The sequence below is a fragment of the Apodemus sylvaticus genome, chromosome 17 (genome assembly GCF_947179515.1).
Source record: "Apodemus sylvaticus chromosome 17, mApoSyl1.1, whole genome shotgun sequence".
Taxonomy (NCBI): Eukaryota; Metazoa; Chordata; class Mammalia; order Rodentia; family Muridae; genus Apodemus; species Apodemus sylvaticus.
In genome coordinates, this window is record NC_067488.1 from 65,247,046 (window position 1) to 65,391,224 (window position 144,179).

Sequence of the window (144,179 nt, forward strand, 5' to 3'; positions counted from 1 at the left end):
AACCCTAAGACAGGGATGATGTTTGAGGTGGGAAAAGAAGCATCCAAAAATGATGAGTAAATATCCCCACTCCCCTTTCCTGGCTCCAGCTTCAAAGTAACCGTGGGAGAACGCTGCGGACTTCCGGCCATGCATGTACTGCCTGTTCGGTGAGTTCGCTAACCGTAAAAGGACCGCTGCTTGCCACTTTCTGCCCAGAGAGTTCCTTTACTCACTCCCTATCTTCACACCACAGGTGCCAACCACAGGCCGAACGAGAAGGCTAGAGACGTGTGCCTCAGGACCCCAAAGGACTTCATCACTAGCCCCTTTTAAAAGCTGCCGCCCCCCAAAACATGGCACAAGGAGCTAGTTTTGCATGGCCTCAGTTGCAAGCCCAAGCCCATGGAAGTACAGGAGGCGCAGTCAAAGGGGTCCAGGCCCGGGTGAGGGGGTGACCTTCCCCGTGACCTTTCCCAGGATTACAGTCCAGCAGGTACAGGGGAAAAAGCAGCCAGAAATGGCAAGTGGAGACTCTGCCTTTTCCCACTGTTCCTCCTCAAGATGATTGGTTCTTTGGGGTGCAATCCCAGTGTCGGGTTTGGTCAGGAATGACAATACAGTGCCCTGGTTCTGCATGGAATGAGTTCAAGGAAGAATCTTCTCACAAGGGATCAAGTGCACTGTTCTGACAGAATCCAATAGCTTACTGTCCCTGCTCCTGGAGGAGGCGGGGCTGACTGAGGGGTCCAGAAGCGCTCCTGGTGGTTAGAGAGGGACAACCAGATGGGTATCTTCACTTCTGAGTGCTTCTTTGAGACTTTCAGTCAGGTATCCCAACGTTGAGTAAGGGTCTTCTCAAAGCCCAGAGAAAGCCCTTAAGAACTGTCCTGGGGATGCTGGTGTTCCTCTAGGGGATCAGTGAGCTTGCTCCATGGGACGGACAGACAAACCAACACCTGGAAAGACGGAAGGTGGAGCGAGATGTCAAGAAAGCAAAGGTGAATTGCTCAATTGGCGTAGCAAACAGTTCCCTGGGGGATGGGAGTCTCCAGAGCGATCAGGCGGCTCGGGCCTCACCGAGCCAAGGGTCCTTGCCTTTGCTGGGATTCAGACACAGAACAAACAGCTGAGGTGACTATTTAACATATTTAACTTGGCCTCCAGGTTCTCCCAGCATTCCCCAGTCCCTACCTGGCATACCATGGCCTCTACCCTGAACTTTCCAGCCACAGAACTGTGTGAGACATCTATATTTTAGACCAAGAAAGACTCCCTTTCTATACAACATGAGGTGGAGATGCACACTTTGTAGAAAAGCCTTGAAGACATTGAAATGGGGGTGGGTGGGCGCTGACTGTTCCTGGGTGACCTTCCAGTGGAACACTACACAGCCCTGCAAGTTTATTTTTAAAAGGTCTAGGCCTACGGTGGATAACATGATAGCTACAAGCTATTGCAGTAGCCATCCAGTTCTAGCTTCCTCACCAAACAGACCTCTGCTGGCTGAAGCTTGCCCACAGCTCTTACAGACTACAGGCGAATACTGGGATCTTCAGCATGGCCTTCCCCAGAATCTCACCAAGAGGGAGCAGACTCTTGGACACGGGCTTCTGAGATGGCATCCCCTAGACACAGACCAGGCTGCAGCTGTCGGTGCAGCATGCATGTCCAGGACTGTTTTCAATCCAGAAGCAACAGTTTTATGCACACCAAGTGCCAGCCCAAGATTCAGCAGAACAGAATCCCAAAGGGCAGGATGACCTGAAGGAGAAAAGCTTCCCTGAGCTGATAGGACTCTAATGCTCCGCTCCATGGCTATATAAGGAAGGCATAGCTCTTTCTTCTCAAGCTGTCAGTGTACGGCACCGTGGTAGAATCTGTCTGCTCGACAAAACAGAATTAAACTTCTCTCTGCTCTCTGAACAGTGTGACCGAGTCCCTCTCCTTTGGCAAGGCGATGTAGCCCTGGCCTGCCTTGAAAGGCCATGCTGAAGAAAGCTGGTCATTTGACAGCTCAGTCAAACAAGTGTAAGGAGCTAATAATGCCTGCAAAACTCTCCCAAGAAAACTGGCCTAGAACCAACTACAGGCCTGTAACCTGCATCCTAGCTCCAAAGGTAGAGAACTAATCCTGTTTAGACTAATGAAGGGAACTTCCTTGTAGAGCCAAACCTCAGCCACAGGGGGCATTCTAGCAGAAAGGGATTCTCTTAAATATATTGACAGTACAGCTGAATGCAACTGTTTCTTAGGTTGTCTCTCCTAGCTAGAAAATAATAATACACTTTTAGAGCTATGTCCTACTGCACCAGTAGCTACTCAGCACTGCACAGTTCTAGATCGAAAGGAAGCCTTTAGGGATCACCTAAGATCAACCCACATCTACACAGATACACAGGCCAACCACGCCGAGAGCGGCCATTTTATTATCAACAATAATCTCTGAGACTTTGACTGTGCCAGGAATTTTGACTTTGAAAGAAATTTGAAAAAAAAAATACTGGATAAACTTTCAGTGAACCAAGTGTGTGTCCCTTCTGGGTCGGAGTATCCTACAAGTTGGTTTTGTGCCCTACCTTTCTTTATATATTGAAATTATTTATTTATTTATGTCTTTGAGATGTTTTATAATCCTGTAGCTTGTAGCAAACTGATAGGAGACAGAAGGTTTTATTGTCCAGAGATAAAAGAAATGAATTCTGGTTGAGACATTAGTTGACTTCAACTGCTTCTGTGTCTGCTCTTGAATTCTTCTTTGAACCCTCCCACCAAAGCCTTGTCCTAAAATACTGAACCCGGAGCCTTGCAAATATTTTCTAATGATTCATGTTTACTTACTACAGGTTTGCTTACTACATAACCCAGGCTTAGCCTCAAACTCGCCATGTAGTCTAGACAGCCCTCCCCCTGCCTCGATCTCTTGGGCGTACCACCATGTCCAACACTATAAATCATCTGTAAACCTCTAGTTCCTTAGCTATTAAATGAGCTAAAGTTGGATATGGTGGCTCAGGAAACTGGTGCCATGAGTCTGAGGTCAGCCTGATCTACGTAGTGAATTCCAGGCCTGCCTGGGCGACAGAGACCTTGTCCTAAATAAAAAAATGCAAGCAGCAGGAAATGATGTTACATCATGTCTGAGTATGCTGCTTCTTCACATGTATGTTGTATGTGTACCTATGTGCTGTTTAAAGTCTTTATCCTGAGTTCTCTTTAGATGTGATACAATAGTGATCTAGGATAATGTTCCTCAAATAACATCCCTCCCCCCAGCCCTTGGATTTATTGAGAAAGCTTTATCTTACCTGTAGGTTCTAAAGACCTTCCTGGTGTTGCTTTTGCTGTCCATGGTGGCAATAATTTTAAGCCAATACCATTTGGTTTTAGTGCTTATAGCTTTAAGATGAATTGATAATTCGGTCATTTGGATATTATGTTAAATCTAGCAATTGGATAATTATTCAACTTGAATTAGTCTAAAATTTTAAGTAATCAGAGACTTTTCCCCCCCTTCAGGCCCAGTTATGTGAGCCCTATTCATCCTCTCCAGACTGTCTAAGTGGGACATATTAACCTCTCCAGCAAACAGGGCCCAAGATGCAGTTTCCAAAGCTCAGTTTATTCTCCAGAGGTGAGACAAAGCATCCCTAGCCCATGGATATGTTACAGACAGCAGAGTCTGACACACACATACATACACACACACAGATACACAAATACACATACATGGTGACTGTGGGCAGGCATCAGTTACCAATTGGCTCATAGTCTATCAGTGTGTAAATTGTTCCCTTGCTTGGCTTGAAAATGTTCATTACTCATACCTTTTGCCCTTGAGACTTCCATCGGTTAAGAAGTTTATGGGGCATGGTGGCACACACTATTAATCCCGGCACTCAAGAGGCAGAGGCAGGTAAATCTTTGTGAATTCCAGGGCAGCCTGATCTAAATGGTGAATTCCGGGACAGCCACCAGAACTCCACATAAAGAGACACTGTCCCAAAGACTCAAATACACAATACAAGAGAGAAGTGAGGATAATGGTAACAGCTTTATCCCTAAGGATGCTAGGTTAGAGCAACCAGATTGGACACCCATGTTCCTACTTCTAGAGAACTGCATGTACCATTGTGGTTCTGTAGGGTGGGCTGTTGTTATAGACATGGCCAGCCTCACACCTAGTCCAGGTTATCCTTGCAGTAACTATTCACACGGAAAATTCGTGCATCTGACCCTGGCCTCTTAGCCTGCCCATCAAAACCTTAAGGTGTCAAGAGCAGATTATGGAAAGAAATGACAAAGCTCAAAGGCTGGGTGATTTCTCCCCAGAGGTTCTTAAGGAAACAAGTGTGGAGAGAATTCCCTATTCTATGGTTGCTACAATGTGTCCTACTGCAATAGGGCAGGTATTGGATACATTGTGTACAACCTACTGTGAGGAATGGAGAAATGTATTCCAGATCAGACGATACCATTCAAAACAAACAACCTAAAGACAGGATCAGGCTGTAGAGCCCAGGATGGTGCTGGCCCACTTTGCATTCTCGTCTGTCTCCCACGATGCTGGATGACAGGCAGCGTGTGCCACCAGGCTACATCTGTGTTCCTGAAGACAAACTTCCACGAACTAGAATCATGGCACATGGACAAGGCTCCCCCCACCCCACCCCGAGCCACTCTTAATAGCATGAAGAGCCTTTCAGCAATGCTTCCCGGAAAATCACGAGACTCGTAAGTATTTTAATTCACATTTTAATGTTTGAAAACTATGTTAACACTGCATTTATAGAACATAACTTCTTACATTATTTTTATTTATACCACACCCTGAAGGAAAAAAATACCCAACTTTATGTGATGGACAGTGAACAGGCAAGTTCTGTGGCCTGTGGCTCACTCTGGATGCCCACCTGAAATCATTTACAAGGTTTTTACATTAGTAAAATAGTGGTGTGCTACATGTACTGAGTCAGATGGGGAGCTACGCACACTGGACTCTAGAGAGACTGCACTGTGTACCGATGAATAAGATTCAAGTGTGTGGGGGGGGACGACAGACAAGACAGTCTATGTTGGCATCAACGCTAAAAGGCAGACATGCAAAGACCTTCTAAAGCTTAAAAAATAACAGATGTTCTCTTTCAAACCTGTGCTCATATTAATGTTCAGGGCTCCCCTCAAGGATCCCAAAGTTTGGGAAACAGTGATTCCATTTTTGGAAAAAAACCAAACCAAACCAAACCCTCCCTAACATCTGTTTTCACAAATTCTATGCAACAGCATCAACGTTAACTATGAAAGAACATAATGCAGAGAATTTTTCTCATTTGGGGTATGTCTGTTCCAATATGATAATGATGCTCCGCCCCCAAATCCTCCTTATCTGTAGCATCTAGATAACAGATTGCACGAAAAAACAGGGCAGTTATTTTCCAGACATTTCTTTCACCCCCTCCCCCAAACAATTAAGGTTTTAGGCTCCAGATTTACATTGACAGAACTATGGGAAAGAAAGTAAAATTCTTCTACTTCCCAAACAAAACCACTAACATCTATGAGAACATGTATTTCTTGTATGCAGAACACTAGCGACCTCTGTTTCTGTATGGATCAACGCCTGCAAAAATATACAGCCTCCTATGTATTTACAACATATTTACATACAAATGAAGGATTCCTAAAGCGAGCCTCCGCTGCATAGATTCTTCAAGCCTGTGTACTGTAGGCCCAGTGCTTTGTGGTTCTTCCTTGGGGAAGCCGGAAGAAAGCCGCCTGAATCTGATGGAAATTAGCATTGTTCTCACGGACCCAGCCCTTTAGACTTACCATTACTTTCAGTCATTACCCACAACCCCACTCTGAAGTCCCAACTCTTTTACTATTACCAGCAATTCACTGTGTTTTAGAGGACCACATTCAGAACTGCCGTCCTGAGAAACATTGTAACACTGATAACTAAAAGTGTGACATCTTTTTCTGTACCATTCTCAAAGCCTGGCGGCCCTGTTCTAATCAGATAAATGGAGGTTTTGCTCTCGAGTATAAACCACACAGACATCATACCTTCCCTCTTTGCCCTAGTCCAACTAATGATGCCACCTCACACTGTGCTCCTGAGACAGACCAGGCTCTGCTCCCCTTGCAGCTCCCTCTGCAGTGCAGAACTGTGACTAGAACACACCGTGCATCAATATATTCCATTTTGCAGTGCTGGTACTGAACTTCTCCAGGCCAGCACCCCATGCCACCATGGACACGGTCCCCTGAACTCAGCAGCATATTTTTTTTTTAATTTATCTACATTTTCTGAAAGTCTCAGTTGGAATCTTCACAGCTGTAAGAAAATAGACTGGTGTCTCAGTCTGGGTTCTCTGGAGTGCAGGCACCCCAAGATCCACTCATGCCCCTGAACGGCATTTGCAGCAGGACAGAACGCAGTCAGTGCACACGATGCTCTCTCCCTTTCCTGCATCTGCAGACATTGGCTGTGTCCTTTTCTATCCTTCCTGGCTCTCATTCCTCGTCCTGGGAACCAATCACCCGAGGCTGGGCTGACTGGAGAAAGCTCAGCATGGTCCCCAAGCTTGATGTTACTGGCCTCACCTGGAGACTAGACCTCAGACTTGCAGAGGACAGCTTGCTTTATCCACTGAGTCTGGTTGCGTCTCACCATAGACCTTAGTCCTCTGCAATCCACACCAACACTCTTAGATTTCTCAGCAGGGTCCATCCATACACAGGAAGGATGGAGAGCCTTTGTACCTCTCATCTGATCACCAGGGAGTGAAGCCATGGCTACCAGCACAGGAGACATTGAGAGTGCCGTGTGCTGGCCCCAAAGCTGGCACCTGGGAGAGCTATAAAGTTAACGGCAGGCAAGGAGGGGAACCCTAAGAACCCCTCTTCTTTGGCCACCATCTTACACTCGGGGTTTTGAACATAGCCCCTCTAATGTCGGGGGAGACCGTGCTTCAGTCCACTGTAGGGGAGCCCTGACCTCAGAGCAGGCGATCTGTGGCAGAGGTGACCAGTCCAGATCCCACACCAGGCAGTGGGGTGTCCCTAGTGACTCTGGCACCACCCACCTCCAGTCTTTCTGGGGACTTGGCTTTGCTGCAGTCCTGTTACTCCATTTCAGCTCAACATTCTTTTCCAGCTGCTCTTCAGTGAAGAAAATCCCATTCCAGGTTACAAAGCTTTGGAATATGTTCTCCCTGTGACCAGGCCTAGCCCAGGCCTAGAAAGAGTAGGTTTTCCTTCTGCACACGCTCTGTGACCCCTACTTCTAACAAGCAACACTAATCTAGGAATCTACAGTATTCTGTGTTACAAGAACCAGAGAACAGCTCTAAACCCAAAGTATGAAACTGGCTCTGGCTAACAGTGTGGAGAGTCCTTGTACTGAAGGGAAACACTGTTTCCCTGGGCGAAGGCCTCCTACGCTTGAGTCTACTAATTTAGCAGAAAAATATCTGATGCATTTGACTGTGCTGCTGAATGCTACCTAACATCTGTGTTACAGGTAATGTTTTGGCTACCAGTTCATTATTCTGAACAAGAGTAGGGACAGTCCACTTTACAGTGAATACCACAGAAACCATTGAATTACTGGGTGGTACCTGACAAATGACAGAAAGATCAATTATATTCAAACAAACTCAGGTAACACATACAAAAGGTTTTTTTAAAAAAAACATGTATCGCAGAGATCAAACAATGTGCTTCCTGCATATAAACACACTGTAAATAATACATTGTTTTACCAACACAAAATCCAGAGGTCAAAAAAAAAAAAAAATCACAACACATCCCAGAGTAAGTGTGTTTTTGGATTCACTTTGCGAATGTAAAATTGAACTGTTACAGAAGAAGGGGGGGAAAGCAGCAAGAGGGGAATGCAGCTTGCAAATGGAATTAATGTACTTTTTAAAACAGTGCAAACAGAGCTACAAAGGTTGGCCGAATCGTCTATCATTCCCCGAGACATGGAAAGTGTTTAGGCAAAGGGCAGAGACGACGGTGGGTTCTACCCTTCTTCCCGTCTAGGCCCTGTGGTCAGCCGCCTGAACTCGAGGGGGACAGAACTCTGGCGCAGGATGAGAAAGTAATGATGCAAGGCAGGAAACAGATTTCCCTTCTTCCCCAGGAGCATGGCAGGCACTGTGATGCCTACCCTGTCTGCGGGACTTCAGTGTGGTAAGGGACGTCTCTGCGTGACTCTCATGAGATCCCTGATGACCTCTGGGTATTTCAGACAGGAGGAACAGCTACATGTCTGGGCCACTCTGTTAGCGTCTCCTCACCCCTAGGTGAGAAATCTGTGCTCAGGGCATATTTGTATCTGGGAATTTCAACCAGAATACCACCGGCTAAAATACAGGCCCTTTGCAGAAAGTCGTCCCCGCAGAAAAGCGTCACCTACCGCAGCTGAGCTATGCACAGCCATGGGTATCGCCAAGAGCGGGGCATGCTGTGAGCCTCCCTGGCTGCCCTTTCTGAAGCTCTTGCCATTTTCAGTCTCCTTGGAGATTCCCTCGCTCCCCTTAGGAGGGGCTGGGAGAGAGGATAGGCCACCCCCTTGCCCGAGTCACATGGAACAGGCATAATGGGATAAAAGGGAAAAAAAAACCCACAGACAGGGAGGGGTCTTCTGTGGTCCCCAGCTGGGGCAAGGGGACACACAGTGACTTCAGCAGTCCTCCACTAAGCCTCTCAGGAAGAGACTTACTTTCGGGACTGGAAGGGAGTTAATGGAGACTAGAAATGAGGCTTATTTAAGATACAAAAATCTATTTGTAGTAACCTAGATTTATAGATATAAAACAAGTCTTTCAAAGACTCCATTAAAGTAAAGGGCCCAGTATAAAACAGGCTGACCTGACCCAGGCCATCCTTAGGTACACGTTCTTCCCTGTTGCAAAAAGCTGGTGGACACGACTCAATGCTGCCTGGCTTACAAACTAACAAACCATTTCCCCCTTCAACAATATGGGTGGGTGTGGGCTGAAGGTTAAGGAGTACATCCTTAGGCCTCTGGGCAGTCTCATATGTCATTATGGGAACCAAGGGACCCCAGGCAGGTGACTCAGCCTGGAGTAACTGTGGAGCCAGGTGCCAAGGGGGAAACAGAACTTCATTCCTGAGATCTCCCAAATGTGTATTTTACTATATCTATATATACAGAGGCGCCGTGCCCAAGCCCCCTCCCCCCAGCTACAGACACTCCCAGGGAATCGCCCTGAGTGGGAGTAGGGTGGTGTACCCACAGGCCTAGGGCAGTCTACGGTGGGTGATCAGAGCAGCCTCAAATATTGGGCATACTCAGATATAGCCATGGCACACGACCTGTCTCTCTAAGGATTATCCCTGTGTGCTATGTTAACCAAAATAGGCAAATTATTTATGAAACCTTATTTTTTTCTGAAACCTTATTTTTTTTCTGTAAAGCAAAATAAATATATACAATTCAAGATTATTTTCTCTTCTAAAAAGATACAGATAGCATGAGCGGAGCGTCAGTAGGAAAAAACGATTTCAGGAGCTGGGTATCTAACAAGTGAAGACAACGGTGGATCATGTTTCTGAAGTTCTGAGAGAGAGAGAGAGAGAGAGGCCACAACAGTGAGGAGAGGGGAGGAGAACTGTGGGAAGGGCTGGACAAGATGGCTGCACGAAGTCTGGAAAAGCGGAAATCCATGGTCCCTAAGTGGAGGTCCCAAGAGGACGTGGGTCCTTCTGGAAGTGAGTCTCTGTGTGGCAACCCGAGAGGAACCCTGTGCATTTCTGTTTCTGTAAACTTGCAAAAGAAGTGGCGAAGGGCTGCTGATGGGGACTGGATGGGTGTGAGCAGATGCTGGGCCGTCGCCGCTGGTTTCAGTGGCCTTCGTCATTGCCGGATGAGCAAGCCCAGTCGTAGATGACCAGGGGGATACTGACCAAGGAGAAGAGCACGCCCAGGCCCAGGAAAAGGGCCGCCTGCAGCAAGGAGACACGAGTTATTTCCAACATGGCCGACATGTTCTACATGCACTGGGGGAAGAGTAGAAACTTCCGCCCTCACCCTTAGTGTCCCTCAGTATTTGTCACGACCGTGGCTGAACTTTCAAGGCTCTATAAAACTGGGTGATGTGACCCTGCACAAGGGGCAAACAGCAGGCAGCTCTGGCGCTCTGCCTTCCACTCCTAACTTCTGGGTCACCTCAGGTGTCTGCATGCCACAAATGACTGGTCTCCTGATGAGCTCCTGTCTACAAAGATCACAACCTAACAAGCTGGGTGTGGTGGTGCACGCCTTTAATCTTGGCACTTGGTAGGCAGAGGCAGGCAGATCCCTGTGAGTTCCAGACCAGCCCGGTCTATACGGGAGTTCCAAGCCAGCCACGGTTAGAGTTACAGAGTAAGACCCTGTCTCAAAAAATGAAAAGCAAACCAAATCAAAACCAAAACCAAAAAAGCAACAAATCAAAAGAACTCTGGGCAATGAAGCCAGCTCACTTTGTTAGCCGTTACCTATCAACCCACATCATCACTGAGAAATAGACATTTCTGCTTGTAAAAGTGAAGCGTATACTGATTTGATCTCAGGGTATTGGCAGCAGGGCAAAGCTAGGCGATTTGAAAGAAAGGTCGATGAGGGCCCCACGTGGGTCAGTCAGTCCAGTGCCTGGGCGAAATTAGTGTGTACCCTGCTTGATCTCCATAACACTCCCCTCAGACTTTGTGGGCTGGGGCTGGGCCTCATGAGAGCCAGGGGCTTAACTGGAAACTGGAAGGGAGCCGGAGCTAAGCAAACAGTGGTAAATGGTGTGGCTGGTTGGTCTAACACCCCATAGTCTCTGGTCAAGCAGAGATCCTGCCTACTGCTCTTTGGGAGACCCCGTTTTATTATGGGAGGGGGCTGGAGAATCGTATAGAAGTCGTGGGCAACAGGCCTCCACTATTTGTGGCTTCGGTAGGAGTTGGGGAATGTCTTACCCTGGGACTTCTTTGATGATCCCTCCCTCAAGTGCACAGAGAACTATCTGTCCTGCTCACTCCTCTGCTCTGGGTCCAGAGGCTAAGGCATGGGCATGGGTGTCACGTGACTGCAGTGCCTACACTATCTGGGAGGCGGCTGAGAAGCCTTCTCCTCAGCCAAGCAAAATGGTTCTCCAGACCAGACTGAGCTGCTTTGCCCCTTTGCCCTCTGTTCTACAGAGACACAGGAGTGCAAACATCCGTTCTCCTAGGCAGCCACACCCTGGGTGGGAACCCAGGCAAAGGCCCGGTCAAGCGACGCTAGAAAAGCCGCCCGGGAAGGAGGGGAAGGGTTCTGATGTGATCTGAAGTTTTGGGTCGCCCAAGGGGAGACTGTTTACTTGCAAGTTTAGATGGGAAACTAATCAGAAAAAACTAAGAGTGCTTTGGCAAGGGACATACCCAAATTCTTTGAGTGCCTTTGTCTCCATCCTGGTTTGTGATTTTTAAGTAAAGAGACGAAGGGAGGATGAAAATGAGCATATTGGCAGACGTAACTCCTGAAAATTAAGAAAACAACTCTTTAGGGCCGTTATTGGAAAGCGTGGTCCACAAAGCCCTTCTGGACACCGTATAAGGATCGTAAAACCATACCTACGACTCCAAAAATGTCCTTCATGGAGGGAATAAAGATCACCAACAAGTTGATAATCACCAAGAGTATGATGGTCACCAAGACATGGCGGCATAGGTGGAACTTTGTCTTCTTGGCCAGCTCGAATAGCGACGATCGAACCTGCAGCAAAAGCAGAGATTCCAGATGGTTCCAGACGACTCCAGATGGCGGGCTGACCTCTACCCTCAGAATAAGCCCACTGATTGGTGCATGGAATTCCTCAAGCATTTTCTTAATACTCAGCAACTGCTTAATAGTTCAAAGGTATGGGGCCTTGACACCAAGGTTAAAGAGACGCATGTGTGAAATCCTCCCTCTGGGTGGAGTCATTTCCACTGGACGTGGTCTCCACAGTAAGGGAGGACTAAGTATTCTTGTAAAGATAGAATGGTGGAAGATAAGAATGCAGATTCTGTCCCTAGAAGCCACACTAACTCAAGGATCCCACCGCAGTCTAAGAGTGTAGATGTGCCAAGTATTGATGACCAGAAAAGCTACGCACGTCAGGCTTTCTCTGAACAGGATCCTGAAGTTGGAGACCGTCCAAAGCCCGGCGTTTCCCCCACTACCTAAAGGCCTTTTACTTACTGTGAAAAACAGCACAGGTACTGTGAGGATGACTGCCACGATGACAGCCAGCCGTACGGTCAGGATGAGAATGTCACCTGTGCTCTGGTACTTGTGAAGGAGGTCTGACTGCACCTTTTCTGAAACGAGAGAGGGCAAACAGGGTTTTAAAGGAGACCCTCAAATTGCTCGATGAACATACACCTAAATAATCAAGACTCTATAAAAGCCAGGAAGGTGTACTAGCTGGTTCTGTGTGTCAACGTGAAACAGGCTGGAGTTATCACAGAGAAAGGAGCTTCAGGGGAGGAAATGCCTCCATGAGATCCAGCTGTAAGATGTTTCCTCAATTAGCAATCAGTGGGGGAGGGCCCACTGTGGGTGGTACCATCTCTAGGCTGGTGGTCCTGAGTTCTATAAGAGAGCAAGCTGAGCAAGCCAGTAAGCAGCATCCCTCCATGGCCTCTGCATCAGCTCCTGTCTCCAGGTTCCTGCCCTGTGTGAGTTCCTGTCCTGACTTCCTTTGGTGATGAACAGCGATGTGCAAGTGTAAGCTGAATAAACCCTTTCCTCCCCAACTTGGTTTTGGTCAGTGTTTCATTGAAGCAATAGAAACCTAAGACAGAAGGCAAGGTTTTGAACAACCTGTAAATTCAAAGAAATGTCCATATGAGCCAAGTGCAATCAGCTAAACGGCATCTAAAGTCCCCAACAGAAGAAGCCTCCTAGAATGGGAGGCTTCATTCATTTTTTTTTTGTTGTTTTTTGTTTTTTTTGGATTTGGTTTTTCTGAGACAGGGTTTCTCTGCGTAGCCCTGGCTGTCCTGGAACTCACTCTGTAGACCAGGCTGGCCTCGAACTCAGAAATCCGCCTGCTTCTGCCTCCCAGAGTGCTGGGATTATAGGCATGCACCACCACCGCCCTTCGGGAGGCTTCATTCGTATTAACAAACACGTCTGGGAGAGCATGAAGCCCTTCCTACCCACCTTTCCACACTGGAAGCTCATACCAAATAATGTCAGATGCCCTGAGCCACACAAGCCTCTCTCCTTCTCTGCTCCTCCTCCTAACATAACTTCCTTCAGTCAAGCAGCAGGCGAGCCAGCTCAGCCGCCACCAGAAAAGAACTCTTCTGGCTTGGGTGCATTTCTCTCAGATACATTAGTATCTGAACAACTTCCATTTTCCTCAACCCACAACTATACAATGTGTCATTTCAAAGGAGGTGGATACCACAACGGAATCATGAGAAGGGCCTGAAAACACTCACTCTGGACGAGTGACTACCCAGCCCCTCCTTACTGTTCCCCAGAGCTTCTCGCTGCCGCAGACTCAAGGTTGTGGGCAAGAAATTCATATTGTTTTCCACCCACCGCCCACCCCTACCATGGTGCCATCGACTTCTGGAAAAGGACCAGAGGTTATAGTAAAAAAATCTCACTAGATCGAATTTTCTTTACTCAAAATGCATTAGCCACCTATAAATAGCTGGGATTCCCCTCTAAACATATAAACAGACCCGAGTACTGTTATCGTTGAAAAAATGGACTCATACCTTGATCAAGGTCACTCAGGCCGTGGACGCTAGCTCTATTTTCTATCCTCCCCCACCAACCCTCTGATACAGGAAACCCCAGGACGGCAAGAAAGTTGGTGGTTACCAACTCATTTGACAGTGCCATTCTCTGATGCTTATGAAATAAAAAACCTACCTCCAGGCTAAATTCACGTGTAAATCTGTTTAAGTTTTAGATTATTTTATGGTGAGGGCAAGTCTTCTCAAAAGAAGCACTTAACAGAATGGACAGTAGAAGCTATCTTAATAGTTGTCAAACTTGGCCTTCACAGAAAAGGGCCGTGGATGAGAAGGCCCCGGCAGCAAAGGCCAGCTGCCGTCCTGACAGGGTAGGCAGCACAAAAGGAAGAGGCTTTCTCTCTCAGCTTTCGCTTCTTCCCTACATCGTCGCTTCCCTTCCCTGCGGGGCACTGAGTTCCGGCGAACAATTAGGTGCTTTATTTTTAATTAACGCTGATTGTCATGAGTGTGGGCTCTGCTCTTTCTCACTTTCAGTGTCCCTCTCTTTTCTATTAATGGAATCTGACCCAGTTTGTGGTGTCAAGTGGGAAAGCCTTCTCTGATGTCGGTTTTTTAAATTTTCCTAAGATGGCATGCTTCTAAAACGCAACTTCTCTGAAGAACAAAGCTCCCGAGGAAAAAAAGAATTTATATCATTTTCAGTAATTATTCTCCTATGCAGCTTGAATGAAATGGAAGGAACCGTTATCACTTGCTAGAAGGAAAAACAAAACTGAAAATATGGGTCCTTCGGCTTCAACCTAAAGTCACTTCAGTATTGGGTTTTTCCTGTTGCTTTTAAATACAGATAGGTATGACCATTGGAAGTAACTTACCATAAAATGTCAAGTACCCAAAGATGGCCGTCAGGAAGTACATGACGAACATGGCGAAGAACGAAATGTTGGAAACCATCTGCATTTTTTTCTGGGACCGACTAGAAACAAAGACAAAGGAATTTTTAAAAGTTATATTGCTGACTTAAAGCATCAGGGTCACCCTGAACCAGAGACTAGCTCTGCTCAGCCTAATGCATCCCCTGACCAGCTGACCCCCTGCGCGATGTAGCTTAGAGCAATTCTTTAATAACAAATGGGTGCTGTGACCTAGAGCCCAGGGTTATTCCCGAGTGGCCTTCCAGGTGCTTTTAAAACTGCATCATGTGTTCAACAGGAGGGTGGTTTTTAAAAAGCATTTGTGGCTGCTTTCCTTTCCCATGCTGACCAGGTAGGTACAGGAAAAGCCAAATGCTCTTCTCTCAGTCTGAGAAGGCGAGTTAGACCAACCCCAGGTTGGCTGACTGGGTTCTGGTTTGGCTTAGCCTCAGGTACAGCTGGGCTATACTAAGCATTCAAGAGTTCTCAGCTAAAATGGCGGCAGGCTCCAGCTTCTAGGTCAGGTACACGCTGTGGTTGGGATGGCCTTTCAAGCTGAGCTACCGAACAAAGGACGTATAGCCCGTATCACTTTATACCAGCCATGGCATCCCGTTGGCAGTCAGATGACAAAGGCATCATGGGAAGTCTAGAGAGACAGGAACACTAGGAAGGACCCGGTAAAAGGGGGTCACAAACTAAATGCTGACTACTCACTAAATATATATAGATACAGATAGATTTAGATTGAATAAAAAGATATACTTATTAAATTCTCTAAGTTAGGACCAAATGGAAAAAATAAGGTATATGTACATAGAGTTGAGCACTTCAAAATATAAATTTAGACATGCATCTGTTAACAAAGAGACTCACAAAGTGCTCAAAAAGAAACCCTGCCAAGAGCTAGGGGACATCTCGCAATGGGAACAGGAGCCATTGTATGCTTCTTCTGAGTTTAAGACTATGTGGGTGAGAGTCTTTATGTAGAGTCTGAAGACCATGGGCTATAAAATCACAGATGAGAATTTATAACCAGACCTTTAACTCTCTGAGACAACATGGAAGCGAAGTTCACGGAAGGCAGGGTGGTGGTGCTGTGAGTTTGAGGGTAACCTGGGCTACCTAGTAAGATCCTATCTTAACAATACATCCGTTTTCAAAACAACTGTAAGTAACAAAACTCAACACAGATACTCGAACTCTTAAATAATACAGTGTTTGGAGGGGAAAAAAACCAAACCAAAACCAAAACAAACTAAAAAGCCCACATTTGGGTAGCGGGTGCAAAGATGGCTCAGGGGCTGAGAGCACTGTTAGACTTCAGATTCCTAGACACAAAGTGAAAAGCCAGTATAACAGGGCGCACCTGGAACCCCTTGCTTGGAGAGGGGGAGAAGGGGAGGGGTGTTCACTGGGCTTGCTGTGGGCCAGAGACTCTGTCTGGAGGGGATATGGTAGGGAGAGTGGCAGTACCTGAACGTACCCGAGCATGGTGCTAGTGAGCACTCATGCACACACACACACACACACACACACACACACACACAACTAATTAATTAATTAAGGCCACACGGCTTGTCCCTTTCTTAATTTATAGCTAAAGGTACTGCCCACTCAGGAGCTTCCTTGATATAGGGCTTGCTGGAGAACGGTGGGACAGCAGTGGACGTGGAAACCGGATGTATAAGCCTGTGTTTATTTTCACACGAAACTTGCCCATCAGTAGGAGGGGGTGATAACGAACTAGGCATAAAAACGCAGTGAATCTTACTCTTTGAGCTCGCTGTAGATTGGCAGGACGGACGGATGGCAGACAAAGGCAAATGCAATGGTTGGTAAAGCGTACACCGTCTACACGGAGGAAAAAGAACACACTCAGGATAGATACCTTTACCACAAACATCACGCAGCTGTCTTAGGTCTGACTTATTATCAGCCTGCTCCTCAGAATCCCGGGATTATAAGATGGTTAAGAGGTTTTGGTCTCCAGATATGAGCGGTTCTACCAAGAAGGCTTATCCAGCAGTGCCACAGGGCTTCTGATAGAAGGACTTAGACCTGGCTCCCCTGGTGAGTGTCAAATACCCCAGGACAGGGACACTATGTTGATGTTGTACTAGTCAGGTATGCAGGTCCCCAATGCAGCTGAGAGCAGAGGCCAGGGCATTGCTACTCTGACATCCTTTAATAAATGACCTGACTTGTTTAATGCACACTTCAAAAATAGTATCTAAACCAGGAGGGGGTGATGCACACCTCTGATCACAGCCAGCACTTGGGAAGCAGAGGCAGGCTGATCGCCAAGGTTCAAGGCTAACCTGGTCTACATAGTGAGACTTTGTCTCCAAAACAACAACAACAACAAAATGGTATCTTAAAAAAAATTAGTAGGGAGTTCCATAACTCTCTACTTTGGCTATATTTTTAGAGTAAAGAAAGAAATATATTAATTTTCTTGAAGGAGATATTTTTTAAAGCTCCCAAACTCAGCTTCTAATTAAAAAAAAAATCTAAAACTAAACAAACAAACAAAACAAAAATAAAACCTGAGGGACAGTAAGGAGAAGTAATATATTTTATGATATAACTTTTCCAAACACCTTCCAACAAGAAACTGTGACAGGAAAATGGGACCTTCATTTTCACACAGCCATTGGAAGGCCCCCTGAGGGTTCCAACCCAAGTCTGACTGACTACAGAGGTGGCTACTGTCTTCTAGGCTGCCAACCAAACCATAATAGCATGGTTTCTAAGTGCCCAATGCAGTGTTCCCTCCACAACTTTCCCACAGCAGCAGTGAGCCGAGGGTGTGATTACTCAAAGAACCACACAGCTCGCCACCCAGGAAGAGAGGCATGGAGACAATCGTCCAGAGAGATTGTTACAAGAATGCAAAGGTAACAGGTGTGACTGGAGCCCGTGTGTGCAGCCTGTGTGTGCAGAGTTGTGTATTTCTCAAAGGTGTATATGAATGAACAGCACACAGAGGAATGATGTGCTCTCTTCTTTTAAAGGGGAATTCATCCTAAACAGGTGGTTACAACAAGCACAAAAGACATTATTGCTCTTAACCAAAATGCTTACCTTTGAGTTGAAGGTGACATACTTTGGTGTGCACGCATCGGTCACATTAGCACTTAGTGTCGAGTTCTGTTCCACATTCATGCAAGGAGTCTGAAACTTCTTGTAGATGACCTGGTATTGCGAGATACGGGAGAATCAACGGAGACTATATTAAAGCCAAGACACGAGCAACTGCCCCAGGGCCTCCAACAATGTCAAAACTGCAGCAAGTGCTTCCTCCAGAACTTACCACTATTAGGAAGAAAACCATGCAGCTCAAGGAGAATCCGCTGGTGTAGCCGAGGTACCCTTTACAAAAAAATTAAAACAGCATTCACTTTCATGACGTCATTTCACGTAGGCATTATTTCAAGCCAGTTTGGGACTGCAATATGCCCGCAAGTCCACGTGAAAGCGAGATGCTATCACTTGGTAGCGCTACTTTACTTGGCAAAATCATAATGTTAATGATAGTAGGGCTTAGAATAAAAGCATCATAATTGGCATTTTGGTTCCAGAAATACCTGGCATATTTCCAGGACACAGATCTTAGAATCTAGGAGAAGGGGGCGTCTGGCTTTGGCCCTCAGTCTCTAATACCAATCCGACTTACTCCCTGGCCTTCCCCACTGCTCGTTCCTGTGCACATATTGCGGGAAGCCTGAATGGCACTGATAATCCTCTCTTGACGAGAGGCCAGCACAAGTGGACGTGTGCTTCTGAGAACAGACAGATCGGTGGCTCTCAACCTTCCTAATGCTGTGACCCTTTAACACAGTTCCTCATGTTGTGGTGACCCCTCCCAACCATAACGTTATTTCCGTTGCTACTTCATAATTGTAATTTTGCTACGGCTATGAACCATATTGTAAAAATATAATGTGCAGGTTATCTGATATGTTACTCCTGTGAAAGGGTCATTTGAACCCCTAAGGGGGTCATGGCCTACAGGTTGAGAAACATTGAAATAGGGCACTTGAAGGCCTTATGCCTCTTGGAATGCCTGGGAAAGGAGGTTACCTCAACCTCCATAACAGCACACGGCCTCCAGGAACTACATTATTCTCATCCCTGGGAAAGGACTGTTCTTTACCATAACCAGGGGGACAGACATGCCTACAGAAACCCAGAGAGCAGAGAAGTAAGTAGTTAAGAAAAACCCCACTTATAAACGTCTTAGACACTGTGAGACTGACTGACACTTCTTAGCTATCCCAAGATAAAAATGAACAAACAAACAAACAACCCCCAAAACTCATAACTATATTTGGAAGAATTTGAATACACAATTTGCCTTAAATTGGCCCAGATTTTAAAAATGCAGCATGGAGTCTTCAGACAGATGGAATACTGCCTTCGTTATTCACTGTATGAAATTCCCGAAGCCCCAGGCATGCTTGTCTCCAAATATAAGCCCAAGAACAAATGTCAAAACCAAATGGATGGCTTGGAGATTGTCTGCCATTTTTTAAAAAAAAAAAACTTTAAAACTTTTCCTTTGACGGGTGAAGTCACTAGGCCCAGCTACACTCTAAACCGAAGAATGATTTATCAGTTCTGTTTTGTCTTCATTAGGAGATTTGAAATCTCTAAGTATAAATGATCAGAATATTTAAAACCACAAACCAACCAACGCCAGAACATCTTGAGTTTAAGACTTAGGGAGAGACCCCATTTCTGAATTCACAGGAAGTAGAGATGGAATTCAGGAGTAGACCATTTGGGTAAGCATGCATTAGTCTTGAGTTTGATCCCTAATACCACAAAACTAAAAAACAAAACAGAACACAACACATGACAGTAGGAGAATTCCACTTTCTGGACTTTCCTTACAGAAGATTTTAAGTCATGCTACTGAAAATATGAAGCGTCTCTATTCTGGTTCCAGAACCTCCTTCCCAGCTCTGGTTCAGGAATAAGGTCTCTCAGTGTGTTAAGAACAGAGTCTGCACTGTGTTCTTAACCTCACGTTAACATCAGCCCTCATTAACACTTCCAGTTTATGGCTTAGTCCCTCTATCCTAATGAACGCAAGCAAAGCTGTCCATTTTCTGTTTCTGACCCGCCGGGGACTGGACAGCCCGTGACAAAGGCCAGATCTTTTTTTGCTCACCGAGGTTCTTCAAGAGACACAGCGGGAGAATTATGCCAAAGGTAACCATCACCACCAGCACACGGCCATCTACATACCAGGCTCTGGAAGGCAGGGAAGGGCTAGGTTACAGTCTTCAACTGGAAAACGTTGTTGGCCCCCACCACAACTTAACTACTTGCCTCATTCCCATGAGGCTGATGGAAACCGTCCCCTCCCCACCCCACCCCAACCCTGCCCCACTGGCTTAAAGTGGCATTCCTATGAATTATTTATGAATACCGGCTTCAAAGCCAACTCCTGGGGTACATTCTGTCAGGTTACAACTTGCCCTATCTATCATTTAAAGAGAAAATTCTTTCTGTTTTGTTTGTATGATATCAGCAAGAAAGGAGTCACCACAGTTAGGCACCCCCCCCCATTCCTTTGAATTTGACCTTGAATAGGACGCTCCCCCCAGGGGGAGACACGGGGACTAAGGCTTCTACAGTTTTCCTTGAAGGGAAATGGAGACAAGGCTGACAAGGACCCTTAAACAAGAGGACAAAACATGAAGCGCCAAGTTCTGCTGGCAGGGCCCCCTAGGGTGAGCTACGCTTTGTTAGTTCACAAAGTTCATCATCAAGCTCTCCCCAAATGCCACGAACTTTCCTTAGGAAAGAAGGTAAGGTTTTCTCTTCTGTGCGTGTCGCACTTCTGTGTGGTAAACGTTCCACACGTGCTCTTTCACAGCACGCTGATATAGGGGTTCAGACTCTCGACCATTTTCAAGGTATTAGATAAATCCAGAGAAACATGGCTTCCCATGTCTTCCATTTATTTATATTTCCTCCCTACCCCACCCCCAAAAGGAAAACAACAGACTTAGGAAAATCTTATTTCTAAAACTTTCCTAAAAACAAAACTGGGTCATCCTTCATTTAAGCCCGTGGTTCTCGACCTTCCTAATGCTGTGAGCCTTTCAAACAGCTCCTCGCGTTGTGGTGACCCCGCCCCCACCACAAAATTACTTCGTTGCTACTTCATAACTGTATTTTGCCACAGTTATGAATCGTAATGTAATTATCTCATATGTGACCCCTGTGAACCAGTGAAGCAATCAGCTAAGTTACGCCCGCCACACACCACAAAAGAAAAGAAAAAGGTCGGAAGCTTACGAAAACGCATCCTCCTCTCCCATGAGGGATTTTATGGCTGAAGGAAGTTCGTTTTTTACTATGAAGAGGTAACTCAGCATCGCTGGAGGAGAACGAGAACACGGTTAGAAAGGGAATGCCACAGCTCTTCTCACAGGGCGGATCCTCGCAGGGCGGATCCCCCCACGTGACGTCAGCTCTTGCTGCAGCGTCTGACCTGGGGTCTCCGCTTTACTGTCCAAGGGCCACATAAGGAACAAGGACTCACGGCTCAGACTGCGTTACGCCACGTGGACACCCAGCCTCGGGCACTAGAGAAGCCAATGACATACATCCCCACAGAGCCACGCCATGCAAGAGACACGCTCTCCTTACCCCCAGTGTTCTGCAGAGAGGTGGCTCCGAAGATCACCAGCTTCCCCGTGGTGCCGAAGACTTGCTCTCCCAGCTTCTCATAAACCATGCAGCCTGTTCGCAAATTGAGTTTGAGAGTACACGAGATGACAAGGTTCTGAGAGTCAAGACGGCTAACAGCTCCTTACGCTGTGGGCTACTCTTCAAGTTACTTTGTGCCTGTATCAGACTCATACCTTGGCACTAGAGGGGTTAAGCCACTGTCGTTTTGAACTTTGGCTCTAAATGTCGCAGGCTACCACTGTTTCTTTGTCAAGCAGGTTTCAGGAATAACACAAGTAAAGGTTAGGTCATACTGAGGGGTTGGGGGAGTTCCCACCGTAGCTAATCTTATTTATCGATCTGGTATACCGTATTGAAGACTTCATTTTGAAAAATTCACATGTTCAGGACCAAAAAAAAAAACAAAAACAAAAACAAAAACAAAAACAAAACCCTTTTTACATTAAGGTCCTGAATGAATTAGGCTAACAGAATTATCTTCTACTTGAAGTAGGGAGCCGTCCTTCACCACAGGAGGATAATGCCTTTATCAGGGAAGGTTCTTGCTGTAGCTGGCCATGGTTAATGCAGACGGTGGTAACAGGCCAAAGTGCTGAGAAAAAGTCACAGTGGTGAACTTGCCCTCAAACAGGAAAGCTGTATCACACCCGGGCTCGGGAAATGCCAACAGGAAATACCAACAGGAAAGGGAGGAGCCAGAGGGTGGGAAAGGGGCAACAAGGTACTGTCTCCCATTCACAGCACGGCTGCTGTGCGCCCGTACAAGACAGGGCCCGTAAACACTTTGTGCTGGACAGCGGAGGAGCCATGGCGTCCCACGCTTCCCTGCAGGGACTACTGTCAAGGAATGGGTGTCGGAGGACTGGTCATTTTCTTGAGCGGTGCAGCCACTGTCAGTCCTTGCTCCACTAAACAACCCCGCACTGTGCACGAAGTTAATTAACCTCAGTGGGCCACATGCATAAGGAAAAGGAAAAGGAAAAGGAAAAGGAAAAGGAAAAGGAAAAGGAAAAGGAAAAGGAAAAGGAAAAGGGGGAGGACCTGGTGAGGAGGGTTCCGGTGGGAAGGAGAGGGGCAGACAGAGGAAAAATGGGGGTACAACTACTAAAATTCATTATATCAATGCATGAAACTGTCAAACACTTCTACAAAATGTAACAGAAGTATCTTCGCGATATCCCTTTAATCCCCCGTTTTAAAAAGTAACAGCAAACTTAGAACATCTAGTAGTCACTACACAAGAATTTTCATCACGTGTAAATATACTCAAAGACACGTAACTGACCAAAGAAAGCTGCAGACAAATCTGCCTGAAGAGAATTTCGGCTCTAGCAAAATTCTCAAGTGGCCAACCAGCTCATTTAAATAAATAGTAAAGTTCTAAACTAATTCACCAAAAATAAGTAAATAAAACGTTTAGCCTTCCCGAGGGCAGTTCATAATTTCAAAAGGTTCACAAGAAGCAATTTGGGTCGGGCTATAATTAAACCCTGGCTTAGCCTCGTGCGAGACTGGTGTTTAAACTAGACAATGACTTAGACCCTAAATTTATTACAAAACGTTCCAGTCATCCGTGTACAGCAGCTGGCCAACGCGGCTTTAGCGAATGTAAAAGTCAAAGTATTACAAACATAATCCAGTGTCCCAGGAATAGAAAATAAACACTTCAGGTGTTAACACTGCCCAGAGAACTTGACGTCCCCAGTAGCATGGTCACTCCCGCAATGCCTTGGGAGGAACATTTTCTCACTGGACTACGCAGAGAGAATAAAAGGCCTGTTTACTTAAGACCTTGGAGCCTACAATATAAAAACATAGGATCTTTGTTCAAGGTTTACAAAGGCCTACGGAAGCAGCGGAGCCTTTAACATAAGGTCATCTCACACGAGAAAAACACCGGGGTACACTTGAGAGCGCACTGAAAACGGCACGACGACCATCGTCCCGAGCATCCCGCCTTCAACAGTGTCATACATCTTGGCTTACCGGTTTCCTTGGAGCAGATCAGAAGTAGGTTTATTGAATATATAGACAGCAGGGTCACGGAAGTCAGAAGTATCCTATAGCAAAGAAAATGAATCCAGCTGCATTACAGAGAGCACATTTTGGAAGGTCAAAGGTCTCCTGGTTAGCACCCAAAGGTAGCTGCCTGCTTAATTAAAATCCGTGCTGGAATTCTTCTATCCGATGAAGTGCTCACCGGAATCTAAGTGAGTGTACCAGTCACCACATGTGATGTAATTAAACACCCAAGCAGCTACAGGAAGACATTTAGGTGGCAGGGCTGTTTAAGATCAACTTATGAAAGAAAGGCTTTGTAGCCTACGGCATGAATACTGTTGGGTTACATCCTGGTGAGAAGGTGGTTTTGCAGACAGGGTGGCACAGCAAGAGTCAGGTGGCCTCAAGTGAGTGCCCACGTGACTCTTCGCAGAACTGCTTGGCCTCCATACCTCTGATTCCTCATGCAAAGCCCAAAGATACAACAGATGATACAATAGCTCTCAAGCTATTCCTCAATCCGACCATTATGGCATGAATTCTATTTTTTCCCCTCTGCACCTAGTTCCTCTTAGATGTGGGGGCTTCCCACAATCCAGTACAACATGAGAACCAATCCGTGTTTTGTTTTAGTACACCTGGCTCATTAACAGACCTGTCTCAAGAAAGGGCCGTTAAAGTGTCGTGGGAACACACACAGATTATTTCTACAGAGCTTGGGCAAAACATGATAACTGAAAAACAAAATGCTTGTTAATTAGAAACGGAAAACTCCAGCCCACGAATAAAACCTCTTACTTCCTCATAGGAGGAACAATGCCTTGCATAAATTGGTCCCACTTTAGCCTGAGCATAATTAAAAGCAGTTATTTTTCTGGTGAGTGTTATTGAGAGGCACTTGGCACCTCGGGCGGCTCTCTGTGAGCTCAGGATCCCAAACCTCCCCCACTGTGCACCTGTGGGCCTACAGCTCTGAGGCCGGGGGCTGCCTCTTGTGGCCTCTCTTCTTTTCCCCCACACTGAGCAGAATGGCTACTCTCCCTGACTCTGTAGCATTGACTCTCCTGCAAACTGTGCTGCCTTGGAGAGATGAACAGGGAGTTCACGGTCGCCAGAAAGGATGACTCCAGAAAAGGATCTGGAATCAGGAAGGCCAAACTCCATGGAGGCAAAGCAAACACCAGGAGGAAGAACAGCAAAACTGAACCCTGGGAAAAGCCAAGCTGTCCTGTTGATAAAGGGAAACTGAGGCCATTCATGATCATTGAGAAAGCGCATTCAGATTTGTACTTATTTGGCAAAGGTTCCCTGAGTGAGGAGGCCGATGAAGATGCTAAGTCCTTAGTGGTCTATTCCAGCTGAGGGGCAGAAAGATACTGAGAACAAGCGTTTTATTAACCAACCCGGTAGTCTGTAACAGAACAGGGTTTGACTTGTGTTAGAAAAGGGAGAACCAGACAGTCTCATAAAACAAACAAGCAAACAAAAATATTGAAGAAACAAGCTTTGAGTTTCATTGAATATCAATCAAGTGCAACTTCTACAAACCTGTGTGACACGCCCCAAGGCACAGGGTAACCTGGACTCCCTCAGAGGCATTCCACCCACAGACCCAAGCATGATGAAGGAAAATTGCAGCCTTGTAAGAGGAAGGTGCACCTAGCAAGAAAGGCTGACCATTGCTCTCTACAGAACAACTCGATGCATTCTAAGGACACAGCTGTGGTACTCTCTCATGCAGTAAAGAGATCCTGGGGCCACACAGCGCTTACACAAGGTTTCCTTTCCCCTTCTGAGGAGGCTCCATCTCTCTGTAGGTAATACTTGGTGGTCTTTCACCAACGGCATAGGTAAGAATGCTCCTAACGTACCTCAAGAAATACTGATCAAGGAAGATTTTAATGACGTGTCCCTGTCTTTCCCACCCCTGAACACAGCGGGATGAAGTTTTCCCACAATGATGAAAATGACTCAGTTCTTCCATCTTTGGTGACTCAACACATCACCCTGCAGTCAACAACATCGAGTGTCAGGTAGTCTTGGCCTCAAACCATCCAGTCTCTCAAGATTCTCTTTTCCATCCTTCCCCAAACACACCCCTTCTTCTTTCTCCACCCTCCTCCCCTGGAACAGTCTTACCACATAGTCCAACCTGACCTCAAACCCATGAACCTCCTGCGTCAGTCACCTGAGTGCTGAGATTTCAAACGGGAGCCAGAGCTTCCTGTCTCCCACTGGAAACCAATATGAAACAAAACCCGGGGCCTCAGACATCAGGAGCAATGGTTGCTCTCCAAAGAGGACCAGGATTCATTCCCAAGAGGACCCGGCAGCTCATGACCAGCTGTAGCTGCAGACCCAGGGGATCTGAGGTCTGGCCCTCCACAAAGCACACGGTATACAGGCACACAGGCAAACAAAGCACCCATACACTTATCTTTTCCTATCAGGTCCCTAAAAAGCAAGCTGTTGATGTGAAAACTCCAAGACTATATGCTACACCAAAATCTAGCACAAAACTTAGCAGGATGCACCTTTCTGTTGAGATTTTAGAAGGACTCCATGTTGTCTAGTTGATTCTAACAAACCCAGAATTGTTTAAGAAACTCAAGTTGGAAATGCTTTGAGAACCAAAGACCCAGAAGGGTGAGCCAAGAGGAATAAGGCAGAGAATAAAGTGAGTGTGATTACTTATCGGAACACTTGGGTCTCACACTAACAATGACCCTCTTTGTCCAAACAGATGAACACACAATCATGGTTTTCTGCAGAGACACAAACCACCCAGAGACCACTGCAGTTTCCACGCGGCTAATCACTAGGGAAAAGTTGGTCGTTGAAGGAGGCATTTTTATGTGGTAACTGGGTTGTCAAGGTCTTCCAGGCTCGTGGCATCTTTGCCAAGGGCTCTACAATGTGTAACTAGACATGGACAGGTGGAAGAGGTGGCAAGAGGAGGTGCTTAGGACTCTGAAGAAACCTTGTGTCCATCGCACTTCAGAAGATGTGGAGCAGGGAGCGACATGTGAAGGCACAAGCCTGGGATCCCAGCACTTGAGAGTTGGTAGCAGGAGGATTAAGAGTTCAAGGCTAGCCTGGGCTACCTGAGAGTTTATCTCAAAACAAAAACAACCCGGCCCCCAAACAAATAAAGAACCTCTCCCCGCAAGAAGTGGTACAGGGATATCAGAATTAGGAAACAGAATTCTAGACTCCGGGCTCAGAGCACAATCTCAAACAGGCTGCCTGACATCTCTCACTGCAGAGAGGTGACCGCTGCTCTGTGCCAGATGGACATCCACATCTGCCATGCCTGACGGGGAGCGAGGTGGGCGGCTACTTCCGCTTCCACAAGTACTTCTGCATTCGGGTTTTCGAAAGTTTTACTGCTGGGCCCTCCCTCAACTCCTACCCACTGCCTCGCTCTTTGGCTTAGCCCCCTCCAACTTCCCATCTGTTCATCTTGTGAGGATCTGGGTTGTCTGCACAACAACCAACCTCAAGGGCTGCGTCCTGGGACAAACACAAAGACACACCATCACTTTTTGTGTAATTGGCATGAAGCATCGATGGCATTTTTAATTTTCTGAGTTGGGCACCTTAAAAAAAATACAACTCATTTTGAGATCAACTTTTCTGATAGTCATAACAACTTCTTCATTTTTGTTTTGTTGAGATTGGGCTAAGTTTGCCCAGCTCTCTCTTGCCTAGCAGTGTACAACTCTACATGTGCAAACTCCACATTTGATCTCTCAAGTCCTAGAAATCTAGAATTGTTAATCCTCCCTGCTCTGTACTGTCCGCTCCTCAGCTTCCCCACTGGTGTGTGCTTTCTTTCCTCCAACCTCGGGAAGGGACGGGTTAGTCAGACCTCCTGAAATGGCCAGCCATTAGCCAAGTATGCAAGCCCAAACCTGCAAGTCAGTCAGGCCTGTCAGCTGTTGCCCTGTGACTCCCGTCTCCTCAGCAGGAGGCACCCTTTATTTCTACTGGCAAGCCTGTGCAAAGGCAACAGTCTGCCTGCCTCCCTTTCCAGCCAGCAGTCAGAAGCCTCCTCCTGTCTTACTGATTACTATGTATCTTCATCCCCAGACTACAGGCCAGGCAGTTAATGGAGGAATTTACCTATTCATGTTACAATTAGCTACAAATTAGCTAAGAATCAATGACCTCACAATTACGGTCTAGTCTGCAAGTTATGTGAAACTACACTGATATCTTGGCAAAATCAACACACCTATCTACCTAAGACAGTACCTGTGATGAGGATGGTCACACTTACTTCAAGGGTTGACCCAGTCTTGTGACTGTGAGGGACATGGCTGGAGCTCTTTCCTGCAGCAACTGTATGTAAATGAGCTGTTTATCCCTTTACTCTAGGAAGCTGCTTGAGTCCTTCAGAAGCACAAAAAGACTATTCTCACCTCCAGTCCTCACCAACTGCCCTCCACAATCTTCTGAATGACTGTGGCCACCTGTGCATGCACGTGCTTTCCTGCTCGTGTGTACACGTGAGGTCAGAGGATAATCACAAGTGTTGGTCCTCAGAATCGATTCATCCTGGCTTTTGAGGTAGGGTTGTTCAGTGATAGGGGAGGCTGGCTGGTCTGCGAGCCTCAGGGGTCTGCCACCTCGGCATAGCGGGGTTACAGGTTTGAACTGTCACAACGCTTTTAAAACACAAGAACAAAACAAACAAAAAGAGACCCTGGGAGTTGACCTTGGATCATCAGCTTGTATGGCAAGTGCTTTACCAACTAAGTCCCTAGACACTTTAAACTTTGTTTTAAAAGATTTATTGTTGTTATTACTATGTTTACGTATGTATATATCTGTATTTAGTTATGTACACATTAGTACGGGTGTTGGAGAGACCAGAAGTGTCAGATATCCTGGAGCTGAAGTTACAGGCAGACAGCTGTGATCTGCCAGATGTGGATGCTGGAGCTGAACCAGGGTTCTCTGGAACAGAAGACTGCACTCTTAACCCCTAAGTCATCTCTCCAGCATATGTCATTGTTTTGAATCTTACTGACAGCCCCATTATCCTTAGACTTCTATAGCGTGTAAAGATTGCATAGACAGGAGTTGGGGAGAGGGGTGGGTGGGTAACCTGCTTACCTGAGGACTGGTGTTTAGAACCCACATGAATGCTGGGTGGGGGTGACAGTCTAGCTGTACCTTACTGCTCCAGGGGGCAGAGACGGGATTTGGAAAGCAACCTGGCTCGCCAGACTAGCTGAACCGGTGAGCCCTAAGTTCAAATGGGAGACCCTACCTTAATATATAACTCGGAGAGTGTTCGTGGAAGACACCCAATGTCTACACCTGTCATCTACATACATGCACACATGTGTATGTGCACCCCTGACACACACACACACACACACACACACACACACACACATTTAAAAGAGATTGTATAAATAACATATTAAACATGACTTAAAGTTTAGGTGAATAAAATGGAAAGGTGTAACAACAGAAGGTACTGAACTATTTAAGGCGATTGGAGTCTTCTATATGGACTAAAACATTCTATATCACAATCGTGGTGATGATGTCGCAAGTATAACTGGGTAGATGTGCTCTTTAAGTTGGGGGATTTTATTGTAAGGTACCCCTGAGCCACCATTACAAACAAACATGTCATGACACCTTAAGAGAGGTGACCGTGGACTAAAAAGATCTAATTATATGCCAAAGTGCCCACGACCCTCACACCTCAGCAGCTGAGGCCTTGAAGAGAGGGAGAGAAAACAGAGAAGCTGTTGTGAATCCAAAAGTAGCTCAGGTGGGGGATCTGGGGCTGCCGCGCAGCTGAAAGCCCGCACCTTCCTCCAGGACCAGTCTCTCTCTGAAGAGCAGAGCGCTCTGCTCCGCCCTGCCCTGCAGACTCTGGCATGAGATGAGCATTCTATTGCACAGGTCTGGAGTGGGACCTCAGGCACTGGTGCTGCTCTGTGGGCCACACCTGCAAGAGTGAGCTGGGAAACTAAGCTCTAGCCTAGAAGCAAACATGTCTCAGTTGTCCCTGATTCTCACACTACCCATCTGTACACCTGCCGTGCTGTCTGTGTAATTGATAATAATTTAACAAAGCACTTTATTGCTTATTAGCAAAAACAAACTCTGGAGTAGCCATCCTGAGCACTGTTCATATTTCACTCAGTGTTGGCATCCCTGTTCCCACTCACAGGTCACTGAAGCCTAGAGAGGTTACGTGTTATGCCCAGCATGGCAGAGTTAATGGGTCAGCGAACTAGGATCCGGTGGTGGGCAATTGCAGAATCTACACAACGGACCAAGGAAAGGCATGGTTTTAATCGGCTCTCGGGAGCAAGCAAGGGGCCTTCCTTTGTTTCCTTGTAGACAAGTCTGAATTCTTTCATGAAAGAATTTATCTTGAACTAGCCCTACGGTTGGTTAGCTGTTTTTGTCTAGAAAGCAAAATACTTCTCACTGAGGTCTGGATCTAATAATATATTACCCTACAAAGAAAGAGGCGTTTAAAAGAGACATGAAGACAAACATAGAACCTCTGCAGGAGGCCTGAGCTCGGAGGAGGAAGTTGTACCAGTTACAAAGCTGCTCCTTACACCCACTTCCGGTCTCTGCCCACCCCCACCGCCCCCAAGTAGGTTTGAGGGCTGCGGTTTTCTGAGGGACATAATGTGTAAATGTTGACACAGTCCCCCATCCGCCTGCACCCTACAGGACAACTGGCTTCTCTCTCTTTAAACATAGATGCTTGTCCATTTAAATCAAGTCTCCCCCCACCCCACTCTCATTCAGCCTCTGAAGATGTAACTCTTAGTGAAGGAAAAAGTCTTTGTAACAAGTGAAATGCTGGGACTTGGGTTTCGATTCTAGTGCGCTGAGCCTGCTGCATGTGGGGCTCCATCCACGAGTCCTCCCTTACTCTGTTTCCATGGGAACTCTGCATGCCCAGGGTCGTGAAGCAGACAAGGAGTGTCTGATAGAAATGGCCCCTAACCCCCAGGGCGTAGTGTCACCCTGAAAAAGTTATTTAACCTCTGGGAATCTCAATTTATTCATCTATAAAATGGAGATGACAAATAGGATGCTTGAAATTCCATAAACTCATGCATAGTTTATGGCTGTCTTTTCTTTATATCCCATTTTAAAACCCAGAGGTCAGAGAGAGTGACCAATGTTGATCTTTAACGAGTGCGTAGTCTAACACAGAGCAAAGCAAAACTAACTGGACTACTGGATCTGACTTCCGTTCTACTAAGTCAGCTGGTGCTCTGGAAGATGAAATTTAAGTCGGCTTTGCAATCTCCTATCTATGACCCGAATTTAAGCTGTGCTGCCGCCGTGTCTATGCCAGCCAGGTTGAACAGAAAAACATTCTCCGCTCTGTGGAGCTGGAAGATGAAGACCAAAGACCACACGGCTGTCTCTTGTAGGCTAAGGAAAAAGACAGTGTGACAAAACAGAGGCCATGGTGCTGCCCTCTGCACCGCAGGCGACTATGTATAAACAGGCTGGATTCTTGTGCACACACATGGCGCACACAGGCATACACAAACACACACGCTCCCATTCTCTGAGACCGAGGGGGCTGAATTCTGGGAACCCTTTATCAGAGGCATCGTGGTTAACTAAGCTAAGCAAATAAGCACTGAACTTTTGAAAACAAGGCTGGGTCTCCTATGCTGGCCAGCCCTCTCTGTTTACCAAACAGGCCCTCATTGTGAGCATTTTTCTATTTCTGAAAAGCTTCTAAATCCAATGAATTTCAATAGAGGTCAACGGCTCTAGCCCTGTCCTTTCTACATGAATTCCCGAGGTTGGCAAGCTCCAATGTGTCACTTCTCCCTTCAAGTGTCATTCTTCCCAAACAAGGGCCTCTGAGGCCAACGGGTTTGCTGCCAGCGAAAGCACATTTTTCTCTTCAGATCATTTCTAAGGAACCGTGACCATAACTCCAAGAATTTTGAAAAACAAGTAACTGGTTGACAAGAAGGGAGATGAGCATGAGTTTACCGGGGACCTCCTAGGACCATCCGGAAGAGCAAGGTCTCCATTTTGATACTACATGTTCGTCTTTCCTGAGCCTAGAGCAGATGAGTCAGCGTTAACAAGAATTATTCTGATGTGCAGCACATATACCATCCTCAGTTTAGAGCAAAATTATAACCTTAGGGGGGGGGGGTCATTCCATCACCCCACCTCTTGAGAATACAAAGGAAGAGATAATGACAGTTCAAGAACAGAAAGCACAGGGGCTGGAGAGACTGCTCTTCCAGAGGCCCTGAGTTCAATTCCCAGCAACCACATGGTGGCTCACAACCATCTATAATGGGATCTGATGCCCTCTTCTGGTGTGTCTGAAGACAGCTAGAGTGTACTCATACATTAAATGAATACATACATTTTAAATTTAAAAAAGAACAGAAGGCTCTTTGGAAAGGTGTGCTGCAACCTCTAACTCAATGGAACCGTGGGAAGGATTACAGACATTAGATTGTGCTGCAAAAGCAGAACACAAATGCCTTGGGACTAGGGAGATGGCTCAGTTGGTAACATGGTTGCTGTTGTGAGTCTCATCCCTGGCACCTGCATAAAACAAAGCCACACGTGGGGTAGCTTGTGAGCCGAGGCAGCACCAGGGACGCAGAGGCGAGTGGACGCCCGATGGCTCTCATTCACCGCTCTGTCTGTTAGCTGAGTTTCAGGCTAGCAAGAGATCTTGTCTCAAAAACCTTGGTAATGTCACCAGAAGAGTGACACTCAAGTGTCAAAGTGACCTTTGGCTTCCTAAGGTACAAGCACCTGCACATACATGTGCACTCACGCACACACACAAATATATGTCTTGGTAGAGAGGAGTAGTTGGGGATAACATGTTCTTACAATAACAACATAATGTGGGTCAAATTCCTATAATGTATTATCAGAGGAGTTGGGTAAAATGTTGCTCGGTCTGCAACTCAAATATTCTGGCCAATATACACAGAGATGCAGAGGTTGTCCCTGTGGTCCTTCCAGCCAATATTTAGTTGCCCTGCAACAACGTTCCATACCAGTGCCACGTACATATGATCTGCCCCTGGAAAAGTCATCCGTACCACTCCCTAAGTCCACGTGACTCTTCTAAGCAATAGACTAATATTCGTGCAACTGCTATGGATTTTCAGGCCATTTTCTGGTTGCTGTCTTGACATTGTCTGACTTTACCATCGCTTGCTGTTTAGCTTGATAACAAATGGCTAAAATTTCAGTTACTTCTTTGAAAGGCCCCTTTAGTAGATCTTGAACTGAATCTGAGGGGAAGCCAGACAAATCGGGGAAAGCTACATTGTTGGCTCGAATGAGAAATGTCTCCTATGTCTTTGGGCATTTGAATTCTGTCCCCAGACTGGTGGTACCATTTGGGGAAGTTTAGGTGGGACAGCCTTGCTTGAGGAATAGGTCTCCGAGGGTGAGCTCTGAGAGGAAAAGCCTCTTCCGCCTCCGTCTTTCTACTTCATGCTTGTGGTGAAGGATGGGAGCTCTCCTCATGCCTGCCACTTGCTGGCTTCCGCATCTTCAGGGCCTCTCAAGACCAAATCAACCCTGTCCTGCCTCAGTCATGATGGTGTTTCTTCATCACAGCAACAGAGAAGCAACTCACACCACCGTATGCAGCCTGGAAGGTTTATTGCTCTGCCACGCGGTTCAGGCATGGAGTTCAGCTACCATTGCTCCAGATTTAAGTCTCAGCTCTGCAGTCCGCACAGTCTGACCCTGCAAAGCTGGTTCCCTTGTGTCGGTGGAGGAGCATGTTCTTAAGGGAACCTCAGAATGATCATTTAGGAGTGCTGGTGATCGATTTCATCACCCGAAAGACAAACTACACAAGGAAGTGAGCAGTGACTGACTGACAGACACCCTTTGTCAAGGCCATCTTAGTTCTCTAATACATCAACAACACATCTGGTTCCTGAGGATGACTACGGTGGAGTCCCGTGTTTTAGATCGCACGGGTCTGGATGGAATCCTTGCTCCCTAGATTCTAGCACACGGTCATACATAGTTACTAAGTTTGTGGGGAGAGTTCCTGGGCTTAAATGGGACTAATCCTTAGCCCACAGGATTGGTGGTGGGAATTTAAACAGGATAATGTAATGTGTATATTTATCCATGTTACTGTGCAATAAATGGTAATACGTACTTAGTGACTATTAACTTAGTACTCTATCTCCACAGTGCTGACTACAAAGTTCTCTGCCAGGTGCTACTGACAGTGACTGCACTGTTCCTCACCCACACAGATAGATACACACACATGCACGCACATCGCACACTCTATCATCTCTCACAGAAGCTCTGGAGTCGTAAGGGTCGGTACCAATTACCACACCTCTGCCTACATACCACTTTGAACAATGTTCTTTTAGACACCTTCTCTGCCACTTTGAAAATGTGCTTTTAGATACATTCCCTAATTTGTTTCTATAGTCGCTACCCAAGTGAGACAGGAACTTTTCATCCAACACAGATAAACATCTGACATTATAAGCAACTACATTAAATTGAACTGTTACTTTTGCAGACTGCAATGTTGTTTCAGAATTAACGCCGGCAAAGGATGGCTTACAAACTCACTTTCCACGATAAGTTGCTATCTTGGAGGTTATCAGGAGTCTGACCCCTTCTTTCATGGTTTTCGGTCTAAGGGCTAGGCTAGGGAGACGCGTCACAGCAGACAGAAATGCTATGCAGAGCTGACAACCGAAATTCAGTCCTGGGAGCCCGAGCAAACGAAAGGCACACATCCGAAATCCCAGCATTCTACAGCGAGAGCCTGGGTTTCTCTGCGTAGCCCTGGCTGTCCTGGAACTCTCTGTGTAGACCAGGCTGGTTTGAAACTCCTGCCTCCTCTCTGCCTCTTGAGTGCCAGGATTAAAGTGTCCGGTTCCAGCTCAGTAAATATTTTATTTTTAATTCAAAATGATTATAACTTTAAAGGTGATACTGTTAAAATAATAGTAAAACGTGTTAAGATGTTATGGGAAAGGATGAGGTTTACTGTTTAACCGGATTCTACAAGTATTTCATTATTTCGTACTATGAAAATTATATATTCTAAAGAGACTCAATTACTATAAAATGTATACCTTTAACAAAAATATTTAGGAAATGTAAAAATAAAATAAAACGAACATCATTGTTCCATATCAGTGGTGATGTGCAGTGTATACAGGGGCTGTTTGTGGAGACGTGGTCTTGTTGCATATAACCCAAGCCGGCCTCTAATTTGTGATCCTCCTGCCTCAGCGTCTCTGAGTGCTGGGATTCTGGGTCCGTGTCACTGATACTGATGCTCTGCTCAATACTAATTTATTTTATTGCATTTATTGATTTAGGTCATGCTGGGGAAGGTGCACACCCCCACCCCCCTACACACAACCCTCTCTCGCACGTGGAGGTCAGAGGACAACTGGCAGAAGCTGGTGACCTCTTTAAGCCTGGTGAGTCCTGGAGTCAAGCTCAGGTCAGCAGGCCTGGGGGCAAGCGCTTGGAGCCTGCAGAGCGGTCTGGCCTGCCCTGCCCTTCTCTCAGTTTGGCTAAGAAGAAGATAGGGCTGCTTATAAGAAAGACTAGAGAGGAAGATGAGATGGCATCCTTCTCTGGAGGGCGTCCCTTCGTGGGATCCCTACTCCTGAAAAAACTGGACTCCATGACAGCTTAAGCCCAACCTGTTTCCCACAGAAAACAAATTTGTTAAAATAAGTAAAACAAACAAACAAACCCTGCACTTGGAAAGTCCTCTCCAGCACACTTCCTGTTTCCCGAATGTAATGTTAAGGACCCAAAATTCAGTAAAATACAAAAGGTAATAGTGTTCTTCTGAGAGGGCAGAACTCCTTTGCGTTTAATTTAATTAGATGCTGAACATGGTAAAGGCACCCTTTATGCTAGGCCAAAAAACTGAACCAGAAACTTATCCAAGAAAGAGAAATCACACCAAGAAGTTTCCAGACCCAGTGCCGAGCTCCACACCCAGCCCCAGGGCGACAGGGAGGAGCCTTCCCAGTTGAGGCTCTAAGGAAGCCGGGCAGCGGGGGAGGCCCTTCCCTGCTGGCCGGTGAGCTGGATCAAGGCCCCGAGCAGCTGATACCTGAGGCTGCCAACTGTTGGCTGGCTCTGAGCAGCTGCAGGGGCAGCTGGTTTTTTTTTTTTAAAACAAGCCAGTGCTTCCTTGTTCTGAAGCTACAAAGTTTCATGTTCTGTGAGGAACTTCGGAGTCTTTATACTACCGGTCTTCGTGAGCTCTCCATTGCTCTTGGAGTGTATAGATTAAAACCATTAAAACCTCATGGCTTCATCCAGGGAACCAATCCCTTCAACACTGAGCACCATTTTGCCAGTCTCTAGCTTAGTTCAGCGATTAAAAAGCAACCGACTAGATCAATTATCCCTAAACCAGTATAATTAAGTCACTGATCTTTCTAGGAATGGTAGATTGGATATAAGGATTTACTCCTGCTAATGAGAAGCAACTGACAGGACTTTGTTTTACTGAATTAATTTATTTACTATTTAAATTGCTAACACACACACACACACACACACACACACACATACAAAACAGGTCAGCTCTCGAGGGAGAAGAGACAGAGCTGGAACCTGACCTGATAGGAGAGAGAGACAAGATCAGTCTAGTTCACACCAGAATCCCCCAGAAGCACTGCCAGTATTCCAAGAAGCCAGAGGAAATGGGAGGGTGGTCTAAAAATATGCTGAGTATGTTTAATTTCCTTGAAAAAGCTGCTAGACACCCCGCCACACACACACATCATATATACCATAAATATAAGCAGCTGTTCAAAAGTCTGAAGATACTGGACATACAGTAAGATCTAGCCAGGCATGGTAGCACATACCTATAAACCCTAGCACTCAGGAAGCTGAGGCAGAATGCTTACAAGTTGGAGGCCAGCCTGGGCTATATGGTGAGACCCCAGGCTCATGGTAGGAAATAGAGGCATGGATTGGAATGAAAATGGAACATTCAGAGACACATGCCCCTGGGACACTCTCCCCATCCCTTTCCCCTCACTGGGTCTCAACAAAGATGGCAGCCACGCCGGGCAGGAAGGATAACCTCAACAGCCAAAGAGGCACATCCTACAGGACCCACACTGGTGGTTCCTGGAGTGGAGGACTTCTGCAAGTACCTCACTCAGGGAAAACACCACCTGCAGGCCCGACGCAGGAAGCTCCACTTGGCCCCCTTTCCCCTTCTAGACCAGAGCTGAAACAGAAGCACTACCTCACACTGGTTCAGTGTGAAATGAAAGGGCACACCCAGAGTAGAGGTCAACTGGGAGCACGGAGGCTAGACAGCAAAGAGACAGCAGGGAAATCCATGCGACAGATGGCCCAGTTTGTCCAGCAAATGAACCCCATGGGGAAACGAGAAAAGTGGGGGACCTACACAGATTAAGAGAAACTTAGGGTATAGCAGCCAATTGCATCCGATAGACCCTGTTGGAATAGCCCAACTGTTTCTATTTGTTCACGGTGGTGCACGCCTGTAATCCCAGCCCCAGAGAGATGGAGGCAGCAAGGGCGAGGGCTACCTAGTAAGACACTACCTCAAAAATATAAAAACGCAATTTGGATCCATGTGAATATTGGTTGGGTGTCTGACAGTAAGGCTCCACTAACTGGGTTTTAGCCATCACGTTAGAGTACTCGCATTTCAGAGCTCTTCAGAAATGTCTGTGAACAAGGCGCTGTGATGGCTTGGTTTTCAAGGCAATCCGGGAGTGATTGGTCAAGCAAGTTGAGTTGTGGAAGGGAACACAAGAATCTTTTATTCCATAAAATGTCTGAAATTTTCCATAATTGAGAAAACCTAGAGCTGGACTCCTCAGGGAACACCCTGAGACCATGACACAGAGCCCCGTGATACTGCAAGGGACAGCTCAGAGAGCTCCTAGAAGTCACATAACCAGCAAAGCGCTGGGAGAGGACGGACAGTCAGAAAGGACAGTGAGACCATTGGAAGTAAATATAAGGAAAAGGTCCAAAACCTGGACACACAGAGACACACAAACACACACACACACACACACACACCACACTCACACACATACTTACACACACACTACACTCACACACACACCACTCACACACACTCACACACACTCACACAACACACACCACACTCACATACACTCGCACACACCACACTCACTCATATCACACTCTTTCACACACCACACACACTCACATACACACTCATACACCACACTCGACAACATGCACACACACTCACATACCCTACTCACACATACACATACACAATACACTTATACACACCACACTCACTCATACACCACTCATTCACACCACACACTCACAGAGCACACTCACATACCACTCACACACCCACTCACAAACATACACACATTCATACACCACACTTACACACACCACACTCTCACACACACACCATATTCACACACATCCCACACACCACACTCTCACACACACACCACACACACAAGACACTAACTCACATACACAATCACACAGATACACTCACACACACTTACTCACATAACACTAACATATACACACATTCAGACACACCCCAAGAGATACATCAATATACAATAATGTAAGAAAATGTTCCCAAATGGAAGGCCATGGATTTCAAAATGGTAAAGATGGCCAGGTGTGGTGTGGAATGTCTTTAATCCCAGCACTGGAGAGGCAGAAGCAATCAGATCTCTGTGTGTTCGAAGCCAGGCTGGTCTCCATAGTGAGTCAGGACAGCCCAGTCTATGCAGTCCCTGTCCCAAAATAAAGCCAATAAAATGAAAACAATACCTCAGGGGCCTGGCAAGATTGAATGCACTTCAGGGCACCACCGTGAACCCGCAGGACAGTGGAGACAAAGACAAAGAACGTTCCCAGTAAAAATAAAACCGGATCCAAACCGTGCAGAAAAGATTCAGGGTGAGAAGAACACGGGTCCTCACCGCAGGAAGACCACAGCGAGCCCTGCAAGATCCTGAAGGCAAACTGCTGCTGATACAAACTGCTAATCAAACACGCAGGAAGAGCAGAAGCATCCTCAGACGGCAGTGTCGAGATGGAATCCAGAACACCAGAGACTGAGCAGGGAAGAGAATTCCAAGAAATCATGGAGACCCTCCCAAGCCAGGAGTCTCTCCACGGATCGGCTCCACTGTCAAACAGGGCACTGGCAACAGAACCCTCCCCTACGGCTGTCGCAGACTCCATAAATACCTGACACAGAGCAAGAGGTACAGGAGCTGTGTAGACAGGGAGTTGGTGTCCACACAAAAGTTGATGCGTTACAGTTGATTTTTAAAAAGAAAACCCACAGAGACAGTGAGATGGTTCACTGAGTAAAGGCATTTGCATCACAAAACCTGATGACCTGAGTCTGAGCCTCAGACCACGGACAGGCAGAGAAATGACTTCACAAGTGACCTATGACCTCCACATTCACAAATCATAATAATTATTATTTTAATAAAATATATTTACATTATTTGTATATTGAATTTATAATATAAGTTATGCTTATATTGTTGTATTTTAATTAAAAAGAAAAGAGAAAGCCAGGTGGCGGTGGCACACACCTTTAATTCCATCACTCAGAAGGCAAAGAGGCAGGTAGATCTCTGTGAGTTCAAGGCCAGCCCGGTGCAGAACGAGTTCCAGGGCAGCCAGGCCTACATTAAAAAAAATTCTATCTCAAAAAATCAGAAGAGAGGAAGGGGGAGAAAGAAAGAAAAGGAAATTGATGAAATACACATTTCTGAACAGGGATGGCTAGTACTGTAACACTATTGTAAAAAGTCACAGGGCTTTAGGGATTAGCAGGGCTCTGAGTTATTCCTAAACAAGTTTCCTTGTCCAGAAAAGAAAACCCAATCTCAAGGGGGCCACGTCACCTGCCTAAGATAGCACGATATTTGGCAGAGGAGATGGGAGCTAACACACAGGTGTCTCATTTGACATACAATGAAAATCAAAAATGTAACTACGTCAGCAGGTCTGTAGTATCTTCAGAGTTTCGTGCAGACAAAAACAAACAAACAAAAACCCCAAAACATAAAAATATATTGTCCAATACACCATTCTACTTTTAAACCTGGCACACTGGTTCATACTTTGTATTACATATATACATGAATCGTGTGTGTGTGTGTGTGTGTGTGTGTGTGTGTGTGTGTGTGTGTGGTGATTGGCCAGTTTGGTCACTATTTGCAATAAAACAAAGCTCCCACTGAAAGGACCAGAGGAACAAGGAGCAAGCCAATAAGGGCGGGACCAGAGCATGAAGCAGGCCAATGAGGTGGCCAGAGGTGGGCGGGACCAAAGTATGAAGCAGGCCAATGAGGTGGCCAGAGGTGGGCGGGACCAGAGCATAGAGCAGGCTATTGAGGTGGCCAGAGGTGGGCGGGACCTCGGAGACACCTGAGTGTGAGTGTTTAGAGTCAGGGCTTGTGAAGATTTTCCATAAAGTCCATTTTGACCAAGTACCAACTGAGAATATTTGCCATGCCCCGCCTGTCTGAGATGAACTTATGCAAACAGAAAGTTGGCAGTTTCCACGGACTCTGAGGAAAGGTGCAGCTCACTGTTAGTCTCCAAAACAAACAGTTCTTTGGTACATCTTGGATAGTTACAACACAGCGGTAATTACTTTTGCACACAGCACATGATCCTAAACAGCTCAAATACCAGAGCGATAAGAAGCTGGTTAACACAGTGACGCATGGAGTCCGGAAGTAACAAATACAATACAGTTAAAGCTAATTTTGAATGTTCCAGTCTTTACAAACGCACGCGCGTTTCAGCATCTTGATTAATAATCAAGAATTTCTTTCTGTGGGCACTAAGTCTGCTACAGAGAGGCATACCCGAAAGTATGCATTGGTTACTTAGCCAAATTAATAAATGAGCAAATAAATAAAAACTGTTTAGAAACATCTTTTTCCCCCACTGTGTGATAAAGGAAGAGGATGAAAGGAGGCGATGACTGCTATGGCTGGGGAGGAGGTTTTTATTGTAGATATGGGAGAGCGTTCAGACTGAACTTGTCCCTGAGAGGGGTGAGAGAGAGAGAAACAGATGAGAGAAGGAGAGATGAGGGGGGAGGGAAGGAAGGAGGGAGGGAAAGAGAAAGAGAGAAGGAGAGAGAGATGAGAGAGAGGGAGAAAGGGAAGGAGGGAGAGGGGGAGAGAGGGAGAAAGGGAGGGAGAGATGAGAGAGTGAGAAATGGGGGAGTGAGAGAGATGAGAGAGGGAGGGAGGGAAGGAGAGAGCTAAGAAGAGAGATGGAGGGAGAGAAGCCAAGTGAATAGCCTAATAGACGCCAGTGAGCCATCTGTTGCCGGGTTTCTTCGGGAACTGGCAGGAAGCATACCAAAACCCAGATGTCAATCAAAAAGGACCTACGATCCTGTCAATCAGTACTCACAGGAAGAGGAGGATCCCGGTGTTGGCCAGGGCGAAGGCAAGGCCCAGGATCCCGCTGCCCATGATGGCGTTACTCAGGTTAAAGACAGACATTCCCAGTGAGGTCGTTCCTGGAATCTGGACAGGAGAGACAGACACCGTCGCTAAGCACGTGGTCTCGAGGCATTTCTTCAAGCCAAGGTCTTTCCGATGCTACCAGAACCCACGGAGGAACGAAGCTGGAGAACTTTCTCCGCAGTCTAATTTTTTTAATGGGTTGCATGAGAAAATGTAGCCAGTGACAACAGCAACATTTTCAGGGCTGAATGAAAGCCCCAGCCTCATGTATCTGAGGTGTACACTAGTTAACACATATGTACTCTCTCTCTCTGTCTCTCTCTCTCCTATATACATATATATACACATATATACGTGTGTGTATATATATATATATATATATATACACATACACACATACATACATAATGTATGTCTGTATGTTTTAATTTATTTTACATCCTGGCAGCATTTCCCCTCCTTCTTTTTCTCCCACCTCCCTTCACCCCCATCCACTCCTCTCTTTCTCTTCAGAAAAGGGCGTGATTCAGTGGCTATCAACCAGGCATGGCATATGAAGTTACCTTAAGACTAACTAGGCACCTCAGTGTGGACAGAAGAGAGAGACGCCTTTCTCTCCCTGTGTCCCTTGCTACCTAGGGCAGGTGGGAGAGCCGGCCCTGACCCTCAGTGGATACAACACTCAAGGAAGCTGTCTCTGCACCTCGCTTGGGCAGCAGGGCAGAGCTGGCCCTGGCTATGGGTGCTGCTGGTGAGCCAATCCTGAGTGTGTGACAATGTAAAAGCTGGCTCTGCCCCTTGCCAGCATTCGGTGGGCCAGTCAGGACAGGGCAGGAGTTAGCCCGGTGGTGTGGGTGCAGGGGAGTTGGTGGGGGCAGCTCAGATCTCAGCTCACCCCAACATCTGCTCCATCTATGAATTGCTGGAGTGTGTGAACGGGAGGGGCTGGTCCTACAGATCCAAAACTACAAGATTTCCATGGCACAGGGCAACAACGGGATATCCAAGAGGACTGCCAGTGAGGATCCAGTATTGATAGAGTAGGAGGAGCCAGAGGCTTCAAACCAGATCAACAAACCATTGCAATAAACATTTGCAAGCAAAAATGTGGGGACAAAAAGGAACACTGTGGATACACTGTGACACACTGCAGCTTCCACAACAAGTTGTTTTTTTCTCCTTTGGGGGGAATTGCAAAGACAGGTACAAGGGGAGATTAGTAGAATTGGGGTGCATGGTGTGAAATTCACAAAGAACCAATAAAAAGTTAAAAAAAGAAAAAGACTAGGCACCGTCTCTTCTAGAAAGGGTAGGCAAGGCAATCCAGGAGGAGGAGAAGGTCCCAAAGGCAGACAACAGAGTCAGAGGCAGCCCCTGCTCCCACTTTAGGAGTTCCACAGGAAGACCACGCTACACGGCTGTAACATGCGTGGAGGGCCTGCGTCAGGCCCACGCAGGCTCCCTGGTTGGCGGTTCGGTCTCTACGAGCCCCTGTGAGCCCAGGTTAGTTGACTCTGGAGGTTTTTCTGTGGTGTTCCTGCCCCTGTGCTTCCTACAGTTCTTCTTCCCCAGGCTCTGCCTAATTGGCTGTGGGCCTCTCCATCTGGATGGAGCCTCTTCGATGACAACTGGGCTAGATGTCCGTCTATGTGTACTGAGCTACATATCCCACTGTCCATCTATGCGTACAGCAGAATAATATCCTTGGGAATCACCTCACTGATGTTTTAAATTTCACTTTGATCTACTTATTTATTTTTTGCCATTCATGTCTGGGTCTAAACTGGCTCCCTGAACTCTCCAGTGTCTGGCTACAGGCCGTGCCGGAGTGAGCTCCCTCTCCTGGCAAGGTCTCAAGCGATAAGCAGTCATCGTCTGGTCATTCCCACAATTTATCCCTTTGCAGCAAGCTGGCAGGACAAATCGGAGGTGGAAGGTTGTGTGGCTGAGTTGGTGTCCCAATCCCACCACTGGATGACTTGTCTGCTTATAGGAGATGGTAGGTTCAGGCTCAGTATCCCCCATTATGAGGAGTCTTAGCTAGGGTCACCATCTTAGATTCCGGGGAGTTTACCTTGCACTAGGAATGCCCCCACTCCACCAACTCTCTGTGCTCCCTCCCTCCCTCCTCCCCACACCTGATCCCTCCTGTTCCCATCCCTCCACCCCCATTAAGTCCCCTCCCCCATTCACAGTGAGATTCCCCCATCCTGACCTTGGGCCCTCCTTGTCACGAAGCTTCTTGTGTCTGTGGAATGTAGCATAGTTATCCTGTACTTCATGGCTAATATCCACTTATAAGTGAGTACATACCATGTTTGTCTTTCTGGTCTGGGTACCTCACTCAGGATGATCTATTCTAGTTCCACCCATTTGCCGGCAAATTTCATGAAGTCCCTGTTTTTAATAGCTGAGCAGTATCCCACAATCTTCAGGTGAGGGACATCTGGGTTGTTTCCAGTTTCTGACTATTATGAACAAAGCTGTCATGGACACAGTTGAGCAGGTGTCCTTATGGTAGGATGGAGCAGCTGCTGGGTTTATACCCAGGAGTGTTACAGCTGGGTCTTGAGGTAGATAGATTTGAAATTTTTTGAGAAATTGCCCTATTGATTTCCGACGTGGCTGTCAAAGTTTGTGACTCCCGCCAGCAGTGGAGGAGTGCTCCCCCTGCTCCACACCTTCTCCAGCATGAACTGTCACTAGAGTTCTTGATCTTAGTCATTCTAACGATGTAAAATGGAGCCTCAGAGTCATTTTGATTCACATTCCTCTGATGGCTAAGGATAATGAACATTTAAGTGTTTCTCAGCCATTCATTAACCATTCCTCTGCTGAGAATTCTCTATTTAGTTCTGTACCCCCATATTTTTAACTGGATTATTTGGTTTGTTGATGCCTAGGGTCTTGAGTTCTTTATATATGTTGGCTATCAGGTCTCTGTCAGATGTGGGGTTGGTAAAAAGCTTTTCCCAATCTGTGGGCTGCTGATTTTTCCTATTGAAGTAAAGATATCCTTTGCTTTACAGAAGCCTTTCATTTACATGAGGCCACATTTATTAATTGGTGATCTTAGTGACTGCTTGATTGGTGTTCTGTTCAGAAAATGGTCCTCTGTGCCAATGAGTGCTGGACTGTTCCCACTTTCTTTTCTTTCGGGTTCAGTGTATCTGGCTTTATGTTAAGGTCTTTGATCCACTTGGACTTAAGTTTTGTACAGTGTGATAGATATGGATCTATTTGCCACTTCTATGTGAAGACGTCCAGTTAGACCAGCACTATTTTTAAAGATGCTTTCCTTTTTCCATTGTCTATTTCTGGCTTCTTTATCGAAAATCTGACGTCTATAGGTATGTGGGTTTATTTCTGGGTTGTTGACTCGATTCCATTGATCAACCTGTCTGTTTTTACGCCGGCACCAGGTGTTTTTTATTACTATCTCTCTGTAGTACACACAGTTTGAAATCAGGGATGGTGACACCTCCAAAAGTTCTTTTATTGCACAGGATTGTTTTAGCAATCCTGGCTTTTTGTTTTTCCATACAAAGTTGAGTAATTGCTCTTTTAGAATTATGCTGGAATTTTGATGGGAATTGCATTGAATCTGTAGATTGCTTTTGGTAAGATGGCCATTTTTACTATGTTAATCCTACTAATCCATGAGCATGAGAGATCTTTCCAATATCTGATATCTTCTTCAAAATCTTTTTTTTCAGAGACTTGAAGCTCTTGTGATACTGGTCTTTCACGTGTTTGGTTAGTTACACCAACATATTTTATATTATTTGTGGTTGTTGTGAAGGGTATTGGTTCCCTGATTTCTTCTGTATATAGGAGGGCTTCAGATTTCTTTTTATAACTTAAATCTTGTATTCACCACTTTGCTGAAGATGTTTATCAGTTGTAGGAGTTCCCTGGTAGAATTTAGAAGGTCGCTTATGTAGATTATCATATCATCTGCAAATAACAATACTCTGACATCCCTTTCCAATCTGTGTCCCCTTAATCTCCTTCAGTTGTCTTACTGCCCTAGCTATAGCCTCAAGTGCTATATAGACTAGATGTGGAGTGACAGCCTTGTCTCGTCCCTGGTTTTAGTGGAATTGTTTTTCTCTCCATTTAATTTGATCTGGGTTATTGGCTTGCTGTATGCTGCCTTTATTGTGTTTAGGTTGTCCTTTGGATCCCTGATCTCACCAAGACATCAATCATGAAGGAGTGCTAGGTTTTGGCAAAGGCTTTCTCAGCATTTAATGAGATGACCACGCAGGCTTTTACCTTCAGTTTGTTTATATGGTGGATTATATTGACGGATTTTCATATGTTGAACTATTCCTGCATCTCCAGGATGAAACCTACTTGATCATAGTGGACCGTCTTTTTTGTGTCCTTGGATTGGGTTTGTAAGTATTTTACTGAGTATTTTTGCATCAATGTTCAAAAGAGAAATTGGTAATTCTTTCTCTGTTGAGTCTGTGTGGTTTAGTTATCAGTATGACTGTGGCCTCATAAAGTCATTTTGGCAGTGTGCCTTCTGTTCCTATTTTGTGGAATAATTTAACTAGTATTGGTATTAACTCTCCTTCAAAAGTCTGGTAGAATTCTGTTCTAAAACCATCTGGCCCTGAACTTTGTTATTGTTGTTCTTAGGAGAATTTTAAGGACTAATTTCTATTTCCTTATGGGATATAGGTCTATTTAAATGTTTTATCTGATCTTGATTTAACTGGGTAAGTGGTATTTATTGAGAAAATTGTCAATTTCTTTTAGATTTTCCAACTTTGTGGAATATAGGTTTTTGAAATAAGACCTAATGATTCTTTAGATTTCTTTGGTGTCTGTTATGTCCCCCTTTTCATTTCTGATTTTTTTTAAAATTTGGATATTCTCTCTCTGCCTTTTAACTAGTTTGACTAAGGGTTTGTCTATCTTGTTGATTTTCTCAAAGAATTAACTTTTTGTTTCATTGATTCTTTGTATTGTTTTCTTTCTATTTTACTGATTTTAGCTGAGTTTATTTCCTGCTGTCTATTCCTCTTGGGTGTGTGTTATCTTCTTTTTGTTTTAGAGCTTTCAAGTGAGCTGTGGGGGTGTTGAAGCCTCCTACTATTAATGTGTGGAGTTCGATGTGTCATTTATGCTTTAGTAATGTTTCTTTAATTAATGTGGGTGCCCTTGCATTTGGAGCAGAAATGTTCAGAATTGAGACATCATCTTGGTAGATTTTTCCTTTGAGAAGTATCAAGTGTCTTTCCCCATCTCTTTTGATTATTTTTGGTTGACAGTCCTATTGTGTTAGATATTAGAAGGGCTACATCAGCTTGCTTCTTGGAAAATCTTTTCCTGCCCTTTATTCTGAGGTAATGTCTATCTTTGATGTTGAGGTGTGTTTCTTCTGTGCAGCAGAAGGATAGATCCTGTTTTCACATCCATTTGGTTAGCCCATGTGTTTTTATTGTGCAACTGAGTCTACTGACGTTGAGAGATATTAATGACAAATGATCATTAATTCCTGCATTTGATATTGATGGTAGTGGTGGTGGTGGTGGTGTGTGTGTGTGTGTGTGTGTGTGTGTATGCTTGCTTCCCTTCTTTTGGTATGTAATTATTTATTTCCTGTGCTTTCTTGGGTGTAGTTAACCTCTTTGGGTTGGAGCTTTCCTTCTAGTATCTTCTGTGGTCTTTTAGAGTCTGCAAAGACCTTCTGGCTTTTAGAGTCCCTTGAGAAGTCAGCTGTAATTCTAATGGTATATGTTTCTTGGCCTTTTTCTCTCTCTCAAAGCTCTTGCTCTTTCTTTGTTCTATACATTCAGTGTTTTGATTGGGGCCTTTTTTTTTTTTTTTTTTTTTTTTTTTGGTCTAATCTGTCCTGTAAGCTTCTTGTATGTTTATAGACATCTCTATCTTTAGGTTAAGAAAATTTACTTCTATGATTTTATTCCATTTCAGTTTTCTTGTCTTTAACAGTCTCCTTCACCTGCTCCCCACCTTCTTAGCATTCTATGTGATTTATTAATTTCCTCCAATTTTTTGTTAATCTTTTCCTTGATTTCTTTAAGGTTATTTTTGTTGTTGTTGTTGTTTTTAATTTCTTCTTTAAGAACCTTTATCGTTTTCATAAAGCTGTGTTTGCTGCTTTTACTGTCGTAAGACAGCCTGGTGACACACTCACTGTCCTGCCTGTGGTTGATTGTGTTCTTACATTGGCTTTTAGGAATCTGAATTTGGGGTGATTATGGGTCTAGGTGCTCATTTCTGAGTTGGATAGGTGTTTTGTTCCTTGATTCCTGTTTCCTCTTTGGTCTTGTGGCCCTTGTGGGCTGGATTTCTGACCAGGTCAGGGCTTGACTTCTGGCAACCTGCTTGGCCTCTGATGCAGCCAAGGGGTCTCTCCTTTTGACTGATTTTGTCTGTGCCTAAGCAGAGGGGAGATGGGGCCAGAAGAGGCCACTACAATGGGTCTTGGGGAACCGAGTCCAGGGAGTGGGGGCAGTTCAGCTGGCAGGGCCCTCACCTGTCCTTCTGACTCCACTTATGTTTTTATACTACACTACTTACACAGAAATGCTGTCCCCAGTCACATGGTATGGTTATCATGGTATGGTCAGTGCTCATGGTGACCCCCCCAGTCATGTGGCTCCCAGAGTCGGATCTCACATGCTGTTCCAGTCACATGGTTCTCAGAGTTGGCTCACACATGCGGCCCCACTCACGTGCACATGCTACGACCCTCAGTCATGTGGCTCTCAGAGTCCGCTCCCACACGCTGCCCCCAGTCATGTGCACATGCTGCCCCCAGTCACGTGTCTCTCAGAGTCGGCTTGCCCCCAGTCACGTGGCTCTCAGAGTCCGCTCCCTCTCGCTGCCCCCAGTCACGTGACTCTCAGAGTCGGCTCACACACTTACATACAAATGACACTTACATACTCGTCGCATTTCCGTTTCTCCAGATGGCTGTTTGTGAGACTCCTCCTACTCTCCCGATCAGAGATGAACTTGCTGAAAAGACACATGGAACATGGTTAGCCTTACGTGAATGACTGTGAGTTTAGCAGCAACATTTCCAAAACACTGCATACAGCAAACGGACAAGTTGTTATTGGTTGCCACAAACTGTCTTATCAACCATCTCCCCCTTTGCCTCATTCCTTTTTCTGTTTCTCACTCTACCATGCACAAGGGGATTGTTGTTTATCTTGAATGAGAGACCGCTGAAAGGTATAAAAGAGCTATGCATTTTGAATCATTTTCAAAGTAAACTAAAACATCACACACAATATAAGTTAGTTTTATGCAGATTTTCCATTAAGTAGAAAATTAGATAAAAACCAAGACTACTATACTCCTAGGGCTGGAAAGAATCCTGGAGGCAAGGTTCCCCTGAGCTCAGATCCCACTGTATAGGGTCACTAAACGCAACCCCGTCCCCCAACCACTCCCTTGCAAAAAAAAAAAAAAAGCCAGCAGCTGTTCCACCACAGAACGTCTAGTTAGCCCCAGCTCAGTGCAGCACAGAGGAACAGACACAGGGGGCTAGAAAAGAGCTCTAGGCTATCAGGGTCCAGCTTGGGAAGTTCCGATAGAGTAACAGTCCATAGTTAGAGTCAAAGCCAGGGACTTACACTCAATTTGAATTCAGACTCTGAATTCAAGGTCTAAGGGCTTGGGTGTATGGCCTTAGTATTCTCATCTGTAAAATGGGAGGAACACCATCATGCTGCCTGACAGTTGTAGGAGGATGGAACACGGGCAAATCCAACACCTAATTCAGGTCAGTCCTCTCCCAGGGAAGGGGCATAAATTAGGACTGGGTGAGAACCTGACAGAAGAAACTCCAGCATGCAACAGAACAACAACAAAACACAGAAGAACACAAAATGTTCTCAAGACTGACACAAGGCAGGCAGAGTTAATGTAGAACTGTACAATACAAACTTGGAATCTGTAAAAATCCTCCATTAAAAGAAAGCTTCTGAGACAGCGTCAGTAGCGCACACCTTTAATCCCAGCACTCAGGGAGGCAGAGGCAGCAGACATCTGAGTTTGAGGACAGCTTGGTCTACAGATCTAGTTTCAGGACAGCCAGGGCTACACAAAGACACACATACACACTCATCTGAAACAAACAACCCCCAAAATAAAACAAAACAAAAGCTTCTGTTAAAGAAAAATCTATTCACAGAGAAACTGATGCTCTCCTTCCGTCTTTGCTTGCATGCCAGGGATTGAACTGAGGTCGCCAGAGGTGTACAGTAAATGCCTTTCCCCACTGAGCCATCTCGCTGGCCCCTCTTGTGTATCTTCTTAAAACATTTCAAGAATGATGTTTGGCCCTTGTGCTGGGAAGTTTTACGTCAACTTGACACAAGGTAAAGTCATGTGAGAGGAGGGAACCTAAATTAAGAAAATACCTCCATAAGAGCTGGTCTGTATGCAAGCCTGTAGGGCCTTTTCTTAATTAGTGACTGGTGCGGGAGGGCCCAGCCCATTGTGGTTGTACAAAAATGCAGGCTGACCAGGCTATGGGGAGCAAGATGGTAAGGAACACTTCTCCACGGCCTCTGCATCAGCTCCTGCCTCCAGATTCCTGCCTGCCTGACTTCCTGTCCTGACTTCCTCTGATGAACAGTGATGTGGAAGTGTAAGCCAAATAAACCCTTTCCTTCCCATCTTGCTTTGGGCCATGGTGTTTCATGCAGCAATAGAGACCACATCTAACACAGCCCTTCTTGAGAAATCCAATCGTCTGGTTATCGTCAGAATAAACCAGTGTAAATTTGTCATCAGTAATCTCAAAGCCACTTGAATCTAATTTAAAGAAACACCTTTAACTCTATTTAGTACTTTATACATCCCCCCCTGAATGACACTACAAAGTCACAATAATGTTTCTTTTAAATAAACTGTATCAGTAGTGTCCTCTTATTTATCTGCCCCTTTTCAGTGTTAATTCAAGGGATCTACTATTACCACTCTAAGTTCGAATTGTTCTATTAGAACAAATCAAAGGCTATTACTCTCTATGCGCATATGACAAATTTACTTTCAGACCCTTGCTTGCTAGAAGCTTCTGTCTACACACCCTGCTGTGCCTGGGGTAAGAGACACCTGTCCCGAGACTCAAGCTAACACTGGTACAGGAAAGGACCGTGCCAGCTAACACTGGAATAGGAGTGGAGAAATGTCTAAAATGAAGATGAGCTAAGGAATCCAGAAATCAAAAGCAGCATTGTACAGAGTCAGGCAGAACAAACTGAGAAGCAGAAGCAAGAGAGTTACAATTGCTTTTTCTCAGCAGGACAACAGGACCTTCCAGGTAGCTGTCCTAACGCTTGATAGGACTTTTGCCCCCAGTATTTTCAGTCTTTCCACAGAAGGAAGGCTAACAGATCAGGCTGCAGTGGGGCAGGACAAGGCAGCCCGCAGGCACGTGGATGCTGGGCGTGTCCAAATAAAGACTCCTGTTTGAGGGTTGCTACTGAATAGACTCGTCCAGGCTAACTGAGTAACAAACTCAGATCTGAAGAATCCTGGTCCAGCAAGACTCCCATTTGCCTTTCTTACAGAGAATGCAATGCTTGTTTCCCAACGAGAATTTCCATTATGTTTTAAGCAAAGAAAAAGCCCAAGCACTTTGTGCCCAAACAAATCAAACCACCAATAAATCTCCCTGTTAGGGCAGACCTGGATTCCAGGCCTGGCAGAACTCGCCAGAGCTGATGGCAGAGGATTGCTGGGCAGAGAAGAGAGAGATGTTGGAGGGCTGACAGGAGGTACTGCTGAAGGAGGAGCGTGCAACATGCAACAGGCTCAAACACTTGTGAAGGGGCTCAACTACTGAGGCTTCCTCGAGGGAAAACGATACAAACTTACAAATCATGACCATTAAAATACACGAAGACCCTGATTCCATCTCTCCTGCCTCACTTACTGTGGCGTGACAGTGGATTGTTCAAACATCTCTGCTGGTATTGTACTTTCCTAATGCTGTGATAAAACAGCATGACCAAGGCAATTTAAAGAAAGCATTTAAGCTGGAGACTCAGAAGGTTAGCGTCCATGACCACTATGGCAGGGAGCATGGCGGCAGGCAGGTAGGCAGGCAGCAGGCAGGCAGCAGGCAGGCAGGCAGGCAGGCAGGCAGGCAGCAGGCAGGCAGCAGGCAGGCAGCAGGCAGGCAGGCAGGCAGGCAGCAGGCAGGCAGGCAGCAGGCAGGCGGGCATGGTGCTGGAGCAGTAGCTGGAAGGTTACATCCTGACCCACAGACGTGAGTGAGTCAGAGAGAGAACTAACTGGGAATGGTGTGGGTTTCTGAACCTCAATGCCCACCCCAGTGACGCACCTCCTCCAACAAGGCCACACCTCCTAATCCTTCCCAGACAGTTCGACCAACTAGACACCAAGCATTCAAACACGTGAGCCTATAGGAGTTGTTCTCATTTGAAACGCTACAGTTAGCTTCTCTGTTGGGCGTTTCAAATGTTCAGTTTGGTTCTGCCTCAGGGTTCCAGTCAGAGGTTCCTCACTTGACTCAAGAGGATTCACCCAAGTATGACTGCGATTGTGGTCAAGACAAGTAAAAGCCAAAAAGGAATCTGCTCTGCCAATGGTCTCCTTCCTGAAGCCCCCTCTGGCTGATTCAGACCCTTCAAACTATCACAAGTCTCTGGACCTTCCAATGTCAACTTGAGTGTTCTTACCTATTTATCACACTACCTGGGGCACACACAGCATCCTAGCACATCTAGGGCACCAGGTGATGTTGGGTGTTGATTAGCAACCAAAGTGTGTATTTTCCCACACAATAGTTCAGAGGGATCCTCTACTAAAGAAATGTCTTCTAGTAATTAGTCATTAGGAACTACCTTGAGCTGTAGGGAAATTTAGCTATATATTTAAGTTCATTTATTTATTCTTATTTATGTATTTTACTATGTAAGATGTAAGTATTTAATCCCACTTATTTATTAGCGATGACTTTTATTTATTTAATTACTATGTAAGATAGAAGTCTTTAATTCCATCTATTTATTTATTAGCTACAAAAGATTTCATTCATTTTGTGTGTGTGGTGTGTGTATATGTACACCATCATGTGAAGGTCAAAAGACAACTTTTGGGAGTTGGCTTCTCTCTTTCCACCATGTGGGTCCCAGAATTAGAACTCAGGTTATCAGGATTGGAGTTGCAGGCTAGAACAGTGGTTTTTAATGTGTGTGTGTGTGTGTGTGTGTGTAGGGGGGCAGGGCCCAAACAACCCTGTCACAGGGGTCACATGTCAGATGTCCTGCATATCAGTTATTTACATTATGACTCATAACAATAGCAAAATTACAGCTATGAAGTAGTGATGAAAATAATTTTATGGTTGGGGTCACCCCAGCATGAGTGACTGTATTAAAGGGGTCATGTGTTATGAAGGTTGAGAGTTGCTGCTCTTGAATCAAGTTTTTAAAGAAAATCCCTTTATTCTCCCGATTGCATTTTCTTCTCTCTGGTTTTCAAATCTTTACTTTGTATTCCTGTAAACCTAAAAGAGAGAAAAACCAACTTTCCTTTCTCTAGTGGAAAATTCCATTCGAAACAACTAGGTCAGGCAGCTTCCAATGCATGTTCTCTCGCCATTTTCTTTTTTAAAGGCAAATGACTGTTTAAAATCACTGACCTCTGGTGCAGAAACTGACATGAAACTTATTTTTATTGACTTAAAAAGTGCTGTGGGAAAAGGCGTCTGTGACAAGTGATCTCAGGATGACAAATCTATTATTAAAAAGAGTTTACACTGGGTCAGTCTGTACCCATAAAGCGAATGTGTTAGACCATCAAGTAGTTGGCTGCTCTGTGAATAAAATGACACGGAACAAAAGCTTACAACAGATGACTTAGCGACAAAACCTTAAAGAAGGGCTTGGCATCGTATTCAGATAGGATGTGAGAAGAAAGCGATATAAAGAAAGCTGTTCCGTGAAATTAAAAGAACACAGAGACCAGTCAGCGACGAAGTGTGCGACAGAAAGGACATCTTTGGATGGGAATCTCTCCCAACTGGCTTCTAACTAGACTGTCGTGCTGGACTCATCACAGCACGAGACGGGCAAGAGCAGAGTGGCTGGACTTAGATGCTGGCTCCTAGTCCTCTCCCTGATGGCCAGACAGACATTCCACAGAGAAAGACAAGAGCAGAAGGGAGAGACACACAAAAGGGGATCACGGCCAGCGGGTGGATGTGTTTGTAACATTTGTACTCCCATGGGAGAACTGAGTCCTAGGCCAACCTGGGCTACACAGTGAGTTCCAGCTAGCCTGGACTACAGAGCAAACCCCTGTCTCAAACAAACAAACAAATGAACAAACAAGCAAACAAACAAAAACCCTTACCAAACAACCAAACACCATAAACAATATAAATTATATATATGTATATATAAAACATACATATAATATATCTATTATGTATAAAACATAACACAAGATCATGATGTATGGGGGGTTATCGGCAAGCACATAAAGAGAAACAGACCGGAAGCCTGAAGATGAATAAAGGACAGACAAAACCTTATTTGACTCCAAACTCCACTCACCAAAGGCCTGACTTGTTACAGACTGACAGAAGCCAAAGATGACTTTTCTGGCACATTTCCCCCCAAATATAGAGAAATTAGGGGGGGAAAGGATAACTTTTCAGAGGATCTCCAAGTTGACTCTGCGTATACCAACGACCCCACATTCTTTTAAAAAGAAATCCCAATCAAACTGTATTCCCAGTTCATAATAACTAATTACACACAGGAGTAAAGAGGGAAAAAAACCCACACACATAGGGAGATAGGCTCAGAGCTTTCTGCATACACAAATATCTCTCCACACTTAGGACAGCAGCACAGCAATCATTAAAACCAAAAGCCAAGCACTGCTCAGCAGGATGGAGAACACTCTGGCCAAAGACACAGTGTTACAGTTTTATTGATACAGACACTTCTCAGAATGAGATTTGGAACTGCCAGGCCAGACAAGGCGGGGATGCGGCTCATCTAGTTCAGTAACAATAAGAAACTAAGTAACCCGATTGAAGTTACATTGCTGATTCCTGAACTGCTGTGGTAGAAGTTGAACCTGAACAGGTGACTGCACACACAGCCTGTACCTGTACTCTCAATCTACCAAATGGACAGCGTCACCTATTCCCTGACAGCCCTAGAACCAGCCTCGAGAGGCTAGGTCAGGATCCCAGAAGGGGGAAAAAAAATCACAGAAAATCTATGACATGCCAGTATTCAATACAGATCTAAACCCTAAGCCAGGCAGCCTCTCCCAACCCCTCCTTCATCGTCTTCTCTTTCCATCAACAATTTGCCAGGTCTACCCTGACTTGATAAGGACAGTAATACCAAGATGACTTGACAACCCCCTTCCCAGGTCTCACACACAGGGATCATTAAGAGCTGGCTCCTCACCCCACACAGTGGCAGGGGCATCACTCCTCGACCTCGCTAGAAAGCAAATCTCAGGACCCACTCCAGACTTCCTGACGTAGAATCTGCGTTTGAAGCAGGTTCTCAATGTGTGTGCTCCGCACGTGGATTAAGATGTCTGACAAAGGTCTAACAGGCTCTTTATAAGGCTGGGCATCCCTGGCTTAAATCTCTCACTGTGGGAAAACTTGGAGGAGAGAGAGCAAACAGCTGGCTTGGAATAACAGCAGATTATTCGGATGCCCAAGCCGCTCTACTCTGTGATTAATTAAACCTCAGAAAGGAATCTTACTGTATCTGGGTTAGCGTCTAGGCAAACCTATGAACTAGGAGATGTCAACCAACATCAGTATCATCTTAAATGTCTTCTCCATTTCCCTACAAAGAGGCCCCGACAGAGAGAAGTTCAGTGCTAGGAAAACTTACTTCCCTTCGAATACACAATGAGCCCCGCCTTCCCACAAACGTGGGCCAGCTACAGGAAGGATCAAGGGCGGGCGGCACTTGAACAGGGAATACGGTATACACCAAAGGCAGGCCACTCGATGGGGCCTTCGGTGAAACTGACTGGTTTTTATTTTTATTTTTAATGTGTTTCCTTTTATCTGTTTCATGTGGTCATATTTTGTGTTTAGTTGCCAAAGTATGAAGTAAGGGCGGGGCTGGGGCTGGGTGGTCAAGCTGGTGTCTGGCATACACGAAGCCCTGAGTTCAAGTCTTCAGACTGCCAAGACAGACAGACACACTTAGAAACGAGGCAAGACTTGTGAGTTATGTCAAAGGACAAGAGATGGGGTTTAGGAAGAAAGAGAGGGGGACAGAAAGAAGGAAGTAGAGGAAGGAGGAAGGAAAGGAAGAAAGGAAAGGAAAGAAAGGAAAGGAAAGGAAAGAAGGAAGGAAGGAAAAAAGAAAGGGAGGGAGAGAGGGAAGAAAGGAAGGCAGGAAGGAAGGAAAGGAAGGGAGGGAAGGATGAAGGAAAGAAGGGACAGAGGGAGAGAGGGAGGGAAGGAGAGAAAGGGAAGGAGAGAAAGAAAAAGGGAGGATAGACAGACAGACAAATGGACGGACGGACATGGTGCTGACGTTCAGAGGGTGGGAAAAGCTCCCTGAAATGCCAGGGACTGCTCTCCTGCAGCAGCTGGGGGCTCCTCACCACCTGTGGGGAAGTGAGCTCACCCCACTGGAGGCCAAAGTCTGGGCAAACAGGGGTGTTCCTTCCAGCTACTGCCAAGTGACAGTCACCTAAAAACCCGACAGTTTGTAAGTAGAACTTATAAAACTCAAGGGTGGACTCCAAGCTGAGTGTTATAAATGACTCACTTTAAGGTAACCTTGCTTTGAGAATGTAGCTTTGTTTAAAAAACCGGAATGTCCCACTTACCACCATGAGGTTCAGGTCAGAAGAATTACAGGACACAAACAGCGTGGGGCTATTGGAGCCATTACAACCCAGATGTTTAGCCAAAGGCCCAGTCTTGTGTCACACAAAGAAGGATAGAGAGGCAGATTTAGACTGCTCATGATGGCCTCTTGATTGGTGAATTCTCTCTCATTTGCAGGATGCTTGTTTTGCATCACAGTCTAAGGAGTCATGGCAGTATAAGCAAAACACTTGGAAATCAAGATCCATGAGTTCGAGGCCAGCCTAGTTTATATAGTGAGTTCCAGATAGGTCAATTAAGATTACATAGATAGACCCTGTCTCAAAAAAATCAAAATAACGGTGGTGGTGGTGGTGGTGGTGGTGGTGGTGGTGGTGGTGGTGCTGGTGCTGGTGGTAAAAAGTCAGTTATGGGGCCAGAGAGATGCTTGCTGCATTTCTGGAGTACCGGATTTCAATTCCCAGCTCTCATGTGAGGCTCATAACTGCAGGTAACTCCAGCTCCTGAAAAAAAACTGACGCCCTCTTCTGGTCTCCCGAGGCAACTGCACCCATATGCACACACTTGCATACAGACAATCTATTAACTGTCAACTATTAACTAGCTATTAATCTCTATTAACCTATTAACTATCGCTTGAAAAGGTGGAAGGAGTAAGTAAATGATTCCAATAAAAAGAAACATCATACCGGGCGGTGGTGGCGCACGCCTGTAATCCCAGCACTCTGGGAGGCAGAGGCAGGCGGATTTCTGAGTTTGAGGCCAGCCTGGTCTACAGAGTGAGTTCCAGGAGATCCAGGGCTATACAGAGAAACCCTGTCTCAAAACAAAACCAAACAAAACAAAAACAAACAAACAAAAAAAAACAAAACCAAATCCAAAAAACCAAAAAAAAAAAAAAAAGAAAAAAAAAAAGAAAAGAAAAGAAACATCACCTAACCCTGTGAACACACTGGGACACAAGGAAGCCTCTGCATTAGGGGCGTAGCATTCACCACAGGAAGGGAAAGGGAGCAGAAATAATCACGCTGTATCAGCATGTACTCCACACTGTCAGAAATGATTTCTACAAAGATGCCCGCTTGTGGCTGTGCCTTTATCCTCCACATCCCTGTCTCCTTGTGGCCTTAACAAAGCATAACATGGATAGAATTCTAACAATCAGTCCCACGGGGCTGATGGGATGACCCAGCCAGGAAAAGGCACTTGTCACCAAACCTTACCATGACCGCACGCACACACGCATTTAAAATTCTGAGAGAAGGCTTCCTGCTAAGGGTGCATAGAAACTAGATAAAAAGTCACTGTGTCCCAGGATGATCTCAAGTCATTTAAAAATCAATAAATTTGGTTCTACCCTGGTAACAGCAGTCAGACACTCAAGAATGAGAAGGACCTGTACCAGGTTGGCCCTCACTCCTCCCACCCCACCCCCCTTTTTTCTCTCCCACAGTCCTTCCCAGAGCTATTTGAGTTTATCTATTGCTATCATTATCGTTATTTAAAACCCAAACTTCCCATGACGTTCAGAATGATGGTTCAGATTTTCTACTCATCTGTAGATATAACACACAAACACAACTTAAAGTGGTTTCTTAATTAAAACAAGTAGCAATGGTTACAGCGCGAGTTTGGGTATGAGATGTGGTAAACTTCCAGTCAGTCTAACTCACAGGCATGGGGCTTTGAGAAGTGTTGGCTGGTTGGAGTCCAATGTATTTATACATTTTTATTAGACTCGATTGAAAGATTTGAGAAGATGAATAAATTACTCTTCTATTCCCCTCATCTGCCATTCCAGACGAGGTGCTACAGATGTTGCAGAAGAAATTCAAATTGCATCTTCAAAGGAAGCATAACTTTAGTGAGCAAACGATTCACCCAAATCACTGAAAACTGGAATAGTTTTCTCCAGCCGTTCCCTCAGAGGGTGGCACTTAGGGGAAGGCGCTCACCTGTTTATCTGGCCGTTTTCTACTTCCGTGAAGTCATTAGAGTCATTACTGACATTGTCGTCCTCGGGCACCGTCATGTTCTGCAGCTCCGTTAACTCCAGGCCGCTTTTGAAATGCATCATATTCGGGTGTCTGTAGTCAAAAGATCAATCCGAGTTTCTTCTGTTCTGAGGATCTTTAGTAGCAGGCAGCAGCAAATACAGATGCCCGAGACCCCTAAAACAGAGCAAAACAGTTATTAAACGAATAGAAGATATTCTATTCAATGTGTTCAATGATATACAAACCGCTGTGAAAAACAAACAAATAATAAATTAGGTAAGAAATGACACTTTTAGATTTTGCTAGCAGACGCATGAAAACAAGAAGCCTATCTCTAAATTTTTACAGCTTTTACACATTTCCCTCCATTCTTCTACTATGGAATAAGACACATCCCATAACCTTTAGCTCACATTTATAGACACCTCAAGTTACGGGGCTGGAGAGGTGGCTCAGTGCTTAAGAGCACCGACTGCTCTTCTGAAGGTCCTGAGTTCAAATCCAAGCAACCACATGGTGGCTCACAACCATCTGTAACAGGATTCAATGCCCTCTTCTGGTGTGTCTGGAGAGAGTGACGGTGTACTAATACACAATCAATCAATTGAGCAAGCAAGCAATCGATTGATCAACCAGTAAATAGAACTAAAAAATCCTTTAAACCCTTGAAAAAATGAAAAGAGAAACTCCAAGTTAGTGTCAGGAAACACACACTCTTTTTATGAACCCACGTTTAGAATGAACGTGAAGGGTCACAAGATGACCTGAGCGAGTGAAAGGCACTTGCCACCAAGCCTGAGTATCTGAGTTCAAGTCCCATGACACACACACAGTGAAGGAGAACCAATGCCTGCAGCAGCCTCTGACTTCCACGTGTGTCCCCCAACCATAAACAAATGAGAGATTTAAAATTTAATGAGTAGCTAATTAAATGGATGTGGCTCGGCGATTTTAATGCGCTGTTCATGGCGCGGGCACAAGCCCATCACGGTAGGATGAGAGTAGAAATCAACAAACAGAATCACCAGGGATCAACCTATAACCCGGACAAATTTTATTTTGGAATTTACCAAATAGTTTATACATCAACGGAAAGCGATTAAGTCAATCTTCAGTGAAATCAGTCCATGTCAGGGGATTAGGGGATTAAAAACTCATACTCGGAGGACTTTGGTTAATCCACCCACTACTTTATTTCCTCATCGGAGATGGAGGATGATCAGAGGTCTTACTTTCCCTCATGTGGTCGGCGGCAGTGGCATAGTGGTCCTGGGGTGCCACGAACAAAACATATGAAAAGAAATTTGGGGTCGCAGCATTAAAATCAAAAGGACAGCCACAAAGGTAAATGAAAGCTCACATGCAAACCAGGGGTGGTGACACAGGTGACACTGCAGACATGAGGGGCTGGAGTGACATCCCCTTATACAGTAAGGGACTTAAAAAGACTCTTCATCAAAGGGGAAAGGAGGGCCAGGCGGTGGTGGCGCAAACCTTTAATCCCAGCACTTGGGAGGCAGAGGCAGGCGGATTTCTGAGTTCGAGGCCAGCCTGGTCTACAGAGTGAGTTCCAGGACAGCCAGGCTATACAGAGAAACCCTGTCTCATAAAAACAAAAAAAGGGGGGGGGCGGAGAGGGGGCTGGAGAAATGACTCAGCAGCTAAGAGTACTGACTGCTCTTCCAGAGGTTCTGAGTTCAAATCCCAGCAACCACATGGTGGCTCACAACCATCTGTAATGGGATCTGATGCCCTTCATAATGGTAATTTTGAGACTGTTTAGAATTGTGCTGTAAATATCATATGATATGCAGAATATCTGATATGCAAACCCGTGAAAGGTCTGTCCATCCCCAAAGGGGCCGCCGCTGGGACCCACAGACTGAGAACCGTCTGGCTTAGATCAAGAGCTACCAGCTAATGGCTGTTGTATGAGAGGAAGTCGAGTCTCCTCCAGGGACGAGCATCCCTCTCTCAAAAGGTTATCCAATCCCAGTGGTCAGTTATACAGACAGACAGACGTACAACATTAAATAGACACAGCAGGATGTACTTGTATTTGGATATGTGTGTGTAAAAACAATAATTAATGAAGTCACAAATTTGAGGACTAAGGAGCATGGGAGGGGCTGTGGGGAGACCACAACCCCTCTGGGAGTGGAGTGGAAATTATGTAAATAACAATATTCATGTAGGAAACTGTAAATTAGATAAAGGTAAAAAATAAAATTGAGGTTTAAAGAAGATAACGCAAATAAACAAATTTTCTACCTCCTTGAGAATATTTGATACATTATCTGCTTCTGAAAACCCCAAGAGGACAGCATCCTAGGTTAAGGGAAATCTGATATGCCTATACAGATGCCGTGGCTGGCATGCACCAGGAAGCCTTTTTACTCAGTGATAGCTAATGGAGCCACAGAAGTACCCAGTTTGGGGCATAATCTCTTTGTACGTGGAAACCACACAATAATCCAGTTCCTTCCAGGTCTCCCATCTAGACGGACAATCTTCTGGTGTCAGGTGATTAAACTTTTACAACAAAAGCACATTCTGAGCCTCTCTCTCCTGCTGCCCCAAGTGCCTCTGGGAAGGCAGGGAGCCAGGAGGGGGCGGTTGAGTGCAGCTGGCGCTGACTGCTTTGGGGGGGGGGTCTTCAAACAGCGGCAATGGAAGCCCTGTCTTCTCCATGCAGAGCTGGGTGCATTCAAGTGGCGGGACCCCGCTCTGACATCTGGGGTTCCTTTGATGAAAACTGGGTAATTTTTAGACTCGTGTCTCTCACTCTTGCTTCTAACACTGCCTGACAGGCTGTTGAAGTGAGCTTATGGGCCTGAAGAGGGGTGGATGGGTGACATTTCCAATCTGTGTTAAGGAGTTTTTCTCTCTCCAAACTAGAAGGTAATAGGGTAGCAGGCAGGGATTTTCTAAGGACAGAATTTGATTAGTAAGAAATTTGGAGTCTGCTGATTGAAGCTAACCTCTCCTGTTATCTCTTTGTGTGTATGCACACGTGTGAGTGCATATCAAGTGTGTGTGTGCGTGTGCGTGTGCGTGTGCGTGTGCGTGTGTGTGTGTGTGTGTGTGTGTGTGTGTGTGTAGTGCAAATGGCACTGACCTGTCATGTATGGAAGTGAACGTTACCCCACCCACTACAACCACAAAAACACCAGTCAGTACAAGTTCATCATAAGGGGCAAGTTTTCCCAGGTACAAAGTCTCCTTGAAACCTAACACATTCTTGAAGATGAAAACCAAAAACATCAGCCAAGTTCATCCTGCCTCCCCCTCCCCTGGGCTGTGCTGGGGAAATACCTGCGCAAATTCTCACTTACTTACTTGAGGACCCAGTGAGGTCTTAAAGATGGAGACTTAAAAATGTTGAAAATACCAAACCTTCAGGGACCTGAGACAGGGTTATAGGAAAGTGATTCGGACTGAACCACAAATTCCCTTTCTTCCCCGAGAGTAACACATACTTGACGGAGACTCTAGAACAAACATGAAAGAAATTCCACCACCTAAAAATAGGCTGGAGACTCCCTCCGTCCTCCTTGTCTTCCTTCACGCCTCCCTCTTCCATCTCTGCCCCCCGCAACGTCCCTTCTAGTTTAATGCTGAGGATTTTACATTGTTTTTAACCTGCTTTTTTTCATGGAGTAGCAGATTATAAGGGCTGAGAAGGACAGAAGTGTCTTTCTAAAGTTCTGGAGCCAAATCGTGAGTTCGAACCCTCAGTCTTCATGGAAAAGCTGTGTGTGCTGCTTATATCTATAATCCCAGAGCTGGGGGGTGGGGTTGGGATAGGTGGATCCCCAAAACTCCCTAGCCAGCCAGTCTAGTTGAACTGGCGAGTTCCGGGTTCAGTGAAGGTAAAGGGGAAAAGGGACTGAGAAAAACAGTCAAGGCTGACCTTTGGCCTCCACACGCATGAAAGTGAGCAAACACACACACACACACACACACACGCACGCACGCACGCACGCACGCACGCACGCACATACACATAGACCACATGCCTATGCAAAAACGTTAGTTCCTCACTAATAAAAAAATACAGGTTTTGTGTGAAAGACAACTTTACAAATGGATGAAAACATCAAAACATTATCTGTTCTAAGCAAGCAACAATCACCACAGTTTGGGAATCGATGTAAAGTTTCCAGAATTCTTCTGTAGAGACATGCTGCCTCTCACAGGTACCCCCTCAATAAATCTCTGTCAAATGTAAGGTGACTAGGTATGTAAATGTATACACACTCGAGAAACTGAGATTCACACGCATCCTTAGGAGATTTTCTTCGTGTGTGTGTTTTCGGTTTGTGTTCTGTCTTGCTTTGCTTGAAGACAGTCGCACGTAGGCTGCCTGAGGATGACCCTGAACTTCCAAATCCTCTGCTTCTACCTTCCAAGTGACGACATTACACATGGGCACCACCGTGCTTGGCTTTGATCCCAGAGCTCAGGAGGCAGAGGCAGGTGGATCTCTGTGAGTTTGAGGCCTACAGAGTGAGTTCCAGGAGAGCCACGTCTACACAGAGAAACCCTGTCTCAAGAAAACAAAGCAAACTATATTTGTTGGGATTGTTGGGTGGCGGCTCCAGGAAGACCACACCAGGCCAAACCGTTCCACATGAGGTTTATGGAGGAAAGGACAAGGAGGCGGTGGAAAGGGGGGTGGGGGGAAGAGACAGAAAGGGAGGGGTGTTCCTCTTATATATGGATGGTGACATGGTCACAGGTAAAGGTGGGAGGTGAACCAAGTGGATTCTGGGAATATGGTGGCCATTGCCTTGGCAACAGGTGTGTAGATCGCACTGTCACCTATGTGATGTCACAGGTTTCAGGGGTCCTGGTACCAACTATATATGTATGTGTATGTGTATGTATATATGCAAAGATCACTGCTAACACCTGGTTAACTGCTTGATGCCCACGAACGGGTATCCACACTGTCACTGCTGAAGTTCAGATGCTTGATAGAGAGACTGACAGGTAGATATGGAGCCTGAGCTGAGACTTCTCAGCAGAAGTAATCAACAGTTGGCCAACAGAGGAAGGAAGTTCAGATTGGACTTAACAGACACACAAACACATCATAATTTCCCCGAAAGATAAGCAATTATTAGCATTAAGGTGTTTGCCTATCATGTGATTTGGAACTTGAGAGACAGACAGAAGGATAGCGAGTGTGAGGCCAGTCCAGACTGCCGCAGAGAGACTCTGATTCAAAGGAGAAAGGAAATGAAAATCTTCAGGGCATGAGGGAAGGTGTGAGTTCAGGTCCCCACTGTCCAGCTTGCCTATGACCCCAGCATCGGGTCCAGGAGTCAGGGGAGCAGGAGGAAATGAGTGTATCCCTGGGGCTCACTGGCCAGACAGCCCTGTGGAAATAGTAAATTCTAGCTTCAGTGAGCGAGCCTGTCTCAAAAAACAAAGAGATGGCCCAAAGAGATAAAGTGGGTCACGCCAGTGGGTCAAGACCACCAGAGCCTAATGGCCGAGTTCAGTGCCTGGGACTGCCAATCCCAAAAGCTGTCTCTGACATCCACATGTGCACACACAGACACACACAGACACAGCATGCACAAGCATGCATGCACACACATACATGCACACGCATGAGCACACGCATGCACGCATGCATCAGTCAGACTGTATAGTTACATAAAGCAGCATACGATGTTAACCTAACTATAGTTACTACACTTCCATATTTAAAATAGTTAGAAACCACATCATACTCAGCACAGAACATTTATGATCCTTACCAGAGTCTCACACTGTTCCTTCCCCCCCACTCCCCCATATATTTTTTTATTTACATTTCAAATGATTTCCCCTTTTCTGGCCCTGCACTCCCAGAAAGTCCCATAAGCCCTCTTCCCTCCCCCTGTTCTCCCATCCACCCCTTTCCACTCTCACACTGTTCTTAAGACAAGAATTATTGTCCTGCTACACTGCAGCACAGCATCAAAGGAAACTACCTGATAAGATGTCTCTGTGTTGCATTACATACCAGGACCCTGTCTGGCTGTAAGTCACCTGGAGCCTGTTTAAGCCAGCAAGGGCATCCCATATAGGGTGTTAGCACACCATAAAACATTTTGCATGACAGAGGACAGAGCAAAGACACTGTCCAGGAAGATTTCGGAAATATACATGTTCACAAACTGTATGCGTCATATGGAAGGAAGGAAGTGAAGAAAAGAAAAAGGAAGAGAGATGACAGGACCTGGGGAGATCAGGACTTGAACTGTGTGTCTAAGGCTGGGGGGTGCTATTTACACTGGGGACAGTACTGTCACGCTTACTTAGCACTAGGACAGGGGCTGGCTGTCTCAGTTATGGGTAGTTGCAAGCTGCCCGGAAATGAACTTTGTTCCTCTGGTGGAGCAGCCCCCCCCCCCCCCCCGCTCCTGTTTTATTTTTATTATGAAGAAATGATAAGGATGATGATGATGATGATGATGATGATGATAAAGAATGCTAGAATCTTAGCTCAACACCCGGAGTCCACCCTAACCATTAACTAAGTTTGAGGACGTGTTAACAAGCCTAACAAAGTGTGCGTGTCAACAACTGAGAGAATCATGGGAGGGGCTCAGCACTGAGCCTGGGCATGCAAATCAGAGCTGCAAGAAGCTACAACCTCACATGCCTGTAGGACCACACTCGTCAAAAAACTCAAGAGATAGCAAGCGTTGTGGAGGGTGTGGAGAAGGAGCGTCCTTGTGCACTGTAGGTGGAAATTTACATTAAGATTCCTAAAAAAAAATTAAAAATAGAATCACCATATGACCCAACAATCCCTCTTCTGGGCACACGCCCAAAGGAATGAAATCACCACTTCTTGAGGACATCTGCACTCCTGTGTTCAGCGAGGCCTTACTCTGATAGTCGAGACGCTAGCCAGGACACAAAAACACGGGAACTGCCCACAGATGGCTGGATGTGGAAATGGTAAGACACACACACACACACATGCATGCTGCACACATACACACAGAGACACACACAGGTACACACGCACACACATATACACTCACTCGTATGCACACACACAGACACTCTGCACAAACACAGACAGACTGACAGGCAGGCAGACAGACAGACAGATGGTCTTTACTTCCTAGTCGTCTCTCCTTACAACTAACTAGCTGAGCCCGTTTACACACTGGAGGGTCCCAGATTTCTGCACTTTAGCTATAATGATCTGTCTCTATACACATGTTATTTGAAAAGGCCCCACATAGACTAAGCAAGTTAACCATGCCTTACTTACATAATCTTATAACTTATTACTGCTACTAATCATGTTACTACTTACAGTATCTTACTTTTAGTTGGGTTATCTTGTCTAAATGCAATTAAGGCATCATTATTATATCACATCTACTGTCACATGTCACTGGGTAAAAATGTATAGAAGGCAGCTTACCTCCAGAGCCGTTACACACAGGACCTGATCATTATGAATCCAGAAGAGAAGCACCCTGTGTAATCTCAGCAGAGGAAGGCCAAGGCAAAGGCCTGCTACAAATTCAGTTTGTCTACACAGTGAGTTCTAGCCCAGCCATGTCTACATAGGAAGGCAAAACAAAACAAAACAAAAACCCCACAAAGATTGAGCAGAGGGTCCGAGTTCAGTTCCAAGCACCCACATCAGGACACAGCACCAAGGGATACGACACCTGGACTCCCACTCACACATGCGCATTCCCACACACAGATCCGCGATACTCGGTACCCACACACAGATCCACAATACTCCAACAAAACAAAGCTGAAAAAAAAATCAGCCGGGAGTAGTGTCGCACGCCTTTAATCCCAGCACTTGGGAGGCAGAGGCAAGTGGATTTCTGTAACTATCTTCAGACACACCAGAAGAGGGCATCAGACCTCATTACGGATGGTTGTGAGTCACCATGTGGTTGCTGGCAATTGTACTCAGGACATTTGGAAGAGCAGTCAGTGCTCTTAACCGCTCAGCCATCTCTCCAGCCCTGGCAGGTAGATTTCTGAGTTCAAGACCAGCCTGATCTATGGAGTGAGTTCCAGGACAGCCAGGGATACATGGAGAAACCCTGCCTCAGAAAACCAAAAAAAGAATCAAAGACCTAGGACAGGAAAATTAACAAACTCACCAGAAGCCTAATGGCCTGAGTTTTTCCCCTACCTGGTGGAAGGAGAGAACTTACTCCCAAACCGTGTCCTCTGACCCTCAAATGCACATGGTGGCAACACACCCTGTGTGCCTGTGTGCACACATACACGCTCTAAATGTAACCAAAACAAAGACCCAAATAGTAGGCTGCATATAGTACTTCCATTAAAACCTTAATGTTGACAATTTGAAATCTTCCAAACTTGGGATCCTTGGAAGACAGGAAGAAGAAAAATGCTGAGAGAGTGCAAGAGGCAGCAGAGCACAGAGCAGGCTGTCTCCTCTCGCCTAAGATCCCAGAGCAGCCGATGCCAATGGCTGTAGTGTCGCTAGAAGCGAGCATCCTTCTTCCTCTCAAGCTTTCTGCCTCTTGCCCAGCACTCTCAGGATGCCTAACCTGCTGTGTAACCTGTCCAGAACTTTCCTTCCTGAGATAAGTGCCCTGGTCTTTATAATCCCCGGATGCCATGTTTGACCAGTTGGCTCTACCATGAAAGAGCTATACGAGGCCAGGATAAATTGTCTTGCCTCAGCTTCCCCATCTAGGAAATGGACCCTGCTCTTTAGTTGGGGATATGCTTGCTGTGATAAAACACCAAGACCAAAAGCATCTCTGGGTTCTTTTTGTTTTTTGTTTTGTTTTTTAAAGATTGATTTATTGTTATATCTAAGTACACTGTAGCTGTCTTCAGATGCACCAAGAAGGCGTCAGATTTCATTACAGATGGTTGTGAGCCACCATGTGGTTGCTGGGATTTGAACTCAGGACCTCTGGAAGAGCAGTCAGTGCTCTTAACTGCTGAGCCATCTCTCCAGCCCAAAATGTGTAGCCCAGACTAGCCTCAAACTCGTGATCCTCCTGCCTCTGCCTCCTTCAGTAACTCCAGCTGGTGTGCACCACCACAACTGGCTTGTTTTATATTTTTTACGAAATCTCAATTGTTCGATTTAACCAATGAAGATTCTGGAGCCCCGTGCCAGGGTGAGAGCCTGCTAGCTCAGAGAGGCACAGAAAACACCCAGCTAACCTTCTTGCACAGCTCATGTCCAGGAAGCAATTTCTTATCATGCTGTCTCAAAAAAGCCTCCTTCAAACTGAATGTCCCTCCCTTCTATTTCCTGTGGGTCTCTCTATCCGGACTCCCTCTTACTCTCTATGGTTTTCCTACGTTTCCTTCCTGGTGACTGGCTGCTCTAACCACCTCTTGACCTATAGTGAACTTTATTTAATCCTGTTTACAATATCTAAGCAGAAAGCTCTTGGATTAAAGGTGTGCACTAAGGCTGAGTCACAATACAACTGAGAACAGGTTTTTCTAGTAAACAACACAATCTCCTGATTCACAGTTTCATCAAATATCCCGTAACATCTGGGAGGAAAGGGCTGGTTTCTGCATACGTTCCCTGATCACACTCCATCAGGAAGGGAAGTCAGGACAGGAACTCAAGACAGGAACCTGGAAGCAGGAAGTGAAGAGCACAGTGGGGAAGTGCTGCTTCGGGCTCACTCTCCAGTGCTTCCTAGATCTACTTTCTTATATAACCCTGGGCCACCTGACCAGTGGTGGCATCACAGACAGTAGGCAGGGCCCTCCCACATCAATCACTAATCAAGAAAATGTTTGAGCCAGATGGTGGTTTGAACGTGCTTGGCCCAGGGAATGGCACTATTGGGAGGTGTGGCCTTGTTGGAGACAGTGTGTCACTGCAAGAGTGGGCTTTGAGGGTCCTAATCTCAGACTCTGCCCCTTGTGAACGGGAGCTTCCGGTGGAGAGGAGTCTCCTGCTGCTGCCTTTGGATGAAGATGTAGAACTCTCAGCTCCTCCCCCATCACCATGTCTGCCTACACACTGCCGTTCTTCCCTGATGATAATAAACTGAACCTCTGAGACTGTAAGCCAGCCCCAATTAAATGTTTTCCTTTAGAAAAGTCACCTTGGTCATGGTGTCTCTTCACAGCAATGGAACCCTAAGACAAGCTGAGTGGTGGTGGCATGGGCCTTTAATCCTAGAACTCAGGAAGTATAGGTAGGTGGAGCTCTAGGAGTTCAAAGCCGGCCTGACCTGTAGAGATAGTTTGAGGACAGCCAAGGCTGCATACACAGTGGAACCTGGGAAAAATGTGTAGGGGGATGGGGGGGGGGGGAGAAAAAGAAACAAAGAAAAGAACAAGCAGAAAATGCTTAAGACTTCCCTACAGGCCAGTGTTAGGGCGGCCTTTTTTAAAATTCAGATCCCTCTTCCTGGGTGACTACAGCTGTACACGCTGACATAAACTGTTGGGCACAGTCCTGAATCCCATGGTCTAGCCATGCCTCATAGTGACAGGAGCTGCATGGTTAGGTCAAGTTAAAATGACTCTTTCCTCACCAAGGCAAAAGGTGGTCTGTCTGTCAGTCTTCCCTATCTTTGCCTCAGCGGCAAGTCTATTACCAGTGGCCCCTCCCCCATATGCCCTAAGGGCAGGTCTAATTCAGTGATTGCCCTTCCAGCACATTCCAAACTCTCCATCGGGGTGTAGGGTTTCATCCCACAAGCATCTTTCAGTTCTCCTTTCTTTCATTTTAGACTATAATTCCTTTGCTAAACTGGGATTTACACGAAATACCTCGGACCTCCTTTCCAAACTCTACTTGGTCCTGATCGTGTCCCTCAGCACAAAACAAGGTTTTGTTTGGGTTTGTTTCATCAGTAGAAAGAGTGGAGGGGGAGGAGAGGAGGACTATCAGCTCCTTCCGCTTAGAAATTTCCATAAATTCTTTAGGTCTCTGGCTGCAGGCTACACCCGTCTACGTGGCCGGTTGCCACAGCCAGCCATCACCGCACAGACTGGAAGCTGAACAGATCACCTGACTTCCAACCTGGCTGTCACTTTAAAGCAACCTACGGAATCAGCCACCACCACCACCACCTGCCAGCGTCCCTTCCTAAAGGCCGGTCCTTCCCCTCCTCCCTTACAGTTCACAGCCCTGACTCTGCCCGGCCACCTTTTTCTCCTCACACCACTTCTGGAACCCTCTGCTCTCCCAACTGCTGAAAAGGATTCTCCTGGAAAGCATTTACCTTGCCTCCTTCTCTCCCAAATGTGTACAGAGCGATTCCTTGATCCTAAGTGTAAATCCATCACAACCCCCTCTTTCCCCACCCCATACCCCCGTGCTGGAACTCTGCACTCCGGCAGTGGTCTGCTCGCTTCCAGGCTGCCCCCCTCCTGTCCATACCCTCCCAAGACACCCCATCCTGCCTGTGCAAACTGGAATAGGACCTTGCTTTTCTTTTTTTAAAGATTTTACTTATTTATTTATTTATTTATTTATTTATTTATTTTATATGAGTACACTGTAACTGTCTTCAGACACACCATAAGAAGGCATCAGATCCCATTAGAAGGTTATGAGCCACCATGTGGTTGCCAGGAATTAAACTCAGAACCTCTGGAAGGATGCATACATGTCCGCTGTGCAGACTACTCACTGCCTTGGGTCAAGGACTCAGATGTTATAATAATGATTTTTGGTTTTTGTTTTTGATGTTTTTTTTCTTTTTGTTGTTGTTTGTTGTTTTTGCAATTTCCGTTTTATGGGGGAGCGATATCACGGTAACACACAGACCTCATAGGTACGTGGCCCAGTAGACACTCCTTCACTCTCGAAATGATGGAAGTCTTTTTACAGAGAAGTCTGCAGACACACAGTGATTCTCACCCATACAATTTCTCCAGAAGAGAGACATAAAAGCCGGGAGTGTGAACCGCAGACAGCCCTGTTCGCCCTCACGAGCCTACACACAACGCCCTTTAGACTGAATCTGGATGGGACAGGTATGAGAAAATGCATCTGAAAGCACAGCTTCAGGGAAGGCATTTTCATCATACCCTGCCACAGTGCTGGAAGGTTTAAGATTCTCTGTGAGGCTTCTAAAAGTCCAGAGAAGGAAGCTCATCAAAGCTGTCTGTCTCGGTGGGGAGGAGTTCTGCCCATCAGGAGATATTTGGCAAAGTCTGGAGACCTGTCTGGTTACACATATGAGGGGTCACTGGAGGCCTCCTGGAGGCCTGGCCGGATGTGGCTCAAAAGGGAGGGAGACTGATGGCCTGGCAGCCCAGTGGTAAAGAAGGCTCATTAAGAACATGACCGAAGCCCGGCGGTGGTGGCGCACGCCTGTAATCCCAGCACTCTGGGAGGCAGAGGCAGGCGGATTTCTGAGTTCGAGGCCAGCCTGGTCTACAGAGTGAGTTCCAGGACAGCCAGGGCTACACCGAGAAACCCTGTCTCGAAAACAGAACAAACAACAAACAAACAAACAAAAATTAAAAGAACATGCACCGGCAGTCACTGGGGCCATGGCAACTAGCCACTGAATTATAGAACAGACTCTCTACACGGCGCCCACACTATCTGCCATCTTCCAGTACGTGTTGCATTCTATGACTGTTCAGGTCCCTACACATTACCCAAGGTTCTGCTTTCAACATGCCTAGGCTATGATATCTATGAATTAACATCTGTATTTACATGTTTCAAAATGGCACTGATTTCTTTGATATAGAAAGTCAAGTTAACATATAACTTTGGACGTAAGAAAAAAGATGCTATACTACTGCATAATAATAATAATAATAGTAATAATAATGATAAAGATCAACATTTGGAGTTCACTGAGCAGGAAGTCCATTGGTGTGACTACCAATACAAGTAAAACTCTCAGTAACTGAAAGTGGATTTCTAGACTTACCACAATGTAAGCAGTCAAAAACAACTGTGAACACTCTAAAGAAAAGCATTATTCTGTGTGTATGCGTGTTTAGTTACACTGATATTTGTGATTAAAGACCAATCTTCTACTAAAAGCAGTGGTCAGTAGTTATGCTATATTTAACCCCTAGTTGAGCTGACAGCCAAGTCCTAAGGAAATGCCCTAGGAAAATCACAAATGTAGAGGGGTTAAAAGCACCCTAAAGTGGCATATTAAAATTAGATCTTTTTAACAAAGATACCCTTAAGTACCTCAATTTGAAAAGAGAAGAAAGTCCCAAAGACACACTGTCAATCAAAGATCACTTGATGATGCAGAAACTGAACAGTTCCTTTTCCCTCTCTGGGTCTCTGGAGGTTGAATGAACTGATGTTCTCTCATGCTCTGTCCCAGTTCTCACCCCCTCAGGTTGATCTGTCTGCTTACAGGTCAACTTTAACTAAGAAGAACGTATGGATCCATCTCAACTTCTGACTCAAGGCCAGTTCCTGTCACTCTAGCTGGTACTGGGAACAACCCAGGAAACTTAAAAAGGAAATCAGAGATAAAGAGTGACCTCACACACCACGGGTCTAGGACCGGATCCAACTATGCGTATTTTAAATGCCCTCCCGAGGATTCTAATGGGGAGCCAGCCTTAAGATCTACAGATTGAGAGTAAAGGCAAGACCAAATGCAGCCCATGTGTCCCGACAGGCGAGACAGATTAACAACACAGTGTAGGCTCACAGAACTGGAGAAGGCCAGTCTTATTCGGGTCCCTCCAATCAGCAAAAGGAACAAGGCAATCTTTAGGGTTTTGTTTTGTTTGAAATAGGGTCTTACGGCGCAGCCTTGACTGTTTTAGAACCCACTACATAATCCAGACTTTACAGAGATCCTCCTGCTTCTTCCTCTAGAATTCTGGGACTAACGGCATGTGCTACCACACCCACCGACATTATTTTAAGAGTGCTGAAAATCCGTATGTGACGTGAGGTCCTAATTTTTATCCAGCAATTAACTCCAAATAATCTTAAAAGGAAAAATGTAATCACACAAAATATCCCCACAAGCTTACTCAGGCCCTGCTCACCAGTCTGCAATCACAACTAGAACTACAACTTAGGGCTCATTTCCCTCAGCCACGCCCCTCCCATCAGCCCCGTCCCCTCCCATCAGCCCCGCCCCTCCCATCAGCCCCGCCCTCTCCCATCAGCCCCTTTCTTCCATGCCAAAGGCCACAGCCTATCCCGTTCCTTTTCCTTTCCAGTCTCCTTCGTCACTGCATGAGATGGAAACTGAGATCCTCACATTACATCTTCATGTGATCCTGGCTGTCTCACTGGAAGGACCTCCCAGCCTGGGACAATACAGGCCACACGTTGTAACCCGAGGCCAGGGCCCCATGATGTCAGCAGCTGGATGATTAGTAAAATCCAAGGGAAAAGTCAGTCAAGCTCACAGCCTCGCCTTGCTAAGAATTCATGAGGTGACACACACGTTTAATTTGATGCTCGGCTTGTGGGCTTTGCTTTTAAGTCTAAACTACTCTAGAATCACCAGGCACGGTTTGGTTGGCTTGGGTTTTTGCTTTCTTTTCATTCTCTTGTCTGATCTGTCTGAATCTTTGGAGATGGAATCTGTAAATTAGTAGATTTCCAAAGATACAGGTTGAGTCTGCTGAGGAGCCAGGCTGAGAAACGCTTTCAAACAAACAAACAAACAAGCCAGCGCATGGCAGTGGACGTGGACAGTGAAGTCCTGAATAACTCTGACTTGTTCAAAGAGTCTCCCAGCTGGTTCTCATTGTTCCAGCGCAACTCGATGGAGAGAGTGAGGCTTCAACCTGAGTTGCCCATAGGTTACGGCAACCTCTCTGGAAGTAAGGCTCTCGCGTCTCCAACCCGACTCCCCACTGCCACACCAGCTTCTAGGAATCTGAACTCCTCTGCCATGGAGGGCTGGCTTGAAACCCATGATCACCAGAAAACCAATAACCAAGCCGTCAAACGGTACAAATGAGAGTGAGTACCCTCACATCGTCCACATCTTAATGAAATCTCTGGGATAACTCAATAACCACGAGTGTTCTTCTCATTGAATAAAAGAGGGGGCAAATTCTGAAGCTCAGAGACATTCAACAATTTGCCCCAAGTTCCCAAGGCCATTAAGCTGCAAGGCCTGGTGTGCAGATTTGAGCTACTGGCTAAGCCTTACCATCTCTGTCCTACCACCTGGCGTGACACCCAGAGTGAAAAAAAAGTTATAAAAAGGAAGGAGTCACTAAATACTTCTAAGAGGTTGAAAAATAGCACCCCGACCAGGCTAAATACAGAATTTCAGTAGGCATTCTACTCTGGAAGCCACATAGCCACTGGGGCAGAAAAATACCGGGCACCAGGGAGGATTTGCAGTGTGCCCTGAGAGAAAGACAATGTCACCTGGGAGACAGAGAAAGAGGTGAGGGTTCTGGATACTGGGCGAAAGAATCCAGGCTATTTCTAAACAAGGGGGGAAAACTCACTGGAGAGCCAGGGCCTTACAAAACTCGAACTGTTTTAAAAACAGGATACAATGTAAAAGTCGTGGAAGTGCCAGACAGAGCTAGGGACCTGAGTAGCAAGGAGAGAACTGAGTGCCCATTACAGCGCCTCAGCCGACTCCCTGGCTCCTAAGCATGCTGGCCTCTTCCTCCCACAGCCATAGACACATCAAGGGACTCCCCAGCCCACAGTTCCTAATTCCCAACAGTCCATTTGATGGGTTTGCACATTTGGGGACGCAGACAAAAGGACAAGTAAGGGACATTTTCAGTGCCCTATCACTGCTCAAAAGTAGAGACCATGGTAAGAGAGAAAACCAGAGCAGAAAGACTGCAATGTTTCAAACTTAAGGGAAGAGGACCAATTATAAAATAGGAAAAAGAGATGATCAGCCCCTCGGTAAAGGGGGGGTGAGCTACCTTGCCAAGGTCACAAAGCAGCAAGAGTTTATTAAGCAATTCCCGCATTCCTGGCATCAGAGGAGAAAAGAGAGATGCCAGGCTTTAAGTCCGCTGCTTCCCCATCATAATCCTCAGTCCATGAAACAAGGCTAAAAAAAATAATGTACAGAAGCAGCAAAGTTTAAAGACTCGAAAGTGTCTTCAAATCTACTTAACGTATCTGCTGAATTACAGGCAGCCCAGGGTGCAGCAAGCAGAATTTCTTCTGAAAATCTCCCCCTAATTATTCCCACAGACAATTCTTTCTCCTCATTAAGAAAGGAAGACACAGCCACCCCTCGCACAACCCCTCCTAATGGGTCCCCTATCTCAAGGATCCTCTGGATTCACATGACTCTGTCTCATTTCTTCCCAACCTGAACTGAACACCTGGCATTTCTGTTTGCATTCATCCATAGTCTGTTTCCTTTTGAAATGGACATTGCACATAAGCCGGAACTTGATCTGATTAGTTGCTGCCTGCTACACAGCATCCCTAATTATTCAACACCTGTTCTTTAAAAAAAAAAAAAAAAAAAAAAAAGCCCTATTAAGATCAAAGCCTCAATCAAACTAGGCCGCGTTTCCGTTGCTTTCAGTCTTACTGAGAACTAAGTAGCTCAACAGCAGAGTCAAGTCATTTTAAGGCAGAGGTTAGGCAGCAATACCAGACCCGAACCGTGGCGGGACTTGCCAGTTTCCTATAGGGTGAGTTATTTGACAATGAGGCCAGCCAGCTCAGGTTTTATTTCCGTTGTCCTTCTGACGTCAGAAAAAGCACGAGTTGCAGCACTGTTTCTCGTATCAAGGTGACAAATTACAGCCTTGCTAGCCCTGCGTTCTGCAAACCATACAATTATACCCCCCCCTCTCCATTGTATTCTTTTTTAAGTTAAAAAAAAAAAGCGCGGAGGTGTCAAATCTTTCAAACGCATACCGTTTTCTAGCAGAGGGTCCTTCCTTTCCTCTCTTCCACGTACGACACGGTCTATCCGTCTGAGACTAGAACGCGATCCCCCAAGCCAGTGTGTTTCCCACCGATGGAACAGGCTGGTGAGAGCCCGGGTGCACGCCGCAGAGCGAGACACAAAGGGCTGGAGTAAGCACCACCTTCCTCGGCCCGAGGCAGCTTTGTGAAAGGCAGTTCGCGGCGTGACGCGCTTACCGCGAAATTCCTTTTGCCGCCATATGCACTCGTGTCTAGTGCGAGCACTGCTGGGCCGAAACCCGGAGGCGGGCGATGCACCGGGAACCGCGTGCGGTTCGCGAGGGTACGGAGCAGCCCCGCACCCGGACTGTCTCGGGGATTGGGGGAGATGAAGGCGGGCTGCAAGAGATCCCGGCGCGCTTTCCTCCCCGCGTGGAGTCGACCAGTTTAAAAGCCTTTTGCCGCAATGTTTGGGGCCAGGTGCGGGGGAGGGGAGACTAGGGCGCAAGGGTCCTGCGCAAGCAGTGGCCTTTTGTTCTCCCGCCCCACTGGACCCGGCTCCCGTAAAGGAAGTAGCCTATCACTGGCTCTTCATTCCGAGCCTCCAGGGAGGGAGAGGAAAGTGAGTCACTGCCAGCATCCTCCCACTAATCGGAGCGGAGACAGGGTCGGAGCCCGAGGAGGTGCAGCCAACGTGCACCTGTTTACGGCGCTGGGGAGCCGGTCTCCGAGGCTCCGCTGCCCGGCCAGTCCCAGGATGCAGACTGATTCACTCCTCGGTGTACCTTCTGCCCCTCACATCGCATGCTTGGTCCCTAAACCTCGAAAATGGAACCAGATCTGGTGCCGCACTCCATCACCATCAAACCAGGTCTACAAAGTAAGGCACGGTACGCAAGGGCGGAATCTGGGGTCCCTGCGTTCAGGGAAGGGCACAGGCTCTGCCTTCTAGAAAGGCGCCGCGGCGCTCTGCCCGGGTCCACAAGACATGGAGGCTGAGTTACCTCCTTCCCTTCCTGTTCAAACTCCCCTTCCCTCCAAGCCGCCGGTCCCTCTGCCCTCCAAACGCACCTTACCTCGAGAAATAAAAGGGAAAGACGCCGCCGAAGTGTCCGCCCTTCCAGGCCGTCCCCGGCAGAGAGATGTCCTTTTTGTGTCAAGGTCTGGCTAGGGAGAGGTGGCCCCTGGTCTACAAGACTGGGCAGGGGAGGATCCGCGTGGCGGTTTTGGAGGAAGGTAAAAAGGCCGGGTTACAGGCGACCTTCAGCAGAGTGGCGTGGCCGCAGCTCTCCTCCTCCTTCTCCACCTCCTCCTCCTCCTCCCAGGGCTGGTTGCATCAGAGTTTCCCCCCACCCACACTCTGCCCGCCAGCCTCGCACTTACATCCACACGCCCGGCGCGGAGGGGCTCCAGCCTGATTCATTGGCTACCGCGGGGCGCGTCGCCCTTTCTCTTCTGCAGTTTGGGGACAGGAGCGCGGCCTTTCAGACCATCATCCCTCCCTGCCCGCGCGCCCGCCGAGCTGAGCTGCGTACGGCGGAGCGGTGCGGGTCACATGCCGCTGGTCGCCGCGCCTTCTTCCCCCTCTTCCCCCACGGGCTGCCCGACCGCACGGCGACCGCGGCTGGCGGACACCGAGCATCCAGGAAGGGCAGTGCGAGCGGATGCGCGAGCCACGCGCTGATGCTGCCCGAGCAGACGGAGGCTGCGCGCCGCCCCGCACCTGCCCGCGCCCTCCCGGGGCCTCAGCTGGGCCACAGCTGCCGCACCCGCACCCTCGGGGTTGGAGGTGGAGCGGCTCACTCGCCCAGGCGGTGGCAGGGGGCCGTCTCTTGGGGTACGCCAGGGTCTCAGCGAACGGAGTTGCATTGTGGGAAGGGAGCAGCGTGAGGGTAGCCCCGCGACCCAGAGGTGGTGGCCAGCTAAGGGACGGGGGTGGGGGTACAGCTTTGGAAACCTGGCGTCCCGAACCAGCAAGCTAAAGCGCCTCCCGTCTCCCACCGCGACACCTGAGCAACTCTGGGGGAGCCCTTGGGACTCAGAGTGTGACAGTAACCCAAAGGGTCTGCACCAATAGCCCTGCTGCCCCGACCACGTGATTCTACCCTTGCTGGGCCTTGAAAAGAGACCAGGCTGAAAGCCTCATCCGCCTTGGGTTCCTCCTCCTAACCCCACTCTTTGTCTGAGGTGCAGTCTCTTAACTGACTGGCTGGCACAGTCGCTTCTCCTTAAAATGGCGACAGGAAATCCCACCTGCGCGCCAGCCAATGACACCACCACCACTACCACGGAGTCTGCGGCGTGGAAGCCTAAGCCCCTCTCAACCGGATGGCTCCTGTTATGGGTCGGGTCAGAGATTCATCAGCCTAACCACTAATAAATTTTAATCAAGATAATTTTATTCAGACACTGGCGCCGAGCTGGGATTCTGAATGCAGCACGCAGGCACCTCAGCCAGGGGTTTATAAAGGCAAAGGCTACAAAGCTACAATTTGTTCTCTTGCAAGCTTGTTGACAGAAGCAGAAGACAGGAGCAGTTAAACACACACACACACACACACACACACTAATAGTAATAAAAGATTAACCCTTAGCAGCCCTTAACATTTGGAGGTCTAATTTTGCTTTAAGCACAGAGATTTTAAACATAAAGTTAGCCATCAACATATTAGCCATCTTCCGGCTCCATCAAAACAAGAGATGGCAATTGAATCATAATTCAAAATGACTTTACCTGGAGCCTTTCAAGAGGCTGAGTAATGCTGTTTTGCAGTGTGTACAGATTTTCAGATTCGACTGGGAAAGTGAGGGGGCAACCAGGATTTAAGCTTTTTAGTGGCTAATACTCTTGCTCCCTTCCAATGCCAGTAAATGGTCGTGGTTAGAGTTAAACACTGGCTTCCAAAGAAACAAGTGAAAGGTGTGTTCTTGAATATGCCTGAAAACCGGAAGGTCATTGCAAACAGAAGGACAGCCTCGCCCAGTACAGTTTCTTCCTCAAATACAGCGTCGTCTTTTTTCCATGCAGGTTTTTGGGTTTTTTTGGTTTGTTTTTGTTTTTATTTTTTTGTCCTGTTGCACCTTCTTCCTATGCAAAACTTACACATTACAGTAACACTGTAAGTTTACACCAAAAGTCCATTCTTTTCACCTTTCTTCCTAAAGGAAGTCGAAATTAACGATTTTGTTTCGATTGCGACTAAGTCACCCCAAGTAGGTAAATGAGCCACCAGCAGACTCAATTAACCTGGACCCCCGAGATCTCTCAAACACTGGACTACCAACTGGACATCATACACCAACTGATGTGAGGCCCCCAACACATACATAGCAGAGGAAGGAGGGTCTGGGTTCAGTCAGAGAAGATGCACCTAACCCTCAAGAGACTGGAGGCCCCAGGGAGTCTGGTGGGGAGGGGGGCGGGTGCTTATCCTTCTGGAGACAGGGGTGCGGGGAGGAGGTATGGGATGTCGAATGGTTGGAGGGTGACCAGGAGAGGAATGGGGTCTGGAATGTAAGCAAATATAAATAAACAAACAAATAAATGATTTTTTTTAATCTCTGTAAAAAAAAAAATAAGTAAGCCCCGCGTCTTTAAAGGAAGATGCATGCTCACGTGTTGCGGAGAAGATGATCCCAAGCCGTTTAGCTCAGGTTGTAACTTAACTTGCCAGCTCTTGTGCACAAACCTGAGTACACAGTTACTCAGGGCTGTTTGAGTTGAATGAAAGAAGTACATAGCTCGTCCTGCCCACTAGCTTCTCGGCTACGGACTTCATATATTTTCATATTTCATTCTTCACTTCAGTTGGGTATTAATTAACGTTTCTATAAACAAGAAAGCAATTTGAGGAGGGAAAACTGAGCGCATCGGCAGAGGAGGGGGATGGATCCCCTCTTGGGTCTGCTTTAAAGTCCGTGAGCAGTCTTTAGAAGCATTGAACACTCCAAATGTGCGTCTTCACCCCTTCCCGGGGATTTTAGTTGACATCCGCCACAGAAGGGACAACAGGCATCAGTGCCCCTCTGCTTCGTAGAAAGACTGTTCGAGAGGCCTCCTGGGAATATGGCAGGCAAGGTTTAAGAAGAGCCTGGTAGCTTTCAGGATGGTTCATAAGGTAAACTTCCTTTCTGAAGTCCTTTCAATAGGTCAGCCTGTAAGCCCAACTTCCGCAGTCTTCCTGAGATCTTTGAATGATGCCATGAAGATGTTTCCACACTCACTGAGTGCTCACCAAGAGACCAGCAGAAGGGTAAGCATTTTACACACAGTTTTCTCCTTTAATTTCTGGAACATTCTGAACAGTGTACGTTGCCCTCATACCTGATTTGAAGGGCTAAAGAATTTACTGCTCCTCTCCCCAAGCCACACAGCTGTGATCTTAACATCTTAAACCCGGACAGTTCTTCATGTCTGTTGCTGAGAGCTTCCTGGATTCTGGAATACCCTTGTTTAACTAGGAAGTAGGCAGGGTCCAGGCCACTGCATTTGAGATATTTCCAGTCTTTCTCAGGCTCTATGGGATCAGTTTGCCCCGTGTTAGACCCCACAGGCATTGCGGTCAGGATATGACTTTTTACCCACCATTTCCAAGTGAGCATGCTCGCCGAAATGGTACTAAAGTAGTTAGGATAAAATGGCAGAGTTTACCAAGCTGCCCTTAGGGACAGAAAATAGAATTTCTTTTAAAAAGACAAATTTCAACTTAATATGGGAACAACAAGAACAAAACCAGGACAAACCAAAACTATCCTAAATAATGTGAGAACGGCTGGCAATATTGCCATCCCTGATTTTAAGTTGTATTATGGAGCTGTAGTAATAAAAACAGCATGGTGTTGGCATAAAAACAGACATGCTCATAAATTGAATTGAAGACCTAGACATATTTCCACACACCTATAGACACCTGGTTTTTAACAAAGAAGCCAAAAAATACACAGTGGAAACACACACAGCATCTACAGCAAAAGGCGGGGAGTCAAACTGGAGGACAGCATATAGAAGAATGCAAATAGATCCACTCGGACCACCTCACACAACACCCATAGCCAAATAGATCGAGGACTCTACCCTAAGGCCAGATTCATGGAGTCTGAGAGAAGAGAATATGGGGAATTGTCTTGAGCTCTCTGGCCCACAAAAAGACTTTCTGAACAGGACACTGGTAGCACAGGCCCTAAGGACAGACAATTAATACTCAAGGACATTTGGACAAAGAGGTCATAAAATTGCAGATGCTCTTTATCAAAAATTACACATTCAAGAGAGAATTAATATGTAATATATATATAAAGAATTAAAAATAAAACAGAAAAAAAAAGAACTCTAGGCATCAAGAAAACAAATAACCCACCACTGCCCAGCGACCACAGGAATTAGCGAAGCAGCCATAGCAAAGGGTGAAATCTCAGGCAAAGTGATTCCCCAGTTGTCACGGCTATTTTTCCGCAGAGCCCTGTGCAACGTGGCTCCCCTGCCCCCACCCTGCCCATGGGTTGATAGCAGAAAGAGCAGTGTGTGTACATGGTGATAAACACTTTCTCACCTCAGATTTGTAAGTGGCCCTTGCAGCCAGTCATCAGCCCGCACTGACGCTGGACAGAATTTAAATTGCAATTCCCTCGCAAGCCACTGTCATCTCTGGATTGGTCCTGGATCAGCTTTGTAGAATCACTCATCTGGTTTGGTTTAACCATTAGAGGAGATCACCTACATCTTGCAGCTGTGTAGTAAGTAATATGGCCTCTCAATTGTTCAAATCAACAAATGATGCATCCTGGAAGTTTAACGTCTAGCTATGCCCCGCGCCGCGACTGGTGTGAACACGACTTCCTAGTTCCTTACAAAATGGAGTGGTGGGAGCCATCTGGAGACCTCATGACCCAGTGTCTACAAAGTCCACAAGTGTACTGGTTAGTGTAAAGGGGGTAAAATCAATGGCATCAGCTGTTATTTTGTACACTTTGCAGAAATAAGCGGAGGTGATGAATTTTCAACACCCGAATGTGTCAGCACAGAGCATTGGATTATGATTGCAGCTCAGCTCACCGAAAAGGCTGTTAAGTGGCCATTTCCATTCAAATTTGTCCCACTGTGACAATGAGAGAGAGGTTATTACAGGATATCTAGGCCTCTCCTTCAGCATGAACGCTTCTCTTTACGGTGAGAACGCAGGTTTGGGATGTATGGATGATACCTGAGCAGCAGGAATGCTTACTGAGTGACCATGCCCTGCCTACACATGCAGCCTTTACACATGCTGCCGTTGTAAATTTATACAACCATTTTGTGAGAAAGCAAACGTAAATATGGACTCTGAGCGTGGTTTCCCCCAGTTGGAGTTTGTTGTTGTTGTTTGTTTATTTGTTTGTTTGTTGAGATAAGTTTTCTCTGTGTAGCCCTGGCTGTCCTGGAATTTGCTCTGTAGACCAAGCTGGCCTCGAACTCAGAGATCTGCCTGCCTCTGCCTCCTGAGTGCTGAGATTAAAGGCTTGCACCTGCACCTAGGTCCCCTAAGTTGTCATCCCTGTGAGCTTTTGAAAGTTACTTAATTTCTCTGTATTTTGGTTTTCTCATATTCAAAAAGGAAATGATATTAACTACTCTGCTAGTTAGCTTCCCTTGCTGCAATAGAATACCTGAGCAAAACAACCCAAAGGAAGCCAGATTGGCGTTGTCTCATGGTTTCAGAAGGCTTAGTCATGGATATACAAGGTAACATATATATGTATGTCTCAGTAGCTCAGAGCGTGTGCTAAGTACTTAATAAATAATAATCTTTGCTGGGAAGCAAGTTGACCAAACTTAGACGCTTAGGTAGAAAGCATGTTTTTTCTAGGTTTCTGGGTCCTGGAAATGGTAGATAGACACAGTCTGAACTGCTCAGAGGTTAAGAAGACAGGCTTTGGAATGAACCAATTGAAAGTAAAAATAGCCTTCCAGTACCAGAGTAAGAGATTTATAAGTGGCATTCAAAGGAAGTACTCAGGTGGCTGGCCATGAGAGAGCTCCACACCTTCTGGAAGCCCCTAGAGATGTTTTGGGAGGCAGGATGTCAGTTTGCTGTTCTTAGCTCTAACCCAGTATGGTCAGTCAGTCACTCCTGCCTGCTGGGTTGAGATTTCAAACATAATGTGGAACAGAGAAAGGATCTTCATTGAACACCAGAAAAGTGAAAGCGATCTCAGAGAAGCGGAGGGGGGAGGGGGAAGATCCAGAAAGGTGACTATGCAATTTAAAAAAAAAAATCTTCAAATCAAACAAGATGAAAAGGCAGGAATATCTGGAACCAGTCACACACATACAGCCTGGGTTTTCAGGGCAGGAAGCTCTGGGACATCTCAGAAAACTAGAGAGATGCTACCAGCGTCAGTGCTGTGCAATGCTAAGGTCTTACAAGGCAGAAAAAAAATGTTTTGAATTTTCAGCTGGAAGAGCAGCTTTGGGAGTGGCTGCTTTTGTCTTTTTGTCTTCCTGGTTGTCTCTCTAGTGCTGACTGTATTTAAAGGGAAGAATCCTATTTATAACTTGTACAGAGTAAATGTGTCAAAAATGAGCTTCCATTCTAAACGATTGTCCATAAAATAAGAACCAAAGTAATTTTCAGTGTGTGCGATTTTCATATTTGAGGTATAATAGGCAATTTCAAAATCACAAAGGGGTAATTTTAATAAGAAAGATTTAAAATTGACAGTCTTCCAGGCTCCTATACTGGCACTCATTTATACACACATATTCATTTCAAAAATAAACGGTTCCAAGTTTTCATTCAAATATAACATGTTAAAATAGAATCCATCCTTCCATTCCTTCATCCAAATTCCCTTCTCCAATAAACCTCATTTTGGGAAATGACACCACATGGTCCCCAGAAGAGGGATCTTGGCTTACCTCCTTCCCTCTTCCCATCTAATTAATTCTCTCTTGTAACTAACATTTACCAAATGCCAGGTATCCTGTGTCATTTTCACAGAGCTTGGAATTAAAAAAGAAATGAACATTATTCAGACACCCCCCCACACACACACACACAAACGACAGAAGGAAAGAGAAGCTCTTGGAAACAGGGAGACACACCCTGACCCAGGGGCCAGGGAAGGCTCCCCTGGGTGGGACATGACCATTGTTTTGACTTCACTCTCCCTGGGCTGAGGACCAGGTGCTAGAAATGATCAAGCATGAGCTCTTGAAGAGATACTGCCAATGCTGTCATTCCTCCGCCTAGATATTTCTGACTTGTGTTCCCCCCTGACAGCCTTAATGACATCTTGACATCCTCTTGACAACTCTGAGCATGCATCTCTATCAAGCCAGTGCTGGGGAAATTCCCCTTAAGTAGTACACAGGACACACTTCACTGAAAAGCATCCTGGTTACATCTGTTCATGTTAATCTATGCATGCATGTATTGACAATTTCTACTTATCATATACATTCAACATTTGTAAAAGTTAAAAATTCCAATAATATGATTTTTACACTAGATTTATTTGTTAATATTTGACAGTAACAGTGTAATATGTTCTGAGTTGTTATTCTGAGTTTAACATTTTGGTGGGAGAAATTTGACGAAATGTGCTTCATTTAACAGTGTCGTGGAACTGTTACACAAGTCTACATCTAGATTTTGCTCATTTAGGTTCCAAGGCTTAATGCTGCTGCTGGAAAGAGATCTCCCAGGGACACTTGGGTCCCAGAAAGACTATGTCTCATGGGCTTCAGGCTTTTCTATTTCTCTACATCATCTACTAGTTTACAAAGATACATTTGTATTGTTAGTCTATAAGTATACGCTTAGATGAGGAGGAATTTTAAGGGAAACCTTGTTTCCTGATTCTGAATATGTGCAAACAGATTACTTGTCACATAGGACTGAAGTGCAAGCCAACACTACTGTTCTTTGTTTCCTGAAGCTCATCTCATCTTTTCTTTCTTGTCTTTTGTTGTTGTTGTTGCTGTTGTTGTTGTTGTTGTTGTTGTTGTTGCTGTTTGTTTTCTGAGACAGGGTTTCTCTGTGTAGCCCTGGCTGTCCTGGAACTTACTCAGTAGACCAGGCTGGCCTTGAACTCAGAAATCTGCCTGCCTCTGCCTCCCAAGTGCTGGGATTACAGGCATGAGCCCGGCTCATCTCATCTTTCAAAGGGAGGTTTACACAGAGCAATGTGAAAGATCTGCTCATCTACCCTGAGGAGAGGAGATGTTGCAGAAATCAATCTAATTTACAAAACCACTCACCTATATACAAAGACGCCGAATCAACACATCTGAACGGGGCGAAGAGGGGTAACGGGACAAAGTGTCATTTCCTCCTTTGCTCCTTCCTCGTGATATCTTGAGTATTATAAGCGGTAACAGCCACCTGATGCATGGCCCAGGGTGGGACCGCCACCAAGCTAGTGATGCAGGGCACTCATATGTTTTCCTTGGAATACACTTTTTGGCTCTTTCTTAGTATTCTATGAAAGTCTTTGAACTTGGTTCTGCCTGCTCATTTGACCCCCACAGCAGCTTGGAAACTGGCAAACCTCAGCTAGGTTAGACATGCCCAGAGAAGCTCGGTCAATGGTAGCTGGCTGGGTGAGTAATCAGATGTCCTTTCAGTCACACACCCCTAATGCTTGTATATTTATTCAGGTCCTTCAAAAGACGATGTAAAAAAACCGCATCGGCTGCCAAATCTATTTTATTTAAATTCTGAAAGTTTAATAACTTATACAGGCAAATCAAACAAATAAGTTATTTGGGGGGAGCTGTATTTAGTAGTAGTAGTAGTAGTAGTAGTAGTAGTAGTAGTAGTAGTATAGAATCTTAAGTGACTAAATAGCACTTTTTAAGTATCAAAAGTACTCGTTGCATGTTATGTTATTTTTAACAAGAAAGCTTAGCCTGTGTTTAAAAAGTAATATATGTAGTTTACCAGTTTTCTAGTCTCTGAAAATTTCCTGTAAATCTGAGGCTCTATGCTAGGAGGTGGTAGTATAGGCCTTTAATCCCAGCACTTGTGGGGCAGAGGCAGGCAGCTCTCTGTGAGTTTGAAGACAGCCTGGTCTCAAAAACAAAACAAAACAAAAAACAAAATAACACAACAAAAACATTGGGGTTCTACCATCTAACAGTCACTTCTAATGAAAAATGTGGCCATTGTCCTGCCAGCATTATCTGGATTGGTGCCAGCATTCTCCAAGCCACATTCTCAGTACGAAATGAACATTTGTAAATGAAGTCTAATTAAATGTTGCACTTTAGAAGAAGAAGCGCTGCGTGCTAATGTTCTGCTGTTTCTGTTCGCTATTATCAGTGCTCCTGCTTAGGCAGAATCCTGAGGTTCAGGTACGAGCCACTTAGCAATATGAATTTAATAATGGGCTCAACAACCTGTTCCTGGGTTCAGTGTTCTTATTTTAAGAAACACAGAAATGCACTGGTTTTTCTTTCTCTGTGTTAAAAGGAGACAGAATGACAGACACCTTCCCTCTGACCGCTAGACACTCACATCCTTCATTCGAGAACTTGTCCCAGCGCTGTCCTTTCACACAGCTTTCTTCGTTTGATCCTTATCTCGACCAGACATTTCCATTTGCATCTGTTTTCTTTTTATACTTCTTTGTACGAGTCTGTGTGTGTGTGTGTGTGTGTGTGTGTGTGTGTGTGTGCATGCTAGAGAAGACCAGAAGGGGGCATCAGATTCCTGGAGCTATAGTTCACACGTGAGCTGCTGGGTGTGATCACCGAGAAAGGCAGACCTCGGGAGCAGCAATCACTCTTAACGGCTGAGCCATCTCTCCAGCTCCTGCGTTTTCCGTATCCATATCTTCTTCTCCTCTGGTTGTGAAGTACTTAAGTCTTTTATCATTAAAGACAGGAAGGAAGGAGGGAGAAAAGAAAAGGAGGAAGGAGAAGGAAGTCACCTTGGTTTCTTTACATCCCGTCAGCTCCCTTTCTTCTGCTGAAGAACCAAGTCTCAAAGGCTAACGAGCGATCTGATCCCTGCTTCTAATTCCTTTCCTCCCATTTTATTATTTAAGCACACATATACTTACTGTAGAAAATGTGGAAATGCATTAAAACATCATGAAGAAAACCAAACTATTCAACCCTTATAATCCATACACAACTACTGTTAATATATACTCATTGGGTACAGGGCTTAGTCTTTGACTTTAAGAACAGCATCCAGTTTTGTGTTTGAGAGTAATATCAAATAATGACCATTTGCCTATACAATTGAAAACTTTTTACCTGCACTTGTGAGGTGGCAGAGAGAACAAGAATTTGAAGCCAGCCTGGGATACATAATCAGACTCCAACTAAGAATTCCTCAAAACTATACAAGGAATTCATATCGATTTTTGGTTTTGTTTTGTTTTGGGCTTTGTTTTTGTTTTTGCTTTTGTTTTTGAGACAGGTTTTCTCTGTGTAGCCCTGGCTGTCCTGGAACTCACTCTGTAGACCAGGCTGACCTCAAACTCAGAAACCCACCTGCCTCTGCCTCCCAAGTGCTGGGATTACAGGCGAGCGCCACCACACATTGTTTCATAATAACTCTCATTAACACAAGACTTTCACATTTTTGTGTAGGACTCTTTGTCCTAATCTCTAAAAGTTGAATTTCAGGATTAAAATAAGGGGTCATTTAAAAATGTTTGGTATGATTTTCTGGGAAGAGTCTCACTAAAATTTTCCTGAGCAATACCGGAAGATACTGCGGAAGTGCATTAGGACTGTTCCGAGTTTTGTTCGGTTTTTTGTTAACTTAGTACTGGAAAGCATCTTCACATTTAATTTTCATTTGCTTTGCTGCTGGATTTCTTGAACTTTAAAAATTGACCTTTTAAGCAACAGTATACTCATATACACAAAATATTTTTTAAAGGGGTGGGGGCAGGGCCTGGAGAGATGGCTCAGCGGTTAAGAGCACAGACTGCTCCTCTAGAGGTCCTGAGTTCAATTCCCAGCAACCACATGGTGGCTCACAACCATGTGTAATGAGATCCAATTCCCTCTTCTGATCTGTCTGAAAAAAAAGCAACAATATACTCATATACATAAATAAATTTTTTTAAAAAAATTGACCTTTTGGGTCTTCTGTTAATTATATTTTTAGGTGCTGTGCTCATTTTTCTTTGCTGAAAAAACCATTTGTTGGTCTTTCTTGTGTATAAGAACTACATTTGTAGTTATGTGGGTGTTTTATTTTCCTTTTTATGTCCAAGTTTTTAAAAGGCGCATAAGGGCCTTTGCTGCGTTTGCTTTTGCTTCTTTGTGGAGTTTTGAGGCAAGCTCTGCCTGCTTCCCCTGCCTGCCCTTGAACTCATCCGTCTCCTACCTCAGTCTTCTGCATGCCGAAATTAAAAAGTTGAAATGTGTCGTGTGGTGGACTTAGAATGTGAAGAGCCCTGCGCTGGCTCTGGGGTTTGGATGCTTGGCCCACAGCTGGTGTCTCTGTTCGGCAAGGTCGTGGGAGCTTTAGGAGGTAGAACTGCACTGGAGGAAGAGAGCACCTGGGGTCTGGCCCCGAGGCCACTCACTTCCTGTTCACTGCTCTGTGACACGGCAGACGTGACATGGCCACCAGCCTTCTGTTCCTGCCGCCAGACCTTCCCTGCCAGCAGCTGCTGTGTCTCTCCTACAACAACCGTTTCTCTCTGTAACTGTGAACCAAAATAAAACTTTTCTCCCTGAAAAACAAGGTTTATGTGTTTCATGTCAATGAACTACGGAACTTTTTCTCAAACATAGGTTTTTTTTTTCCTTTGTACCAGCATAACTGTCACCAGAAGTTGGTTTTACTTTTGTCTTTAGTTTTTATTTTATGTGTATGAGTGTTATACCTGCATCTATATCTACATGCAGTGTACATACATTGGCACCCCGGAAAGCCAGAAGAGGGCGTCAGAGATTCCCCCAGAACTGGAATTATAGACAGTTGGGAGTTAATGCAGGTCTTCTGGAAAAACAGCCAGTGCCCTTAACTGCTGAGCCACCTCTCCAGTCCCTGGCTTTAGTTCTTATGAGCGTAGGATTGTAAAAAATATTTTAAATTTTATTATTTATTTATTTATTTATTTTGGTTTTTCAAGACAGGATTTCTCTGTGTATCCCTGGCTGTCCTGGAACTCACTCTATAGACCAGGCTGGCCTCGAACTCAGAAATCCACCTGCCTCTGCCTCCCAAGTGCTGGGATTAAAGGTGTGCACCACCACTGCCCAGCAGTATTTTTAATTTTATTTGATTATTTTTGCTCTTGAGGCAGTGTTCCTGCTGCAGTGCGGTGACTTGACTGAAACTGTCCTCCTTACGCTTGGACATTTGAATGTTTGGGCCCTAGTTGGTGGCACTGCCCAGGGACGCTTATGAAGCGTGGCCTTGCTGGAGGAAGCCTGTCACTGGAGGTGGGCGTCGAGAGTTGATAGCCTCACCCTCCTTCCAGTTCCTCTTTGCTATTAAACATGTGATCTCTCAGCCTTCTGCTAATGCTACAGTCTCTCCCAACCGCCATGACTATGACTGGCCGCCATACCTTCCTGTTGCCACACTCACCACTAACTGCCACGCCCACCACCAATTGCCACGCCCCACCACTAGCTGCTGCCAGAATGGGCTCATACTTCATATTTGCCCCAACAAATTCTTCCTTCCATAAGTTGCTTCTGATAACAATGTTTTATCACAGCAACAGATCAGTAACCACTGTGGACAGACTCTTGGCATTCCAGATTCCAGGAGTGGACCAGAATGCTTGGCTTCCTTGATTTAATTCTTCAATTGACCTTGTAAGAGTTAAGACTCAGACTGGAGAGATGACTCAGCGGTTAAGAGCACTGACTGCTCTTCTGAAGGTCCTGAGTTCAAATCCCAGAAACCACATGGCGACTCACAACCATCCGTAATGAGATCTGATGCCCTGTTCTGGGGTGTCTGAAGACAGCTACAGTGTACTTACATATAATAAATAAACAAATCTTTAAAAAAAAAGAGTTAAGACTTTACATCAATTTCTTCCAAACCATTCTTCAAGTACCAGTGGTGGAAATGCCCTGTTCCTCCGTGGTGCCTCCTTTATAGCCTTATCACTTTTAAATGACCCAACTCTGGGACCCACTGGCATCTACTCTTTTATTATCTACACCAGTTTATTTATTATGCCTTTGTTATGTGCTTTAAGACCAACTAGGGCATGTTTGTCTCAGCTGTTCTTGTCTGTTTATTATTAATCCCAGACAAATTTAGAATCATTTCTAAGCCAGTACATGAAAAACTGGAATTGAACTTTTGTTTATGCCTGTAAGTCGATTTTAATAAAACAATATTTACCAAAAAAAATCATATAAAACACTCTAAAAATTCATTCAGAAACATAGTTGCTATCTGTTTTTTGTTTGGTTGGTTGGTTGGTTTGGTTTTTTTGGATTTGGTTTTTTCAAGACAGTGTTTCTCTGTGTAGCCCTGGCTGTCCTGGAACTCACTCTGTAGACCAGGCTGGCCTCAAACTCAGAAATCTGCCTGCCTCTGCCTCTCAGGGCTGGGATTACAGGCATGCACCATCACCACCCAGCCTGGTTTTCTAAAAATACAAACTTTGCTGATAGATTCACGGAGCTAAATGTAACCTGCTTCTGAACACACTCAGATATCAGTCCTTCCTAAATCTGTAGAAAAGTTACTGTGCATCAAATTCTGTTTGTTCTGAATGAAAGATCCACTCTCTACACATACACAGTTATTATTCTCATTTTTAGTAGGTTGAGTTTCCATATTAGGCAAGCATCCATGTGAGCCCTTTCTGAGCTAATTTAACGTTTAGAGTCATGAACATTCTGGTTAAATAGGAAACACAAAAGACATAACTCGTGTTTATCAGTGACCCAATGAAAGGCCTGGTCTAACCTACTACAAAGTCAACCAGTTAAGAGTCTCACAGTTGAGTTCCCCAGGAATCAGAGTCTAACGCACGATGATGAGTGTACGGCTATGATAAAGTGGCCTTGAGACCCAAACTTGAGTGAAAGAAGCAAGAAAGCAAGTCTGAGGAAGAAAGGCTGGAAGAGAGAAAGATGTCACTTCAGGAAAGCCCTCCGTCCTGCCGTGGGGAGCCATGAGGCTGCCCCAACCACCGAAGAGATATCCTGAGCTAAGGTGAGGGAGCACACAGTTTACTGCGACATCACTTCATCATGAAGGTTGCCATGGGAAAAGACCTGGGACAAAGTAGTTTCCCCCTCCCCTAACCCCACAGACAGGGTTTCTCTGTATAGCCCTGGCTGTCCTGGAACTCATCCTGGAGACCAAGCTAGCCTCCAACTCAGAAACCCGCCTGCCTCTGCCTCCCAAGTGCTGGGATTAAAGGCATGTGCCACCACTCTGGCTCAGTGGTTAAGGTCACCCACCTTCTGTACAGAGGGTACCGCGTTCAAGTCCCCGCAACAAAAGCAACAAGACCTTGATGTCTGTAGCAAGGTTAGAGGTTGTTTTAAAAGGGATACAGGAAAATACTCACAGTGTCCACTATATCATGCATTTATAATGATCCTTCAAATTCCTATGTCATTAGCATGCATTCAGTAAGTATCTGCAAAAGCATACAGAGATCGCCCAGACAATTACTTCTGAGCACATAACTCTTTATGTTTGGTGTTGTGAACAGGTAAGAGTACAGAAAACCATTCTAACAGTTTCATTTTTCCTGTTTGGCTAACTTGATGGATAAAAAAAATATAATAGAAAAAATGGAATCTCCTCTCTTTTTTATTCTTATGTATATGAGCCTTTATCTGGTGCCTTTGGAAGCCAGAAGAGGATGTTGCATCGTCTGAAACCGAAGTTGTGAGTCCCTGTGTGGATGTTAGGAACCAAACCTGGGTCCTCCGGCAAGAGCAGCAGCCAGTGCTCTTAACCACGGCCCTAACTCCAGCCTCAAGTCTCCTATTATTTCTTGAAATAGTATAATTTAAAAAAATACAAGGGGCTGGGGTGGGTGTAGTGCTTGTTTAGCATGGATGTGTGTGTGTGTGTGTGTGTGTGTGAGAGAGAGAGAGAGAGAGAGAGAGGGAGAGAGAGAGAGAAGGAGGAGGAAAAGGAGGAGGAGGAGGAAGAAGGGGTCTAGGGAGGAGAGAAGAGAGAAGAAGAAGGAACAGAGCTTGAGGTACATCATGCACTGAACATAGAACAACAGTCGATGGTAAGTCTTCCATAATAGAAAGAAAAATAGCTTCATTTCCCCCCCCCCCTTCCAGCTGAGTTGGAGCACAGGGTGGAAGCCAGCAGAGGCTGAGGGGAAAACGGGGTGAGGGGCCGTGTGCCTACAGACAGAAGCGCTGGCCATCTGGGCTGGTTGCTTGCTTTGCCTTCCCAAGAGTCCTTGAGACCAAGACTATAATCAGTGTGCAGGAGAGGGGTTAGAGGGTCAGAGTGGCTCAGAGACAGCCTAGGACCTGGCTGTTTGTCAAGCCTTGTAAATATGGGAGGGAGAGCAAATCAAAGTATCCATAAATCATCTTTCTAGAACATTCGGTCTTATCGTTCCTTGCTTTAATGCCCATTCACAGAGCTCCAATCAGACACTTTTACAAGACAGGTGCAAAGTGCAGTTTCACTTGCAAATTGAATAAAGTTGTAATATACCGAGAGTAAACTCATGGGCCCCTTAATTTCCCGGGCATTAGCTGTGCTGTCTCACTGCCACACACTAAAAAAGCAACAGAAATGTCCCCGCCTGCCCACTCGTGTTGCCTGCATGCATGTCAATTCAGCATTCAAAGGATATGTAAGGCAGAGGCTGTGCCTCAGGTGGAGTATTGGAGGTAAAAGCAGGGTACGTCCCCGTGAACAGGAGACCTGGTTTTGTTTTTGTTATTTGTTATTGATTTTGTTTTACAAAGCACGTTAAGTAAGCCTGTGGGATGTAAAGGGGTAAAGGGATAAAAATTCTAGCCAAGAGGGGTTATTCTGAATTGTTTCCTGACATCAAAGAAGAAGCCGAAAGTGCAAGTTAGACATTCTTCCGTGCGGCGTGGCACCAGACACAAATGGGAGCTTCGCCGCAGCTCAGAGTCTAGTTCTGGCCGCGCGCCAGCGACTATTAAACTGTGTGGGCAACTGCATGCGCTTTCCAAACCTCGAGTCTCTTCACAGGAAATGGGTGTAAGTAGGAAGATCATTTTGTGGATTCCAGGAGACACAAGCTCATATCACTTATCTGGTGTATAAGCTCAGAGGTCCGCCGATGGGGCCAAGACTCGGTTGATACTGCTCACAATACTCTTTGTGAGTGCTTACTTAACCCGCAGCTTACATGGAAGACGGTGCACTCGGTGGTTAAGGAAGTGGGCGCTGGTGCCAGGCAGCCAGGTGTCAAACCCAGGCTCTGCCCAGTCTACGTACACGTGGGCAAGCTATTTAACCAAGGGGCCCTTTGATTCCTTGGTCTGCCACGTGAAGATTACAACACTTCCTGCTTGCAGAGTTGCTGTGAGAAATGAGTTAACGTGTGCAAAGTCTCTGGAGAAGTCCCATACAGGAAGATCCATGCTATTCTAGACACCACCACCGCCACCATCATGGAGACACAAGGGCCTTCAGGTCAGCCCTCAGACAGGCAGTAACATGCTGGGGCACGCTTATACACGCCCCCTGCCTCCCCTTCCTAAATGGTCCAAGTACCCAGTTCCAATCGTCTCCCCTAAGAGACAGAGCCAATTTCTGTCGCAAAAATCTCCGGGCAAAATGAGAAAGCGAAGGACTGTCTCAGCCACCTCACAGAAAGGATTCTGCGGTCTGCTTGTCTTCCTTCAAGGTTCCCTCACCTCCACAGCCACCCAAGGCCTCTCCTACTGCAGGCGCTGATTATCAATGAATAGGAGCATCGACCGAACAGTGGTGGCATACGCCTATAATCCCAGGCCAGCCTGGTCTACAGAGTGAGCTCCAGGACAGCCAGGGCTACACAGAGAAACCCTGTCTCGAAACGCCCCTCCCGCACCCCCCCCCCCCCCCCCCGCAAAAAAATAGCAAAGAGTCCTTCTTCAACCAATTAAAGTATTAAAGTATTTACTGGGTTTTTTGGGAATGAAGCTCAAAGAGAATCTTCCTTTTTTTTTGTTTTGTTTTTTGTTTTGTTTTTTTGAGACAGGGTTTCTCTGTGTAGCCCTGGCTGTCCTAGAACTCACTCTGTAGACCAGGCTGGCCTTGAACTCAGAGATCCACCTGCCTCTGCCTCCCAAATGCTGGGGATTAAAGGCGGGTGCCACCACTGCCTGGCTTCTCTCTCTCTCTCTGTCTCTCTGTCACTCTGTCTCTCTCTCTCTCTTAAGGAGTGGGCAGCCAAGCCTAATGCATTGCTTCCCTACCCCTCCAGAGCTCCCTTCTCGGTGTCTGCCCTGTGGTATCGAGAGCTGCGGCAGCCCAAGCAGAGGAGACTTTCTTCTCCCTGCTTCCTCTCCATCAGGACATGAGCAGACTCCCTTAACAAATTTTGGCAAGCAAGATCTCTTTTCTTTTCTTTCTTTTGATTTAGATTTTTCCTCCCCCTTGGTGCTTCGGATGGAACTGAACTGTCACACGCAATAAGCAATTGCTCTGCCACAGAGCTCCATCCCCCAGCCCAATAGAAAATGTTCTCATGGGTCATCTAGCTGGTTTCTGCCACTTCTGTTCCAGGAGAACCTTTCAGTGTTAGCTGGAGAGGAGCCCAGCTGGACGGCACAGGGAAAAGAAGCTAAAACCCTGGTGTGAGTGAGAAAGGATCTGAGCCTCTGGGAGGCTGGACAGGACAGGACACTGCTGGCCCTTGTGTGTGACAGGACCGGACACCACCGACTCCTTGTATCTCTGTCTGAGGCCATTCCAGGCTTAACTAGATAGAATTTGATCTCCTAGCCGGGCGGTGGTGGTGCACTCCTGTAATCCCAGCACTCTGGGAGGCAGAGGCAGGCGGATTTCTGAGTTCGAGGCCAGCCTGGTTTACAGAGTGAGTTCCAGGACAGCCAGGGCTACACAGAGAAACCCTGTCTCAAAAAAAAAAAAAAAAAAAAAAAAAAAACAAATCAAAAAACAAAACAAAAGAATTTGATCTCCTTCATGGAGAATCCCATGGAAAATTACCCAACTCTAGTCTAGAAACCCAAGGTCAAGATGTCCCAACTAACTTATCTTAGCTTCTGCTAAACTGACTGGTTGTGCAGATCTCCAAGACACCAAGACATCTTGAGACACCAAGATGTGGTTTTTGCCTTTAAAAGTCCCTCGGTCGAAATCAGTGGTTCTCAAATTGTGGGTGAAGACCCATTTGGGGTCGAATGACCCTTTCACGGAGGTCACACATGCATATCAGATATTTACATTATTATTCACTAGAGTAGCAACATTACAGTTGTGAAGTAGTAATGAAAATAATTTTATGGTTGGGGGGGTCACCACAACATGTGGAACTGTATTAAGGGTCACAGTATTAGGAGGGTTGAGAACCACTAATCTAAATGTTTGGGGCTACTCCTAGGTGCCAAATACCTGAGTGTAGTCCCAGACAATTGGAATAAAGACTTGCAATTGGCCATAAACTATATCTGACTGGTCATCTCTGGTAGATTTTCTGTAACAGTTGCAATTGATTATATGAAAATGTATCAAGAATACACAGTAATTTTCTCCACACTCCATTTTTCCACCTGTAAATCAGAGGATAATGTCTTTTGACAAACTGTTGTAAAAAAATGAAGTGAGGGGCTGGAGAGATGGCTCAGCAGTTAAGAGCATTGACTGCTCTTCCAAAGGTCCTGAGTTCAAATCCCAGCAACCACATGGTGGCTCACAACCATCCTTAATGAGATCTAATGTCCTTTTCTGAGCTGTCTGAAGACAGCTACAGTGTACTTACATATAATAAATAAATAAATAGATAAATAAATAAATAAATAAATCTTTAAAAAAAAAGAATGAAGAGGAAAATCATGGGTGTAGAACTGCACTCCAGTAACCCCAGCAATCAGGAGGTAGAGACAGGAGGGTCATGAATTCAAGGCTAGCGTAGACAACAGAGTGAGACCGTCTCACCAAAATAAAAACCAAAAGGGAATCAAACGAAAGTTGTCTGGGGGTGGCCCACAGGAAACACTCGCCAGGCCATGGAGTGGCTATAGTTATTGTTGGAGGCACTGTGGGACAGAGGCAGAGTGAGCTGGGAAGTTTCTCACTGTGGTAAGAGCAGCACCACAGGTCAGGTGCACTTGCAAGTGCTTTACAGAAAGCAACACCTGCGTCCTCACGGCCACCACAGGAGGTAGGGCACTGTCATCCCCACTGGTCAGCCTGGGGCTGAGGACAAGACTGAAGGAAAGACCAGTGGCTTGCTCCAGATGACACAGACAGAACCAGACACCCAGTGTGACTTCAGCTCTTCTGTTCCTTCAAGCCATGTGTCATGGAGTGTGCCAAGGAACACAGATGCATTTGGAGAGAAACAGATAGGACTCGGTAGATAGGAGACCGATGTCTGGGAGGAGAAGTGTAAGTAGACAGCCCGGATGAACAGATGATGCATGAACAGACAATGCCTGAAGAGCCACACAGGTTACCATAGAAAAGTAGCTTGTGTTCAGCTGAACAGCTTTGGAATGTTTAAGGTCTGATCAAAATCTCTCAGGCCATTTTGGAGTTGTTCTTTTTGAAAAGTGGGATTGCTAATGTTCTTTGGACATAGAGACGGCTGAGAACCAGTCTCTCGGCTGGTGCTGTGTGTCCAGTGATTAGTTCTGTCTGTAGACGAGCTATCCAGTCAAGTAGCGCGAGTTTAAAGCGTGTAAGTGCCTTTCCTCACACTCCATTTAATCTACACTGGTTTTTACCTTCCTGCACAGATGGCCTGCTTTCCCCTTCCTGAGCTGCATTCCCGCAGAAGACAGTGAGTGTTCCGTGGCCAGGGGAAGCCTCTGAAGCACAGGAGACAGGACAGGGAGTCGAATGGTGCCGGGCGTTAGTATCAGAAACCTGCAAGGGAATGAATGGTTCTGAGGCTATGCGGTCACGCAGAAGAATTATTGAGAAACTTTGTGAGCAGCGTAGCTGAGGAAAAGGCAAGCTTCAAGGGATGGCGACTGGAAGTAAAGCAGGAAGCTTGCACAGCAGCCTGATTCTCAAATGCCAGAGTTCAAGATGTGCGTGAATTAAAAATTCTTGCCCCCCCCCCCTGGTTTCTTTAGAAACAGGGTTTCTTTGTGTAGCCCTGGCTATTCTGGAACTCACTCTGTAGAACAGGCTGGCCTTGAACTCAGAAATCTGCCTGCCTCTGCCTCCCAAGTGCTGGGATTAAAGGTGTGCACTACCACCACCCAGCTAATTCTCAAATCTTTTAAAGACCATGGTGAGAGAGAGAGAGAGAGAGAGAGAGAGAGAGAGAGAGAGAGAGAGAGAGAGAGAGAGAGAGAGAGAAGGGAGAAGAGGAGGGAGGGGAGGGGAGAGAAAAGAGAGAAGGGAGGGGAGAGAGGACAGAGGACAGAGGGAAAGGGGGAAGAGAGGAGATGAAGATAATTACTGGCTTTTTCTAGGTGAAAGGATTTAACTTTTTTCCTCTTTACTATGTTTTGTAATCAGAGAAATGCTAGACTTTGTCTTTAAAAAGACAAGTGACATTCACCTATTTCTCCTGATAGGTGTTTGAATCTGAATTAAAGGCCCAGTCCCAGCTGAGTTTCTTTGCAGTTGGTTGGCATTCATTCATGCCTGGATTTTTCCACAGGGCCCTTCTCACCTGGTGCGGTGGGAGGGAAGACATGTTATCATGTAGCAACCATGAGGAGAGAGCTGTTTTGTGGGAGAGAAGTCCTAGAGGGAAGACCTGTTACCATGTAGCAACAGTCTGTAGACCTGCTCCGCCTACAAGGAAAAAGACTGAGGCCAGGAGACATGTTTCCAGAAGGTTTTGCTCTTCCGCCTTTCTCAGGGATGTTTATTGCAGGACCCAGTCAGCTCCACCTGCCCCTCTTTGCAGAGGTGTGAGTGTGGAATGCTCACTCTTTAGTCCTTCTGTAGGGTGTGTAAACCAGTAAATATGGTGACGGTAAAACAAAACAAACAGAAAAAAAATCAACAAAGAAACAATTAGAGGTGTGGCTATCCTGCCCTTTCAGGAAACAACTTCCGGGAAGTTCAAGGTCTACCTCTCATGTTCTGGAAAGATGGAGGGAGCCAATGCACAGGCAACAGACACCCTGAGAGCTGTATCCACAGGTGAGGGTTACCACTGTTTTGCTTCTTAAACCCTAGAGGCTTTGAAGTATAACTGCTGTTTCTCTCAGAAATGTACAAAATGTTTATTCTTTACACTATTTTGAAATTCAGAGAACAGGACTGAAGAGATGGCTCAGTGGTGGAGAACACGTGCTTCTCTTTCCGAGGACTTGGGTTCAATTCCCAGCACTCACCTGGTAGCGCACAACCATCTGTAACTCCAGTCTCAGGAGATCCAACGCCCTCTTCTGCCCTCCCTTGGTATTGCACATAAACGGTGCACAATTATTCATGCAGGCTAAATACCTGTACACATAACATAAAATCGAGGAAACAGTGTTACAATGATCACAAAGAATGTTTTAGTATAAGGAAGTAATCCATCATTTAAAAGTCCAACTATTTTCAGTTTAAGGGCTTAAGGTACTTACGATTACATTTTAAGAGCAATTAAATTTTATAAAGAAAATGTGGCCAGGCAGTGGTGGTGCCCACCTGTAAGCCCAGCATTTGGGAGGCAGAGGCAGGCGGATCTCTGAGTTCAAGGTCATCCTGGTTTACAGAGTGAGTTCCAGGACAGCCAAGGCTACGAAGAGAAACTCTGTCCTGAAAAATCAAACAAAGGGGAAAAAAGAAGAAAAAAAAAAAGAAAAAAGAAAATGGGATCCACAGGAAGGAAGTCAGCTTCCTGGCAGGCAGGCCGGATGTCCTGGAAGGAAACTTCGGGCTCTGGCACACTCATCTCTTTCCACCCCTTTCCCTCCATTTCCCTCCCTCCTCTCCTTCCTGGCTGTCACAGATATTTGACCACGGTGTGTACTTCCCATGATGACTTTGTGACTTGGCCCAAAGCAACAGAACCAAGCATCCATGGACTGCATGAGCCCCCTAAAATCATGAACCAAGACAAACTTTTTCTTTTTATAAGTTGTCCATATCAGGTATTTTGTCACAGTGACAAAAGTTTGGCTAATATAAGCTTGTAGGGAGAGTGCTTTTAGAGAGATAAGGGTGGTCTTTCCTTCACGGACTTATTGTGAGAGACAGCTTGTAGAATGGAGAAAAAATTGTGAACTATATGTCAGATAGGAGATTAGTACTTAGATATATAAAGAACTTAAAACACACACACACACACACACAAATAAAAACATCTAATAAACAAACGGGGTATGCATTGAATGCAACGTTAGCAAAAGCCTCAGAGATACTCGTACATTCATGTTTACTGCTACATCCACCGTGCATAACAGCCACAAAATGGAGCCATCAGTAGATGTGTCTAAAAATGTGTCTCAAACACTGGGTGGAGCTCGGGTACTCTTATGGAAGACCAGGAGGAAGGATTGCAGACTTTAAAGGTGCCGTGAGTTCCACCGGGTTAAGAACTCCACGGGTAGATCAACAGAGTCAACCAACCTGGATCCTCTGGGCTCCCAGAGACCGAACCACCCACCAAAGAACATACACAGGTTAAACCTAGGCCTCCCTGCTCATGTGTAGCTTGGCCTTCATGTGGGTTCTGAGCAACTGGAGGGGGGGACTGTCCCCCAAACTGTTGCCTTATGTGGGATGTGTTCTATTAGCTGGGCTGCCTTATCTGGCCTCAGTGAGAGAGGATGCTCCTAGCCTCATAAGAGACTTGATGTGCCAGGGTGGGGAGACACCCAGAGGGGGGGGCCTCTATTTGCTCACAGGTGAGGGGGGGGAAGGAAGGAAGGATTGTGGGAGGGGGTGACAAGGAGAGGGCAGTGAGTGGGACATAAAGTGAATGAAAATTAATAAATATGTATATACATGAAAGAGAATGTACACAGTTTCTTTTCACCTATACAAAGAAATCTTATTCAACTGTGAGGAAAACTGAAGTCATGAGATTTGTAGGACACTAGATGCAACTGAAAAACATTACATTCCAGGAAACTGGCAGACTCAGATAAATACAACATAATGTCTCATATGTAGGATCTGAATTTTTTCATGAAATATATGTGTGTATATACAAATGAGTGTATTCATGTATGTGTGTACATTATTAAACTAAGTGGGATCACAGGAAGAAAGGAAGGAGAAAAATGACAGTAATAACATACAAATGATAGAATAAATAGGAAAGTATTTGGAGGAAGGAAGGGAACTAAGGACACACTGTAGAATGTATTTAAAAGTCAGCATGAAGTTCGCTACTTTTATGTTAACTTAAAACAGTAATTTTACACAGTGTTTAAGGGAAGCCTGCCTTTGCTACTTAGAAAGCAGAGCCTCAAGGGTTGTTCCGAGGGATTGGGAAGCACTGCCCCCTAGAGTTCATCTACATGATCTGAGCAGACCGGGTTTCTACACACTAGAAAGTAGAGAGTTCTCGGAAGATGAAAAATTGTATTTTCTGACTTGAGGCGATACAACAATTCAGTTGGAATGCACTCGATAATTCGCTAATTTGTCATGTAAAAGGATCGTACATTCGAGCTGTACCTAACCTGAAACCTTCCTTTCTGCATCCTAGTTTTCCTTGGTACCAGAAAACATGATGCAAACTGCTAAGGGTGGAAAGAAATTAATAGTCCTACCGGCTGCAACACCTACGAACCACACAATGAGAGGCAGAATGAGATACTTGTAAAAGGGCCACAGTGGCGCTTCAATGTCGGTGGTAACCAAGAGCTGTCTAACTGGAACCCATGCCTTCTCAACGGTATCATGTCTGATACTGAAAACCTAGCCAGTTTCCCAGAGCTAATAAGTCATGCACCTTAGGAGAAAACTCTACTATTGCCATTTGCTGGAAAGCGTATGTAATTCCTTACTGGGATCGTAAATCTTATCATTACACCCACAGATACAGTGTAGCCAGTAGCCCTCATCCATGAAGCCCCTTCTCACAGCAAATGGAGGGCGTCCCCAGAAAACCGCAACTGGATACAAAGCAGCCCCAACGAACAATCTACATCGCAGATCCTGCATCTACGGCAAAGGAGACAGCGAAGAAGAATGTATGGGAAGAACCAGCACTCCAGGAACTCGGCTGTGAAATAGTCTCGCCTAGGATTGTACAAACGCGGCATTATCGATGGACCCGGACGGGGTAAGTTTCACAGGGCGCCCCCTAGTGAAGAATTACCGGCAACAAGAAAGGCTAAAAAGACAGAATTAGCCTGTCCGGGAAGAGCGCCCTAACTGGTTGTCTGATGCAGAGTGGTCAGCACTGAAACCATTCACACGCAAACAAAAACGGACACAACCGGTTATATCTATATCTTTATGTGTACATATACACATGTGTGCATGTGTGTAACCATAATAAAGGAAAAAGAAGCTAGCGATTTGAGAGAGGGAGGGACAGACGAGGGGTTGGAGAAGGAAAAGGAAACGGGGAACTTGCGGTGTGATTTTAACTGAAAAAAAAGTAAAGAAGTAGAAAAACCAGACTCTCCAATCTGCAAAAATTTTAATGGTGAAAGAAGAGTCTATCATAAAAAGAAAAAGAGAGTTTGAAGAAAATTTCTCTTTGACTAAAGACGTAATCTAATGAGATGTCCAAGAGTGGAAGAAGCCAGCATTTTCCTGGATTCCTAAGAAGAAAAGCTGTCCCTGATGGAGCAGAAGACCTCGATGGTGTGGGGCAGCCTTGGAGAAGCAGAAGTGCCCAGCGTACTGAGAACGAGGAGATGACCTCGCGCAGGAGGTGCGCTCAGTGGGCAGCGGGGCGATGGCTCTGAGGGACCAGGAATGGTTGAGGTGAGAGCTAGGAGGTGAGGAAGCCCTACCCAGGCACCTCTGACGGCATGAGGGCCAGAGGGTTGACCTCTTCCGCCCCGCCCTCCCCCCACTCCCTTTCCCCCTTCTGTCTCCCCACTCACCCCTTCTTCTTTTGAATTACTGCTCCTGATCTTCTGTGGGCATGGGAACCAGGATCCTTTGTAAAACGATGCCAATGGCCTTTAGGATGAAGGCTCTGGAAAGATGAGAGTAGGAAACATTAGGAATCTGTCTCTTGGTTCAGACAACCAGCCGCATAGAAGCTCAGCGGTTAAGAGCACTGACTGCCCTTCTGAAGGTCCTGAGTTCAAATCCCAGCAATCACATGGTGGTTCACAACCATCCATTATGAGATCTGATACCCTCTTCTGGAGTGTCTGAAGACAGCTACAATGTACTTACATATAATAAATAAATAAATCTTTAAAAAAAAAAAGAAGAATCTTCTGGAGCCAGGCTTGGGCAGAAATTCGCAGGTAGCTTTGCTGACTCTCTGCTCTAACATAACAACAGTTTCACCCACTCCCCACCCCTTAGCTTTAAGCAGGAAGTTGTGTTTTTATTCCCAAAGGAGTATATACACACTGGGGGAGGGGATGAGAAGAGGCAAATTAATAGCAATACTCAATCAAATTTTTTTAAATTATTTGTTTATTTTTATATGAGTGCATACACTGTAGCTGTCTTCAGCCACACCCATTGCATCCAATCCCATTACAGATGTTTGTGAGCCACCATGTGGTTGCTGGGAATTGAACTCAAGACCTCTGGAAGAGCAGTCAGTGCTCTTAACCAGTCCCCGAGAGAGTAAACTGACAAACAGTATTGGGACGTGCTCCGTGACTGCTGCTCATCAGGACACAGGTACAAGGAAGCAGGCAGGCTTGGTGGTGCACCCCGTTCCTTACTGTAAGTCTCCCCACTTCCGGCTGAAGGAACTTCTAGAACATTAGAGAGTCTAGGGCTTTTTGCTCCCTTTGTTTGTCCCTTCTTCTTCTTTTGGGATTGAACACTGAAGACTAGAACATTCTAATGGGGGAAGTTAGGAAGTCTGCATGCCTGGGAGGATGCATGCTCAGAAGAAAACCTAGGGGGCTGGAGAGATGGCTCAGTGGTTAAGAGCACCGACTGCTCTTCTGAAGGTCCTGAGTTCAAATCCCTGCAACCACATGGTGGCTCACAACCATCCGTAACAAGATCTGACACCCTCTTCTGGAGTGCCTGCAGTGTCCTTGCATATAATAAATAAATAAATCTTTAAGAAAAAAGAAGAAGAAGAAAGAAGAAGAAAACCCAGGAAGGTTTTACACTTCCACCCGGAGCAATGCTCTCAGCACAGAAGTAGTCACTACAACCAAAACCAACAAAAAACCAACAGCCCTGAGGGAAGGAAGGTGTGCTGTGCAGTTTACCACACGGTCGAGCTGAAGTGCAGAGAAGTAAGCATGTGAGATTCATTAGCTGGGCGTGGTGCACACTTGTGATCCCAGGACTTGGGAGGCCGAGTCAGGGTGGCAGGATTTCACAATCATTCTCTGGTGTAGCAAGTTCCAGGCCAGCCTGGGCCTCACAAGACTGTTTCAAAACAAAAACAAACAGAAACCAAAGGGAGGGGGGAATCACCTGGACTCAGACTTTAAAACCCTGACCTTATAGGCAGGCACTGTAAAGGGAGGTGCTCTAAGGACTGAGAGAGGATAGGCAGAATATCACAAACTAATACACACACCAGAAATAACTGAGCAAAATAAAACCATTAATAAAGAGCTAGAAGTTTAAAAATGAACTCTGGAGCAGAAAAATACAATAAATAGATTTAAAAAAAAAAATCACAAAAGGAGGGCTGGAGAGATGGCTCAGCGATTAAGATCACCGACTGCTCTTCAGAAGGTCCCAAGTGCAAATCCCAGCAACCACATGGTGGCTCACAACCATCCGTAATGAGATCTGACGCCCTCTTCTGGTGTGTTTGAAGACAGCTATAAATAAATAAATCTTTGGGCCAGAGTGAGCAGAGGTCCTGAATTCAATTCCCAGCAACTACATGATGGTTCACAACCATGGCGTACTAATATACATAAAATAAATAAATAAATCTTTCAAAAAATCACAAAAGCAATCAAAAACAGGTTTGGGCCAGCAGAAGAGAGCATTTTTGGACTTGAAGATATGACAAGGGAATTGTTGAGACCTGAGCTTAGAAAGGGAAGATTGAAGAGACCCCTTATGAGTGTTAGAAATAAAATCTGGAGTCAAAGGACCCAACCAACAGCACACGAAGGACGCAGAGCCACAGGTGAAGTGAGGTGGCCAGGCCTCTTTCCTGCTGCCGCGGGCCGTGCTGGGTAGGCAATGCAGCAAGCACACAGAGCCAGAAATGCAATGGCTTTTTATCCTAAGGTGAAGAAACTGTGTCTTACATAGTTGTTTGAGGCTGACTAGTATTTTTTTTTTAATCTGAGAAAAGGAGATGAAGGAGATGAAGGACGGGGTTGGCCGGTGGCGGTCACTCCTGGCCACCAAGTTTCAGTAATGGGTGGGAGCACAGCAGGGCCACCACAGACAATAAGCTTGGCAGGTGACAGGTAGGAGAGACAAAGAAGTACACAATGTCTCATCCCCAGGGTCCTTCTTTTGATACAAAAGATTTAGATTCCATGTAACTGTTCCTCTCAACCATGCCCCTCTGTATTACACCAGAGAACTCTTCTTCAAATTTTACCATCCACTTTGGATTAAACATATTTTTGGTCTCTTTAAAAGTGTGTCACTTTGATAAGGAACAGAAAAGAGATGGTTTAGTCGAGACTGTTTCTAGAAGTCTCTAGGCTGAGTCTGGAACACAGGCGATTGTGTCCCATCCTGACTCCAACCATGACAGACAAGGATACTAAAATGACATCACTTTCCTCTTCCAGTGGCTGGACCATTGTGCCATGAGATCACAAAGGTGTCTTCTATCCCTGAATCTTCTGCTAGTTCATTAGGGAAGCCATTGGACCTTGGAGAGCTTCCCTTCCAGGATGAGGCACAACATTGTCCTCCCACCATTACACAGACTTCACATTTCTTATATTTTTAGTTGTTGACAGCATCCCAAATATAGCTAATAAACCTTTTTGTTATTAAATATAGCTAATACAATCTACATATTTTATAGTAACCACTCAAACAAGATCTGTTCAAAACCTGTCACTATTTGGTTTCTGACTTTGAATCTATTTGAGACCATCTGGAGTGCTCCTATAGTATTTATGTATATATGGTGATCCAATGAGCCTCCTGGAGCTAGTCCCTCTCCTGAGTAGTTGGGTTGGAATGTCTACATGCCTAGTGAAAAGGATGGCCAACTGGATTAAAGCACAAGCCATGTTCCAACCTACAAGCAAGACTTCAGGAAAGGGTCCTCCACAACACCTCCAGATGTCTGCTCCCGTGACCACCAGGGCCAGCTGTTAGTCATCACACTGGATGACTGTGCTTCTCGGCGCCTAGTTATAGTGGCCACTGGGTCAGTTGCTCCCCCCACCTAGGGAGCACATGAGAAGTAATTAGGCCTGGGAGAGGATGGCTCGATCAGGGAGAACAGTATGGACAAGCCCAAGGCGGCTTGGTCTTGGAAGAGAGACCATGCGGTACATGCCATTCCAGTAGTCCCATTCCAATGGAGAGAAAACTATGTGAGCCTCAGGTCTCCATGCTCACGTGCACAACAGTTGCTTTGTTGAGTGAAGGGAATGTGTTTCCCATTCAGCCAAACATTTGTCTCCGTACTCTGTCTCAGGTCTATTTTAGGTCTTTAATTATAGTGATTGTCGCCTAGGTGGGGTCATTCCTAAAAGGCTTGGGAACATTTACTGGTGTGGGGGAGGGGGAGGAGCCAGCCGTGGAAGAGGAGACTCTGGAGACAAGATTGGATCTTTCTCATTATCTCCTTATTCACCAAGTTCTGGTCTTTGCTACCAATGAGACTCCACCCTTCCCAGATTTTTCCAAAGATGTGGACCACTCTAAAGGTGTATTTGAAGTCAGATAGATTGCTCCTTCCTTTTCTTTCAGGTATTGTAGGGCTTGGTGAAGAGTAAATGATTCACACTTGTGTTGATCAATTATTAGGTAATTTCCACACCTCACAGATGACTAAGTCTTCCTCCATCACAAGGTGGCCAATGTGACTCTTTCCCTTCATTACTCAGGAGGATCCAGCTGTGAAGAGTTGGAGTCCTTCCTGGAATCGAGCTTCTCCAAGATCAGGCTGGACTAGGTTCTATCAGGTCTAAGCAGTAATGTTCTGAGGGGCTCACTCCCTACAGAGAACTCACCAGGACTGAGGGGACTGTTGGATGTAAAAGATCAGGCCATGTTTTCTAGGGTATGTTGGTATAAAACCTAGATTGGATCCAGAAACCTAAACAGCTGGCGGTGACCCATATGAGACCATCGAACACCCACAGAACTGAGGGCTAGGTCTCCATTAGTTGAGCATCTCATTCGCTTGCAGCAGTAATTGTCATTCCCATGAATACCTTCTTCCTCTTCCTTCTCTTACCTTTCTTTCCATCTCCTTCTTCCTCTTCTTCCTGTTCTTTTCATCTTCTCCTCCCTCTTGTGCTTCTTCCTCTTTCTCCTTCTCTTCTTCCTTCTCCTCCTCTTCTTCTTCTCCTTTTCTCCTTCTCATCCTCAACCTTATCCTCATCTCCTCCTTCCTCTTTTGGTTTATTGAGAAAAAACTTTTCTGTGTAGCCCTGGCTGGCCTCAGATTCACTGAGATCTACCTACCTCTTCCTCCCAAGTACTGTAATTAAAGGTGTGCACTACCACACTGGAGCCCGTGGATTTTTCTTACCTTGGTCTGTGCATAAAGTCACCTAGTACATGCTTGCTTGGGCTCTCCCTATTTTGCTGACTTTCTATCTTTAGATCATTATTTATTTAGGAAGGACTAACTGCCTATACCATGGACCCACCACAATAAGGTGCCGGGACACTTCTCCCCAAAGTTAAGGATCTTAATTTCTTCCCAGACCAAATTAGAATCCTGGATGAAGCTCCAAATTGTTAGAAATAAAACCTAGGTGCCAAGGACCCTACATGCAAAGAACATAAGCTATTTAGGTTGATTAACTTGACCCAAATCTGAGTCACCTGAGAAGAGGGACCTTCAGCTGAGGAGTCGCCTCCATCAGATTGGTTCGCATACATGTTTACGGCTGCCTTCTTGATTAATGGTTGATGTAGAAGGGCCCAGCCCACTGTTGTCAAGGCCACCCCTGGGCAGGGGGTCCTTGGTTGTGTAAGAAAGCAAGTTGAGCAAGCCAATTAGCAGCACCCCTCCACGCTTTCTACTTTAAGCTCCCGCCTTTGATGATGGACCATGACCTGGGAGACATAATAGACTCTTTCCTTCCCAGCTTGGTCGGTGTTTAAGCAGCAACAGAAGGTGAACTGAAATGATTGGGATAAAGCGAAAGTGAGCCTGGAAGGCAGCCGGGGCTTTGCAATAGGGGGAGGGGGCGGGGCTTCGCTTAGGTAACAAGTGCACTGAGCAGGAAGTGATACAGTTTCATCCTGACCAGAGGGTGCTACTGTATCCTCTCTGGCTCGCAGCTGATCTCACAATCTTTCAAAGTTGACTAGCTCTTTTTTTTTTTTCTTAATGGCTTTAAGGAGGTGAAGGAGAAATGGGGGATTGGGTTGGTTGCTCCTGGCCATTGAGTTTTTGGAATGCAGTAGTTGTGTAAACAGAAAGTTTTTACAAGATGGGGAAGGTTTCAAAATAGCATTATAAAGGTCACATAGTCACCTGGTTATTTAACCAGGTTAAATTACAAATTTTTGTAACCAGGGATCAATCTTAGGTAAAAGAAAAAAAAATGTAAATATTTCCTTCACAAGCCAGGCTCAGCTACCCTTCTTCAACAAGGTATTTAAAGGAATCAAATTAACAGTGACAAGCACCAGCAGGCATGAAGATTCACTCTACTTTGTCACATTGGGAAGAGGGACAGAGAGATGTACTGACCACCTCCTTCCCTGCCACAGTTTGTTTTTGGTGTCCTGGCATGAGTTTTGGGCTGAAATAGAAGGCAAGCCATATGGGATGCTAGGGTTACAGTCAGGTTCTGCTCCAGTCCACCGCACTGTCTCATTCCAGTCTCTTCCTCAAGGCCATCAGACAAGGTGCTAGTATTCCCTGCAGGTCAGTTCACTATCTGTCTGGACCCAGGCCTTGTGTGAGTTTCCCGATGAAATTCCAGTTTCTTGGGATCCATTCTTTCAACGGCCTGAGAGCCAAAGGGCGGGTACAAGTATTTCTTCAGAATATACCCACAGGATGAGGATTTGTAAAGGATTTTATAAAAGAAACAATGCTTTTTAAAATTAAATGTAGAAAATGCTCGAATCTCACTCATATTTACCCTAGTGTCACAACTGAGCGAGCGAGCAGGCTGCTTCTCCGAAAAGGTACAACAGTGACCCTCAGGACTGAGGTGTACGAAGTTGGAGATTTTATTGTTGTTGTTGTTTGTTTTTAAAAACCCAGAAATAAGGTAATTAAGATACAGATACCTTTTTTACATTCACTGTGTGTGTCTGTGTGTGCGCGTGTGTGTGCGCGCGCGCTCTTATGTGTTTCTATGTGTAGGTATGGGTATTTCTGTGTCACAGCAGACATGTAGAGATCAGAGGATGACTTTGGCTACCAGTCTTCACTTTCTAACTTTTGCGCTCTTATGTGTTTCTATGTGTAGGTATGGGTATTTCTGTGTCACAGCAGACATGTAGAGATCAGAGGATGACTTTGGCTACCAGTCTTCACTTTCTAACTTTTGAGACAAGGTCCCTGTTCACCTCTGCGTGTGACAGGCTAACTGGCCTATGAGCTTCGCGGATTCTTTTGTCTCTGCCCACCCGTACCTCCCATAGGACCACTGTCCTTTCCCTCTCGGTGGTGAAGCATCTGAAACAATGTGTGCTCCTTAAACATGACGGATGGAAGGGAGAATTCTCTTTATTAAGAGTTATGCTGCTGGGTGGTGCTGGTGCATACTTTTGATCCCAGCACTTGGGAGGCCAAGCTGGCGGATCTCTGTGAGTTCGAGGCCAGCCTGGTCTGCAGAATGAGTTTATCCTGTCTCACAGAAAAAAAAAAAACCAACCGACCAACTAACCAACCAACCAAATAAAATGAAAGATGGGGCTCTCAAACTTCAATCAGTCCCAAAGTAATTGCTACTAAAAGGGGGTGGGAAGGAGAAACAAAAGGGGAATCGGGGAAATTCATGAAGCATGGTCACTCTATGTGGAGAATGATATGGTTGCTGTACTTTAGTTCTAAATGAGTAAATCACATAAACACATAACAGGCGGAAGGAAAGACAACCGGCAGGTAACAGACACAAGGAAGAAGCAACTGCAGCATAAAACATCAAGTCGGTGCTTACGCCCTCCTCGGTGCTTACGCCCTCCTCAGTGCTTACGCCCTCCTCAGTGCTTACGCCCTCCTCAGTGCTTACGCCCTCCTCAGTGCTTACGCCCTCCTCAGTGCTTACGTCCTCCTCAGTGCTTACGCCCTCCTCAGTGCTTACGTCCTCCTCAGTGCTTACGCCCTCCTCAGTGCTTACGCCCTCCTCAGTGCTTACGCCCTCCTCAGTGCTTACGCCCTCCTCAGTGCTTACGCCCTCCTCAGTGCTTACGCCCTCCTCAGTGCTTACGCCCTCCTCAGTGCTTACGCCCTCCTCAGTGCTTACGTCCTCCTCAGTGCTTACGTCCTCCAGCAGAAATGCCACAAAGCCCTGCTTGCACTGCTTTCCTGGAGTTCCCAAGGGGGTTCCAGAAAGCCCCGTGTTCTCCTCCCAGCTGGCTGTTCCCCACTACCTGCTTGCTTTCTCCTTTCTCCCTGTCATAGCCATGGGGATAGAGCGCCTCAGGACGTGGTCTCAGAAACACAGAAGATAAGCAGGAGTCCAAGATCTTGCCCTTGGTGTCAGCTCTCCACACGCAGAAATGGCATGGGACACTTACCAGTGTTCTGTATATTGCAATTAAGGACAAATGAAGCCTTGTGTGCATCTAAAGCTTTTAAAGTGTGTATAGTGACATTATTCATAAAGGGCAACATGTAGAGAGGACCCAAATGCCTCTTGACTGATGGGCAAAGGAAACGTTGTATATAATGGAACAGACTCAGCAGCAAACAGATTAAATACAGACACCACACCGGGCCACACGGAGGAATCTTGAAAACACTGTGCTAAGTGAAATAAGTTCTCTGTGGAATGGTGAAGACCTATACCTGTTAATAGCTGCACGTCACCATGCCTACACCAAAGCCCTCTGAGCTATACTCTTTGAATCGTTGGACTGGATGGTATATACTATATGTTACAATGCATCTGTGAACATAGCTGTTGGTGGAAGGGACTCACTGGACTCAGATGACAAGATTCCTGAATTTTTGAGAGTTAGACTGAGAAATGGCCCACTGGCCTAGAAACAGAGAACTGTTCAGAATTGAAAACAGCTCTTGACCCAGCCTACTATGAGTAAGAGATCCTGCTAAGTAATCTTCCTAAGGCACAATAAAGGCATATTTACTCTTCCCATGGCTAATGAAGCCATTATTAGAATATCGGGAAAAACAGAGTCTCGCTGAGTGTTTACTCAAGGGCTGAGAAATAAGTGGTCTGAAGAGTCCCCTGCGGAGGAGGAACAGAATGAGAATGTAAGAAATGTACCCTACGTCACAGTGACCAGCCTTCCTAAGTCAGTGTCCAGCCTTCCTACCTCACAGTGACAAGCCTTCCCACAGTTGGCCTGGCAGGATTTTAGATGGTGCCAACTCTGGCTTCCAAAGCAAGCATTTATTACACACATGCCGCTCCTGGCTCACATGTGTATAGTCTGTGAAGGGCTGGGAACTTGTTGCTTGTTTCTCAGGACCTGGAGAGGTGTTAGATCCAAATCTTATGGCATATCATGAGATTCTGTTTTAATTCGGTTTTCTATTGCTGTGACAAAATACCATAACCATAAAGCAAGTTGGGGAGGAAAGGGTTTATTCTGCTTACACTTCTATACTGCTGTTCATCAACAAAGAAAGTCAGGACTGGAACTCAAGCAGGTCAGGAAGCAGGAGCTGATGCAGAGGCCATGGAGGGATGTTTCTTACTGGCTTGCTTCCCCTGGCTTGATCAGCTTGCTTTCTTATAGAACCCAAGACCACCAGCCCAGGGATGGCACCATCCACAGTGGGCCCTCTCCCTTTGATCACTAATTGAGTAAATGCCCCACAGCTAGATCTCATGGAGACATTTCCTCAGTGGCACACTTCTGTCTCACCAACTTCTGATTCTGCATGCTACCATCTGAGTTTGACTTGCTAGTCCCAGGTCACGCTCCTCCATTTCACTATTGCCTGTAGAATCCATTTGTGTCTTGTAACTTCTGAAAGTGAGGAGAGGGTATAAAATATTGAATAAATTACTTATCACACAGGTTTAATTCATCCTTTCGTATAATGTGCTTATTAAGACTGTATAATAAGGGCTGCTACGAAGATATTTTTAAATACAAATTTATCCTTAATAGCTTATTTTTAAATACCATTTTTGATGACTTTCCAAGTTCTTCCACAAGCTGTATTATATGAATAGCAAAGGATATTTCATATTGGGATACAGTTTTTAAAAAAAGTGTGTGACCAATTTAGTGTGTCGTAATTACCTTGTGAAGAATGTTCCCAAGGGGTTTCTGTTTTGATCAGATGGCTCCGTATTCTTGGCGTCTTATTCAAAGAGTTGAGAACAAGTCTCCAGAAAGGCAGCATCACATCTTATTCAAAGGCGGAAGCACAAAGAAGATAAAGTGTTGAAGAGCTCTGGGTTACTGTTGGGACTTCAAGGGGCCCAGGAGCTGGGACTGGTTGTGAGAGTGGGAATGGGTGGGTTTCTGTTTTCATTGGTGGGCTTGGGTTATGTAACCTTTTGTTCACTGCACACACCCATTCCCATGATGCATCTGATATTAATTCTACACATGCCCAAACATGCACAGGCATAGGGTGTTAAAGGAGATCTTCCCTAAGTGTTTAGTCAGAAGACACCGTTGCCCTTCTATAGATGAACCCCAAACCAGTTTAGACTGGATTAGCTCCCTGACTCTAGTTTCCAGATTATGTTCTAGGACATGTTTGAATGAAAAGTAAAAAACAAAAGAACAATTACTGAACGTTTCTAGAAAGGAGCAGCCTACTGCATTCTTTGGAGTAAGGGGCACACGTACCCCGATGCTGGCAGTAGTCCTAAGTTGACGAATGCCTTGCTGGTAAAGAGATGTGTGGAGTGTGGGCATGCTAAGCCTGTTTGTTTGTCTGTCCCAAGTCTGTATAAGACTCTATATAGCATCTTTTTTTTTTTTTTAAAGAAGAGGAAACAAAGGCCAGCGAGATGGTTCAGTGGGTAAAAGTGCCTGTGGCCAGACCTGGCAACCTGACCTCAATCTCTGGGACCCAAATGGTGACCTGAGAAAGTCAACTTCTACAAGTTGTCCTCTGACTCCCCCCTCCCATGCCTGCTGAGCATGTCCACATAGAGAGAGAGACAGACAGCTAGACAGAGAGAAAAAGAGACAGAGACCAAGAGAACAGAGACACAGAGACAGACACAGAGACCAAGAGAACAGAGACAGAGACACAGACATACAGACAGGGAGACAGAGAGAGAGACAGAGACAGAGACAGAAAAACAAATATTTTCTTTTTCAGAAAGAAAGCATACTCAACTGTTTGAAAATTATTATTTTAAACAGTATCTCGCTGGGCAGTAGTTGTGCACACCTGTAAAAGCACTTGGGAGACAGAGGCAGGCAGATTTCGGAGTTCACGGCCAGCCTGGTCTACAAAGTGAGTTCCAGGACAGCTAGGGCTATACAGAGAAACCCTGTCTCGAAAAAACCAAGTCCAAAAAACCAAAAAACAAAGCAAAACAGTATCTCACTACATAGCCCAGACTGATCCTGAACTTGCAATCCTCCTGCCTCCACTCTGAGAGCTGGGATCACAGCTGCACACCACCATTTCCAGCTTAACCTCTCTCTTTGTGAGAGTCCTTTGCCGTGCTTACACACAGAACACTTCGACAGCTTCCTGCCCTGCAACTTTTCCTTCTCTTTCCCCCTACTTGCCACTCACAAACCTTTCCTGTCCGAATTATCCATCTTTCCTTTCCTTTCCTTTCCTTTCCTTTCCTTTCCTCTCTCTCTCTTTCTCTCTCTCTCTCTCTCTTTCTTTCTTTCTTTCTTTCTTTCTGTCTCTCTCTCTCTCTTTCTTTCTTTCTCTCTTTCTTTCTTTCTTTCTTTCTTTCTTTCTTTCTTTCTTTCTTTCTTTCTTTCTTTCTTTCTTTCTTTCTTTCTTTCTTTCTTTCTTTCTTTCTTTCTTTCTTTCTTTCTTTCTTTGCCTCTCCCTTTATTATGCCCTCTGGCTTTCCAAGATATGCTCAGCAAAGACACAGGCTTTATCTTCCTGTCCACAGGCCATCCATCTTCTCCTTGAATTATACCGTCAAGTCTGAGAAGCTGAAGGTAGCTATTATCCGATGGTCGTTGTCAGGGTGGCTATAATGAAAAGAGGAAAGGAGACAGGTGCGCTGAGGACATGGGGAGGCTGCGGCTCTCGTGCATTGCTGCAGCTCTCATGCATTGCTGTAGCTCTCATGCATTGCTGTGTCAAATGAGCAATGCTGCTGCAGAAAACAACTCAGATATTTCTCCACCCCGTAGGGTAGTGTTGCCCAAACTCAGGCTGATCTGGGGGGCGGGAGGGGCCTCTTAATGTTTTCTGGTGTATCCCTCACTGACACACCCATGGACATTCTGCACTAATCTAATCAATAATCAAGACTGACCAACACACTCCACTGTAGGTCAACTTGACAGGTAAATGCATCTTAAATCATAGCCTCCATCTCTGGCCGCCAAAAGGCTCATGAAGCAAGTGAACCCTGTCTCTCTCTCTAAGAGTCCTCATCATTTTTACAGATCCAACACTGCCTAAAATCAAGGCTTCTCTGGGGTTTGTAGACCAAGTCTCTGTTTGCTTTTGTTACTTGGGACAGGGTCTCAGTATGTAGCCTAGGCTAACCTTGAGCTACAATCTTTCTGCCTCACCCCTCCAAGTATTAGGACTACAGGCATGCAACACCATGTGTGGCAAAGCCAAGTCTTACCTATGAGCAACTGTTAGGTTTAAAAGTCGAGCTACATGGCACAAAGTAGACCTTTCGGTTCCAAAGGGGAAGAACAGAATACTAATGGAGGGATGACCCAAAGAAGACTGAAGACCAGAGGGAAATATATTAAATCTTGTGGCTCCATTTTTGTCATCCAGGACATATTGTAGTGTAGGTACCCAAGGTCTGGCTGTTTCTGGTTGAAGTCTGCATGGCCTGTTTGTGTGGGCTGGCTGTGTTGACCACACAGAGTTTTCTCTAGCAAACAGTTCATGTCCTGGCATCTTTTGCTGCCTGATTGCAGGAATCCTGGCCTTGCTGCATGTGGGCTGGCCCAGCCTTTGCTTTGAAATCTTGGTAGAGGGCATAGCGACCCCAGAGCTTCTGTATTCTTGATCTCTGCACAACTGGCTCGCCTGGAATGGCGGTGTACTCTGTGATCCTAGAACACCTAGAAGGCTGAGACATGAGGATCATGAGCGGAAGCCTCTGGTACAAGGTGAGGCCGTGCTTTGAAAAACAAATACTAAGGAGATCGTGCCCTGTCGCTGCCTGACCACCATGAGGTGAGCACCTGGACACTCCTTTTACGCCTCAGGAACTAAGTTAAAGCAAATTCTTTCTGCTTTTTGGTACTTTGTCCTTGGGTTTCTGTCTAAGCCACAGGAAAGTGGCAATCACAAAAGCTTAGCATAGAGAAGAAAGGCTGTTCCTGGAGCCACTCGACCACGGAGCTCGGGGTTGGAAAAGGCTGGTAGAACAACGTAGATAAGTTTGCAGAAAACAGGCTGGAGAAAGCCCAAGCTGCTCTGCTTAAGCAGAGCTCGGAGAGTGATTCTGTGGGATCCCGGAGGATAATACCTACAGGAGCACGGATGGGAGGGATCACTGGGAATTCAGGGAGGACGGTTCTCATGGGAAATAGATAAGAAGTTGTGCGTGCACACTGGGAACAAAACAAATGCGTATCTGCATCTCCTCTATGTCGTCCTCCTCTTCTTCCTCCTCCTCCTCCTCCTCCTCCTTCTCCTCCTCCTTCTCCTCCTCCTCCTCCTTCTCTTCCTCCTTCTCCTTCTCCTCCTCCTCCTTCTCTTCCTCCTCCTCCTCCTCCTTCTCCTCCTTCTCCTCTTCTTCCTCTTTCTCCTCCTCCTTCTGCTCCTCCTCTTCTTCGTCCTTCTCCTTCTCCTTCTCCCCCTCCTTCTCCTCCTCCTCCCCCCTTCACCACCATCTTGAAGGCCTTGTATGATCATCTCCTTCTCTTTCTGTGCAGCAGCCAGCATGCTGCTAAGCTAACAACACTAATGAAGTTGCTCTTTCAATTGAGCTGTTTGGAACTTTAGAAGGGCAGGGTACTAGGTACATGTGATAAACTTTTTCATTAAAGTTTATTGCAAAACTGAACTGTAGTTTGTTTTCAGAGCTACCCAATACTCCACTGTGTGAGATTCACAGTGGCAGGCACTTTAGTTAATATCCCAAAGATTCCAAACCTTATGCTTAATACCTTAAAGGTGAATGGATTAATTCCATGGGATCTGAATTTGGGCTTCTTGGCTCCACTCCTTATAAAGTTCCATTCCATCATCACTTTAAAAAACGGGCCAAGGGCTGGTAAGATGGCTCAGCGGTTAAGAGCACTGACTGCTCTTCCTAAGGTCCTGAGTTCAATTCCCAGCAACCACATAGTGGCTCACAACCATCTGTAATGGGGTCTGATGTCCTCTTCTGGTGTGTCGGGAGACAACGACAGTGTATTCATATACATAAAAAAATAAGTATCGAGGCCAGCCTGGTCTACAGAGTGAGTTCCAGGACAGCCAGGGCTACACAGAGAAACCCTGTCTCGGAAAAACCAAATCCAAAAAAAAAAAAAAAAAGTAAAAAAAATTTTAAAAAGCGGGCCCAAATGCATTTTCTGGAGTAGGAAAGATGGCTCAGTGGTTAGAAACACTGGTTGCTCCTCCAGGGGTCCAGGGTTCAGTTCCCCATACCCACAGAGCAACACACAACTATAGCTCCAGTTCAAGGGGATCCTTGGGCACAGCACACATGGGGTGCACAGATGCATGTGCAATCAGAACACTCACACACATAAAATGTTTTTTTTTTGTTTTGTTTTTTCGAGACAGGGTTTCCCTGTATAGCCCTGGCTGTCCTGGAACTCACTCTGTAGACCAGGCTGGCCTCGAACTCAGAAATCCGCCTGCCTCAGCCTCCCAGAGTGCTGGGATTAAAGGCGTGCGCCACCACTGCCCAGCCATAAAATAATTTTTAAAAAAAAACAAATTCCTAAGGGGGTGGAATGAGGCAGGCGCTCAGTGCAGTCCTTCTGCACAGTGCATTCAGAACCATGGGAATTCTGCTCCATTTTGTTACAAGTCACGCCAGTTGAGGTATAACCAGGCTAAGGAGCTTGCTGGATTTCACACAGGAATGGAACAGCCGAGAAGAATTTGAACCTATCTCTCCCGCAGCCACAAAGCCATGCCATTTCCCGACTACCACAAGAGCTTTCTTGAGAGGCAGGGCATAGGGGCACGGAGCATGTAATGATTGCTGCCCCTGGAGTTGGCAACTCTTCTCCCACAAGCCCTGTAGTAAAATCTGTGAGAGATTATTGGAACCTGGTGTCTTTGGGGGCAAATATCTGCCTGTGTGTACTTTCTTTTTCTGAGAACAAAGAGCGCTTTTAAGAAAATGTAACTCATTGTCTCTCCCCCACAAGCAAGAAGGAATGCGAGTTTGCTCCTTGCGCCCAGTGCGGGCTGCCCAAACTAAGCATTTCCTTTTGGAGCAGTGTGTGAGAGAAGAATGTTTCCAAATGTATGAGTCCTCACATTTCCAGCAGAGATTTTTCATTTCCAGCAGAGATTTTCATATTCCACATATTTCCTTCTTTGGCTTTTTCTATTTAGGGGTAGGTTTAAAAATACAGTCCCTCCGTCTGGAGCAGAAGGGTTGTGAACCATGCGTTCCACCTCTCCTGAGGCTCCAGTCACTCAGAAGGGAGTTACAAAGCAAATGAAAGGAAAAGGGAAAGAAATAGGTGGTTTTGGATTTGGACTATAACATGAATCCATTACAGACTGCAATAGACCAGAGAAACCACCATAATATTTATAATTTAACACAGTGGCACGGTCATGTTTCCTCTTGAGGAAAACGAACGGTTGTTATTAGGGATGCATCCTTGAAACAGGCACCTTCATTATAGTTGGTTCCTCACATTGTTTATTGATCAGATACCTCACTTGAAAAACTTAGGTTAGTTGGGGCTGAGGAGTTCCTTACTGCTCCCACAGAGGACCCAGGTTTGGTTCCCAACCCCTAACTATGGTGCAGACACTCACAGGCAGTCACACACAAATATATTTAAAATACATAGGTGAATACTTAAAATCTGTGAGGTAAGGAGAGCTAACGACTGCTTAGAGTGGGAGAACTGGTCTACCCCAAGGACGAGCCTCCAGGTTCGTTGTTCAACTCCATGTAGATAGCCTGACATCATTATATACAAAAACACTAAGGGGACTAAACAGGTTGCCTCTACATATTTATCTATATATGTAACAGTATCAACTAAAGAGCACATGAATTAGAGGAGATGAAGGGGTTGGAGGGATAAAAGGAAAGAGGAAACTGATATATTATATTTTAATTAATTAAAAATATTATTGGTTTGTGATTTTGCTACAGATTCAATGTCAAAATATAGCCTTGAAAGTTTATATATACATATATGCACATATATGTATATATTATATATGGATATTACACATGCATGTTACATATATATTACAAATATTCTGGATCCAGAATATTTCTCCAAATCCCCAAGCAGTGGATGACTCTGAGGACTAGCTTATCATAATGGCTTCCAAACTACCCCAGATACTGAAGGACAGACTTTTTCTTTAATCCTGTCTCCCCTACCATTTCTTCCTGCCCAGGAAGGTAATCCTTTTTAATGACATCATTGTTCACTGGGGAATCACATAAGATTTTGTGACATTTGTGTCTTTTTTCTTTACCTATTCTGCCACAGAGACACCAGGAAGAAATTGTGTATCTACTGGGCAAAAGGGAGACCCAATTTCCCAGGGAGCTTTGGGGTAATCTGAAAGCTATTGGGTAGTGCCGAGTTATAGGCAGGAGCTAAGGATGCAACTTGCAATAAGGGGACTCAGTAGATCCAGACTTAGGATTCCAACCATCTTGAGGGTTTGTACGAAAGGAATTTGGAGCTGGGGATGGAATATGTCTTCTGTAGGGTCGCTGGTGAAAGCAGCCCTTCATGCCCACTGTGGGAGGACATCGTGTGTGGTGCGGGGGATGGAGGGGCCTGAGCTCAGACATTAGACTTCAGCATATCACTTCTCCTTTAACCTATGTAAAAGACTGGGCTCAGGAGCTGGAGAGATGGCTCAGTGGTTAAGAGCACTTAGAGATCCTGAGTTCAATTTCCAGCAACCACATGGTGGCTCACAACCATCTGTAATGGGATCCGATGCCGCCTTCTTGTGTGTCTGAAGAGAGTGATGGTGCACTCATACAAAATAAATAAATAAATCTTAAAAACAAACAAACAAAAAAGATTGGACTCTATTTCAGACATGTTCAATTGACTCAGCTAGAAAAAGTGAACTTTCCAGAACTCCTTTCAGGATAAGTGAGCATTACACGGTGTTAGAAAAAACAGCCAGAGAAGTCATTACAGAGGAAGAGTGAGTGTAAGAGAGACAACACACACACACACACACACACACACACACATACACACGAGAGCAGAATTTGGAAGGAAGCATGTGGCCAGTGCACTGTCCTCTCTGGAAGCTAAGTTTTGGGACCACTTCAAAGCTTTTATTTCCTGAGCATAGGCAGCTCTGAAGGCAATGTGAGAGCCTCTTGGGGATGAAGGGTCAACAGGTTGCATATGGTATGGAAGGACAGACTCCCCCAGGTCACATCCCAGCTCAAGGAACATGGGAGGAAAAGATGCCAAACGGGACTTGTTGAAGCCCCAGCTAAGTGTTTGAGATTCTGCGTCTCCAAAATAGGAATTGCCTTCCTCGAGATGGCAAGAGCCAATGTTGGAGGGACAAGAGATCAGAGTGTATGCATGGCACTTCCTGAAGCTGACTCCCAAGAAACGAAAGCAGGTAACTGACTGCAAAGATTTACTATGCAAAGTGCAGAGTTAAAACAACGGGGAAAGATGCATTAAGAGAGGCTTCTGGGAGCCTGTAAGACCCCAAAAACCGAGGGTGCCCCAGCACCCCACACCCCGGAAGGCGACACCCAAATCACTCGAAAGAAACGGTCTCGATGCAATAGCATGAGGATTTCTTTATTCCAGAATTCTGGGTTCCCTAGCCGTGCACCACGCAGGGTTAGAGGACTATGGACTATGAGTGCCGAATTGCCACAGCTTTTATAAGTTTAGGACAGAGCCCTCGAATCACTAACCAATCATTTCTTAGCATGGAGAGCCCGCGAAATGCGAGCCAATTGATTTGTACCACTCCATAGTTTTTAGGCCAATCAGTTTAAATTATCGGAGCCCGCGCTCAGTGGACCAATTAGTTTCCTATAATGTCTACAGCTGCGTGAACTCCTGCTTAGGGGTAATGGCGTAAGTTTACAGAAGATAAGCTTAGCCCATTTCCAGTTACCCTATGGGGCCAGGATCACCTATTCAAGGCCTTTCTGCTAGGTCTAAACAAAGGGCGGGCTCTGGAATGTGACCTTTTATCTAGTTTCTAACAAAGCGAGATAGCATTTTAAACTCCTGACTTCTTGGGGTCGTTAGAGTTAGGCTGTGTTATTTTCTATCTTTTCAAGCCCAGCACAGGCTTTGGAGACATTGCTTGTCTGAGTCCACACAGGGGAGCTCCTCTTCTTTTTCACCTGACTACTGTGGGATCCAAGTGGGAAGCCTCTCAAAGGAGTCTCAAGGCTTGCTGGGGGAGGAACGTGCTAGGACACTACTAACTTGGCAGACACCAAGACACCCCCCGCCCCCCAACAATGAAATGATGGGTGCATCATTAAATTTAGTGCTCATGCAAAGCAGCCTGACAAACCAGGATGACATATCCGTTACTACAGGGTGACTTTGACAAAATCCTCAAGGCTAATCTAAAGGTCTTCTGGTTGCAACGTTCCTAGGAATCGCCAAGGGTCAGTGAGCAGCCTTCTTGGGCTCACTCTTTCCCAGTTGGTGGGGACAAGATTGATGGAGACTTGAACAAAGCAGTCAAGTGGTGGAGATCAAAGACGGCCTCCATCACTCCAAGGCTGATCACGAGTTAGACGAGAAAGCCCCCTACCCCCGCCAGCTGTAATTACATTTTTAAAAAATTGCTCTCTAATTTTATGCATGTGCTGTATTGATCTTGTAAGGGTTTAGTAAATTCTTGCTAAAAAAAAAAGGTGAGGCTCATTTCAACTGTAAGACTGAAAAAGGGGTTCTGATTCATTTAATAAGTTATGTGGAGGGCTGGAGAGATGGCTCAGCAGTTAAGAGCACTGACTGCTGCTCTTTCAGAGGTCCTGAGTTCAAATCCCAGCAACCGCGTGGTGACTCACAACAATCTGTAATGCGATCTGATGCCCTCTTCTGGTGTGTCTGAAGACAGCTACAGTGCACTTACGTATAATAAATAAATAAATCTAAAAAATAAAGTTTTGTGGAGTGTGAGGCTGAAACACAGATAAAACGAAAAGGGAGGCATAGAGCTTGCAGGAAAATGGAGACGGACGGGTGCAGGTATGAGGTGGTGATGATGGGTCAGTCACAAATGCCAGCTGGTGTCCTGTGTGACTGTGGGCAGGAAAGAACAGTTTGCTGCCGTCACGGGGACTGTTTCATTAAGACATATACGAATGGGGTGATGTCTTTCTTGCCGGCCACCCACATTGCTGGGGACTGAAAGGAGCTGTTTCTCCCCATCACCATCCCACCTGTAGTAGTCAGGGTTCTCTAGAGTCACAGAACTTATGGAATGTCTCTTCTATATTAAGGGGATTTATTGTGATGGCTTGCAGTCTGTAGCCATCAACTAACCCAACAGAGGATGGGAAGCTGTGAATAGCAAGGCCAAGAATCTAGTAGCAGCTCAGTCCCAGAGCACAGGCGTCTCGCCTGCTCTTCTAAAGAAGCTGGAGTCCTGAAGAAGTCGGTTCCTGCAGAAGTGCCAGCTACTGAGAGCCTCCACTGTCCTTATGAAGGCCTCCAGCAGAAGGTGTGGCCCAGGTTACAATGTGTGCATCACCTCGCCTGGGCCCAAGCTGTTCTTACTTTCTTTGTAATGGCACCATCAGGCTAGCCTTGAACTCAGAGGTCTGCTTGCCTCTGTCTCCTGAGATTAAACGTGCGTATCAGCCGGCCTGGGCCCCAGCTTTTCATAGCCACTGTGCTTTCAAGATCTGGATCAAAACGCCTGTCTTCCGGCCTCAAGATCTGATCACAGGTGTACCTTCTGCTTCTGGATTGTAGTTAATTCCAGATCCATTCAAGCTGACAACTGGGAATGGCCATCACAATACCCTTCCTCTGAAAATCATTCACACCACAGGGCTGCCTCCTGGCAATTGTGCCAGTCTCCGTGCCCTGCCACCTGTATTTGAAGAGATTGTGGTGGACCCTGCACTGGCCAGCTTGGTCATCTGGAGAAACTCAAATTGAGGCCAAGAATATGACGGCTTGTCTCTATACTCAACATCACAGGCTTGTCACTGGTCTTTAGAATAGGCTGGTTTGGATATTCGCAAGGCCACTGACAGAACATCTTCCTAACCCTCTCAGGCACCCAATGTTCTACCTACCACATCTTGCTTATGCTAACTTGCAGGTTCCCGTAACTTTTCTTTCAAGTCACCTCTCCAGGAATGAGGAAAACTTTGACTCAATGTCCCAAGGACTGTGTGGAACCTTAGAACTGGCTGGCTCACTGGTTAGTGCCGCCGGACACTTTGCGCCCACGTATTGCTAATTTTAGATTAATTCATGTTTATGCTGTAGCCTGACAAAGCACTAGATCAAAACCAGCATCACAATCAATGTGACAGAGCCCCACCATGACTCCGACATCAACTGTACACAGCAGATATCCAGGAAATGCCTGTTGAAACACCTTAGTTCTGCGCAAGTCCTTAGCCCCATTTTTTAAACGGCACTGCTCATTTTAGGACTGCTCTCAGAGCTGCGCCTTTGGAACCTCAAGCTTTCTTCACTTCATTATCCCCTAAACCTTAAAGGACCAGGTTATACCTAAGGTGTCTCTAAGTTGCCTTTCAGGTTGCTGAGGAAGACCTGATGTCTTCACAATCCTCAAAGCCTGACTTCCTCTCACACCTGAGATTCCTTAATGTCCACTGTGCATCGGGTTGCTTTCTAAAGCCAAATAGCACTGCTGTGGACTTGGATACACTGCGGGTGATTGGTTACCACCAGCAGGGATAAGCCTGGACCTCCACCTCCCCAATTCTTAACTTTGGAAGCTTGGTAAAAAGTTTCTTCTTCCAGAAGCACCTCATGTTCCCCAGGAAGGAAAAAAAAAGGATCCTCAGGATTAAGCATGTGTTTATTTTAGTTCAGTTAAAACATACACTGTTTCATTGAAACCGGTGCAGCATTTCTCTCTGCGAACAGGCCACGGGGGTGTGTTGGCCTCTAACAGTACAGCGGGGGACATTTACACTATATACATACAAGGAGTTCACTTTCATTGAAATCACATTTGACATGTTGTCAGATAGCCATGTTGCAGCTACTGCATTTTGAAAATTCAGACCTCATTTAAAGCTTTACTTAGGTATTTGAACTTAAGTTGATGCCCAACCAGTTTATTGCAAATACAATTTAAAGAAGTTATTTTCAATTTTAGTATTATACACAATGTCAATTTCTAATATTGAATTTTCTGTACAAGTAATTTGGGGACATATATATATATAATATATATATATATAATGTGAATTCATCAAAATGCAGCTAAGAAACTTAGGGGAATATATACACTTGAACCCAAGACCCAATTCTGACAGTATATACAATCTATTTACAAATACATATGGACAATGTATGTACAGTTTATCATAAATATTGAAAAATAGGTTAGCTTTAATGGATTAATGCTGCTCTATAAATAACAGTACAGTTATTGAAACGTTCCGTGGAAGACAGCAATGCAAACTGAGGTGACTGGACAGTGGTTTTAATACTGAAGACTGCTCAAGACTGAGAACTCAGTTCAGGAACCTCAAGTCGGACAAACTAGCCCCAAGCATTCCAATTTGGCCTGAAATTCATTTGGAACTTTCAATAGCGCTCCCTCACAAAAAGGTTTGGGAAGCCTCTCCACACTGCCTGGCTGTGAACAGGATCCTGGTTGCCATGGCACCTTCTCCTGGACACCTGTTTCTTTCTCAGCATCCCCTGGCAGACCTGTTTCTCTTTCTCAGCATCCCCTGGCAGATCTTATCAGCGACTTCTTTCCAGGACTTCAAGTGGAAGTGCAAAGTCTCCGACTAGAGGTGAGGTTCTGGATTGGATGACACGAAAGCAGCGTGGACTGTCTTCTCACTGCCTCTGCGTCTACAGGGTCCCAAATGAGCTCATCTTCGTGACAGAACTGACCATTGGTTGCACCCAATGTATGTAGCGCTACCAGACGTCTTCCTGTCTGCAAGGGTCTTTAATTAGCAGACACAACCTGCCTATGGATTCAGTCACATATACAATACAAGACTGTAACAAAAACCATGTGTGTCACATTTCTTCTGGCCCTTGCCTCAAACTCAAAAACGTTTGGTTCAAGAGAACCAACGGATGGTTCCACTCACTTCCCTTCACCGCTTAATGGAATTATGTATATAAGATCTTAGACATTACGCCTGATGAGCAGAGTACCACATTATTTAATAATATATTCACCATACACCATTAACATACAGTAAATGTGCTCTTGAAAGCCAAGCTTCAGAGTAATGTTTTCACTTTTAACTGGACTCGAAATGGAAAGGTAAGCATGCAGTTGGACCAGAAACTGAGTACAACCAGCGTCGACTACTTCCCCTAGCTGATCATTTGTTCGATGTAAACAAATAATTCTGCATTGTACAAGAATGAGATGACCATCCAGTGCGAGGTTTTAGAGAGCTTGCTGCGTGAGAAACCCAGTGACCTTTCTGAGGAGAGCTTGCAGTGTGCCTGCTCGGTGCAGCCCGTTTAGACCTCTACGGGAGACACAGCAGGGACACAACTGAACTGTGTGTTGTCAAGTAAGTCACGCTTCCAGTGGACGAGCGTTGCAAAGTTCTGCTTTCTACTGGACAGTTTTGGCCTATCGCCGTCAAACGTCCTCTTTCACTTTCGGAAGCAATGTTTGAAAGGATGGGCCCAAAAGCACGACCCAGAGTTGACAGTAGAACTCTGGAGACAGACGCAACTGAATAAACCCTGTTTTACCCAATTGCACTATTTGGTACCTCAAAGTCAGTTATTTCAATTCCTACAGAAATCTGTGCACTGTTTCCCAGCCTAACTCAAGACATAAACATTTTAGTTTCAATGAATCAATTATCTGAGGCAAAGAAATCCATGAACGGAGTTCACCTCATTTGGTGCAGCAATTACCAATCATCCTTCAAATGAATCTGAATGAACAAAAACAAAAACCATGCTAATCCATGGTGCAATTTCTTGTAACATTTTTTCCCCCGAAAATGATTTTTGGGTAAAAAAGTATTTGGCTTATAATGCCTACAAAAAAGGCAAATAATTTCATAATACTAATATTCATTTTTAAATATGAATGAAATTGTTTGACGGAGTTTATTGACAACTGGTTCTGGATAAAGTTCAAAAATGCAATTTCTTCAAAGTAAAATAGTGCTTCTGAGGTCTTTTAAAGTATCTTTTTTTTTTTGGTACAAAAAATAAGTGTTTTTCTCAATGCTTATTTCAATACTTTGCTGTAAATTAAGAAGTGTTTCTCACATCGAATGGTTCCGTTAGGCACATTCAAGTAAAATCATAAAATATCCAAGTTAAACAATGAGACAGCCAAACATGTGGCTTTGATAAAAGTTAAAAGTTCGTCCATTCTCTGGAATGGAATAAACTCGTCACTTCCCTTAACCCAAGGCTCGTGGTTTTGTTGTTACCATCCATTTCCTAACATACAGATAAGCTTCTTTTAAAAAAAAAAAACCAAAGAGAAAGAAAAGTTCACTTATTCTGCATCCAGAAGAACCAGCGAGGAGACTGCACTTCAAAAGGAAGTGACCCGAGAGCATCAGGTGAAATCTGAGCAAGTTGAGAGTCAACTCAACAGGCAGGCAGCCGGGCATCCAGTGTGGGTGGGCGGGGGCGTTAGTGCCCACCTGCAGAGGCATCGTGGACCCAATCCAGCACGATCAAGGCCATGCTGCCAATCATCACCACTATACCACTCAGGAGAAAACACAGAGCCTGCAAGAAGCAAGAGGGGACTCATCAGTCGGGCACCCTAGGATTTCACATGATAACACTTAAATATTCTAATTTCCCCTGACTAAATATAAACTCTTTTAAAAGTGATCGAACTGTGTGTTACTTGTAGCACAGAAATCACGTGTTGTTTAAGCCTTACATATTCTGTAAGTTTTCATTCTTTTTTTTTCCCTCAAGCAAAAAGTTCTCCTTTTGAAAGAGTCAGACTGTATTTGACTTGTGTGCAGTCTTCTTTCAGAGCAAATTAAGTCACAAAATGGAGCCCAGGTTAATTCCTGGAATTGAGAGACCCTGGATGGGAGTTTTCTTGAGTGGTCCAGACACTCACATACTTACAGTCAGTCTCTCACCCGCATCCCTATCATTAAACTCACTGATGCAAGGAGGTAGGTAACCTTGGCTTGCAGGTCAATCCCACCCCCCACTCCCCACCCCCAGCTCAAGGTCACTCATTTCCCTGAGAAAAGATCATCCCAAATTACTCCTATTCTCATTCTTCAGACCAGAATAGTTGTGGACAGAGGACTAGCAGGCTGGTACTCTCAAGTATCTCCTGCTAGCTTTCTGGTTCCAAAGCTCATGGTTTGTGGTAAGTGTATCTATCTCCTACTTTGAAACAAGAGGCTACCAAACTGAAGACTAAACACAATACTGAACCCATGCAGAGCAGGCTACCAGGGCTCTCACCGCACCTTCCTGGAGCCTATCTCTATACTACTCTTCATGTGCGCATGCGTGCCCATATACAGGGCACCAACAATTACGTCAATACTTTCACACTGTTCTTTAATAACTTCCCTGCACAGCTGGTTCCCACCTCCCCCACCACTCTCTTTTGTGAAGTACTTCATTACTAAAGCTTTACAAGAAGAAAAAGAGACAAGGCACTGGTCTTAAAGTCACCCCACTCACCCCGATCTTTTGGACGGATCTCATAGGTTCTTTCTTCACTAACTTGATGTAGAAGGCAGACGGGAGGATAAAAATCAACATCGCGGCCGCCGACGCGCCTGTAAAGTGACAGTTGTCATTTGAGAACCGAGCGAATGTGTACTTTAAGCCTTGGAATATTACAGGAAACGTCGATCACAACTCACCAATGAACCCGAAGATGTCCCTGATAGTGGGGACGAAGATGACAAGCAAATTGGTGAAGGCCAAGATCGTCACGGTGATGACACTGTGCCGGATCCAGCTGAACTCTTTTGTAGGACACAGTAAGTGAGTGACAGAACTCCGGATCTGAAAGTAAGTCAGTAAACCAACTTTAACTGACGTCAAGAGTTTGCAAGATACTGAGACACGTCATCGATAACAGTGATTCTTTTCTAGGGAACAGATACCCCTGCCACTGTCATAGGATGACGTGGAAACTACACTGTATTCTATCCACCTGTGCCGACCGCTTTATCACCTCCCGCGCCCCCAGACTCCTAGCTGTTGCAGGAGCCAGTGGCTACTTACTGGGAAAATAACTACTGGGACCGTGAGGGTGACGGCCACCAGCACAGCCAAGCGGACCACGAGAAGAAGAATGTCAGTTCCCACAATTGCAGAGTAGGTATGCAGCAGCTCCGACTCCACGTGCTCTGTGGGGACACACACCAGAGACCGGCTTTCAGTGTGGTTTCCTCTGGGGATCAAGTGGCAAGACTAACTCACAGTGAAACCTGCACTAAAATTATTAGCTACTCACAAAAATGACTGTAAACTAAGAGGCTAATAAAATTAATCTGGAATTATGGTTAATGCAATTAAAGTAACATTGGAGGAAAAAAATTTCTAAATACTGAGATTTAGCCACATGACCTCCAATGAGGTCTAACAGGGGCCAAGCAGCTAAATCCCAGGCTTAGTGTGTGTGCATGTATGTGTGTGTGTGTTGTATGTTAGTCACCGCTGAAGCTGGGAGCAGAGAGGATGGGCTCAAGAGAGCCAAGAATATCACAGACACATCACCAAACATCTCACACTCCCTTGGGAATCTGGACCCCAGGAATCGTGGATTAAACCAGATTGGAACTGTTTACAGTAAAGCTATACACATAATAACGTCAGTCATTTCCATTCTTTTTCAGTTAGGTACTACTTACCGTAAAAGGTCAGGTATCCGAAGAGGGCGGCCAGCAGATACATCAGAAACATGGCGAAGAAAGAAATCTTGGACACGTTCATCATTCGTCGCCGGCTGCGGCTGCGAACCCACCACAGAAAGCGTTAAGTGTGTGTGTTTTAGCAAGTCCCATGCCTCATAGCTTTAGTATGGGACCAACAGGCGTAGAGAGCAAAGATCAATTACCTCTTCAGCTCTTCATAGATGGGAAGGACAGCAGGATGGCAGACAAAGGAAAACGTCAGGATGGGCACGGCATACACAGTCTGAAAGAGACATGCCCCTGCATTCACACCAGTGTTTGCACCCCGCCAGTTCACACCACTGTGCTCACACCGGCCAACACACCCTCGTCAGTTCCCAGCTAAACCTCAGAGGATCTTCACACCAAAGATGGAAAATGATCCAATTGCGCATGATTCACTCCTATCCTCTGACCGTTTACCGAGGATGATCTGCATGCGACCCCCAGATGTTTTTAGAGGCCACGCCATTATTTGGCACGACTCCCCAGTCTATGATAGTATGTCAAACTTTGTCTAGTTCTCCAGGTTTTTCCTAACAGCCACCTATCATCCAGCCTTAATTTTTCTTAAGAGATATTTTAAAATCCCTGGCATGAAGTTTCTTTTTAACCCCTTCTCAACCTTCCTTTCCAGCAGATGGCACTGCCTCCTCCAAGTTACCTGTGAATTGAAGATGAAATAGCGGGGCCTGCACACGTCGGCTGCGGAGCTGTTGGACTCCAGCAGCGCCAGTGCGGCCTGGGTAAAGGTGCCGTTCACAGTTTCGTTGGCCATCAAGGCGGCTTCCACGGGGCAAGGGATCTGAAACTTCTTGCAAATCACCTGAAAACAGTGTGCATTTGTGAGTTATGTGGAGTAGTTTGGCAGAGCTTTAAGAAAGTATTTTCTATGTAGCCGGGCGGTGGTGGCGCATGCCTGTAATCCCAGTACTTGGGAGGCAGAGGCAGGTGGATTTCTGAGTTCGAGGCCAACCTGGTCTACAGAGTGAGTTCAGGGCAGCCAGGGCTACACAGAGAAACCCTGTCTCAAAAAACACAAGAACAAAAACAAAACAAAACAACAACAACAACAAAAAAGAAAGTATTTTCTAAAGAGAAAAAAAGAAAAACAAAAACTCACTACCTACCACGATCAGGAAGAATATCATGCAGAGGAGAGAAAGGCCGCTGGTGTACCCCAAGTACCCTGGAGGGGAACAAGAGCAGCTTTAATCAAACAGGGATGGACAGAGAGCACGAGACACCAGAGAGAGCACGAGACACCAGAGCCATCTACTCGGGGCTCTAAAAGAGTCGCGCCCTGCTGCCGCCCCCAAGAGAAGGTGCTGAGAACCTTCGGGAGTTCCCGGGAGAATGCTAGTGGCTGTGGAGGGGCCCACGCCCGCCAGATGTGCTTGCTCACCTAGATTTCTCAGCAGTGACAATGGGAGAATGAGGACGAAGGACACAAGCAGGACCAGATAGTCGCCGTTCAGATACCACAACCTGAATGGAGAGAGGAGAGCCAGAAATGAACGGACAGCACGCCTGACTCAGACACCACACGCACCGCACGCGAAAAGGACAGGGTTTTTTTTGGGGGGGGGGAGGGCAGGAGCATCCCTTATGAGATGGCGACCAATTTTGTGACCGACTGCTCCGTGAGCTGCTGCACTGCTCTGTGCTCTGGGAAGGCTGCCAGCACATTCACTACATAAAACACTTCTTAAAGCTTGATACTAGCGTGGGGACAAAGGCGCTCTGTGCGGCCCGAGCTTATCTTTAGTACTTTTGAGAGACACTGGACACCAGGCACTGCCGCTCTGGCTTGGAATGACACCGAGAAGGAGGGAGCACAGCACAGCAGGATTCACCAGACGCTTGTTAGCATAAATTTGAGGCTTAAGATTAAAATGCACAGGCCACCTCTCTCCCCTAAATGAGACTGAACCGAACCCCGACCCAGGCAGAACTTATTTCAGATTATCACAGTAACACCTGGACCCAACTTGACTCAAAAAAGGGGGGTGTCACTTCTGAACCTAAATGTTCCCTAAGTTCTAACACTGTTTCTTTTTCTCTTCCTAAGTAAACCAAGGCCTATTCTTGCCAAAGGTGGCAGTGGCACACACTTAAACTTTGTGCCCCAGAGACAGGCGGATCTCTTTGTGGTCCAGGCCAGCCAGGGACCACATAGAATAAAGCCGTTCCTTTAAAAAGCACTGTTTTCAAGATCTAACTTCCCGAGACTTCCACTCTCGGCAGTAATGAGGACTCCACAGAAAAATCATCCTGCAAGATCGGAGTCTTCAATTGAAAGGTAAAGGCAGCGGGGAGAGTCAGTCACACATCTCTCTGCTTTGAGCAGCAACTGTGTGTGCAACTTGGGAAGCCAAAGTTTTCTTAACCGTTATAAGCATGACTGGTTTTTAAGAAGAAAAAAAGTTATCTTAACCAGTTCTATATTCAGCAGCCATAACAAATGTCAGTATTAACGAGAGATAAAGTCAGGCACTAGAAAAGTTTCAGGTTTGTGTATTTGCCAGTCCAAGCTAAGAGCAGGTTGCTGCAGAGGCCCTGATCCTCCACAGGAATACTCCTGGGAAAGTCACTGTTGACTGTTTCAATATCCAACTTTGACCAAAATGTATCTGCGATCGTTTCTATGGGTAACCTTACTCAGCACCTACCCATTTGTATCTTCAATGTTCATTAATGCCTTGATCACCAAAGGTAACTCATATTTCACTATGAAGAGGTAGCTGGACATGGCTGGAGGAAAACAAAATTAAACCATTACAAGTGCTAAATGGGGACTGTGACACCGCAGTCACGTGTTACCACCTCGTGCCACTAAACGGAGTCTACCCAAAGTGCCCTCTTCAGACTTACCCCCAATGTTCTGCATTGTGATCGAGCCGGAGGCTGCTAGCTTCCCAGCCAGACCGTACGCCTTATGTCCCAACTGTTCGTACAATAAAGATCCTGTATGGAGGAACAGAGGAATGAAGCACCCAGAAGGCTCTACCCCAAATTAGTACACACATTAAATCACCTGGGGAAGGAGGGGGGAACCCCAGAAAGCTACTGTACCTCCTTCATTGGCAGTCTTGAGGAGGAGATGGACGGAGTATAGCGAGAAAATTGACACGAACGTCAAGAGAATTCTGAGAGAAGGGAAAGGTACTTTGTTATAAATAAGCAGCGCTGAACACTCACAAACCCTTCCTGTCTCACACAGCTCTGGTGCGGCTCCCTCTCCTAACCTGTGACTGACACTGACTTGTAGGTATCAGATGAGTCTCATCGTCTTAGAAAGCAATGTCCACACTGCCAAAAGCAGGAGAAACTGCAAAGCCCAGTCCCAGAGGAGTAGAAACTTCTATCCTGGAACTGTAACTATCTCTATGCCTGCTACGAGTTTCTAATATTTTCATTTAAAACTTGTCATCAAGCCTAGTTCACAAGGCCTCCATCCCATCCAGCTGAGATGGGTCAGGAGAGGCCGAGAGCCTATGGACCAAGAGAAAGGAGAGGGTGGGGGTAGAAGTATCATTCAGTAGGACACTATTAAACAAATGTGCTGAAACTGGAGAAGGAACAGCTGTGAGAGAAGACACTGCACCCTGCAGTGCAGGACCCTCAACACTAGAACAAGTGAATTATCAGCTCCACCCTTCCCCTTGGGTTGGCAGAGAAAAATGAAGGGGAAGAGGGAACAACCAAATGGATATAACGCCACTGTCTTCCTTGAGAACACAGGTTCCCCGTCAAGTCTCTAAGGCAAGACAAGGCAGTGAGTGGTTAGGAAGGAAAAAACTAAAAACAGCAAACATGCAAACGAGGCCACATAAATATTGACCTTGTATGGGCAAACTGCACAGTCCGTGAAGTGCTGACAAAAATATAAACAAAAACAAAAAACCAAGAAAATCCATCAGTACATAAAACACTGGATATGACTCCCATCCTAAGGTCAGCCTTAAGACACCTGGTTCTGGGGTGACAGCTTGACCTCTTGAAAAACAAAATAAATGGCTTAATAAAAACAAACAAAAAACCAAAAAACAATTAGAGCAAATTAGGTGCTCTGTCTTACAGAGGTGACAATGCCCCTGGGGTCACTTTCAACGTGAAGATTAACTCTATGTTAAAGGTGGGCTAGCCACTTTAGCATGTGGGTTTGGCCCATTTACCGTACTTATATGCGATGTTAGGTTTGGATAAATAAAAAAACTCACACAAGCTTGGTATCATTTAGCCATTTATTAAAATGGTTAATCAATCAAGCACACAGTAAGCTGCTAAAGTGGAATCCCAAAAGCTCAAGGGTAACCTGGGTCAGTTTTACTTTCAGTTACGAAACAGAGCCACCAATGACCACACTGGTAGAATTTTAAAAATTGTTCCCAGTTTTCATGGCAAGAGCCGGGAAGGGTTTCAAATGTTTAACTTTAGATTCCAGCCCCTTCAGATTCCCAACAAAACCTGAAATTTCAGGATGTTCTGTACCGAGGCCATGTTTTCAAAACAAAACCCCCAAAATCTTCATCTTAATGCTTCTGGTGCCCAGAGCCAGACTTTACATCCGTGTGGGGCTTCACGAGGCAGACCTTTTCTTAGGAACTTTTTTTTTTTTTAAATCATGCCGGAGAAAGTGACTGGAGTGCTAGGTACCCATCAACTAACCAAAAATGTTTCAACTGTCCCAAAAAGAAAAGGGACAGTTGTTGAGTGTGTGCCATTCTCATTGGTGTAGAGGTTATGAAGTCTGAGGCGCGCCTCTACAGGAACTGTGTCAGCCACGATCTACAGGCAGTTTGAAACTCTTGACACAGGAGAACTACACACTCAAATGTATGCATGCTTTTGTACTTGGAAATAGCATTTTTTTTCCTGGCTACTGCTCTCATAGCACTGGGAAATAAACCCAGAATTCAATCATGCATGCCTGGCAAACACTCTACTGCTGACCAACAGTCTATCACTCTTAAATCATATTACCCACGGGTAAGTGACCCCCAAATGGGTACCCTCCAAGCACGACTTCTGCAGAGCAGACGTTCAGCCAATTAACTTAAAAAAAATTAGTAGGCTCTCATTTAAAAGTCAGGTACCAATCACACATATCTCAAAAGACATCATTTTTAAAAAGTTGAGTTTGCTTTCTTTAGCATCCAGAAAATTATGACTCACTTGTTCTAAGACAAATAAATTCTAGGCTAGGTAAACATCACCACACCTTACACACCTCTAACTTTCTCTTCCTTATGTCACAGGTTTTAGGCCGCAACATGTGGAACCTATTCAGAGTCACTCAGCTTCCGCTTTGACCAAAAAGTTAATAACTCTAGATCATCGGTATCTATTTTACAATTAAGAACACCTTCTGGAAAGACTGGACTTAACCCGTCAGTTTTAAGTGCTACCCCACGTACTGTCTAACTTGCTCGCAGGAGGACGTACAACATACAGTAAAGCAGAGTTTTGGATTTCCCATACTTTCAAACTTAAGTTATTTTTAACACCATCTACTTTGAACTGCAAGTTGCTTTTTTTTCTGGAGCCAAGAATATGTTTATTGTATTAACTGCCCCGCATGGCAGGCTCACCACTTACACATACTTACATAAAAAGAGCAATTCCAGTATTAGCCATGGCATAAGAAAGCCCAAGGATTCCACTGCCCACAATCGCATTGCTCAGATTAAATACTGACATTCCAAAGGAAGTAGTACCTGGATGCTACACAGAGGGAAAACGATAACCAAACATATAACAATAATTAAAAGGAGAAAAACCAGCTTTGGGCAAGTCAGATTTGAAATCTAAAAGTAACACTATTCTTTAACTCCATAAAGCCAAGCACATAATAAACAGTACTGTTCACTTACAAAGTCTGTTTCGTATTTCTTCTTCCCCAAATTTGATTCAAGTAAAAAGTTCTGGTTTTCGGGATCCACGTCCGCATAATGGCTGCAAAAAATAAAAATAAATTAAAAAAAAAAGAAAGGCCGTCGTAACCCAACTGAAAGTTTCGAAAACCATAGTTCACATAAAGTAAAAGAGCCCTTTGAGTTCTGCTTAAGTTAATGGGCTAGGTGCTCATGGTCATGCAGTAACAACCGGGTAATTTAGCAGGCTATGCTCTCAGGGGCTGGGTGAGCAAGGGGACACGGGGCTGGGTATGAGCCTTATGGTTCCTGGGTGTGAGCGTTAGCCCGTAACCGATGAGCAATCCCTCCAGCCCCGAGGCATGTGCAAGCTGTTTTCCAGCTCCCCCACCCCCAAAGCTCCCTTCTCCCACCTTTTCAGAGCAGCCTGCTTGGTGGGGTATGAGTAGTTGAAGTCACTGTTGGAGCTGTAACTGCTGCTGTCCTCATCCGGGGAAATGTTAAACCTTCCCATCTCGGTCTTCTTCATGCTGATCGGGAGGAACGGCGTAGGGCGCGCGGCGCGGGCTTCCTTTTGTCCTTGGCGGCGCACTGGCCCTCGAGGCTGCCTGCGAAGGTAGAAGGCGGCGCGTCAGGACTGCGGCGCCCGCCCGCCCCCGACCACGTGACGCCGCCGGGCGGCGCAGCGCGGCTGATTCATCCCCCGCCAGGCGAGTGGAAAAGTACCAGGCGAGCGAGGGGCGGGGGCGCGGCGAGGGGCGGAAAAGTACCGACGGCGGGGCCCGGAGAACAAAGATGCGCCCGCCGAGGCGCCCCTCCAGCCGCTCCGGCGCTGAGCCCGGTGCCCCCGCCCCAGCCGGGGCTTGTTTACAGGGCGCACGCCGAGCCCTCCGGCAGCCGGGGCTGCCCCGGGTACCCGGCTACCGGCCCCTCCTCTACCCCAGGAGGAACTGATGCAATACCAAGGGGCGATTGTCAAGCTCTCGCGGCTCGGCTGGTCCCCCGCGCCCGGACTTCACGATCATTTTCAAGCCCATCGAGGCACAAGACCAGGCTTGCAGCCTCCGGGCGGCCCGCGCGCGGCTCCCCCTCCCCGTCCCCCTAACGGGAGCCTGCGGCCGGGTGCCCGCAAGACCCCGCTCCTGCCGCCGGCGCCGCCCGCGTCCCCGCGGCCGCCCCTCCCCCGCCTCACCTCGGTGCTCTCCCTGCGAGCTGGCCCACCTCACGGCAGCGTCTCCCGCGGGCTGTCTCGGTCACACCAGGATTGTAAAACGGAGCAAAAATAACAGTGACGGAGTCTTTTTTTAAAAATAATATTAATATAATATTTTTTTTTAAAAATCCCGCAATCCAACAAGCAGAAAATGTGGAATTTTTTTCTTAAATTTAATGATTAAAGGTTAAAAAAAAAAAAAAGCGGGGAATGGTGGTCACGATTCTCCGGCGGAGAGTGAAGGGTGGCGGCGAGGGCGACGGCGTGGCGCGGTGTGGAGCGGCTTCCTGAGCGCGAGTTATAGCGGCTGGGCGCCGCGTCAGTGGGCGGGGCGCGGGCGTTCTCTTTTGTGTATCAACAGCACCTGAGCTCCGCCTCCCGCCCGGCTGCCCCGCACCCAGAATTGGGGGGCCAGCCGCACCCCGCTTCCCCGAGGCTCGAGACACCGCAGCCCCGTGGGTGGCCTCCACCCGCGGCTGCCGCAAGGAGCCAGCACCCTTAGATTCCCTCCCAGCCCGGTCTCCAACGCTGCGTTTCGGGGACGCATCCGGCGTGTGTGCAGTACCCCACCCCCCTACCCCCCAACCATTCCCAGCCCGCAACTTAAGATTTGATGTATGTGAAAGGTTTTTCTCCCGCAGAACTTAAGCCAGCGCTGCCACGCTGCCCGGGAGCCCGGATTGTGTTCTCGATCTTTCCACCCAGATGTGCTTTCACTCTCTGAGCTAGCCTGGTGAATGAGAGGCAGCTCGCAGTTCCGTCTTGGGATGGACTTTTGGGTCGCACGTGCCACCGCTTACTAGGAAGGGTTGCGTTTGGCCAGCAGCAAGCCAGACACACCTTAAAAGGTCCAGGGCTGGGTCCTTCCGAGGCCGCCCAGGAGCGCCCTGTTCCCTCTTGGCGGACACTTTCCCTTCTGCCGCCACCCCACCCCTGCTGCTCGCGTCTCCCCGGGCTTCCAGCGAGTGCGCCCTCGTTGGAATGTAGGCCTGGAGCTTTCTCTGCAGCCCGGATCCCTCCGTGGTGCTGTGTGGTCCTGCAGAGTCGGGCGGCTCAGGGGTGTGTGTGTGTGTGTGTGTGTGATATTCTGTGTTGCGGGAAAGGCGAGGACCCTTCCCTTTCTGTTGAACAAAGACCCCCTCCCCAGGAGAGCTTTCGAAAGGCTGGTTGAATAGAGGAATAAACAAACGAGTTTGACCTGGTGCTCCCTTCCTTTGGGGGACGTGGGAGAGATTGGGCTGGGCATAGAGGAAAGGGCTGGGTGTGTGATCACAGTTTTTGCCTTCAGTGTTTTCCTGAGGAAATCTGTAACGCTGCCTATTTCCGTGGGCTCGTAAGACTTGGGGTGCCTTCAGCCTGTGCCAGTGTTCGTGACTGACAGGGCAGGACCCTATTTCCCCTTTACACACTGTGTTCTTTACCCTAAACCTCTGGTCTGGCAGGCCACACTTAAACAATAGCCTTACATGCATGCTGCGTGTCCCCTCGACCCTCTCTCAAGGGCAGGGCTTCTGTCACTCTAGACCTAAGGAGCCAGGAACGCCTTTTTCAGCCTGCCTTAATTAATGCTTCCCGCCTCAGACTTCTTTTTGCAGTACTGTTTTCTAAACCGTGTGGTGACCGGACTTTATAAACCTGTGCTGTTTTGCACCGTCCTCGAGTTGTTCAAATTTGTTTGTAGTCTTGGATGCACAATCTCCCCATGGAGACCGAACTCTCCTCAGAGGGGAGGTTAGGAATTTGACATGTCATCGGAGCTTAAAAGTCCTGATTACCTTCTTTTCCACCCTAGTAACATCAGATCAATTCCTGTCAGGAAAAGCTTGGTGGTGGACTGGAGGAATCCTGGGAAATTCCTTTCAGGTTTCAACTGACAAAAATCAAAAGGTCTTAAACAACTTTTTCATTATAGCTAAATTTCTTGCCCTGTCAGAGGTATTCAGGAAGTTCTGTAGGTTGTAGGTTATGACTGCAATTTGCAATACAACTAGATCTATTGTCCTTTGGACTTTTTGGAGTTGCATATTACAGGATAGTTAAGGAGAGAAGTGGAGAGGGAGGGAGGGAGGGAGAGAGAGACAGAGAGAGAGGAAGAAGGAGAGGGAAAGAAGGAGAGATTTGGAGGTTTGTAATCTTTATCCGAATTTCTGGATGGTCAGAAACTGAATAGTACATGATCATAGCAAAGCAAAAAAGTGATTTTTTCCACTTTGATTCTTCCCAACAGCGAATCAAAAATGCATTCCTGGGCTGGAGAGATGTCTCATCGGGTAAGAGCACGGGCTACTCTTCCAGAATACTCAGGTTCAGTTCTCTGCAACCACAAGTTGGCAGCTCACTACTGTGATAGCCAGCCCGAACCTGCTGACCCTGTACCCAGAGAGACACAACTCTGTCCCAGACACACCTACTTTATTAATGGCACTTCTTTCTAAAGTGGTCTGTTTTGTGTAACAATTTATACACTGGAACTCTAACGCCACCATATTTAACTCCAGCTCCAGGGGATTGAAAGCCCTCTTCTGTCTTCTGTAGCGGTGGCCACAGCACACACCCGTTGCACAGACATACCCGTAGGTAAAACACCAATACACCTAAAAATAAATCTTTAAAAAAAATTCTAACACAAGGGTTTTCCCACTGAGACCTCAACTGGGTTATTGCTGTTTTCCTTTGTCTAGAAGGCAGGAGACACAACGTATCACCAAGCTGATGCTCTGCCTTTTTCAAACTTACTGGGGGAGAAGGCAGCAACCCTCCTGTAACAATACTCAGCCTTTTGCTGTGAAACTTGTATGTTGACTAAATAGGATGCATTTTGTGTTGCTATGTAAAATGGACTTGTAGGGTATTTTTGAACCAGAATTTCAAAAACATGCCTGGGCTGGACTGGAACCCGGGATCTCCTTTCCTCCCCCTGTCCCCTTTCCTTAACACCGGGAGGTAGGATTACAGCTGGAACTGAGACCTCTCTGCCTTTGCCACCACGCCCGTTTTTTTGTGATGTAAAATGTATTTCTTGCTGGGACCCAAGGAGTCTGACAAACAATCTGGAGGCCAATTCCTTGAGAGAAGGGCAGCCCAGCCTCACCATAGCTCTGGGTTTTTCTTCAGTGCATTGTCAGTGTAGGGTGACTTAAAGTTTTGCGGGTTTTTTTGGGGGGGGGGTTGTTTGTTATTTATTTTTGTTTTGTTTTTGTTTTGTTTTGTTTTGTTTTGTCTCCCGACCTCCACCCTCCATTCAAGGTTTTCCTGTGTTTAGCCCAGACGTCCTGGAACTCCCTCTGTAATCCAGGCTGAACTTGAACTCAGAGATCTGCCTGCCTCAGCCTCCCTAGCTGGGATTAAAAGTATGCACCGCCACCATCCAGCATGGTTGTTGTAAGTTTTCTACTGAGAGAGGATAGCTACTTTCTATAGAATTATTTGACCATTATTGCCTTATAAAATAGAGCTTTGTTTTACTAAGAAGAGTACTAGGCTGTAATTAGCTATATTATAATTTCCCTGCCTGTTAAACAGCTAGACTTAAGAGTGACCCTTGAGCCGGGCGTGGTGGCGTACACCTTTAATCCCAGCATTTGGGAGGCAGAGGCAGGCGGATTTCTGAGTTCAGGGCCAGCCTGGTCTACAAAGTGAGTTCCAGGACAGCCAGGGCTACACAGAGAGAACCTGTCTTGAAAAAAAACAAAAAAAACAAACAAAACAAAACAAAACAAAGAGTGACCCTTGAAGTTTGTTTATTCAATGTTTCAGCCTACAGTCTGTTTCCCCCTGCCTTCCATTTCAGCAGGCTTCATTCAGAGGTGGGCATCTGTAGCCCTGATTTGGCCTGGTCTGTAGTTTTATCCTGCTAGTGATGGACCCAGTGACTCTTATTTCCTGGTCTCCTACCTTTTGGAAATCCTCTAGACTGGGCTGAGTGATGTGGCCCTCCTCAGCAAAAACAGCAGCTAGCACATCACTTCTCGTTTGAAAAAATATTCTCTTTCTGTATGTGCATGTGCACGAGTGCTCCCCCCCAACCTCCCTGTGCACATGCTCACAGAAGCCAGAAGGATGGGGTTCCTTGGAGCTAGGGTTAGAGCCGATTGTGGGCTACTGACAAGGGTGGGGAGAAACTCTAGTGTTGTGAAGGAACAGTACATGATCTTCACGGCTAAGCCATGTCTCTGACCTCCTCACTTCTAACTTGGTTACAAAAAGACACCGACTTTCATGGACACTGGAGAGATGGCTCAGGGCTTGAGAGCACTTGTTCATTCAGAAGATCTGGGATTGATTCTCAGCACCCTCAGGGTGGCTCACAACCACCCACAGTCCCACCATTCAGGGGATCTGATGCCTTCTTCCAAAATTCATGGGTACCAGGCATGTGCCCATGTGTGCGCCCACACACCTGTGTCACACACACACACACACACACACAGAAAACACCCATACACATAAAAGAATCTTTAAAAAAAAAAGTCTGTGGCTTGCACCTTTCTTGTTCTTTTGCCTCACCACCGGTCTCTTGCTCAAGCAGCCATTGCTCTTGAATTGCCCTATGGGAAGATCCATGTGGCAAAAGCTGATAATACTGGCAAAAATGGAATTCCAGAAGCCTGCCTGAGGTCAAGAATAAGCTTGTGGGCGGCTCCTGCTCAGTTGATTCTTGAGGCGATTTTTGTCCACAGGGGAAACCTTCATCACAGCACTCTGGTGAGCCCAGCGGGATTCTTGACTCATAGAAACAAGTGATAACTGTTCATTGTTTTAAACCACCAAAGCCTGACATAGTTTACTACTTATCAATAGATAATCAATGTACTCCTTTCATACTCTCTGCTTTTGCCAAAATGCACTGCTTATTGTTTTCAGTGACGAACCATTTTCCGTTTAAATCACTCCGACCGTTAGAATGTCCTTCACGTGGTATTTCTGCAGCTTTCTAACGTATCTAAGACTTTTGTCTTTCCTCAACTTAAATGCCACATCTTTCGTTAGCTCTTCTGCATTTGATGATGTTCACAGCCATGCCACCCTGAGCGTGCCCAATCTCGTCTGTGTTTGATGATTTCATTTGAGAGTGATCTTATTCTATAAAGATGTTTTGGACACTCCTTTTACTGATGTCTGTATACTGCTTCCCCACCCCCCCTTTTTTCTGTTGTCTGGTACTAGTGGAAAAATCTCTAACTGTTTCAAGGCAGCCTCTGTGTAATCACATATAGCCCAGTCACCTAGGGTAAAGTTCTTTTCAAATATGTACATCAATGAAATGTTCTGTTCGTTTCCTTTTTAGCACTCATTGCCACCTGCGATTATGTTAAAGTCATGGTTTTTGTTTGTTTGATTGATTGTTGCCTTCACTAGAACGAAAACAGGTAAAAGTTGGAGCTTAGTCTAGTTTGATCACCTTATCTCTCTCCTGATTTCATCAATGCAGGAACAAAGAGTTTTGAGTTTCTCTAGAACAAAGAGTTTTGAGTTTCTTCAGGTTTCCTTAAAAAAAAAAAAAAAACCTATTGGCTGAAGGGCAGCTATCATCCCTCACAGCAGAGCTCTTGATTTCCCTATCAAAGCAGCTCCAGTTCTAATCTAGCAGTGATTGATGGGGAGGCTCAACCCCCCAGGCAGGCGCTCACCCTAGACTCTCTCACCATAAGTCAGCTTAGCTCTCAACACATCAACAAGTAGATGCTTGCCACTTACCGCCTGTGCTGGGTTCTGGCCTGTGTGCCCATTGTTCGCACCCTCACAGCCTAACCTGGCAGTCAGAAAAATCTTCTCTGAGCATAAATCAGTTTTCTTGCTTAAAAAAAAACAAAACCAGCGGAGTGCCTGTGTGAAAAAAAAAAAAAAAAAAAAAAAAAAAAAAAAAAAAAAAAAACGTTTATTTCCCTTACTTAAAGCCCCCTAGCATCCCTTAATTGCAATCAGATAAAATTGTGTTTCTTCCTTGGCATTACCTACCTAGCTGGGCCCTTGCAAAACTCAATCTTCTCTACTCTATGAGTCCTTTTCTGTTTCGTATCCTTAAATAACGAAGCCCCAAAAAATATTTTTCTAAGCGCTGTGGCCAAGGTTGACATTCACTGTTTTATTTTTACTGTATTTCTACATGAAATGAAAACATTATGCTTTTTGCTATGAGTAGGGTGGATAGTTATGGCTGTCCTGGAACCCTCTGTAGACCACCAGGCTGACCTTGAACTCAGAGATCAGCCTGCGTCTACCTTCTGTATGCTGGGATTAAAGGCATGAACCACTATGCCTGGGTTGTTCCTTATTTTTAAGAGTAGATACATTGATTGATTGATGATGTCATACACAAGAACAATGTATCTTGATCATATCAACTCCAACATTTCCTTCCACTGCCCCAGACACTCCCAACATGTCCCCCTTCCCTCCTTCATGTTCTCTCTCTCTCTCTCTCTCTCTGTGTGTGTGTGTGTGTGTGTGTGTGTGTGTGTGTGTGAGACCTACTGAGTTCAGTGAGTGCTGCTTGACAGAGTGTTGACTGACCCTGTTGGTGTGTGGCAGACATCCACAACAGCAGTGTGTTCATGAGTGTGGCAAATGGCTGTGTCGTGTGCAGAAGACACACACAGCACACAACCCCCATTCCCTGGCTCTCAGTCTTTCTGCCCCCTCTTCTACGAGGGTCTTAAAGTCCTAACCGTTGGAGGGGTTGGCACGGACGCTGTCTCGGGAGGGCTGAGACTGCTGGTGTTGGTTTCTTTCACTCTGAGCATCTTCCCTCTTGGATCCCTTCCTGCAATGCTGACTCCATACTGAAGAGATCGCTGTTCTGTTCATCTTCGTGCCCACACTGCCTCGGGTCCTACATGAAGCACTGGATCCCCCCACTCATCTGTCACACTCGCTCTGACGGACTGCTTGTTGTGATAGCTCAGTTACCCACACTCTTCTTGTCTCTTTTTCTCAGATCCACTCTTCTACTATACACAAATGTAAAAATAATTGCTGAGACTTGCTTTCTAATGGCTTTGTTTTGTCTAATTAAATGACAGCCTGATCCCTTGTCCCAAGATAACGTTACTCAAAGATCAAACTTGAACACTAGAGGCTGGAGAGATGGCTCAGTGGGTAAGAGCACCGACTGCTCTTCCAAAGGTAATGAGTTCAGGTCCCAGCACCCACATGGTGGCTCACAACCATCCCAGCACCCACATGGTGGCTCACAACCATCCGTAAAGAGATTTGATGTCTAAAGACAGCTATGGTATACTTGCATATAATAAATAAATAAATCTTTAAAAAAAAAAACTTGAACACTAGCATCCTAGAAAGTTAAAAATTTTCCTTCCCTCCCTCTTCCTCCGAACCACATCCTTTCCTTTGTTCCCATGAGTTCTGTATCTGTTTTATTTTTAAATTGTCCAATAAAATTATATAGTTTAAGAAAAATATTTTGAAGTATCTTCACGTAATGAGAAAGCTCAAGTAAGCTAAATAACAACCTCATTGTCTCATTAGTTCTCTTTTTTTGGGAGAAAGAGCAATTAAAATCTCTTTGAATATTCAAAATAAATAATTAGGTATAGTCACCATGATGTAGACTATGTCTTGTGAACTTACTCTGTTTAGCTGAAATTTTGTATTCGGTGTGTATGTGTATGATGGTGGTGGTGGTGATGGTGATGCTGCTGCTGCTGGTGGTGGTGATATGCATACCTATCTGTCGATTCCCACTTGATCTTTTGAGACAAGATCTCTCAGGGAATCCGGTGCTCACCGATTGGCTCTTCTCGCCAAGCCACTGGGATCCCATCCCTGCCTCCTAAGGCATCCCAGGCTCAGCAGCTTTATGGGAAACTCGGTTCTGTGGCTGCAGATCTGGGTTCTCATGCTGCTTCAACAAGCACTCTGACTGAGACACCTTGCTGTCTCCAAATAATTAAATGAAATCAATTAAATTAATCTACTATCTCCAGCCCCATAGATCTATTCCTTAGTTCTATAAATTCAACTAATTTAGATTTCACAAGAAATTGATTATAAGATGTGTTGGCTGATTTCACTTATTAAAATTGCTTCCAATGTTATCATAGTCTATGTTTTCTCAATATTAATCTCTTCTGGGTCCACTAGAAAATTCCTTTCTGGATGGGTGTTTGCAGTTCATGCTTTTAATCACAGCACCCAGGAGGCAGAGGCAGGTGGATGTCTGTGAGTTCAAGGCCAGCCTGGTCTACTAGTTGCGGGACATTCAGGGATACACAGAAAAACCCTGTCTAGAAAAACCTAAAAACTAAATTCCTTCCCCATCCCACCCCTATCACTTTGTATATTCTATTCTTGGGAGCATGTGTAGAAGGTGCTCAGTGAAAGAAGATCTGCAAAATGGATCCTAAGCCCAGAGAAACAACGGAGCACTTGCTGATCAATTAGAGCATGTTTCTGAAGTTGGAGAATACTCCATTAGGTATTACTTGCTGTGCAACAAAATATCCTAGCTTACTGTCTGAAAACGATTTATATTGTTTCTCAAGGCTTCTGCCAATCAGGTTGGGTGCTCTGGCTTAGCCTGGGTTCAATCCGAAGCTGCAGACTCTGTGTGGATAACAGCATCTCTTTCAGCACCTTTCTCTCACCTGGAGCAGGCCAGTTGCTTCCTCTCTAAGGCTTCTCCAGAAGCTGCCGGGCATCTCCATGACATGGCTGCTAGTTTATCCTGCTGCAGATTGACAGGGAGACTGAGGCAGGCACTGCCGTTATGAACTGATACTTTTCTCTCTTCTGCCATATTGTAGTACCCATAAAGATGAGTCCTGATTCCACCCAGAAGGGTAGTCCTGTAGATGAGCCTGGGTGACAGGCAGAGTGAACCACTGGGCTATATTTTGGATGCTGGCCAGCCAGAATAGCCAATCCATGAGCACTAGATTCACACAGGTGTTGTCAACCACCAGACACAGTTGCAACAAACATACTAAGCAAAGAAAAGTGGCTTCGATGAGACTATAGTACATAGTAGGTCCACAGAGATGTTCTGAGGTTAACTTTTAGCCACAACAGTCTTCTCTAAGACTTCTAGTAGTAGCTTTCTTTGTATTTTTATTATGGTCTCTTTAATATCATAATAAATTATGGGGGTGTCCCATGAGGATTTGCAGGTTGATGGCTATAGAGTGGTTTCAGGGGTCCACAGGGTTACAATTCTGTGAGTCAGTTTCACAGACTCACAGAGAGACAGCATTTCCTGGAAGTGCCGCGGTGATGTTTCACACTCTATTGGCCAACATTAAGGAACTTAATCATGTCTAAACAGTGCATTATGCAGCAAAACCATGTATTTGTAAGCAATGTTGTGTGCGAGGCATGTTTTCCTCCCCAAGAATAAAATCCTGGTGCCCCTTAGGCACTTAGCCCTAAAAGACCTTTTTAGAAACATTTAGATTTACAGTTATTTTAGTGTAAATGTTTAATGCTATTGAGACGGTAAAACATTCCAGGGACCTAGTATCAACTGTTTCTGTCTCCTCCTATGAAGGCTGGCTGATTTAGGTGCTTTTTGTAATGTGTATCACTGGCATTTCTGTGGTCCTGCTGGCACCCATTGTGCTAGGTAGAGGAAAGAATGCCAGTAAGGAGAAAGGGTTTATGGACCTAGAGACACCTGCTAATCAGCTGTAAAAGGGTTGAAAAGTCCACACATCCACGAGTTGACAGAATGCTCACTTAGGAGGAATTGCTAATCAAGAGAACAGTCAGCTTGCGCACTTAGGCGTAATTTTGAATACTGTGCTACTTCCGATTGCTTTGGGAAAAAAAGAATCTCAGATCACAATTTTCCAAAATCTGTTTTTTAAAAAACGGCTTACCAGTATTCTTGTTCAAAGAAAGCGATGAGGATTTATCGACTGTGCCTACTTTTGGGCCACGGAGGACTGACTACCTTCTTGGCCTTAACTCGGTTTCATGTTCTTCGCCCGAGGCGAAGAAATAAGGATTTATTAACATACCTGCAATGGTTCTCGGGAGGGGTCATCTACGGGCTTGGTTCTGAGATTGCCCACAGCAACCCTCAGTTTTGGCAGAAACCTGACACAGTGCAGACTCATGTAGGTGCCTGCGTCCGGTTTTAAGTGAAACCTCTGACGCCAAGTGGAGCTAGCCCCACTTTATTCGCCTCCACGCTCACCCGAGTGAACCGTTCGGAACCAACCGGTGACTGAGACTGTTAAATCTGTTTTCTTGAGGCGAACCACGCACACACGACAGCCAAAGAATGTCACGGTGTGGCCATTTGTCACCTCTGGGTGAGATCAAGCTCCTCAAAATCGGGGATAAATTCCGTGAGGCATATTTCTGGACAGGGGGCGGGGAGGGGTTTAGAAATGAATATTATTTATTTTCCTGGGGGGTGATCCAGATCGATCAGGCGACAGTCGGTCCCCTCGGGGAGCCCCAGCCGCCCACCCCAATCGCTCCTCCCTCCGTCCAGCACCATGCAGACCCGTGTGGAGCTGAGGTGGCGAGGCTGAGGCTGCGGCGCCCCGCAGGCGAAGGCTGAGGCGCCAGGGCGCCGCTGCTCGGCTCTCGGGATGCCAGGCGGCCACACGTGAGGTCGCCTCGCAGGCGCCCGGGCAGGCACTCGCAGCTCGGGGAAGTCAAGGCCGAGGGTCCGCGGCGGTTTCCCCGGGGAGGGCGGGGCTTACGCAGCGGTTTCCCCGGGGAGGGCG

The 144,179-nt window shown here is 45.8% G+C and overlaps 2 protein-coding genes across 7 annotated transcripts; both read right to left on the reverse strand.

Moving 5' to 3' along the window:
• Positions 1-4,718: 4,718 nt before the first annotated feature.
• Positions 4,719-76,593, reverse strand: Slc38a1 (solute carrier family 38 member 1). 5 transcript variants are annotated; one of them, XM_052160263.1, is made up of 17 exons: positions 75,936-76,593; positions 75,629-75,749; positions 57,695-57,910; positions 47,809-47,884; positions 40,830-40,945; positions 23,331-23,404; positions 21,303-21,395; positions 20,949-21,030; positions 19,813-19,895; positions 17,950-18,008; positions 17,721-17,831; positions 16,408-16,487; positions 14,595-14,695; positions 12,203-12,321; positions 11,593-11,734; positions 11,401-11,498; positions 4,719-9,957 (listed from the first exon to the last, which is right to left on the reverse strand). In XM_052160263.1, exons 3-17 carry the CDS (start codon positions 57,814-57,816, stop codon positions 9,856-9,858), a joined length of 1,458 nt encoding a protein of 485 aa, XP_052016223.1. In that variant the 5' UTR covers positions 57,817-57,910; positions 75,629-75,749; positions 75,936-76,593; the 3' UTR covers positions 4,719-9,855. The 5 variants fall into 5 exon arrangements, with proteins under 5 accessions (XP_052016223.1, XP_052016224.1, XP_052016222.1 ...); XM_052160264.1 differs by lacking the exon at positions 75,629-75,749; XM_052160262.1 differs by lacking the exon at positions 75,936-76,593 and having other exon boundaries at positions 75,629-75,876.
• Positions 76,594-121,328: 44,735 nt separating this feature from the next.
• Positions 121,329-133,780, reverse strand: Slc38a2 (solute carrier family 38 member 2). 2 transcript variants are annotated; one of them, XM_052160506.1, is made up of 16 exons: positions 133,462-133,780; positions 132,683-132,877; positions 132,270-132,351; positions 132,005-132,120; positions 129,469-129,542; positions 129,268-129,360; positions 129,066-129,147; positions 127,799-127,881; positions 127,524-127,582; positions 127,058-127,219; positions 126,558-126,637; positions 126,352-126,452; positions 125,723-125,847; positions 125,356-125,500; positions 125,171-125,268; positions 121,329-124,237 (listed from the first exon to the last, which is right to left on the reverse strand). In XM_052160506.1, the coding sequence occupies exons 2-16, from the start codon at positions 132,796-132,798 to the stop codon at positions 124,139-124,141; spliced, it is 1,515 nt and encodes a 504-aa protein (XP_052016466.1). In that variant the 5' UTR covers positions 132,799-132,877; positions 133,462-133,780; the 3' UTR covers positions 121,329-124,138. The 2 variants fall into 2 exon arrangements, with proteins under 2 accessions (XP_052016466.1, XP_052016467.1); XM_052160507.1 differs by lacking the exons at positions 132,005-132,120; positions 133,462-133,780 and having other exon boundaries at positions 132,683-132,781.
• Between the last annotated feature and the right edge of the window lie 10,399 nt (positions 133,781-144,179).

Excerpts from the sequence above, each read along its gene's own strand:
- Slc38a1 (XM_052160264.1), bottom strand. The coding sequence starts at position 57,816 with ATGATGCATTTCAAAAGCGGCCTGGAGTTAACGGAGCTGCAGAACATG. Across the intron at positions 17,832-17,949 it reads TGGTTTTCTTCCTAATAGTG|GTCATCTACAAGAAGTTTCA; the intron begins GTAAGTTCTGGA and ends TCGCAATACCAG. Across the intron at positions 16,488-17,720 it reads ATGTCACCTTCAACTCAAAG|ACGGTGTACGCTTTACCAAC; the intron begins GTAAGCATTTTG and ends TCCTCCGTGTAG.
- Slc38a2 (XM_052160506.1), bottom strand. The coding sequence starts at position 132,798 with ATGAAGAAGACCGAGATGGGAAGGTTTAACATTTCCCCGGATGAGGAC. Across the intron at positions 125,848-126,351 it reads CGGATACCTGACCTTTTACG|AGCACGTGGAGTCGGAGCTG; the intron begins GTAAGTAGTACC and ends GTGTCCCCACAG. Across the intron at positions 125,501-125,722 it reads TCCCAGTAGTTATTTTCCCA|ATCCGGAGTTCTGTCACTCA; the intron begins GTAAGTAGCCAC and ends ACTTACTTTCAG.